Raw genomic sequence first — 144,179 nt, forward strand, 5'->3', positions numbered from 1 at the left:
CATGCCTGCAAAGTCTGCCTTAGCATGGCCATAGATCTCAAGGGCAAAGCCAAACTTGTCTTATTTTCTACAGCACACAAATAGGGTATCAAACAAATATGCAATGAATGGAACTTGGATGTTTAGTGACAAACTTAGATCGTTTTCATAGCTCCAAGGATGGAGCAATTGACCATGAAGCTGAATTTAGTAAATTGGGTTTAAATAATTGGATGTCTATAATTATACATTTTCCCCCTAAATTTAGAAATTTCCCAAATTTTGAAGTATGGCTTTAGAGAGAAAATGGCTTTTCAGCATCAAGGGATGCACCTCAAAAATAGTAAAATGGAACAAAAATGATTTAGTAATCTTGCTGAATGACAGATGGAAACCTTTTTTGTCCTGATGTAAAATCTCAGCAGGATGGACTCATGAACTCCTGCTGACATATCCAAGGTTGTGAAAAGGTTTTAGAGAATTAATCCTTGCATAAGATGCTTCATACGGAAAGTAACGTTAACTGCTTTTCTTTGTAGAGTGGTACCTTTTAAAGATAGTACTTCCTTGGAGAGTTAAGAAAATTCTAGGGCTTTTCGTATGTTAAAGATGATTTAAAGTTGACTTGGGGTAGATTTACTTGCAATTCATAAAATGAACAGTTGGAGAAAATATTCCAAGTCTGGATTTATGACAGTAAACTTCTTAAGAAAATGGATTTACAATATTTCCTACTAAAATGTCAAACTGTAGTTGAAAGACTGGATTACAGCATAATATGCATTGCTTTAAACAATTGCACGAGTACTGAATTTTCTGTGTGGATACTTAGGTAATTTAGGTTAAACCTTTTTCTAGCCCTTTCCCACCCCTCCCCAAACAACTCTGTTTTTACGTAAACTAAACTACGTGTAGTAACGTGTCTCATTGCTAGGGTTAATGGAAGTTTTACTGTTTTGAAATGTTCCCTCCCTCCCTCCTTAAACTCCTTTCTCCTAGTTGTCAGCTGAGAACATTTTAGGGGCAATGTGTTTAACCAACCTAATAAAGCTAACTGGCCCTGTTCATCAAAGGAAGTAACACAAATTAAATGAATTACCGGAAGACAGTCTTTTGTTCAGCATTAATAAAACGTCTCTGTCTTGTTAGCTTGGCGGACTTTCAGAAAAGGATCATAAAATAATCCCGCATAGAGAAATAACTAAAGGCACCGTCACCTCCATGGTACGTGTTACACTGTGCTTCCTTTTCCTCCCAGCCCCTCAGGCTTGGTCTTCAACACAAATTGAAGAAACATAAGCAAAATCTGGAAGGTGCTGATTTTCAAAAGCAAGACAAGAAACTCCTTTTCAACATTTCACATCATTTATTAATGCAGTACACATTAGATCCAAAATCTGCATTTTCTAAGCATACCGTGTTTGGATCCTTCAGATTCTTCTGCAGTTTTAGTTATGTCTACAGAGGTACCCTTAAGTGGATGGACAACACATTGTATAATTATTGAAAATATAGTACAGAGTGAAATGATTTAAATATAATTTAGGCACATATTGATTATGAAAATAGATCTCTCTCAATACAATTCTTCTCTGTCTTGGTAAAAATGATAAAGCAAAGAAAATAATTCATTTCTGAAGTTGCTTTCCTTCACCTGTAAAGGTCTGCTGCCCTCCCGCTCTGCATATGTACCCTTTACTGTTCAGGAAAGCGTTGCATATGTATGTATAGGATAAGCTACGTAAATATTGAAGACATGTCATTCTCCCAAAGGAGACGAAGTGGTTTTTAACGATTCCTTGCCTCAAACTGGTAAGTCTGTAGAATTCAGAACCCATTTGGACACAGCTTACATCCCTGCTCTTGTGGTAGACGTAGGGACACAGGTCACGAGTAAACGCAGGCCCTAACCCTGCTTCTGCAGAGATAATGATGCAAGAAAACCAGGCTAAAATTCGCTTAAATCAGAAATGTAAGAACCACAGGTGCTGAATGATTGGTTTTACATCTTGGACCAGCCCAATGCCTTTAAGTTTTTTTGATAACTCTAATGCAACTGTCAGTTTAGAAGCCCTCGTTCTCCATTGTAGAGTTTGAGCTACAACTATAGTAGGTTGACTCCTGGAAGATGGATTTGCCGTAGTCATTCACATTGTATAGCTTTGACTGCAGTGGATTGGGATTTGATACCTACATCCAGGCTGGCCCCGTTTCAACTATAAATGAATGATACTCACGCACCTTGGCTTTTTGGTTTTCAACTATCTTCCTACGCTTGTTTTGACTGTACAGGAGGAAACTAGCCAGTAGTGTAAGTTGATAAAATTGCCTGGTCTGGCAGTGAGTGGAACTTGCTTAGAATGAAATCCTCAAGAATGTGCATTTAAAAGCTGCAGCTACAGGTAAATCCTTCCTCCATCTGGAGAGGTCCACTGTAACTTCAGCTGACAGTGATGTATAATGATGTCTTTCCTTCCACTCTGTCTCAATCAGTAACAGAGGATTTCTTTAATTTAGCTACTGTTTTGTTCTTTAAAAAAAAAAAATTAACCTGAAAAGAGAGCCTTGGGGAGTCTGATCTCACCATATGCACATGGGTGGCAGGTATTTAAAGTACGGGAGGCGTCACTAAAGCTATTTGTAAACCTGAACCACCTTTTCAAAATTTTCATAAAGTTTAACAATTTAAATATCCATACTGCATCTAGAGAGTCAATAAATATAGTTGCATATGTTGTGCTTTTCATAAATTAAAATCCTCAAATGCGTCTCAAACCAGGATGGTATTTCCACAGCATGCCTATGTAAAAGCAAATAAAAGAGATACTATATTCCTGGTCCCAAAGCCAGGCAAATCCCCCTACTCCACTCAAAAGGCAGCACGCTAATCTAGCTTCCCTACATCAGTTAAATGAGTGCTTCTCTGTTAAAATCAGAATGTGGGGGGAAGAGTGACTTTTTCCCCCTTATGCACCGCTGAGAACAAGCGTAATCCTCTAAATGTTTTTTTTTTTTATTCCCTCACAGTGTTATTTCTTCTAGACAACTGAGTGGGTGGAGAAAGAAAAGTGGTAAGGAACACGTTTTTCACCGTGAGCGTCTTCCTCCAGCCTTAAGTCTCATCTGACGCTCTGTGACATGTGTAGTGGGGTCAGCATCTCTTCAAAGATGGCGCCCTTCACGTTGGAACCCCTCAGGTTGGCTTCTTGAAGGTCACACCCAGACAGGTCACAATTCTGCAGGACAAAAACAATATGCACCATTTAAGAGGTCAAATTGATTCCTGGGCACGTAGGAAAATGTTCCTACGTAGTAACTCAGTTATTTCTAGGAAACTTCCAGAAGCTTTGGAAGAAAGTCAGGTTTTCTCCTCTCCAGTTGATGCTCAGGCTGACCACCACAAACGTGTACAAAGGTTGACAACGAAGCATGTCCCTTTTGTTCACGTATTTTAGCATCAGGCATTTAAAATCCAGATGGGCTCCAACGCAGTCAACAGTATCTAAACAATTTCACCACAGTCCGTGAACAACGGGCATGGGGGGTGGGGAGATGGCTTAAAAGAATCTCAGAGAAAGGGATTTTGCTTAATGATTAAATTATGTAACAGATTTTTTCCATTCCCCAGCCCTGACATTCTTAGAGCAGGGAACTGCCTTATTTTAAACCCCAAAATTACTTGCACAGTTCACTGGGTTTGAACAAATGTATACAACTGCAACCCGCACCACGACTGGGAGCTGCTTTCAGATTTCCCTTGAGATCAGGGAGTGAACAGATGAGACAGGGGTTTTGGCTGAGTCCCCGGGGATGACGGAGACAATGGTTAGAGATGCGGGCGACTGCACATGATCTTCTAGGGTAAAACGTCAGCGGCTGCGCCTCAACAGTCAGCCTGGTTAGTCGGCGCCACCAGTGAGATTAGAGGGAGGCTTTTTGCTACTGAACCTCACTGACTACATGCTAACTAAAGCCAAGGGAAAAAACCCATCATCTTGGGTGACAGTAACAAATCATAAACATTTAAATAATTGTGCTTAGAATAGGTTTATACCTTCGGCCTCAGGCTGGTTCTTTTTGCCTTTAAGTTTACTGGGGGGCCTGCTACTATGCTAAGAGCTATCAAGAGAACAAGGAGAAAACATTAAAAAAAAAAATTCAACAGCACACTGAATGTTGACATACTGTTCTCTACAACCCAATCTGTGCCAGACTTTCTTGTATAGGGCTGTACTATTCAATAAGATAGTCCCAGCCACATATGGCTGTTTATATTTAAATGAATTAAAATTAAATAAAGTTTGCAATTTGCAGCAACATGGATGGACCTTGAGATTATTATATTAAGTAAGTCAGACAGAGAAAGACAAGTATCATATGGTATCACTTATATGTGGAACTGAAGTAAAAAGGGATACAAATTTTATTTACAAACCAAAAAGAGACAGACATAGAAAACTATGGTTACCAAAGGGGGAAGGGCTGGGGAGGGATAAATTAGGAGTTTGGGATTAACAGATACACATTACTATATATACAATGGGTAAACAACAAGGACCTACTATATAGCACAGGGAATTGTATTCAAATTCTTGTAATAACATATAATGGAAAAGAATCGGAAAAAGCAATGTATATGTGTAACTGAATCGCTTTGCTGTGCGGCTGAAACCAACATTGTAGATCAGCTACACTTCAAATAACAAAATTTTTTTTTTTAAATTAAAATTTAAAAATCAATCCCTCAGTTGCACTACCCACGTTTTAAGAGCTCAGCAGCCATGTGTGGTTGGGGCTGCTGGACTGAGCAGCACAGGCATAGAGCATGCCCGTCTTTGCAGAAAGTGCTGCCGGACACTGATGGCACAGGCCTAGAACAACTACTGAGTCCACTAGCTGAGCCTGCAAATCAAGATGGCAGACAGAAGACAATGATGACAAAGACGGCTGGACAAAATTATAATCTCAGGTTGAGATTCTAAAAGAATATGATGCCAGTTTAGAACAGGCTTTCCCTTAAACCTGATTTCAAATTCAGATCTCATTTAAATTTCTCAGGTAGCTCAAATAATCCGGCCCCATAATTACTAATTCTGTTTGGAATTAGAACTTAAGAAAAATACAACTGACTGGATTAAAAAAGCATCTGTCAAACTCACCTACTTGAGGGAGACCCAAGGAAAAGAGGAGAAATGAAATCAACTCGGACTGAATGCCAGATGAATCTTCAAATCTGAAACTGGTACTTGTTACCTGAGGTAACCCAATCCTGCTCTGGAATTCAGATTTGTTTAAACAAGCAGTTGAAAGCATCAGTTGGGCTGGCATGTTTCCTGGCAGTTGTGATCAGCCAACCACTTTGTTTATGATTTCAATACGTTCTGCAGGAGCTACTCAGAAATTCTAGATGAACAAAAACTCAACGTGGTAACTCACCTCTAAGTCAGTTCCTGCCAGAGTCGCTCCTCTGAGGTTACAGTTCTTCAACTTCGCGTTTTTCAAGGTAGCAACTCTCAGGTTAATTCCTGTCATTTGACTTCCTTCCATATCCACACCTTTCAGATTAGCACCTACAGGGAATATTTTTAGGCGTCGTTGAACGTAAAAGCATTTAAAGTCATCTACCTTCAAAAGATGCAAGATGGCTTAATGGGAGGTGAATAACCTTTGGAAATGACTGAACGATAAATCTCAGTCTCTCAACCAACATACATATACAAGGAGTTCTTTGTTAACAGTCTGTTTGCTTATACTATGAATTAAGAATGTTTTAGTCTGTATTTTTGAGGGAGGAATTCAATTCAGTCTTAGGATAATTAGCAGTTTTATAATATGGCTCTGAAAGTTCATGGCAGTGGAGGTTAAGTACTATGTCTTCTAATTATGCAAATAAACAAAGTGACCAGTTCAAGAACACAACAGAGCAACAAAACAGTACATTCAGAAGTGACAAAAAACTGCCTGGCTTTATGTAAACCGAAGTTCTTAATTTTGGTCCTAAAAAAGTTTGCCGTTGTCTGAAAGTTTAAGATTTTGATATTTAATTCTCCGACTGAAGCCTCCTTAAGTATTGGAGGCCAGATTTCCAAGTTCTCCTTGTTGGTTAGCATGACGGAAACCAAGCAACGGCTTAGCTTTTTGCAGATTCTCTAAGTGTGATGACAGGACGGAGTAATCTGCCTCCCTTCCCTGTGGTTACCATGCTTTCACCAGTAACAGTTATCCTGCTGGCTTTTCTCTTACTGGTGTGTTTTCACCTTAGAGACGGTAATTACAGATGCAGTCTCTCTCACCTTCTAAATTGGCTTTGAGACCAGAGGGATCTTCAAAATTGCACAGTTTCAGGGATGCTCCCTCTGCATTAGAACAGAGCATCTTGACTCCCTGGAGATTGGCACACTAGCAAGGGGGAGAGAAAAGTCCATGCATTAAGGTTCAGGGTTTTGTTTGGAATAGAAAAAACTGGCTCAAACAGTAAAAGAAAAGAATTAAAAAGGGAGAAAAAAAAGCTCAGTTCGATACATTCACCATCAATTATTTTCTACTCACAATAAAGACTTTTCCAGTTGAACCCGATAAGAACTGAGAAGTGTTCTTTAAAAATCGTTGTTTTAAAAAAGAAACAGAAGCCAAATAAGCAGCAGTCCTTTACATGAAATCTAAAAGAGTGCAGAGAAAGAAGCTGGGGAGTCAGAAGCATGACAGCCCTCTTTCTATTTTTACCAACAGCCCTGGGCACATAAACAGCCCAGCCTATGACAACGTGACCGTTGAAATGTCTGCGTGAGAAAGCATAAGCTTGTCAGGGTCATGGATTTTCCCTTCTTTATTACTGAAGGAATCAATCAATGGAATTCCTGATTCTCAATGTTACTATTACCTACATGTCAAAGGTCAGACTGCGAAGGCCAGCAGTTAAAGCAGTCAGTTAGCTACCAGCACTAGCAAGTTGTTTGCAGGGCCTTTCTGTACCAACCCGAGCACCCAAGCCACAGTACAAGGTGTGAAAAAGCTGGAAGATACATGTTCGAATTTTAAGTTACGCTGATTCATCTCAAAGGATTCAATACCATCAGGCCTGAACTCAGACAACTACTAGATGAGGCAGGAAGCTATCTAGAAAGTTGGCATTCACATCAGATCTTCACAAATTGTGGCCACCAGAGTAGATGATGAAGGTAAGAAGTGTTTTAAAAACCGCAGGGCACAACATAAATGATAACTGCAGATCAGTGAAGAAATCTCAAATCCTAAGGCTGACCATGTGATGTCACAGCCACACCCATCAAGAAAAATCCTTGTTTCCTAAGTGCAATTTCCTTCACCTACAGTCAATTCTAGTGACAGCGGAGATAAGCTATAGACCATTTCGGATCACAGATAGCTGACAAACACGTGTGCACTTCCATCCGTGTCTGCTCGTTTAACACGAGGTAGCAGAGCCCTCAGACTAACGAGGAGGATAACGAGGACGTGGAAGGCCCAACGTAACGAAGGGATGGCTGGACTTTATGTACTTGAAGATATGACAGGACAGGAAGCTGGTGCCTGAAAATAAATGTCTCTGGTTCTCTATGGGATGCTGCCAGGTAAAGCAGACTGTAAATATCATCCAAAGTTCCTAAGGTGATTATGTAAGTACCACCCTAGACTCTAGGCGCTACTGCGGAATCTCACCGAGAAATAAACCTGGAAGAAATTCAGTGAAGTTTTCTGTCTTCAACCACAGAAGCCATTTCACCCTCTCTATTCGTCCAATGGTAAAGCAGGTCACTGACAGCGAGATCTCAGAACCCAGCTGCTGAGTGAAGCAGCACCACACCTGTAAGAGTTGTGCTGTTCACTGTATCAAGGGGCAGTGGGTTTTGATGGAAGCAGTTAGGTTATTACTGTTTTTCTTTAAAGTATGATAATGATATTGCGATTATGTTTTTAAAATGACTTATCTCTGAGAGAGAAAAAATATTTATAGGTGAAAAAAATGAGGTGATTCAAAATAATCTGGAAAGGGAAAGACAATACACAATTGTTTATATATGGATATTGTTGAAGCTGAGTAATGGAAGCACAAGGCGGGTTCATTATACTAGCTCGTTTTTGTGTATGTTTGCTATTTTCGAAAGGAAAAAGTCACTAAAAAAAAAAGGACACAAGGGAAAGAAAACACGTGCCTTAGAGTCTAGTTCCAGCTTTGCTGACAAACTAGCCTTCGGGGCTTGGTCATTCTCCAGGTTTCAGTTTCTTTGTGAGGCAAGGTCATACTCCTCACGGTCCCTTCCGGCTCTCACCACTCTGTAAGTCTGGCACAGGGAACGTGCAGTGGTTTTGTAACAGCTGCATTATTACATCAGCTCCTCCACAGCAGGTGAAAGTCAACGAGGGCAGGTGGAGGGTGTGGAACAAACACCCAAAGGATGCTGCAGGTTAAAGGGCGCGGCTCAGACATGGGCTGCGGACTGGGACAGCCGCAGAGGTCATCTTTGTCGACAGCAGAGCTGGATGGTTTCACAGCCCGTGAGCCCGCAGGGAGGAGTTCAATAGGAGTGGAGGGGCCATGCGGTGCATCTTGTGCTTAGCGCACACCGTGTTCCGTGGACACCGCAACATCTTCAAGTGCCCAAGAATGAGCGATCAGTTTTGACTTTCACAGCCTGCACACTCTGGGCAATGAGTCTTCAACGTGAGCCATTTTTATCAATAAGTGAAATTTCCCGTTTGATAGCACTTTAGTAAATATCAGTTAAAAAATAAGTATTTTGGCCTTCACATCAATTATATGAGAAGAACAAGTATGTACAGTTAGTACTAAAATTAAAGAGAACTCAAAATGAGTTGTACTGAAAGAGTGGCTGTCTTTTTTTTTTTCCTTTCCCTAACAAAAAAACCAACCAAGCTGCCTCCTGGCATTTCACTATTTAAAAACTAGGTCTCTCAAGCCTTTCCTTTGTACTGTGAGTCTTTCACTTACTTCACTATCAATTTGATCCTTCAAGATGGAACAAGGAGTGAAAATGACGGAAATGTATGTTGGCAGATTTTGTTATTAAGATGGAAGTTTCGTGGGAAAAATACACTGCAACTAAGGAATAAAGCCCAAATCATGAAATTCAGTAAACATGTATTCAAGGAATACTAAAAGCAAGGTACTATAATAGGTGTTGTGAATTCAAAAGACAGAGACAAGGGCCTTGGTGTTAAGGCATTTACAGCTGTTAGAAGTTAGTAGATTTCACTGTCGGTTTCACATATATCCTCTAACCCCAGATTAACACGGGCAACTGTTATGTAAGTACGTACATACGCATACATACGTGCAAACACATACATGCATGCGTGTACAGGGGGAGAGCCGCTGAGAGCTAACGTACACCAACCGATGGACACCATGTTTATTTCAAAATCTCTCTGCCAAACACCCACCAGAGCAATAACATTCTCCCACTCTAGAAATGATGTTGAATAGAAAATTTCAAAGGTCCTTTCCAGTTTTACGTTAATAGTTCACTGAAAATAGAATTCTGAATAAATAAAGTGAACTAGGTTGAGGAGATAAGGATCTAATTTCAAAATTTAATTCCTTGTTATTTGCTAAACTTTTCAGGTCTCTGTTTAATAAAGGATATCAAAGTTGCAAAACCAACCCACTTCACTTTCAGGGACTTCTGTTTTATCAACTTAGTAAATTAATCTGTTTTCAATAAAAGCTCCCATAAGAAAGAGAATTTCTGCTCTTTGAGACTTGTTCAATAGGCTAAAAATTTAATTTTCTCTTGGAATCAAAAAGGATTCTTACGTCAAGCACAGATCCAGAGAGATCAGCTCGTTCAAGATTGGCACAGCAGAGATTAGCGTGGGCAAGATTGCAGCGGCTTAAATTGGCCATTTTGAAGTTAATGTATCGAAGGTCCAAACGAGAAAGATCAGCACCACTGAAGTTTAAGCCCTAAAATTAAAAAACACGAATTGTCACAATATTTAAACCATTTGCTGTATTAAATTTAATTACTATAGTAATTAAACCACCATGTTTTTTTAGAAGCAATTGGCAGTTGAGTCATTCAAATGAAACTTAGACATATAAAATCAGTGTCCTGAATGGGTTCTCAAACTCTATTTACACATAATATTTAGAACGCATCCTGGCTTTACCTCATTTATGTGCAGAAGTTTCTAAGGGGTGATCTCTGTTAGCCACATACCTGTTGATAAGTATTTTTATTAAAGCTGACTGTATTTGAATTATTTTATTAATTCAATAATTCAAGATTATTTTATTTTTAAAAAGTGAGTATTGTTTTTAAAATTGTTAGTGCTGTAATGCTTACAAGTTATCTCCCACTGACTGGCCACACATAACAACTGTACAGACAACTTTTTATTTTAATTGCTGAAATTCTATGCATTACTCAAAAAACTGCTGCATGAGGCATAAACAATAAAAAAGGCCATTATGACTTTTTTTTTTTGCTAACCATTTTAGGACTAAATCACTGCTGTGACTATCATTAATTATATCTTGCATGAAAAAAGAAAATCAGGCAAGAAAGAAATTCCCAGAATAATATTAAACTTCACTCACAGATTTGCTGACACAAGTAAGTCACGTCAAAGTCTCCTTTAATTACCTGGCAACGCAGTTCTGATTTGGTTGGAGTGGCTAGCAGAAATCGGACAAATTCCTTCCGAGATATTGGTGAATGATCTTCTGGTGGTTGAGAATTCTTGAAAAACATATTGATCAATTTAGTGGAGCGTTCCTGGGAGATAGCTACAGTAAATGGAATATTTGCCTAACGTCAAAAGAGCCTTACCTTTATCGCTACTTCTAGGTGTTCAATCAGTGAGTCGATCCCAAAAAACCTGGCTTCTTCTAACACACCTATCATAATAAAAACGATCTGAGTTTATAGAATGCTCTTCATTTTATTATTTATAGAATTCTTTGTTAAATTCTCACAATAGAAGTGAAATTCAAAAAGTAGGCTATCCATCAACATAGGAGAAAGTAACTAAGGTTTAGAACATATAGAGAGAATATTTTAAAATAAACAAATATTTACATATAGCAAAAAAAATAAAACTAATGATTTAGAATGAAAAATTTCAACATTTCAAAATTATTTCTGAAAATTACTTTAAATAAGGTCACAGGCAAAAGAGTCCTAATATCAGACATTCCTAAAATAATTGATACAGTGATTGGTGAACCCAGCAATCAACATTGCACTGACTTTTTCAATGAAGCACATCTGAATAGGTTTGTCACAAATCTCTTTTACTTACTGAATAAAAGTAACCCAGCCTCAAAGCAAAAATTAAACGTATAATTCAGAAACCTTTTTTTAATAGGAGAATCAATTTTAAAAAATGATTTCTATGTGATAAAAGGGATTTTATCTATCATTTACTTTTCTTAATTTGTAAAGAAAACAAAAACAAAAACAAACTGTACATTCTCCTGGTGGCTTGGTATATATACTTTCTCACAGCTGTTAGTAAACATCTTCATCAGAGTACGTGGGAATAAATCTGGAATCCACTCTCCTTCAAATGAGGACCTCAGCTGGCTGAGTCCACTTGAAAACTACTAAGATCTCAGAAATCAGAGAAATAAGAGATATAATCCTTCCCTTCAGATGGTTCCAAGCTAGTAAGAGTGTAGGAGAGAAAACCACAACACTTACTTGGGAAGGTTATGATCTTTTCTGGAAAGACCCAACTCCACCTTCAATATTCCAATTGCAAAACAAAGGTCACGTGATGGACAGCACACCACTCAGGGCCGCCCAGGCCCAACGCCATCCACCCGCACCAGAGTGGCTTCACCCTGGGTTCCTCACTGTCTGTTCCTGGCAAACACATCACAAGAGGGTTCCGCTGGGCCCCGTGCTCAGTAGGCCAAGATCTTCTGAGTTAAGTCAGGACCTCTCAGCAAATGTGGTAGAGATTTTTGCCCCCCTAATCTTAGGTTCAGAACTTAATCTTAAAAACTTCCAGAAAAGCCTTAACACAGAAGGCACCCATGGGAGACAGTTGAGGAAGAGAAGGAGTATTTAGTGTTTTTTTTTGTTAGCACCGGCACACCTTGGACTTGAATCCCAGCGCTCCAGTTTTTCGTCTTACAGAAGCTACTTCATTTCTGCCTTAGCTCATTTGCACATTTGTGAAATGGGGATATTATGACCTTCCTTGTGAAGTTGTCAAAGTGTTAAAAGAGATAACCTGTATGTATTGTCTGGTAAAATGCCTGGGCCCCTGGTAGGTCCTCAGTAAATGATCACCATGATTATTATTAGTATATTAGTATATGATGATATGTGTTAATATATAAATAAATAATTATTAAATTATATGTTTTCTGACACTTGGGAATGTTCTCTTTTTACTTTATCAAATTAGGTTCAGAAAATTCATGTTAACAGAAATAAATACTGAAATGCTAGAAAAGTTCTTGAGTTTGGAGAATACTTGGATTAGGTGAGATTTAGGGAGGAGGTAGGGAAAAGCTGATTTAAATCAGGGAAAGAGGATTTTGAAGACAAATGCAAGAAAAGGAAGACAAGCGTCACTGGAAAAAGACAGTCATTAGGGGTCGGGGACAAAGGGGATCATGAAGGTGAAAACATATTCACCAATGAAAACACAAATTAGGAAGGACAAGAAACGAGGTGGGGGGAAGAGAAATGAGTTACTATAGATTATTTCAAAGCACGTGATTGCTTGGGGCAGCTTGTAGCCCATGTAAAGTATTTGGATGGAAACTGTTCTAATTAAAAACAACACTTTATAAAATGAATCCAGGAGATGCTCTGCCTGCTGAACGACTGAATAAGGAAGAACAATGGCTGGGAAACGTGAAAAGGGAAAACAAGGGAGGCTGGTAAGAGCCCACCTTGCTGAGGTCCGACGTTACTTCCTAGGCAGGGAGGCCCTACGCAGCGCTCGACTGTACAAGGAAAATTAAAATGCGGTGCCTTCAAAGAACCCACTGGCCATCTAAAGGTGAGGCGTGAATGTCCTCAGAAGAGGGTGGCTATGGGAGTGAAAGGCAGCAGACTGCTACAGGTGCTGAAAGGAAAGGCTCTGTGCAAGCGTGCATCGCTGGTTATTTTTATAACAATCGCTGCAGAATGGCTAAAGTGAAAAATTGGCTGTAGAGGGTTTAAAGCAATGGTTGGTAGAAGGTGAAGAAGAAAAGCAACAAGAATGCAGTTATGGACAGTTATGGCGCTAGAGGAAAGGGTCAAACCTTATCATTATTTCTGCAGTGGGTAAGCTCTAAAGGCAATATAAAATCTAATACAACAATAATGCCAGTTATTGAGCGTTTCACATTTCACTACAGAGATTATAAACTAGCAGCCCCCAGGCTGATTCTGATGTGTTTGGCATGTAGTGTTTTGAAAATCAGAAGACTTCATGTAAAATTTTAGATTTCCAGTTTTTCTTTTAAAATCAAGTTTTTGGTTTTTTTTAAATCAATCTTTTAAAACCCTGAGTCCACATACCCCCGTGACAAAATCTGTGGAGGGTGCACTCAAGATCACCACGTTCCCACCACTCCTGAGGTCAGACCAGATTCAGGCATGTGGAGGCCTGTGAGCTGACCATGCAGCCACTGCTTTGTAAGTTAAGGGCTGTCGTCCACCTTGTCTCCACGGTCCTTCACAAAAATCTGTGATATGGTCAGGGATCAGGGTATTTTTAATGCTCAGGTTTCAAAGGGGACTCAGAGAGACTTCCCCCAAGTTAATCTTCTAATAAGTGGTAGAATCAAGATTCTAATTCAGTCTTATGACTCTGAAATATAATTTCCTCTTCTGAATGGGAAGGTCCATAACTGAACCCAAGTGACAGTCACCATTCAATTGAAAATACAACAACAAAAAATAGATAAACAAGTTAATACAGTTATAGCACAGGGAAATATATTCAATATCTTGCAGTAGCTCACGGTGAAAAAGAAAAAGAAAATGAATATATGTATATTGATGTATGACTGAAGAATTGTGCTGTACACAAGAAATTGACACAACATTGTAAACTGACTATAACTCAATAAAAAAAGTACAATGACAAAATCCTTTAGAATCCTCACTGATACAATCTAAATCTTTTAGAGTCCTTACTGATAAATCTAAATCTATTTAGAATGTAAAAATCAAAATTTATGGGTTAGAGATATACCTGGAAGACTATCTGTGCCTACGTACTCCTATACAAATAAAAACATTCAGTTTTATTTGTTTTTAAGCTTTTTTGGGGGGGATAAACAGGTTTGTTTGTTTATTTAAACAGAGGCACTGGGGTTTGAACCAAGGACCTCGTGCACGCTAAGCTCACAGTCCACCACTGAGTTATACCCTCCCCCCAAAAACAGTTTTTAAAATGGAAAAGATACTTTCACTATGTGAAAATACACTATATGACTAAGCAAGTGAAAACAAAATAAAAATCCTAAACTTATAAAACTGTGAGAAATTATACTGACAACTCACCCAATAAATTAATACCATCATTTACAATGAGCTGTCCGTGACGCAGGTAGTTCAAAATGGGTTCAAAGTACTCAGGACTTCGGTCAATTAAGAAGGCTCCTCTATGATCTTGCTTATTTCCCCAGACGCCTGTGTGACCATGAAAACAAAGAAAGCCCCCCCATAAACAAAAGACAAAGTTAGAAATTTATGGAAGGGAAATTATGCAATATGCCAGTAACTTTCTACTCTTGTAAAAATTACTGACAGCATTAAAAAGCACAGGACGACAGGGGTTATTACAGCTACAAAAAAGAGACCAAGTGTGAGAACCAGGTGCTTGCTGTACTCACCTCTGTCCTTGAACATGTGGGCCAGCATACTGTCGGGCTCTTTGTTCACTAAAGTGCTCCTAAGAAGTCAGGGGAAAAAAATGGGTTTCTTCATTTGTCTTTATAAACAAACATATTTAAGTCAAGCGTCTATTTGATGCCAGCTGCTTTCTCAAAAAGAGGCATGCTATAACCTGGGAGGAATGATGCCGGGAGACAAAAAATGTCCCCTACGTTGCAATTTATCAAAATCCCTCCTAATCTGGCACTTCCTTTGACCCAAATACTGGCTTGGTTTCCTTTCACTGAAGCGCTAATCTGTCCTATAGCAAGCTACATGAAACAATTTTCTTGATCTAAACTTACATTGTCCTGACCCCTTAGTATAAGCAGTTGTAGTCTCTGCAGATTTCAGTGCTGTTAATTTTTCTCTTGCGTTGCATGTATGTTACTCAGTATTGAAAAAGCATATTCTAAAACACTAAATTCATGCTTTTCCTGCTTTCTCTGGAATGACAAGTGAGCTACTTTTCTACTCTTTTGTTAAAAAAAAAACTTTCTAAAAATTGGTTTCAAATCACACAGGATATTTAGGCAGCACTGAACTATCTAAGGAAATCAGCCAATTAAAGGGAAGAACCAACAGGACATGGTGTCCTCTCGGCACCCACGTGCACTTACCGTGTCGTTGTAAAGTACCGCCCTCCAACGTTTAACGTCAGCCAGTCTGTGTGGGCTCCTGACAATCCTTCAGGTGGTTTAGAATCTGTCTGAGGATCTAGAGATGACATACAGGAAAAAAAACAAAAACAAAAACATCAAGATTGGGGATCTGGGGAAGATGGCAATAGCATTATTTTTTAAACTAAAAGCACATGTTAAGAGCATGACAGAGCTACTCGCACGCAAGCCCCACAGCCACAGACAGCATCTAAAACACAGCCAGGGGACAGATATTCCCACCAGCACCGACAGCCAGAAGACAGCGTGGTGTCAGCATCCCTGACAGAAGAAGCCGGGAGAAACAATGGAGTATGTGATGAACGTACGAACTCCAAATTAATCTGTAAATACTCACTGCAAAACTCAGCTACTTGAGAAAAGAGGACTGAAAGCGGAAGGGGCAGGCCCAGTCCAGCCACAGGTGATTCAAGTAGTTTGTAGTAAGATTTGAAGAAGCTGGAAATGAACTCTCAACACCCACCAGCCAAAAACCCGCATCTAGGACAAAGCCCCAGACTAAGGATACGATGTTGGGAAAAGAATCCAAGTTGAACAGATCAGAGGTGAAAGAAAAAGAAGCTGAGGTAAAAGTCAAAAAGGTCTAACAGAACCAAAATACATCAGAAGGTGATTTCCATATTTTTAATACTTCACAGGAACAACAGAAAAGGGAAATCTAGAGCCATGAAATCAGAAAAACTTTCCTAGGTCAGCCCTCCCTTCTCCAAGTTAAGGAAAGCTAATTTCATGTAAAAATGAACAGAAAATGCCATACAAAATTATTAAAAGAACAGCAAGAATTACATCCCTGTAGCCAATGAAAATATGCCAGAAAGAATTGCCCACCAAACAGATAAACTATAATCTAATATTCCAAAGATGCTAAAAGAAGTACATCATCCAAGGTATGAAAGAACAAACAGAATCACAAAATTCAGAGAAGAGGCACGAGAACTCAGGAGAGATTAGAAATAAAAAGGAACACCATTTCGGAAATGAAGGTTAAATTCGAAGAAGCAGAGGAATGAAAGAACACAGAGATAGCGCCTTAAGGAAAAATGACGAAAAAGAGGAAAACTTCAAAAATCAAAAAGAAATAAAGAAAGAGAGTAAAAGAATTTCATAGATTTCAAGTACAGAAGAAAGTGCAGGAGATCCAACATATATACAATAGGAGTCCTTAAAGAAGAAAACCAAAGCATGGTGACAAAATGCACGAAGCTCAAGAAAACGTTCCTTAAAAAAAAAAAAAAAAAAAAGTGAACTACGTATGGAAAGGGCCCACCACATACCTGAGAGAATCAACCTAGAACACCCAGAAATAAGTTTACTAAAATTACTGTACTTTAAAGAAAGAGAATAATCCTTTGGGTAACTTACAAAAAATATTCACTTATGAAAGATCAGATTTTTTTTTGACACCAACACTCTATGCCAGAATAAAACAGAGTAACATATTTAATATATTTAAAGAAAAATAATGTGAACCAAGGATTTTTTTTAACAACTTAATTGAGGTATAATTGATACACTACAGACTACGCATATTAAAGTTTGCAACTTGTTCAGTTTTGACATATGATTTTAGACTAGCCAGACTGACTTTCAACTACAGAAGCCACATGCAAGATGTCAGAGAACACGGTTCTCACAAGTTCTTTGTAAAGAATCTACCAGAGAACAAGTTGCAGACAACTACTGGAGGCATCAGCCTAAGGGCTGGAGAAGTAAAGTTAAGTAGTAGTTTTAAGGGAGACAGTAGAGTATATAATGGTGCATCTGTATGTGTGTGTGTGTGTGTGTATATACACACACATATATATACATGCATATATACATCACTGTATATGGTATACAGTAATAACATTCTGACAATGGAGAAACAATACAATTATTTTTTAAGTAAGGAAAGAAAGGAATGAACATATTAAATGTTTACCTGTCTTTAGTAGTCTTATTGGTACTTGAAGTATTGGGATTGTTACTGAAACTTCTGTTTTTTGTGTAGGATGAAGTACTTATGTGACATTATAGTTCCGTCATGCCCTATGTCCCTGAAAATCAGGATTACTGATATGCAAGAAAGGAGATCTAGATGTAAGACAGAAGCAGTTAAATAAAAAACCCTATAATCCTAGTTATTAACCAAAGTATTAGTGTGAACCCATGAGATATTTTATCTACGTGTTATATATGATATAGAACTTTATATTTCTTATATGTGAATTTTATCTGTAGCTAGCTATGTATTTCCAACTCTGTCCACCAAAAAGCCCAATGATGAGGATAAAATCAGTAGCAATGGGCCTCCCTAGCACCAGGATTGTGTCTTGAAATGACATTTCCCCCTAAAAGAAACCAAGGCTTCTTGGAAAACACACTGATCTGGGTTTAGAATAAGAGAAGTTTAAGACAAACACTTTGGTATTACAGGTAGTAAGGGAACTGTGAAAGATTAGTGAGGTTGTGTGAAAAGGACAAGGGCTGAAGGGATTTCCACTGGCCCAAAGGAAAATAATCTGGGTATCAATAAACCCAGAGGATGAAAACATACCAAGGATTTTTAAATCCAAAAGTTCATAATGATAAAACTAAAATACGTACTAGTTAGTACTTTTTATTTTGTGGTTTGTTTGTATGCATGCAATGAACCAATTAAGTGACCACTGCCTGCTAACCACTCTGTTGGGCTAATGGGTAAAAAGACGAGAAAAAAGTTTTGCTCACAGTTTTAAGGCAGAGATAGAGAAGACTATGCACTTACTTCTAAGTTGGCAACTGCCTGTGTGATGATCCAGAGAACTACCTCCATTCACCAAATACCATTATTGTGATGGCTTAAAAAAATACTTAAATATTCAGGGTGTGATTGTCTGGAACTAAATATATCAAATATTCATTAAAGAGTATTTACCTTTTTTAAGCCTCGGGCTGTATTTTTTGAGGTATACACTGGAGAAGCTTTCTTCCAAAGGAAAGGGTATAGTACGTGTATGTGTGGATGTGAGCGTGGTTGACACCAAGTCATTTTTGACTGATTTGACTGCTATGAATGATTGGCAAACATTAATTCTGCAAGCAATGCATGCTTAAAAATATGTAACAACATTTTGATTACTATCAAAGAGAAATTTCAAAACAAAACAGCTATCTAAAATCAAAACTACTCTGTCATGTTTAATGAATATGTGCACACCCATAGCATTTTAAAGGCACGCAGAAGATGGGGTATCCACATTGAAATATGATCATACAATTCAAATCAAAGATTTACTTCCACAGCCCCCTACCCCTACCCCAATGCAGAATCAAGAAAACTATGAAGAGCTGAATGCGGCCACAAGATACTTTTAAGTGTTAAGCTTAGTAAACCTATGAAAAATATTTGCCATTTCATCTTTTTTATTTCAGCAGACAAAACTGGCTTTTAAGGATGTCACTTACCAATAAATGGTTCTCCTTCACACACAAACAAAACATCATCATCCCTGGGGAGATCAAAATTTAAAAAGCCACCATCAAAATCCAGAAATCACAGTAATTATCTGTTGACTAGAGGAACTATTCCTTAGAGTAAATGCAGAAGACGGCAGAACCTATGAATCTATATTGCAAAGAAGCTAACTGAATTTCCAGTGCTTTTTGTTTAAACCCAGGTCTTTTAAGCCTCTTCCTGCTCCAAAATTCTACAATGCTATGAGGATGGAATGAGCTAAACTAGACACTCGTTTTAAAGAGATAAATTTGCCTAGGATATTTGAGAAACAAAAACAAAACCCAAACAAACCAAAAACCACTATTGTGGTAACTCACTAGTGAGTTAACACTACCTGACATTCTATTTTATTTAGCAAATTTTCACCAAAGCAGGTCTCTGTGATGTTTATAAAATTCAGACAAGATCCTGCACATGAAGGTACTTTTGAAATGCAACAAAACAAAACCCACTATACAAATTATGTGAATTTAGTTTCTTATCAATTGAAGAATATACTATTATGCTCAAAGGATAGGATTAAAGCTGCAGACAACTCTTCTCTTTTTTTTTTTTACTTTAGTTCTGTAACTCTAAATAAATTATTGGGGTTCTCTCCCAAGTTATCAGCTGCTTTGTGCTTTGGAAAGGGAAATACGTTTCCATACTGAATCTAGGAAGAATATAATTGGAAGTAACTCTGCTGTAAACACTCACCCACTATGCCCACCACACCCCCAAATGTAAATAACTGCCCAAAATCCGAAAATCTGGATTATCAGTGTATATCCTCCTCCCCTGGCCCACCTCACCTCACCCCTCCATTAGTATAAATAAATGATCAGATTGTACTGTGAACCACAAATTATTAAACAGGTAGATGTAGATATGATATGATACAATATAATATATATTATGTTTATTTCTTGTCCTAGCTCTTCTTTTAATTGAAGTATAGTTGACACACAATATTATGTTAGTTTCAAGTGTACAACATTGTGATCTGACAAATACGTGGAATGATCACCACGATAAGTCTAGTAACCATCTGTCACCATTCAAAATTATTACAGTGTTATTGAGTATATTTCTTGTACTGCATATTACATTCTTGTGCTTTCTCTATTTTATAACTAGAAGTTTGTACCTCTTAATCCCCTTTACCTACTTCACCCAGTCCCCCTGCTTCCTCCCCTCTAGCAAACACCGGTTTGCTCTCTAAACAGGTAGATACTTTACAGCTCAGAAAGCTCAGCTATGGCCTTCTTCAATTATGACCTATGTTGTAGAAATTTTTATTTCTGTAAGAATATAAATTATTCTATAAGACATCACAGGAACACATAGAATTTTTCTTGGAAGCAGACTCTGTCTGTTAAGAAGAAATTTAGGTTGATATAAATTATTCAACAATGTGACCATTATCCATAGAAACTGAAAGAAGCTGGGAGATAGATACTGAAAAACTAAGAAACTCTCCTAATTTATTTGGATTTTAAATCTGTATCTTTTAAGTCTACAATCTTTTTCTACTTGTTCACCATGCCAGTTAACTTTTTAAGACTAGTATCAAAATCTGTTTTCCTCTCATTACCAAAAATCAACTATTAAACCATATGACCTGGGTAGGTCATTTAACCTCTCAGATGTTTAGTTTCCTCATTTATAAAATAAAGGGACTAGAAGTGATTAACTTCAGAGGCAGTATGTTACATTGAAAGGTCTTTCTGACCTGGGTTTAAACGAAAATTAAACTTTGTAAACTACCATCATTTAGATCGTTGTCTTCATACCATCAATTTCAGAAAGTCCATGCTTTGCCAATTGAGAGAGGTAGCTTGTGGGCAAAGCAAAGACAACGTAATCGGCGTAGGCAGTACTTAATTTGTGTTCCTTCTTCGTTGTTAAGCCTCTTCCTGCTCCAAAATTCTACAACGTTCCCACGAGGATGGAATGAGGTGAACCACACACTGGTTTTAAAATATGCCCAGGATACTTAAAACCAAAACCCCAACAAACCAAAACCACTATTGTGGTAGAACACTGGTGAGTTAACTCTTATTTAAAACTCTACCTTATTTAGCATATTTTCACAAAACTAGGTCTCTGTAGCGTTTATAAAATTCAAAGCATTCTTAGGAAATGAATTGAATAATAAGCAGGAGCATATCAAATTAAACAGAGCAATTAGATTTCTAGCATTAAAAATTCATGTCTCATTAGTTCCATCTCTAGTAACATAAAGCTTCCTCATAGCCACATATGCAAAAAGACTATCAGTATATTGGAAGGTACTCAGGGTTTTCTATCTGATCAACGAACCAGAAGTCCAAGTTACTTAAATTCCAAAGACCAAATTGTAGGCAATTCATTTGCCAAAAATCCTGCACTGTTAACACTGACTGAGCTACTGCTTAAAGGAAAGAGCACAGCACTGAGAAGCTGAGGGCACGGTGTAGACAGCTTATAAAAAGGTGAAGGTTACCTGATTAAAGCAATGTCATCAATCAGTCCACCTTTCCCATTATACACACTGGTGGCTTTTATGCCGAGTTTATTGCTGGCCACAGAAAGCAAATCAGATAAAGTTCCATAGACAGCAACCACCTGTGAACACACCAGATTAAGTTGAACAACGTATGTAGTGAATTTCGTCACTCACAAATTTGCAAACCACCACATGATAATAAACAAGACTAAAAATTCAGATTATCATAGAAAAGGAAATTTTGAGAAGTTTTTAACGGTGTCTCTGCTCCTTTTATGACTCAGATTATTTACTTAGCACCTAACACCTCTGAAATTCAAAACTAGAGAAATTGTCTCTAACTAAAAGACAATCTACGATCTTAAGGTACAGTAAATACGGCTCCTCTTCTGAGACTCCGCACCGGAATTTAGAGTCTGACACTTTCTGTCAACTGCAGACCATTTAACCTCCTTGTGCTTCTGTGGCTTTAACTAGAAAGGACGAAAACAGTCACACCTGTACCAGAAGGTGGTCACGAGGAAGAACCGAGTTAACGCGTGGTAAGAGCTTAGTGAAGTCCTGAGAGAGACCTATTAAGTCCTTATGATGTTGCTTTCACATTATTCCTTTGTTGAAGGAATGGCGGCTTATTTTTTAAACAGGAGAGATTTACTGTTTATTGTAACATTTACTACATCAACTACCATGTGAACGGTTAACAACTTCCCACCTCGTTTAACTTCAATAATTATTTATATTATTTTATAAAAGCCAGATTTTGGCTACCTTTCTAAATACAGCACAGAGCTGGGTTACAATGAGCTGCTCTGTCCCACTTTAAATCAGGCAGTGTGACACTCGTGCAAGACACATGCAATTGCTCAGGCAAGGGGCTGAGACGCTCCACAGGTAGTGACTTTTTTTTTGCTCCAATCATAACTGTAACTAAGGGTTCCTAGAGGCTTTGTTGTATAATTGTACCATCATCGGTGAGGATCTCCGAAAGTTATGAATAAAAAGCAGCCGAGGAGCTGAACCTACACCTGCGGCATCAACAGCCACCTGACTTGCCACTGGATACTGGATAAACGTGCCATAGGCAATGAGAACCAGGGCTGGTCCTTTGTTCACTGGTGATGACTGGACTACAGCAGACACAGAATTTTTCATTAAGTAAATGAAGTGAATTAGAGTATGGAGGGGGTTGTTTACCAATAAAGGAGTCTGCAATCTTTTAATAGCTGAGTATGCAGATTCCAGCTCTTTTCTCTTAGATCGTCACCTATGAGAAGTGTTGCAAGCTGGGACATTTTGGGGAAGGACTGCAGGCAAGCACAATTTGGAGGGAACCAGGTGGGTTATTAAATGCATAGCCCAAATGCTCATAAACAGACAAATTGTGGTGTATACACACAATGGAATATTATTCAGCCATCAAAAAGGAATACAATTCTGATACATGCTACCACATGGATGACTCCTGAAAACATTCTGATAAGTGAAATAACCCAGACATATAAAAGGACAAATGTTGTGTGATTCCACTTACATGAGGTACTTAGAAAAGACTAATTCATAGAGACAGAAAGTAGAATAAAGGATATTGGGGCAGAAGGGGCAGTGGAGAGTTATTGCTTAATGGGTGCAGTTTCTGTTTGGGATGATGAAAAAGCTTTGAAAATAAGTAGTGGTGAGGTTAAGCACATTGCAAATGTACCCAATGCCAATGAACTGTACCCTTAAAAATGGCTAGCATAGTAACTTTGATGTTATGTATATTTTACCACGATAAAAAAAAAAATTAACACACAGTACTTGGCCGTGTCTTGCACGCAGCAGACATGCCAGAAATGACTGAAGCCTGAAGAGAACGTGTCCCTCATATTTCCTGTCATTTTTACCTCTGTAACAGAGCCTGGAATTCTAACTATTATTGCAGACCCAAGTTCCTGGGAGAAAAGGAAGAGAAAGTATGCGAGGCGTTACACATAGCAAACCTGGTTGTGCTAAGGCAGAGGGCCTGAGAAGAGAAAACACAGAAAAGAATGTACCCAAAATGCCAAGGAGCCAAGAGACTGACCAAAGCAAATGCAAAACAACTTCTGCAGTCTGGAAACTGACAGGGGAGGGTAAGAAAAATCCTCCTTTCCAACGTCAGCATTCTTGTCATAGTTGCTATCACACTAAGAATTCTCTAGATCTTTCTCTTTCTCCTCTTATCTTTGCTTCTTATCTTTACATGGTTTTATTACTTTTCACTTCTCTCTCTCAAGCAAACATATCATAAAATGGATAGAAATTTAATATATCTCTATATATTATGCTCCCAGGTTTAAATATTAGAGCATAACACTTTCTATGACTTATTTTTTTTAAAAAAATACATCAAATTAAATCGTTTTCTACTTCTTTACGTTGACTGGATTTTTCCTGTGGGTCAGGTGTCTCCTGGGGAAAGTAAAGCCCCCTGCCATGTTTGAAAGCTAGCCATAAGCAGCTAACTTCATTACAATTAATTAAAATAAGTCATTCTTTAGTTACACCAACCACACTTCAAGCGCTCAACAGCCACACTGGCTGGTGGTTACATATTGAACGGTGTAAATATGGAATATTTCCATCATCACAGAAAGTTCTGTTGGACACTGCTCTTTATTAAAGAGCAGATTAAAGTGAAGAACAAAGACACAACTATTTTAGTTTTGTCAGGCTTGACCATGCCATGGCAACCCACAGTAACAGTGACACAGTCCAACTCAAACCCTGTTTATCGTTGTGTATGGAAGGCTCACTGGTTGCCATCTTCCTTTTCTTCCCCAGTGAATTCAAATCTGATTATAAGATTTAAAAAAAATACTCAACCCACACATCACACATACGGTTTGGCAAATTCAGGGCAGTCAAAGCACCCCAGGTGTTTCTTTGTAGGCTGCAAACTTCTAAGGAGCACATTCTAGATATAAACTGAGTTCACCTTTATTTTGTTACCACTTACATTAGCCCTGACGATATCGAACAAAATGTATCATTTCACCAGTATTTTCTAATCTGATCTTCGATCCAGACTGTAAAGGTTTAATAAAAAATGTTAATTTGTAAACAGTTGTTATTCATTCTGTGAATTTAGGTAACCAACTATCCCTTATAACGGTAATGAGCAGCACTGAAGAAGTCCATCCCTGCGGACTCCCCAAATCTCTGACATGCAGAAAATGACCACAGCCAATTTAAAAAGGACCCCCTTAATTAAGCGTCTTAATATCTGCTTTATAGTGGGTCTCTGATAAATGTTTCTTGAATGCCAGATGAAATTTTCATTGCGTTCAGTGTTGAACAAGGACACGTGTTTTGTGTGTGTCAGTTATATTTAAATCCTTTCCACTGACATTAAGTTAAAAAACAAAGTACACAGTAGAAATGCAATTCTAAAGTGATGCTCATGTAACAATGCAAAGTGGCTATCTTTGGATAGTAGAATTAAGGTTCACTTATCTTCTTGTGAGTTTTTTGTTCTCAAGGGTTTGTACAGTGCATTGGTATTATTTATGCAGGAAGGGGGAAAAGTTGTAATTTAAGATCCCTATTGCTCTAGATACTATATTGTAAAATATAGAATTACTTTAGCAGTTGACAAGTAATTTAGTAATTGACAATCTTCTTTAAATGAAATAATCAAGGGGCCATCAATTTGAGAAAAGAGCACTGAAATTACAGCAAAAAAATCTTACAGTACTGCAAATTTGAAAATTTTCCCTTAAGTTGGGCAAACATACTTCTTTCTCATTTGAAAGGCATTTTTGGCATTTGTATTTCAACAAGATCACTTTAGCTTGACTCTCTTGAGCACAGTAAAACAAATAACTCACAAATAAGATGGAAGTTTATTGCAGACGTAATATTCAAAATGTCTTTGATATAAACCAATCAGAATATCAGATTTTAAAATGTGATACACATGGAAAAGACTTTAAGTTGGTGAGAACATTTCAAACAGACTGGCACATTTACCTTTCATTTTATATCAACTCTTTTGGGGGAAAAAAGCAATGGAAATCTTGCGTATCACAGACATGAGCTCTAACTGATATTTACTAAGGTCACCTCAGTCCTCAGAGAGGCTGAGCATTTATAAAACGATCATGCTTACAATGGGTATTTGCTTCATGTGAGTTACACTCCCTAGTGTGGACATGCAGTTTCCATGTCACTGTGATTATCCATCTTTATAACCTAGGCACTGTACTTAGAATGGAAGCATCCTATGGAGTAAACTGAGAAGCACGTCTATTAAAGTTGATGACCACTGTATTACACCACTATTTAACTTAATTCTTTCTAAATTTCAGGTCCCACTGACAAGTGAAAGCTATCCACCAACTGGGAAAGTGAATGGTATATACTGTGCCAAGCAGGACATGCCCGTCTAATGAAGTTTTAATTTGCCTTTAAACACTTTTCAAATTATAACCTATGTTATTCAACTTTAAAAAGTAAAACCTGCACATGTATTTAAAACATGTTTTTCTTATACGCCCACAATTATCTATTATGTAATGCAAAATCAATAAATACTCAGATTTATGTCAGCTGATTTATCCAACTAACCTACCAATCAGTTAATAACTAAATATAGAATTAATTTACTCTACGTACACTTTCAGTCTTAACACATTTAAAAATTAAAATTATTTCATTCCTAAAAAAGATGACCCTAGGTCAAAAAGACAAATATTAAAATAGTCAAAAAATTTTAAAGTCAGACAACAGCAAATGTGGAAGAGGATATGGATCAATGAGAAGGTTTATGCAATGCTGGTGGGGTATAAAATTAATGCAGTGACTCTGAAAAACAATTTGGCATTATTTAAAAAAATGAAATATTCACACATCCAATAATTACAACTTACATATGTACCCTAGCCCAGTGGTCCTCAAAAGTGTGGTCCCTAGACCAGCGGCATTAGGATCACCTGGAAATAGGTTAGAAATTCCATTTCCTAGCGTCACCCCAGAACTAGCGAATCTAATGCTCTGGAGGGTGGGGCCCAGCTCAGCCCCTCCAGGTGATTTCAACTCGTGGTAAAATCTGCCAACCACTGCCCTCGAAAGATGCTTGCACATGTGCACCAGGATATAGAGGAACATTCATGGCCACAGTGTCAATTTCATAGCAAAATAGAATACAACCCAACTGTCCGCGGACCTGAGAATGGATAAACTGTGATAGTACCTGTATACAATGGAATACTGTTATAAAGCAGTGAAAGTGACTAAACTTTCACTAGGTGGGATATTACGGATGAAATCTTAGAAATATAACAGTGAATGAAAAATGCAAGTCCAAAAAGACTTTATATGATGCCAATTTAGGATATGATATACACAAAGCTGATAAGACAAAGAAATATACAGTTTAGTTATACACACATATGTGGCAAAAATGTTTATTGAAAAAGAAAAAAAATGGCAAAGAGAAATACAAAATTCATGAAACTGGCTGTCTTTAAGGGAGAAGCAGGGAGACAGGAAAGTGATGAGTACATTAAGTTTTTAGTAATGACCTATTTCTTGGATTGTGTGCTAGGTTTACTGGTATTTGTTACATTACTTTCCTTTTAATTTCTATGCATATTAATATTCTTTACTGTATTCTCTTGTATGTATCAAATACATTTTTAAACCATTTGAATTTGAACAAGTTTCTTATTAATGTTTAGATTTCAATAGGCAAAGCTTCACATAGATTTTTCACCTTTCTTCAACTCAATACAATGAATTCAAATCTGGATACTGAATACCGACCACACATTTCTCACCTAATATCAAAGCCAGAAGAACACAGTGATGTTCTGGATCAAGACTGTAAACATCAGTACAGAATTAAGATAGATTTCATATCCCACTATGTCTGCAGTGTTCTTCATACAAAGATGGTACTCACTAAGTGTTGCCTGGATGAATAAGGCCTAAGACTTGTACAGCTCATTGCTGAATAGTCTGAAGTTAAAAAAAAAAAAAAAAAGCAACTTATGTCCAAGATGCACAGAAACTTTGAATTGCCATCAGGTTACTCAGAAGCCACTCACTGCATTCAGAGGTCTGAGTCCTCATTTCAAATTCCTGAATGCCAACCATTAACAGAGAATATTAAAAAGAGATCAGGAATTCTGAGGCATATAGAGAAAGGATGAAAAGGTCAAACCTAACTGACTCTTTTAGAGCAATTCTTAAAAATTGACATTTAAAGATCCCAATTTTTAGATATGGCCTTCAGATGTTTTTTTACAATGTAACCTAAGTGTGACACATTTTTGGGTGTGTGCTCAAACATTTGTATGCTTATTTACTTATTTATAAACTATATACTGCTGTCAGGAAGAATGTTTCCCAAATGATATGAGGACTTTCATTGACTTAAGACTATAAATCAACCAGCCAAAATCCCTTAAAATGTTTATCATCAAATTTAGTGAAATTTTGGAAAATACTTTAAACATTTAAAAAAAGAAGGAAAAAAATCTGACTGTCTTTGTGTGCTGGAAAATATTTGTAAGTGTTCGCTAATTGGGATGACATCCTATCATGAGCTAATATTTCAAAGAAGAATCTACACTTAACTGCTCCTAACAGTAAATCGTTAATAGCAGTTCTTAAGCAGGACTTCAAGTAGTCTTCTTTAAAAAGAGGGCATTTTCTGCCCTTTTCTCAGGTCCAGAGATCCACTGTGTTTTTAAAAATCTGATAGTTTATATTAATTAGAAGTAGCATCTCTGCTATTTCCTGGTGGCTTTCTTGTGCCTGCAAAATTAACATTGTCTTCAATCTGCATCTTTTTTGCAGGAATCTTGTAATGCCACTCCGCATTTTGATGAGGGGTAATTTACTTAAAACAGGATACATACAAGTCTTAACCTGGCACTTGTAAGCTTCAGTACAATATGCCGAAGGGAACCAACCAGTGAAGAAGTCGCTATCAACTTTTTCACAGGTGAACGCACTCCTTTCTCTCCGAAGACTTGAGGCCAGCTCACCTAGGCAGTGACTGAACGCACCTGTGTCTTTCCAGATTGGAACAATCAAGCCTCGATACTGTTTTATATCTTTAAGTAAAATAGATACATAAGAGGTATAATATTTCTTCTTAAACTCTACTGAATCTTCTTGCACACCCTCTGGGTGTACCATCTCACTCCAGAAAACGCTGTTTTAGAGAATGCACGGTCCTCTCTTCCACATCAAAACACTCACTAGGTCACATTTATGTTCATTCAGTGTATGGAAAAGTCGTGGTGAGCATGTGATGTCTCCTTCGGTGACTCTGTGCCACCCCAGGCATCAGGGCCCAGTCTGGCAACCACTGAACAGGCTTTAAATGAAGGAAACTTACTTGAAAAAAACAGGCATTACTCTGACAGCCAGGAAACAAAAACTGAATCTACGTAAATAAAGAGACAATGAAATGACACATATTCCAACTGGTGGATGGGAAACCAAACTCAATCTCTAAGTAGTGCTTTGTTTCAGCTTCATGAAAATCATGTCAAGATCATGCCAATCCTGGCTTAAACAGTCACTATTTATATAAAAATGCAGGCTGTTATGTATTATTCTGCTCTCTTTTGTCACTATAATGTTATTTTTTTAATTAGCTGAAGGGAGAGGAGAGGAAACACTGACAATTTTGGCAGAGAACATGTTTTTCAGTTAAGAGTAAGGATTATGGCATGACTTATTTTTAATACTGAATCATACCAATATTCTCCAGTTTGGGTTTTTATGATCTGTGTAACATAAACATCTTTAGTTACTTGAGTTTTTTCCCCAATCTTCTGAGATTCTCTAACAAAATATTTTTCAAGGAAATAATTTTAAATCCAAAAACATAACCCAATCAAAACTAGACAGCTTAAAAAAAAACTTATTAAAAAAGACTGACCCTGCCAATTTTTGACAAGAACAAAATTCAGTAGTTTCAGAAGAGATTTAGAGTAGTTAAATATTTACACCTGGGTCCAAACAGCTTGTCTTTCATGGAATAACACAGCAGAGATGTTGAATACAGGGTTCAACCAGAGGTCCGTTTTCGAGAATATATTACAGTTTTAACTTTGGATATACTAAATCTTTCTTCAAGTAACACTATACGTTTTGGATTACCAGTAGTAGTTATTAACAGACAAAAACAAGTTTGGAAGAAGTTAGTAAATGGCCAGAAATGTGACTCTCATGAAGCCTATTTTGAAGTGGCATTTATGAAAACTCGAGAATCTGAATTTATGCCAGCTGTTTTTATATGAGGATTAAATCTCAAAGACCAGAAGACTGCAAAATTCTAGTCAACAAACTACGGTGTGGTTTAAATTTTTAGAGCACGTTTACTCAAAATTTCTGAGTAGTTGGAAAGCCTTTTTTTTTTTTTTAATACCGTGGCACAATTACACTATTTAAAATATTACAGTGTTTCCAAAATATGCAGGAAACAAAATATTCTGGCCAACAAGACAGTAAAGGCCAATCTACCTCCACCTCAGACTCTAAGGCTTAGTTATTCCTAGGTGTCTTTTAGCCACACTATAAATGTCTGCCATGAACAAATTTTCCAGAGAAGCCGAACAACTTTCCTGGGTGGGGCGAGCGGCTGAGAAGGAACAGGACTCATTTTGGCTTGCTTCAGAGTTGGAAAAATATTTAGCACCACACCCTCCAGAGAAGCCTAACAGAGTAGAGTCATAGTAAATCAGTCCACTTGAGTCTATTGTCCCCAGTCCTCCAAGCAACTAAAATAAGGCGAAATAATAAAGCGAGTACAGAAGTTTGGCGGCAGCGGGACTTGGGGCTTCTAAAAGGGGGTGGGGGGGGGGAACCACGAAGAAAATGTCACTAATTTTCAATCCTTTTAATCGACCTAGGATAGCAGAATATTTTATTTATCCCCTGAAAGTTTAGTTCTGTTCACCTGATCGACCTTACGTGCCTTAGCTGTTACCACCACTTTCCGGAGCAGACCATTACTCAGCAGGAAGGTGGAAACCAGCAGCTTCTACAGCCAAGGGTGGGGGGCAGCGGGGTCCTGGGGGAGGCGGGAAGAGGAGCATCCAGCGCACAGGTGACAGCGGCCCTCCCCACGCCCTCCCAGTCCTCGGTTCTCCAGGACCCACACCTGGGCTTGGGGACGATTAAGCACAAGCCGACCTGCGCCGGTCCCGAGGACAGCCGGGGAGTCCAAGGGCAGGCTCGGGAGGAGGCCTCGGGGACCCGGCGTCCGCCGCCTCCCGGATGCCCTCTCCCCACGCCGGCGCACGCCCACCTCCCGGCTCCCAGCCCCTCTGCCCAACTTCAGCCCTCTGCCCCGCGAGCCCGCTCCGCACGCCGCTGCCCCGGCCCCCGCAGCCCGGCCCGCCTCGCCTCCTCCCGACCCCCTTACCTTTCCATTCTTGGGGCTGCCGTTAAGGAACAGGGTCACCCGCCTCATCGCGCTGCCCTCACTGGGTCCTGAGTGAGTCGCCACCCTCCCACCTGGCTCTCCTCCCACCTTTTTCTTCTCCCGCCCTTCCCCTCCCTCCACCCACCCGGACTCTCCTCCCTTCGCCACCTTCCTTCCCTTGCAGACACACACCCACAGGCACGCACTCTCCGTCCCACACCCCGGGGTTGGCCGGTCCTCCTTCCTACCCCGCCCCTGGGCTCCTCAGTCAGCCTGGGGCCCTTCCCCCACCTCCCCCAGACTGACTCTAAGATCCGCCAATCATCCGGCAGTGCTGGCCAGAACTCAGCCAATCATCGCCTGCGCTGGGTGGGCTCTTCCTAATCCAGCCCAGGTGGAAGGAGGGAGGAGCGGCTGCAGTCTAGCCGACGGGAAGGGTTATCAGCCAATCAGAGCTGAACCTGGAGCCGAACGGCGGCTCAAAGCGTTACTGAGCAGGCGCAAAGCCAACACCAGGTAGAGCTTATCTGCATACGAAGGAGGGGTTTGAGGGAGGGAGGTGGAGCACTGGGAAGTGATCCAAACCAGTCAGCGCCTCCCAACTTTAACCCCTCCCACCCGGCTCAGCCCACAGAGGAAACGGCTGCCGTCGGGACTGTCTGATTGGGCAAGAGCTATCCAGTCGTTCTGTCACGATTGGTCCAATGATTCTTTTCGAAGTTTACAGCATCCAATCGAAAGGCGGGAGGCGGAGCTAAATCCAATCGAAAGGCGGGAGGCGGAGCTAAATCCAATCGAAAGGCGGGAGGCGGAGCTAAATCCAACCGAAAGGTTCCTCCGCGAGAGTCGCACACAAAATAGTCCGCGCGGACACACGACAGCAGCTGGTCTCTCTGGTCAATGTGTCACCTGCAGCTAGCGGTAGTTCTCTCGGAGCCCACGAAGCCACTCCTGTTCCTGGGACGGCGAGGTACAGGCCAGGAGGGTTCCGGGTGCGCGCGCCCACGTGCGGCGGCGACGGCGTATTGATTTGCCGAATAACGACGGGACGCCGAGGAGGCGGGGCTAGCGATTTGAATCCGGCGGCGGGCAGCGGCTGAGGAGCGGGGGGTATCGGCAGCGCCGGGCTCGGGGTCGGGGTGTCGTCGGCCGGGGACCGGGCAGCCCCCGGCGGCCTGCTTGGCAGCCAACAGTCGCTTTCTCGAGCGAACCCTTCGGGATCAAAGAGCCGAGGTCTGAGAAGGCACGAAGGCCACGCCGCTCCCCGGCGGAGCGTTCACCCGAGCGGGAGGAGAGCCCAGCTGTGGGAGCGAGAGGTGGGGCGAGCGGCCTGCTTGGGGTTTCAGATCCAGCAGGACCGCAGAGCTGGTTCGTTGTGTTGCATCACCCGCGTGCTTTTTAAAATGCAGATCTGTGGGGCCCAGGCAGACCTCCTGGTTTGGAATTTTGGGGGACCCTTAAAGCCGCATCATTAACAAGGTGCCCAGGTGATTCAGATGTTCGCCAAGGTGGAAAGGCCTTGGCTTATAGTACGGGATCTGCTGCTTTGTTTCATCCCGAACAGCGGTTTCCTCCATTTCTCTTAAATTTGAGCTCCAAAAGCACACTCTTGACATCTGTTTTCGTGCCAGCATAGATTTCAAATTTAGTCTTGAAAGAGAATCTTTTGTATATCCTAGACTTAAAGTACATCTTAAGGGGAGGGTATAGCTCAGTGGTAGAGAGCGTGCTTAGCATGCGCAAGGTCCTGGGGTTCAATCCCCAGTACTTCCATTTAAAAATAAATAAATAAACTTTAAAAAAAAAAGGGGGGGGGATCTTGGTCAAATCACATTAATCTTGGAGAGGTGGGGTTATTTTTCTTTTTTTCTCTGTCTTTTTTAGATGGATACTAGTTCAAAAGACAGCGAGCCCCTGGAAACCGAAGAGTCTGCTGTTAATAATGCTGGTAAGTAGGGATCTGTTTTCTCTCTGAAATTTAAGATTTAGATATTTATCTTGATAATGATGTTTAGCTCTTACAATATGCTGTCTGTTTCAGAAAATACCTCTTTCATTCTGGGCAATGGGGAGTGTGTAACCCCTCACAAGCATGCAGCTGAAGTGACCCCTCTTCGTTGCACATCAGATACTTTTAAATCACCCTTGAACTTTTCCACAGTAACTGTGGAGCAGCTGGGGATTACACCTGAAAGCTTTGTAAAGAACTCTTCAGGTAAGAGAAGTTGTCATTCTATTGCCATGCTTAAAAAAGTTTTTAAACTAAACTGTTTTGTTCACCTACCCTGTCTCTCTTAGTACTGTAGTACTTCGTACTCTCAGACTTGCTGGATCAGGGAGACCAGAGCCCCAGGGCACCCAGCATAATTCCCTAAGTCACAGTTGTGCTCTGTGCCAAAACTGGAGAATATGTGTGTGAATCACTTTTTCACCTGACACATGGGATACAGGGGTGTGTATGCTGTCAGTGGTGGTACATTTTCTGGTCCTCTGGCAAAAATAAGAAAGTTATAGAGCAATTAAGAAAATGTGACATTGAAAGACTAGGGTGTGCCTCTTTCAAAATCACAGAGAAAATTGACTTGGGCTAGTTAGTTTCCTTTAAGGAGTAGAAATGAAAATCACCTGTGAAGGCTGACTTAGCTGGAGAAGAAAGACATGAAGGGAATGGAATGAGAGAAGAGCATTTAGAAATGGAGGGTAAGGGGGGACTCGAAAGTCACAGGGCATTGGACTAGATACATGATGCAGATGGAAACAAGACGCGTGCCGTTTTGTGTTCTCTCCTCAAGAACGTCCCTCTTGAACCTTCATAAAGCTAAATTTAGCTTGTGTGTTCAGGCATGTGCCTGGAATTCAGGGTAGTGTGCTGAAGGGAGATGGGTATCTGAGAGAAACTTGAACAATTGAGGACATGAGAGTATGTGCCCAAGGGTAGATCGTCGTTGGGGATATGACTGATGCAGAAAGAGAAAGTCTTAGTCCAAAGCAAGCCATTACCTAACCCTGTGCAAACAGAAACGGGACTTAGTAATTCAAATGTGTTCATTCACTTCTTCCACAACTTTTTGATAAACACCGTCTATGTGCCAGACACTACTCCAGGAGCATGGAATAAGCAGTAGACAAAACAGGTACCTCCTCAACCGATCGTGTGCGAACAGTTCTGCCTCTGGTTTTCAATTTAGGTTTCTGTACCATGTGTTTGTCATGTTCTCAGGCTGATATATCACGGGTATTTAGGGCACAGGTACTGATGATGGCCTTGTTTTGTTCCAATTTAAAAGAAAGTTCTCATTCCAGGAGAGTCATCATCCTACCTTAAAAAATCCAGACGACGCTCTACAGTTGGCGTGCGGGGCTCTCCTGAAACAAACCATCTAATTCGTTTCATTGCTCAGCAGCGGAATTTAAAGAATGCGTCTTTGACCAAGAACTCCCCTTTTCAGGTATGATCTTCTTTTAAGTTCCACCGTGAATTCTTCTAGGAGAATATTTTGCTCTGTTAGAAAGCTCTTATACAGCGTGGCTACTGTCCAGGGCACCTCGTCTGTTTTGGATCTGGAGAGAGAATATTTTCTCCTGTGTCTCGCAGAGATTGTGCAGTTAGCATAAATGCTAATGTTGAGTGTGGATCTGTTAAGAGTTCTGAGGTCTTGGATAGAAATGGCTTTGTGGAGGTGTTTTTCTGTTTTATTTTGCAAATTTTTTTCTAGTTCACATCTATAATGAGGTGAGACAGTGTTTTCCAACTTTTTTCTTTTCATACCTTGTCTGTGTCTTAATTTTTTTGTGACTTATGTGTGTTGGCTTGGAGGGGCAAGATGCCTCCCCCCAAATGTCTTTGGGATAACCTAGTGGAAAGGAGCAAATTATTTGTCTGTTGATGAGGAAGTATTTAGATATTTTTGCAGATTTTTATCCAAATAGTATAATACATGCTTCTAAAAAGTCAAATAGTACTAGGCTTACTATGAAAGATGGTCTCTGGCTTGCCCTCCTTTGATTCTTAGTATTGATTCGCCTTCTTGTTTTAAAAGTTATTTTTATTGCCACTTCTTTATGTTTAGGTTTTACACACTGTGTTGCATGAAGCTGTAGAGTGCAATGCAGGGCTTCTCAGATTATCTGCAGATCCCTGGGAATCCCTGAGTCCCATACAAGAGGACCACAAGGTCAAAACTATTTTTTGAAACAGCGCTAAGATATAATGTGCCGTTTTCACTGAGTTGATGTTTGCATTCATGGTGTAAAAGCAATGGTGGGTGAAACTGAAGACACCAGACTGTCATTTTAGCTTCATTCCTGTCCATCACTCACAGGAAATAATAATAAGGCCAGTTTCGCATAACATCCCTGATGAAGCAATACAAATTGTACATTTGATTAATTTCCAACCCTGGAGTCCTATGTGTGATGAAGTGGGAAGCAGGCATCAGGCACGTCCCAAGTACATACAGAAGTATGCTGGATGTTTCCAGAAAAAATCGTGGGTGTGCTTGAGCTGTGAGTTGAATTAGCTACCTTTTTCATGGAACATCATATTTATTTGAAAGGGTGACTGATGGACACGTTCAGGCGGACTCAGGAACGTGGCTGGTGTTTTCTCAAAAGTGAGCAGTGAACCTGCCACTTCAAGGAAAGACTGGTATTTCTTACCAGTGAAAAAATCTGATTGATAAGATTTTGTATTTGACGTATTTTGTATTTGACGTCACAACTAACCTTTAAGAAATTTTTGTTGAACTGCATCTTTTGTGTTGCACTGGAAATGTATACAGTTCTGAAAAAGCTAGTAAAATCCTCTTGATAGATACAACCAACATGAACTAAGTCTTCGGTGTGCTCAATTTTCTAGACTTAATGAGAACTGTGTTGGAGTAGATAGGAGCATGGCATGTGCTGGGGGTTGATTCTTGAGTTTAGTATTAGTTAATGTGACTTTTGGCAAGTTACTTGAATTCTCTGTCTCAGTTTCCTCATGCATAAAGTGGGGATAATAGTATAGCAGGGGTTTATGAGGATGAATAAATTAGTAAATACGCAAGACTTACTACAACTGTGCCTGGAACATGGTGTATTTCAATTCGCTGTTGTTATTATTTCTGTGAAAAACGAGGATTTTGCTCTCTCACATCTCAGCCATAGCTATCCTGACGCTTTCCCCTTCCCCGTCCTTCCAATATAGCCAATTATAATTTTTGTTTAAATTAGGGTTTAGTTTGCATCATTTAACTGTATAGATGTTTTTCACAAGTTGCTGTGTAGTGTGTTACGGTCATATTTCTTTTCATGCACGGCTTTTGTTTTTCCTGTAGTTAATAAGTACCTTTTTTTTTTTTAAATTTCGTCTTTTATCATGTAATCTTGAGAATCCCCAGATTCTCATGGAATTGTAACCCTTAAGAGTTGATCGATTCTTTTCTTGTTTTTTGGTGCCTGTCTTCCTCCTGTCGGCTGTCATCTAGATTTGCTGGACAGCTGTCACTGTCTGACTTCCTTTCACCATCCTTGGTAATTCCCTTTTTCTCTCCCATTTGGATTTCCTGTTTCTATGACCTCATATCTTTTCTTGGTTTACTACCTCATTTTTCTGGAGCCTCTGCAAACCTGACAAAGCTAATTCTACCAGCACACTTGAATTCTGGTTTGTCTTAGTGTAGAAATCTAGGCTGGATGTGTTTTCCATCGAACTTTTGAAGGCATTGCTCTATTATATTTAGTGTACAGAGTTGAATAATCCTGTTCATTCACTCCTTCATTCATTGGACACACATGGCCTGCTTTTTCATTCTGGAAGCTCTATTCCTGGTGTTAAATAATTTCGCAATGGACTGTGTTTCATTGTGGATTGTTGAGGACGTTACAGTTTTCTTAAAGTTTTCTTCCTTGTATCACGGGGTCTCATTTTGCTACCTAGTTATTTTAGCCTCTGATTCATGCTCAGTTCTTTCTCAGATGCCTAGTGATCCTTGACTGTACGTTCATATTTAAATATGTGACACTAAAAACTGGGAGATGGGTGTGCGTGGTCTGGGTTTGTGGGCTGGTGGATTTCTATGTAGGATGACAGGACCACTTTCCAGTGGAAGAAGGCCCAGATGTCAGCATCCTGTAGGTCTTCTCTCTTTAGCAGATCTGTTTTTTTTTTTTTGAGGGAGTTCCTGGGGGTGTAAACATGAGCCCCAGAACTCTGGAAGGCCAATGTGGAAAAGAGCTGGAAGTCTGACAGGGCATTGAGAGGACTGGGACAAACTTTTCAGTAGAAGACCTTCTATCCTTAGCTGTTTATGGAATCCTAAATCCCTGTTCCCCCCAAAACAAAAAGGCCCTTTCCTCTCAGTGGAGAGATCTGTGGCTTCCAGTGTCGATGATACAGCTTCAACAGTGTCTCTGTTTTAAATCCTGCCCTTGTTTCAGAAATACCTGATGCTTTAGATACCTGGGCCGTTCTGGGGGTCTGGAGCAAGTCACCTTGTTCCTTGTTGTCAAACCACTTTAAGGAGCCCCTATCAGTTTCAGCTTTCTCTGGACTAAGTCACTTTCTGTTTGGTGACATTCCATATCTGCTGTTGGTTTTTCTTATTTTTTTTCTTAAGGATATGCACCCACATATATACATAAACACATCCCCACAAGTATCATATGACTGTACTTTTTAAAAGAGTTGCTGGAATATTCAGTTTTAGTATCTAGCATTGAGATGTTCAAGAATGAACACAACAGTAGTGGAGGAAAGATGAGGAGTATATATTGCAAAACGATCACCACAATTAGTCTAGTTAACATCCATCACCACACAGATTTACAAAATATTTTTCCTTGTGATGAGAACTGTCAAGATCTTCTCTTTCAGCAACTTTCAGATGTACAATATAGTATTATTACAATCACTGTGCTGTACGTTACACGCATGACTGATTCATTTTATAGCTGAAAGTGATCTCTTGACCCCCTTCACCATTTTACACAACCCCCCACCAACCAACCCCTAGTCTCTCTTCTGTATGTATGAGCTCAGTTTGATTTTTTCATTTTCTTTTCTTTGTGTTTGTCTTCGATTCTACATATAAGTGAGATCGTAAGGTATTTGTCTGTGTCTGGCTGAGCATAATGTCCTTGAGATCCATACGTGTTGTCGCAAATGGCAAGGTTTCATTCGTCTTATGGCCGAGTAATACTCCCTTGTGTGTATATACCACAGTTTCTTTTTTTTTATATATAGTTTTTTTAAACATTTTTTATTGATTTATAATCATTTTACAATGTTGTGTCAAATTCTAGTGTAGAGCACAATTTTTCAATTATACGTGAACATATATATATATTCATTGTCACATTTTTTTCTCTGTGAGCTGCCATAAGATCTTGTATATATTTCCCTGTGCTATACAGTATAATCTTGTTTATCTATTCTACAATTTTGAAATCCCAGTCTATCTCTTCCCACCCCCTGCCCCCTTGGCAACCACAAGTTTATATTCTATGTCTGTGAGTCTATTTCTGTTTTGTATTTATGCTTTGTTTGTTTGTTTGTTGTTTAGATTCCACATATGAGCAATCTCATGTGGTATTTTTCTTTTTCTGGCTTACTTCACTTAAAATGACATTCTCCAGAAACATCCATGTTGCTGCAAATAGCGTTATGTTGTCGGTTTTTATGGCTGAGTAGTATTCCATTGTATAAATATACCACATCTTCTTTATCCAGTCACCTGTTGATGGACATTTAGGCTGTTTCCATGTCTTGGCTATGGTAAATAATGCTGCTATGAACATTGGGGTGCAGGTGTCATCCTGAAGTAGGGTTCCTTCTGGATATATGCCCAGGAGTGGGATTCCTGGGTCATATGGTAAGTCTATGCCTAGTCTTTTGAGGAATCTCCACACTGTTTTCCACAGTGGCTGCACCAAACTGCATTCCCACCAGCAGTGAAGGAGGGTTCCCTTTTCTCCACAGCCTCTCCAGCATTTGTCGTTTATGGATTTTTGAATGATGGCCATTCTGACTGGTGTGAGGTGATACCTCACTGTAGTTTTGATTTGCATTTCTCTGATAATTAGTGATATTGAGCATTTTTTCATGTGCATATTGATCATTTGTATGTCTTCCTTGGAGAATTGCTTGTTTAGGTCTTCTGCCCATTTTTGGATTGGGTTGTCTATTTTTTTCTTATTGAGTCGTATGAGCTGCTTAATATTCTGGAGATGAAGCCTTTGTTGGTTTCATCTGCAAAAATTTTTTCCCATTCCATAGGTTGTCTTTTTGTTTTACTTATGGTTTCCTTTGGTGTGCAGAAGCTTGTAAGTTTCATTAGGTCCCATTTGTTTATTCTTGCTTTTATTTCTTCTAGGAGAAAATTCTTGAGATGTATGTCAGAAAATGTTTTGCCTATATTTTCCTCTAGGAGGTTTATTGTATCTTGTCTTATGTTTACGTCTTTGATCCATCTTGAGTTGATTTTTGTAAATGGGTGTAAGGGAGTGTTCTAGCTTCATTGTTTTACATGCTGCTGTCCAGTTTTCCCAACACCGTTTGCTGAAGAGACTGTCTTTATTCCATTGTATATTCTTGCCTCCTTTGTCAAAGATTAGTTGACCAAAAGCTTGTGGGCTCATTTCTGGGCTCTCTATTCTGTTCCATTGGTCTATATGTCTGTTTTGGTACCAATACCAGGCTGTCTTGATGACTGTAGCTCTGTAGTATTGTCTGAAGTCTGGGAGAGTTATTCCTCCAGCCTCTTTCTTTCTCTTCAGTAATGCTTTGGCAATTCTAGATCTTTGATGGTTCCATATAAAGTTTATTATGATTTGTTCCAGTTCTGTGAAATATGTCCTGGGTAATTTGATAGGGATTGCATTAAATCTGTAGATTTCCTTGGGCAGTGTGACCATTTTAACAATATTGATTCTTCCAATCCAAGAGCATGGGATATCTTTCCATTTTTTAAAGTCTTCTTTAATTTCCTTCATCAATGGTTTATAGTTTTCTGTGTATAATTCTTTCACCTCCTTGGTTAGATTTATTCCTAGGTATTTTATTACTTTGGGTGCTATTTTAAAGGGGATTGTTTCTTTACTTTCTTTTCCTGTTTATTCATCATTAGTGTAAAGAAATGCCACTGATTTTGAACGTTAATCTTCTAACCTGCTACCTTGCTGAATTCTTCAATCAGCTCTAGTAGTTTTTGTGTGGACCTTTTAGGGTTTTCTATATATAGTAACATGTCGTCAGCATATAGTGACACTTTTACCTCTTCTTTTCCAATTTGGATCCCTTTTATTTCTCTCTTTTGCCTGATTGCTGTGGCGATGGCTTCCAAGACTATGTTGAATAGGAGTGGTGATAATGGGCATCCTTGACTTGTCCCAGATTTTACTGGGAAGCTTTTGAGTTTTTCACCATTGAGTACTATGCTAGCTGTAGGTTTGTTACATATAGCTTTTATTATGTTGAGATATGGTCCCTCTGTACCCACTTTGGTGAGAGTTTTTATCATAAATGGGTGTTGAATTTTATCAAATGCTTTTTCTGCATCTATTGCGATGATCGTGTGGTTTTTGTCCTTTCTCTTATTGATGTTGTATTACATTAATTGATTTGCATATGTTGAAGTACCCTTGTGTCCCTGGGATGAACCCCACTTGGTCATGATGTATAATCTTTTTTGTGTGTTGTTGGATTCTATTTGCTAATATTTGGCTAGGATTTTGGCGTCTATGTTCATCAGTGATATTGGCCTATAATTCTCTTTTTTGGTAGTGTCTTTGCCAGGTTTTGGTATCAGGGTGATGGTGGCTTCATAGAATGATTTTGGGAGTATTCCCTCCTTTTCAATCTTCTGGAAGAGTTTGAGAAGGACTGGTACGAGTTCTTCTTTGTATGTTTGGTAGAATTCCCCGGTGAAGCCGTCTAGTCCTGGACTTTTTTTGTAGGGAGGTTTTTTATTGCTAATTCGATTTCATTTCTAGTGATCAGTTTGTTCAAGTGGTCAGTTTCTTCTTGATTCAGTCTTGGTGGACAGTATGTTTCCAGAAAGTTGTCCATCTCCTCTAGGTTATCCAGTTTGGTTCCATATAGTTTTTCATAATATTCTCATATGATATTCTGTATTTCTATTTTATTTGTTGTAATTTCTCCATTATCCTTTCTTATTTTGCTAATTTGTGCTCTCTCTTTTTTCTTCTTTGTGAGTTTGGCCAGAGGTCTGTCGATTTTATTTACTTTTTCAAAAAACCAGCTTTTGGTTTGATTGATTTTTCTATGGTCTTTTTAACCTGTATTTTATGTATTTCCTCCCTAATCTTTATAATTTCCTTCCTTCTGCTGCCTTTTGGGGATTTTTGTTCTTTTTCTAGTTCATTCAGCTGGTGGGTTACATGTTTATTTGAGATTGTTCTTTCTTGAGGAAGGCCTATATCGCTATAAACTTCCCTCTTAGCACTGCCTTTGCTGTGTCCCATAAATTTTGTGTATACAACAGTTTCTTTATCCAGTCATTCATCGGTGAACAGTTAGGTTGTTTCCACATCTTGGCTGTTGTAAGTAAATAATGCTTTGTTGAATGTGGGCGTGCATATGTCTGTTTGAGTTACTATTTTCATTTCCTTTGATTAAATACTGGAAGTGAAATTGCTGGATCGTACAGTACTTCTTACTCTGGGGAGTAACCTCCATACTGTTCTCCATAGTGACTGCACCAGTTTACATTCCCACCACAGTGCACCAGGGCTCCCTTTTCTCCACATCCTCACCAACACTTGTTATCTCTTATCTTTTTGATACTAGCCTTTCTGGCAGGTGTGAGATGACATCTCACTGTGATTTTAATTTGCATTTTCCAGATGATTAGTGATACTGAGTGCCTTTTCATGTACCTGTTGGCCATCTGTCTGTTTTCTTTGGAAAAATGCCAATTCAGATCCTCTGCCCATTTTTTAATCAGATTGATTTTTAGGTGTTGAGTTGAATGAGGTTTTGTTTTGTTTTTAATATTTTGGATGTTAAGCCCTCATCAGGCATATGACTTGCAAACTTTCTCACACTTGGTAGGTTGACTTTTCATTTGGTTGATGATTCCCTTCGCCGTGCAGAAGCCTTTTAGTTTGATGTAGTCTCCCTTGTTTTTGCTTTTGGTGTCAAATCCAAAAACTCATCACCATCACTCCTTGTCTCCCTCCTTGCCTGATCCATCCACCATCCCACAGAGCAGTCAGAGAGACATTTAAATACAAATCATATCATCCACTCTGCAGCTTAAAACCTTCCCATGGCTTCCTGTTATGCCTTGAATTAAACTGAAACCCCATCTTGAAGCCTTCAGCACCCTCCCTGACCCGAGCCCTGCCCACCCTTAGCCTCAGCGCCCAGCCGCTGCCGTTTTCTGGGCACGTGGGCCTTCTTTCTACCGCACTCACTTCCATCTCAGGCCTCCGCTCTCGTTCTGCTGTGTTCTTGCGGAATGCCTCCCTCCCTCAGGACCCTCCCTTATCCACCACTTACTTACTGTTTTAGTTTCCACTCAGATGTTTCCTCAGAGTGCGGTCCTGACTCAAGCTAAAGCAGCACCTTCATTACAGAACCCCATTCCTTTTTCCCTTCTCAGCAGCACCTCTTGTCCCTGAAACTACATTCGTATGTTTTCAGAACTTTGCTCGGTCACTTCCTTCTGTTTCCCGATCCCCTGGAATAGTTTCTGGTACAAGGAAAGACTGTGGCTGACTTTCTGATAGGAGTCATAAGACAAAAGCATCAAAAAAGCAGTATATTTTTAAATGCTTCGTTGATTTTTTGTGCATGAATATTGTTTTCTTTCCTATGAGGAATAGAGGAAGAACATTTCTGACTAGGGAACCTTTCATTTGTTTTAAGCAGCATTTCAAGTGCTCTAAACTCCTAGGTCATTAAACCTAACCCTCCCATGTTCAGATATAAATACAAAAAAAGTACATTGAAGGTAAATTGTATGACTTGGGGATAAACCTTTTCTCTGTATCTCTTATCTGTAGGTAAGAGTGGACCACCAGCTTTTTCTGAATGTTATCTGCTGTTTATGTCATAAAGGTTGACATCATCAACCATATTTGAATTTTAAATGTTCTGTTGTGTAACAGAGAGTTTGCTTTATGGATGTATTTAACTGGGAATAGAATCAATGTGTGAGCAAATTCACCATCAAACATGGCTTCAAGATTTTAACTGGCTTTTCTCCATATAATATCTTAATGGGAGGTAATTTTTTACTTTTACTTCTCCCTGTTAGTATACTTTTTTATTTTTATGTATTTATTTATTTTGGAGCAGAGAAAGGTTTATTGCAGGGCCAAGCAAGGAGGATGGGAGGCTCATGCTTGAAATACTCAAACCTTCTGTTGGTGTAATTTTTTAAATTGCTGTAACCTCCAAATCAGTGGAAATCTGTTAGTCTAAATAATAAGGCGGTTGAAGAGAACCAAATAGAGAACTTAATCAGTAATTTATTTTGTGGGTAACAGAACTAAATTACATATTGCTTGCATTCATCTGGCACTTCTGGCCCTGCTAGTATCAATCGAATTTGATGACTCTTTGGCTGAAACTCTATTAGCAGAGTTTCCAGAGAGCTCCTGTGCTTAGTCCTTTTTAACTATTTGGTTTTGTCAACTTAGTGAATGGCTGGCTTTCAGCTCTAAGGAAGTAAGACGCCCTGACATCAGGAAGATGTAGCGGGAGAATGCCAAAGGGGAGAGGGTGCACGTGAGGGCGGGTGTCCTGTTCGGGCCACCTGGGAGAGGGTGTGTCTGGATGGAAATGATGGAGACTGGCTTGGATGGAGTCAGTTACGCTGGGATCTACATGTGACAAAGGTGTCATGCAGATGATTTGCAAAGGCTATTTTTAGCAAAACTTTGGTAAAATTTCCAAATAGGCAGGTTCTTCCTGTCCCTTCCCCCTGGCGCCATCTCTAGGATTCAGTGCTTTTGTGTGTTCCCCAGTTTCTTGGTTGTTGTTTGTTGGTTATTGGGGTAAACCCTCTGCTAACTTGTAGACACAAAATTCTTAGTACTGATTTAAAAAATATCTTTTATATAATTTTTAAAGGTTATACTCCATTTACAGTTCTTAGAAAATATTGACTCTATTCCTGTTGTTCTGCAATACATCCTTGTAACCTGTCTTATACCCAATAGTTTGTATCTCTCACGCTCATCCTTACATTGCCCCTCACCTGCTTTCCACTGGTCACTAGTTTGTTCTCTGCATCTGTGCATCAGCTTTCTTTTTGTTGTATTCGTTAGTTTGTATTTTTTAGATTCCACCTGTAAGCAGTATCATACAGTATTTGTCTTTCTCTGTCTGACTTATTTCACAATGCCCTCCAAGTCCATCTGTGTTGCTGTAAGTGGGACTATTTCATTCTCTTTCATGGCTGAGTAATATTCCATTGTGTGTGTGTGTGTGTGTGTGTGTGTGTGTGTATATATATATATATATATATATATATATATATATATATATATATATATATATATATCACATCTTCCTTATCCAGTCATCTGTTGCTGGGCACTTAGGTTGCTTCCGTATCTTGGCTATTGTAAATTATGCTGCTGTGAACATGGGGGTGCATGTATTGTTTCGAATTAGTGCTTTTGTTTTTTTCTGATGTATACCCAGGAGTGGAATTGCTGGGCCATAGGGTAGTTCTGTTTTTAGTTTTTTGAGAAGCCTCCATACTGTTTTCATAGAGGCTGCACCAGTGTTCATTCCCACCAGCAGTGGACGAGGGTTCCCTCTTCTCCACGTCTTCACCAGCACTTGTTATTTGTGTTCTTTTCATGTCAGCCACTCTGACAGGTGTGAGGTCGTATCTTGTGGTTTTGATTTGCTTTTCCCTGATGATTAGTGACGCTGAGTGTCTTTTCATGTGCCTGTTGGCCACCTGCATTTCCTCTTTGGGAAAATGTCTATTCAGTTCTTTTGCCCATTTTTTGATTAGTATCCAGCATATATAAACAACGCATACGGCTCAGCACGGAGCCTCTTAAACCAGCCTGTCAGACATGTTTGTGCTGAATCTCTTGCCCTTTCAAATTTGATTCCCTGAGGCCATCTCAGGTTGTGGGCTGTCAGTTATAAAAGAGAGTCCTTAATTCCGCCGGAAAGAATCCTCTTAAAGATGGGTTTGGCCCCCAAACAACTGGCTGTGTCTTGCCCGGGTGCCTTTCTAAAGTGCTTTCTACCTACTGCAGACCTGCCTGGCCTGCCCTGCGGGCTGTCAGTCTCAGCACCGGCCAGCCTGCAGCTCCACGTTACACTGCCCATTCGGCTGTTGCCCAGGTTAAAAACGGAGGGAGGAGAGAGGAGAAAAGAAGCTTCGGCAGCGCACTGAATATTCGGACTGAAAATGTGTGATTCAAGGGAGGGGAGGCTCTTGTCTGCTGCACTGCTTATCAGCCAGCTCTGATCTTCAGAAAGCCTGTATTTGGTGTGATTTATAACGCCTTCTATGTTTCTGCGTTTTAATAGGGCAGCCCTGTTCTGTATCGAAATGTTCATTCCTTAAGAGAGCAAATGTCTGCCTTCCAGTTGGCTTTTCACTCCATAAAGGAAAATGAGAAAATGACCGGGTGTCCTGAATTCTCAGAAAATGAAAGAAAGTTCGAGACCACAGGCTCGAGTGAGTAGAAAGAATGCAGCCAATTCGGACTTATTTATTTAGACAAGCCTCTGAGACATAAAAAAGATTTGGTTCCTTACTGCGAAAGCAGTCTTTCCTGAGTGGAGCTGTATTTTTAAATGGAACCTAACATTTAAATATTGGGACATTTCACACAAAAACCTGGATTCCTTTTTTCTCTTTAAAAAAACCTGGTATCAGGCATTCCTGAGCCTATGCCTTCCATTTCCATGTGGCCACAGTTAAGTGTGAAGTGTTACAGTGTCAGAGCTGGTGAGCTCATTTCATCTTTAGAAGAGGGCATGTGGTGGATTTATTTGAGTGCACAGACCTTGATTTTTAGAGGATTTATTACGAGGTTTGGCAAACATTTGTGTGAATACCAATCACCCAACCCTGATATTATAAACAGATATATTCAATCTGGCATCTTAACAACCTGCCATATTCTTTAACATAACTTTTGTTTAATTTTTTTAAATCTATTTTTATATATAGTGGCTAACATTTGTATATTTCACACTCCCAAATTTATCCCCTCTGCCATGACTTTTAGATTGTAGTTTATTTGGTGAGTTTTCTGTCCTTTTCCCTTTCCCAATTGCAAAGCATTTCAAACACCAGAACTAGACAGAAATCGTGGCCTTACTGTCATCATAACCCTCAGGTTCCACGTGATTTTCTTTGGTTTCCTGAACCATCTTCAGGTACATGTCAGCACCCCCTTGTGTGCAGGACACTGTTACTCAAGATGAATCCAATTTATCTATCGTGGCAGTACATGACCTGCTCCAATGCAGTCATTTGTAATTTGTAACTTAAGATATTTTTCAGTTTTTACCTGAGCTTTTAAATGTTTTATTTCCATGATTAGTATAGTTCTGCAGACAATTAATTTCCCTTTTTTCAGCTGGGAAGAACTGAGGCACATTGTGGCTCTATTTTTCATAAAATCATACACAGTCAAAGCAGAACCAGTATTAGAACATAAACACATCTTTTAAAATATTCCAAAGAAACGGTTTCATTCTGAATTTTAAAATAGAATGAGATACTGTATCAGAAGTGCAAATGTTATTTTGGGGTGTCTTTGTACATTTTAAAGTCTGAAGAAAGTTAATTTCCATAATTAAATTTTTATTATCTTTTTAGCAGTCATGTTCTCTTACCTTTCAGTTAGATTTCCTTTTTTGGATTAAAAAAATGCACTACTAGATTTTCCTTTCCATTGATAAGGTAGTTAGGCTCAAGCATTACATTTTACTAAGATTATTACGATGAACACAATTTTTAAATGATACTGTAAAAGAAAATATTTATGCCTGTGTTGCGTTGTTTCTGTTTTATGTACATAGCCAAAAAGGAAAGTCTTGGTGAATGTCAACAGTCTGAGATCCCCGCAAAGTTATCATCCAAGCGTCGGAGAATAGCCTCTCCGAGCAACTCGGATGGAAATGTGACTGACGCAGCTCATCTCCAGATACTCAGTCCCGCTGCTTTTCCCAGTGCAGACAGGATGTGCGCCATTAAAGCTTCAGCAGATCCCTCTGAGGTAATTCACTTACGGGAAACACAGGGAATGAAGCTTGGGTTCTCTGGCTAGCCAGTTTTGGGGCTGTCAAGGCCCTTTAGTAACTATGGTACTTACAGACACTGTATTGCTGTGTTGTAGCTGGGTTGTCAATTGCATGTGTGCGCACGTGTGTATTTCCTCCTTTTTAAGTTTTTTTGTGGTTGTTTGGCTTATTGGTTATTAGAGACAGTTTTGATGAATCTGTTGCCTTTGATATGAAAAAGAGTTAATGAAAAGATGAAGCCCTGTGGTCTTAGGTACTGATGGTACAACTGTGTGAAAGTCCCAGTCCTGCCTTTGACCAGTGTTTTGTCTGCCGTGGAGGCAGGCACATGAGCATCGATCTTACTTACACAGGACTGGTAGATCAGGTGACGGTGATACTTGAGCTGTACTCCTCGGCCCCGGGGGTCTCGCACTTCTGCCTCGCTGCCCCTCCCTGGCTTAATACTGGCTTGGAAACCAGGTGCAGTTTAGCAATTTCTTTGCTCTGCTCACTTCTTTCAAGTAATGGTAGGGATTTTTTTGTTGCTTATAACTACCTAGAGCCTGTCAACATCATCAAAAGACGAGAACCAACAGGAATTAAATAAGACTGCTGAAGGTCAGTGTGTCTCAGACACTCGCTTATAATCTCTGATCCCTCTGCTTTATTCTAGTTAACATGAAATCATCATCTGACAAAACCAGTAATGTTTCTTATCATAACTTTGGTTCCTTTTTGGATATAAGCCGTGATTTAGAAATGGTTTCCACATTAATACGAGTGTGTTTTCTGTCCTGGCCATGAATGGTTTTCTTTTTCTAGCTATTGATAACTTTTCTTGTTTGATTAATAATTATATAATATTTTTAGTTATTTTGAGAATTTTCTTTTTAAAGAAAGCAGTCAGCATAGTTTTCTGGACTTCAAACAATAAGGCAGCAAAAATACATCTCGTAAACATTTCCTAGGAAACTGAAAATAGTTGGGTAGGATGCAATTAGAATGAATGCTGGTTATAGTTAGATTCTTGTATACTTTTGTAACCACTGGGTCATGAAGGTGATGGATTGATTGGTTTAACATCAGATTTACAGATAATCTGTAATGCTTTACTCAAGTCTTTATAAAGGTATCAGTAATGTTATAAAGTAGTAAAATATATGTCTTTACTCTTGTTCCCCTAGAAATCTTCTGAATCTGGATGCGTAGTTGAAGAGTCTGCTCCACGTTCAGAGCTCACAGAGGCTTCAAGTGGTAAGTATTTAATTTTTCCTTAGTACACTTGCCAATCCCGCCATTGAAACATTTGTTTAGTAGATGTTCATGGTTGGTTTACCTACATACTAAAATTTGGGAAAACAAAAGTAATTCCTTACATTTTAGGAGCTGATGGTGTAGTGGAAATGTTTCAGAATTCATATTATGTGAGAGATGACATTTTCTTTTTTAAACTGCTGCCAATAAGAATTAGTGAAATATTTCCGAGCTGAGAATCTATTGTGAAGCACAGGGTCTCTGAACATTTAACAAGTGTATTTTGTTAGAGAAGACACTACACGTGATTTTTTTTGTTTGTTTGTTTTTGTTTTTAAGTGTGTGAAAAGGACCAGCATCCAAAACATTCTCCAAATCAGTACGCTGGTATTGAGTGAAAGGCACCAGCGAGGTCTCAGTTTTACTTTCCACTTGCCTGTGTCTTTATCTTTAAGTACCACTCTGGGAGATGTGTAGTTGGGTCTTGCTTTTTTTTTTTTTAATCACTTTTGAGAATCTCAGCCTTTTAATGGGAGTATTTGGTGCATAACCCTTTTAAGTCCAAATTATTGATATGGTTTAAATATATAAATAAATTTCAATCTGCTGTTTTTTCCATACATTTTCTTTTCTCTCTGATTTTTGTTCTTCTGTTTCCCTACTCTTTTCTTTTTTGGGTTTATTTGAAATTTTCTTTTAAAAAATCCATTCATCCATTGACTTTTAAGCTATACCTCATTGCATCTTATTATTATTTTTTAATGGTTACTCTAGGGACTGGGATATACATCCTTAGATTTTCACAGCCTTCTTAGAGTTAGTAGTGCACAACTGCATGTGAAAAATAGAGACTTTACAAACTGTAGATCTGTTTCCTCTCCTCCCACCCATGTCTTTTATGGTCCTTTACACTATAGATGTCACCCACACTATATTTGTATTCATTTTAATCCCCACAAGATAAGATTTTTTTTTTTTTTTTTTTTTTGCTTTAAACAACCATGTGTCGTGGGAAATAACACGTGTATTGGAAATAGTCTTTTATAAGTTACCCAGCTAGATACCATTTCTGGTGCTTTTCATTCCTTGCTGAAGATCTAAGTTTCCCTCTGGTATCTCCCTTACTTACACCTGTGTCACAGACCATTTCTTCTTTGTGTATTTTGACCTTGAAATGTTCAATGCCCCGGGTTCAGTGTTTGGACTTTTCCCTTCCTATGTGATTGCAGGTGTTCTCACATTAAGTACCATCTGTGTGCTGTTGACGTTAAGTTTCAAGTGTCTGTCCTTGGCCTCTTCGCTGAACTCGAAACTTAAGTGCCCAACTGCCTTTCCTGGTCTCCACATGGGTGTCTAATAAGTGTCTCAGACTTGACATGCTCACGCAGGTCTTGCTGATGCTTCCTCCCCCAGTCTGCTCATGTTTTCTTCACCTCAGTGCAACAGTCTGACCACTCACCACTTGCTTGTGCCAAAAACATGGGCGTTAGCCTGACACCTTTCTTTTTCAAGTTAAACTTCCGATCCCATCAACACTTGCTTTTGGCCTTGTCTTCAAATTGTGTCAAATCCCTAACTTCTCCCTTCTGTCTGCTTCCCTGGGATCCTGGCTCCTGTCTTCTCTTGGGTGGATTATTCTGCAGATCCTCTTAAGTGACTTCCCTGCTTCCACTCTTTTTCTCACCCCTTTCTTAGAGTCTTCTACACAGTGGCCAGGTTGCTCCTTTTTAAATACTGCATGATTTTACTTATATGTGGAATCTGAAAAACGAAACAAAATGAACAAACATAATGAAACAGAAACAGTAATGGAGACAGAAGACAAATAGGTTGCCAGAAGGGAGGGAGGTGGGCAGAGGAAAGAAGTGGGTGAGGGAGATTAAGAGATAACAAACTTAAAGTTACAAAATAAATGAATCACAGGTCAGAAATGTACAGTGTGGAGAACAGTCAATAATTATGGAATATCTTTGTATGATGACAGATAACTTACGGTGGTGTTCAGTTTGAAAGGTATAGAAATATCAGATCGCTATGTTGTGTACTGAGAACCAACATAATGCTGTAAATCAATTATACTTCAAAAACAAACACACTCAGAAAAAGAGGTCAGATTTGCAATCATCAGAGGCAGAGGGTGGAGAGTCATCGGAGGCAGGGAGTGGAGAGAAGGGGGAATTGGATAAAGGTGGTCAAAAGGTACAAACTTGCAGTTACAAGATAAATAAGTACTAGGGATGTAATATACAACATGATAAATATAAATAACACTGCTGGATGTTATATGTGAAAGTTAAGAGAGCAAATCCTAAGAGTTCTCACCACAAGGGAAAAAAAATTTTCTGTTTAATGTACCTGTGTGGGGTAATGGGCGTTCACTAAACCTACTGTGATAATCATTTCATGATGCTTGTAAGTCAAATCATTATGTTGTGCACCTTAAACATACAGTGCTGGATGTCAACTGTATCTCAATAAAACTGGGAGGAAAAAAGTCCTCTAAATATTCGTGCCTATAAGACCTGTTACTCTTAAAAACAGTTAAAAAAAAAAAAAAAGCGAGTCATCATTGTCATTCCCCTACTTAAAATCTCTCATCAGCCTCCTGCATACTTAAGACAGTATCCAGTCTGTCCCATTCCTACGGGCCTCCCCTGACCTAGTCCTTAGTGTTGTCTCCGAGCTCATGCTTAGCTGCCTTCTTCTGCCCTCACTCTGTTCCAGTCACACTGGCCCTGCCCAACCCTTCACGCGCCAGGTCTCCCACCTCCAGTCTTTGCACTTGGCCCCGAGCCCCTGACGTTCTTCCCTGCACGTGGGCGGGGCTCGCTTCCTCGCTTTATTCAGATGCCTGCTGGGGAAGCTGTCCTCGAACACCACCTCCCCACATCACCCCCCACCCCCCATCTCTGCATTATCTTCCTTCCCGGCATGCTTTACTACTTGCTGTTACATACATATTTCTTTAACTTTTTATTTTGAGATGACTGTAGATTCACAGGCAGTGCTAGAAATAATATGAAGCGATTTCTGCACCCTACCCCGGTTTCCCCAGTGGTGGTACCTTGCAAGCTGAAATGCCTGGCACAACCAGGAGATCGACACTGATACAATCCACGGGCCTGTGGTTTCAGAGTTCACCAGTTTTGCACACACACGTCGTGTGTACGTTTAGCTCCGTGTGCTTTCACCCCAGTGTGGCCTGCTGTAAGCACAGTAGAGTTAGCATCTATCATAGTCCCACCGCAGGGTCCCTCCTGCTGCCCTGTTACCGGCACAGCTGTCTGCTGCCTTCTTCCTCCTGTGCCTCCCACCTACTATACTTTATGTTGTCTGCTTGTCCTCTGGAGACATGGGCGCCTTGTCCCTTGTGTTTACCACTGTATCTCTGAAATTGCCTAATACATGTTTGTTACATGTCGATCATAAGGCAATGGGTCTTTCGTGAGAAGAATTTGCAGGGAGGAGGCTGGCCTTGTTTGGGGGCACATGCAGTATGTGAATTTTTTGGTTTGATCATCTTTCTCCTCGGCATCCCGTCCCGTCCCTCCCACCACCCTCGCATGCTGAAAATACCTCTGACTCCAGCAGTAAAACTGGTCATTATTGGCTGTCCAGCTCTGCTTAGCATTATGGTGTGAGTCATTAGGTGTCGTGAGTGGAGGCAGGCTAACAGTCAACAGCTGACCCACGGATGCCGTCTTAGATTCCCGTGAGCCCAAACTCCTTACTGTTACCCTTGGTAGTTAGGTTTGAAATAAAAGCTGTGATTCATTGCCACATCTGTCTCCTTTTTACACTTATAAGTGAAATCCCAGACGTTCCTCCCCAAGCAGGGTGTATTAGGGTTGAATTTCTGAATAGTGATTCTCTTTGCAAGCACGTAATACTTTTGGTGCGGAACAGACTGATCAGATGACCTCCACTCACGTTTACAACACTGTGTTGAAGGAATGCAGGTGGCTGGCTGTGCAGAGAGCAAAGGACCGAGTGATGCCATTTCAGGTGACAAGTCTACAGAAATGAGCACAGACCCAGCCCCGGGAGCCAGGCCACTGGCTGCTCCCCTGTGTCCGAGGGACAGTCCATCCTCTGCGACCTTTGTACTTCGTTCTGTGCTGAAGAAACCCTCGGCTAAGCTGCGTCTAGAAAGCCTGCAGGTGAGTGTAGAGCTTCATTTCCTAACGCGAATTGAATAAAAACTCATTTTGGTTCAAAGAAGTACCTCTGAAATGCTGTGTGTCACGCTGTGTGACAGGAAATATCTTACCCCACTTTTCCCTCTTCTTCTCTCTCCTATAGTAGCACTGGGCAGAGTTTCCTTTTGCTCTTTTTTCCCTCCTAAACTCAGTATGGAATGTAGTATGTAGAATTAGTATAGGTAGGCTGTATTTTATGAGTTTCATAGTTTTTTTTTTGATTGAAGTACCGTCAGTTGCACCATGTCAGTTCCTCGTGTACAGCAGTTTCGTAGTTACTAATGTGTGCGTGCTACTTACTTCCACCCAAAATATTTGGCCTTTGAGATACCTTTAAAATTTTTTTTTAATTAATTAATTTTACATTGTCTTTCTTTGTGGAGGGAAGGTAATTAGGTTTCTTTTTGTTTACTTTTTTAACTGGAGGTAACTGGGGATTGAACCCAGGACCTCTTGCACGCGAAGCACACACTCTACCACTGAGCTATACCCTCCCTGCCTAAAAATTTTAACTGTTTATAACTGTAGTACATAAATATGTTCAAACAAATCACTATGTATAAAATCTCTATAGACTTACATTCTGCATAATAGCACAGCTTTATTTATGTGTTTAATTTACAAATTAAACACAAACATGACAAAACATGAGGTACCTTTTTTGGGCATGCGTCTTTCTCTGAGCCGAGCTGGTATGGGGTGCGAGTAGGTTGCTGGAAACCGGCTGGCGATTACTGAGTGCTCCGTACGGGCAGTGCTGGTATATGATGTGCGAGCAGCAGCAGTATCCAGGAACGCTAACAGCCCCATTTACATAAACTGAGGCTTGAGGTTAAATGAACACAGACAAATCTGATGTTAAAATCCATAACCGGCTGTGAACACTGAGGCTGAGAGGGGACGACTCTGGAGTCAAAGTGCCTGAAATTTAAGAACTGGGCCAATTGTCTAACCTTGGTCTACCCTGGTTTCCTTATCTATAAAAGGGCAATATTAGTAACTTCCTTTCAGGGTAATTTGAGCATTAAGTGGGACAGTAATGTGCAATTTAGCACCAGTGCCTGGCAAATGAGAAATACAGGGGTTTTTTTTGTACTTTAATATGCAACTATACCTACAAATCTGTCTCTAAAGCCAAAATGAACTAGACTGCCTTCTGTCTACATGGACATATGGTCGGTTGTTAGTTTTAAATGTTTTAACAATTTTTCTGGTTAAAGAGCTAATTTGAGTTTGTCTACAGCACTGCTCATTTCTATCTTCTATGTGTTTTATCTTAGACTTAGCATCTAAAGGACCCATATAACTCTTACTGATTAACAATATTCATGACAGCAAAAACATCACATCCTGCCACTAAAATCAAATCCAGACATTCACAACTGCTGATCTTGCTAAGCTGCCTCAGATTCGTAGGTGTTTACAGTTTGGGTTGTTTGATACAACTTTCATGGTTGTTTGAATTAAAAATAAATCTAAAAGCTAATGTGAACTTTGTTTTCTAAGTTCACTTAGATACTAATGAGGGCTTTTACTGGGTCAGAAAAACTGACTTGGGAGACGGTTGATGAAGGAGGTTTGTTTGGGGCAGGACTGGTTTTTAGACAAGGCACTGCTCTTGGGACGGGTGTGCTGGAGGAAATGAACAGCTCTAGAGAGCAAGGACTGGTCAGGGCTCAGGATGAGACAGGAAGCGCAGATGAGGATTTGAGGGTGACTCATCCACCTCCAGCCCCGGCTCTCCTGCTTTGCCCCGGTGGCCCTGTGTCTGGACTTGCCCCTCCGTTGTTCAGGTGCACACTGTCCTTTCCTCCCCAGCTTGCCTTCTCTGTAATCTTCTTTTGAAGAAGCACAGAGGGACAAATACTACCTTCTTTCCTGGTTCCTAACTCAGGATCGTGGTATCATAGACAGGAGAGTGATACATTATAAGAGGTGTGGTTCCCATGTTTCAAAGACAAAACACCCCATTACACCATTTACATATTTCGTTTTTTCTTGTTTCAGTGGAAATCTTATACTTTAGACCATTTATGTGGTCTGCCTCATCTTGCGCCATCCATAGTACAATATAATTCCACCCACTCATCTTTTTTCTTAACTTCATTTGCTAGGTCAAAAATGGGGGAATGTGCTAAGCTCACATTATGGATTTCTGCTCTTTAATTTTGGCCTAAAACACTATTTACTAAAGTAGTAGGGAACCCAGTTTTTCTTTGTGGCTAATATGGTGTTTTAAGTCAAAACAATTAGGAAAGGTAACCTGCAGCACTCTCCGTAGTATCGACCCTTGGCCGAAAACAATTCACAGTTGCCGTTCTTAGTGACTGTGTGTATGTGTGTATATATGTAAAATTATTCATCGAAGTTTATTTTGTGTAGGAACACCATGACAGCCTCTGTGATAGTAGGACACAGCCAAGCTTAATCTCAGCTCTTGTGAACTGTTGCAAAGAGCGAAAAGCGGGTAAGAAATTCAGATTTATTCTGAAGTCTGAGGGTATCATTTTCTTGCTATAAAAAAAATTCTGGTATAATGTATGGTATTTTCAGTGATCTGCTAATGCCTGAGGGGGATGAAGAATAGTTGGGAGGGATGGAATCTCTGTAGAGTGTCTCATAACTGGTTCTACCCAGCCCATCTCTCTATTTCTGCTTACTGGGGAAACTTGCAAAGGAAATTGACATTCCAATTTTGTAGTCTTCTAAGCTAAGCATGCAAAATTTACTTTAAAATCTATTACCATATTTTAATTAGAAATATTGCTTATCTTTTCCATTTTGAGCTTTTTTCCTCTACAAACTATGTTATATGTTACAAAAGAATAGCTGAGTCTAATCATGGTTAAAGAGTCTAGGGTATGCCTTTTAGATAAGAAATGTAGCTTAATTTTTAAATGTATTCCCATTTATTATCTATAGAAGGTAAAGAAAATTCTAAAGCACCAGCCTTTCTAAATGTGAGGAAGAGGAAGAGAGTGACTTTTGGAGAGGACCTGAGCCCTGAAGTGTTCGATGAATCTTTGCCAGCAAACACTCCATTGCGTAAAGGAGAAACACCCGTTCGTAAAAAGGATTTAAGTAGCCTCAGTCCCCTGCCAGTTGAGCAGTCACCGGTTCCTGAGCGGTTATCTCAGCCAGATTTTGATGACAAGGGAGAGAATCTTGTAAGTGTGAAAAATGTGGAGCAAACATGTTTTTATTTTCATCAGACTTCACCTATTTTCATGAGCAGTAGCTGTGCTTTGAAATCATGAAATGGACTGAGTGCTGCATCATGGTATAAATTAATGCATTTTCTAGGTAGATTATTACCAGTTTTCCCCTATTAAAAACAGTACTCCCATGACTCCTTGTACACAGCATATTTTGTGGACCCTAACTGCTGTGGATTTTAAGATGTACATTGTTTTATGTATCACTACGAAAAAATGCTGGAAGTTAAACTATGACACACATCATGAATTGTAAAATGTAAGATTTCAGTGGTGTTAAAATGTGAAAGCAACAATCTTAGAATTGATATATTATAAATATAAATATAAAATATATATAATTCTACAGGTAGAATTACTAGATTAAGGTATAGGAACATTTTTGAACTTTTTTATACATATTGCTAAATTACCATTCAGAAAGTATGTACTAATTTGGACTCACAATACTATAAATGGTTTTATTTTATTATACCTTTGTAAACCCTGGGTATTAACCATGCTTTTTTTTTTAATAGCTTCATAGGACAAAAAGATAACTTGAAAATTTTTAGTTTGTTAGTGAGGTTTGAAGATTTTCACATTTTTATAGGCCATTTGAATTTCTTCTCTTAAGAATTGCCTGTTAATTTTACTTACCCATTTTTATGTTGGGAACCATCTTTCATTCTCTCCCCTTGCTGCTGTTCTTTGAAATAAGAAGATTCTGCTTTCAGCCAAGATAGAGTAAGGGGGACCGAATTTATATTCCCGTGAGAAACAACTAAAAAGCCAGAGAAAAATACATGAAACGGTGGTTCACAGACATTGAACACTGAGAAGCACAGGACAGCGGGTAACAAATGAGCTGAGCTCTAGGAGAGCCCCAGCTTATCTGGCAGTCTCCATGAGTTGAGAAGATGGAGTTGGGATCTGGGAAAGGGAAGGAGGCTGGAGTTGACAGGGTCATGTACCAGAGAGGAGAGAGCTGTACAGAGAGTGCTCTGGAGACCTACAAAGGGTCCCACGTGAGTCTCCAGCTGAGTGCTCCCCAACCCGTGCTCGTGAGCGAGCTGCCCGAGGCCAGGGAAGAGCTGCCCAGGGGCAGCAGAGGGAAGTGCCTAGAGCTCACACGGGCAGGAGTGGTAATTCAGAGGGTGTCAGATACTCAGTCTTGCCTCATTACTAGAGCAGAATTAAAAGCCCAGTAAAGGTTAAAAGCAACCCTTGAAAAGATCCAACTTGTATCCAAGTAATGTATTGCATAATGCATAATCCAGATTGCATAATGAACCTCAAAAATAGCACAACTGCTTTCGGTGACTGTGAAGCAGGGGAGATCTCAGCCAGGCCAAAGGCATCAGGTCTCCTTGTCCTCCCAGCCCTCAGCCCTCCCTTGGAGCCCCTCAGTAAAATGGTTGATTCCCCTCCCACAACCAAAAAAAAAAGAAAGAAAAAAAAACTATCCGGAACCAAGAAGCATTAAATATAAAATGTCTGGCATTCAATTAAAAAGTAATAGTTGTAGAGGAAAAGATGCCCCATAATGAGAAAAATGAATCAACAGAAATAGACCCAAAAATGATACATGGTAGAATTTGTAGACAAAGACATTGAAAGAGTTATTTTAACTATATTTGATATGTTCAAGAATGTGAGAAAAGATTGAACTTGTTTATTAGAACATGGGAGATTAAAGAAAAGGCCCAAATCAAACTCTGTACATTACAATTTCCAGGAATAAAAATATGTTGGATGAGTTTAATAGCGTATTAGAGGCTGCAAGAGAAAAGATTACTCAATCTAAAAATGTAGCAATACAAATTATTCTCAATGAAATGCAGAAAAAAAGACTGAGCAAGAATGAGTATAGTTTGTGAGCTGGGACAACTTCAGGTGGCATAACATGCTTGTAATTAAAGTTCCCAAAGGAGAGGAGAGATTGGAAGGGGAAAAAAAAGAATCTGAGATATAATAGCTGAAAATGTCCCAATTTGATAGAATTATAAGCCCACTGACCCTAAAGTTCAACAAGTTCCCAGGGCAAGAAACATGAAGGAGAGTACACAAAGCTTAAAATCAGTGATGAATAGCCTGAAAGGACCAGAGAGAAAGAGACACATGATGTAAAGAAAAGCAAATACAAGAGAGGCAGCAGATTTCTCACTGGAAACTGCAAGCCGGAAGACAGTGCGGCAACATCTTTTAAAAATGTATGTAAGTATTTAGAGAACAAAAACCAAAAATACCTGTCAACCTAGAATTCTCTATCCGGTGAAACCATCCTTCAAAATAAAGGTGAAATGAAGGCTTTTTCAGACATACGGAAGCTGAAATAATTCACTACCATAGCAGGTTAGCATTAGAAGTGGTTTTTTTCTTTTTTTTATAAAAGGAAGACCTTTAATCGAAAGGAAAATGGTTCCATTGGAAATCTGCTTCTACACAAAGGAATGAAGAGCCCTGAAAATGCTAAATATGTGGGCAAATATAACAGCCTTCTTTTAATTAGTCTTCATAAATGATAATTGTTCAAAGCAACAGTTAACAGTGTTTTATTTGGTTTATAACCCAGGTAAATAAAAGGTACGACCAGATTAACATGGCATAAAAGATGGGAGGGGTTCTTAGGCTATGCACAGAGTGCTGTAGTTGAAGATGTATGCTGTAAACCCTAAGCTACTACAAAAGAGCAAAAACATGTAGGATGTAGCTAAAGCAGTGCTTAGAGGGCAGTTTTTAAAAGTTAAAGCCTGTATTTAAAAAATAAAAGAGGTCTCAAAGTTAATGATCTCAGCTTCCACTTTAAGAAACTAGAAAAAGAAAAGCAAATTAAAGGCAAACTAATAAGAAGGGAAATAATAAAGGTAAATGTAGAAATCCATGAACTAGGAAACAGAAAAACATAGAGAAAAATCATTGAAATCAAAAAACTGTGCTAAAGAAATAATAGTGAACTTCTAATCAGACTGTTGAGGCAAAAGAGAGGACACTCTACCAATAGAAGGAATAAAGGAGGTGACATAACTAAATATCCTAACGGATATTAAAAGGATCGTCAAAGAATATTATGAACAACTTTATGTTATGCCAATAAATTCAACAATTTAAGCTACATTCCTTGAAAGGCACAAACCATCAATCTCAAGAAGTGGATGACCTCATTAGTCCTGTATCAACTAAGGCAATTTAAGTTCCCACAAAGAAAGCCACACGTTCAGATTTTACTAATGAATTTTACCAAATATTTAAGATATAATACTAATTCTGCATACGTTCTTCCAAACAAATTGAGTTGGGAACACGTCCCAATTAATTAATGTCAATGTTAACCTGATACTGTATCAGACATTATAAGAAAAGAAAACTAGTCCAGTGTCCTCATAAACATAACAATATGTAAAAAATAAATAAATAAATTATGACCAAGTGAGATTTTACCCCAGAGATGCAAAGTTGACTTAATATTTGAAAAATAATCTGTACTTCACCATATTAACAGACTAAGAAAAAACATATGACCATCTCAGTAGATATAGAAAAGGCATGTGACAAAACCCAGCATTCATTTCTGATAAAAACTCAGAGCAAACTGGTGATAAAAGAGAATTTCTTCAACCTGACAGATTTTTATCTATGAAAAATTAATAGCTACATTATAATGACTGTAGGAAAGGAAAGATTTGATATCTTCACTTAATATTTACCTTGAAGGTCACCTGAATTATGCTGTAGTATTAGGTTGTATTTATCAATGGATTTTAAAATTTGTAAGAGTTAGGATATGGGATTTTAAATAAACCAAAAAATAACTTACTAGTTACTTACTAGTTATTAACTTACTAGTTACATCATGGCCGCTTTCACTAAAAGCTTGTATTTTGGTGGATTGTAGTTAGTAAACGTGGTTTCATTAAAGATGATTGGTAAATATTATAAAACATTTTTATATCTAATATCTTTGTTTTTTTTCTTTTTTTGATTAATCTTTTATTGATTTCCCAATCTTTATGCCTATTACAGTTCCCCCTACAAAAACAAATCCTTACTCTCTTTTGAGCACATTATTTGTATGTCCACTGAATTTAAGAGTGTCTAATTTCTACTTTTCTTCTTTCTTTAGGAAAATATAGAACCTCTTCAGGTATCGTTTGCAGTCCTGAGTCCTCTCAGTAAGCCTTCAGTCTCTGAGGCTCTTGCAGGTAGTAACTTTCATTTATCTTACAGTCATAAATGTCATTTTTAAGATGTGCGTAAATGAAAATCCCCTTATTTAAAAATTTTAATTTTTATTATAATCATACTTGATTTAAAAAAAAGCAAATAGTATAGAAAAGCAAGAAGTCTCTTATCCATCCCTTTCCATTCCAAGTCTCACCTATAACTCCCTTAGATGGGCAGCCCCATTTTTCAAATCCCTGCACACAGTGGAGTTGCCCTCTCAACACTTCAGGATCAACAGTAAGCTCCTGCTCGGGCTGCACAACTGAAACAGGAAGGATCCTAAGGGCCGTTCTTAAATATGTGGAGGCAACGTCAGCATGGCATTTCGGGCACGTGTACTTTCTAAGGGCTCCGGCTATTTTTATGATCACGACAAGGCAACAGAGATCTCTGTGCTTTCCTGACAAATCAGAACTTGGCTGGCAGATGTCACGGGCAGAGCCCTTAGGATGGGAACTATTACTCACGTCACTCCTCGGTCGAAATCCTCGAGTGGGTCCCCAGCATCCCGTGTTGGCTCAGGACACAGACCAAGCTCATCAGCACAGAATCCGAGACATGCCCGTGCTAAGTTCGCGCGGACTCGGAAGCCTAGCCTGTCGCCCCGCCAAGCCGGCGCTCTTTCACGTGTTATGCTGCCTTGTATTTGCACCATTAAAAGTGACCGAATTTAAATTATCCTGAACTTCGTGAAATTATTTTCATGTGTTTAAATTTTTTTCCAATGTCAAAATGTATTTCTCTCGGTAATTAATCTTTACGTTTAGATATGGTAAGACACTAAAGGCGAAAGTTGGTTTCCAAGCAAGTACCCAGTGTCAGGAAGATGAAAGTTCTTAGAGCTTTTTTGTTGGCTGCCCTGATTTTGCCGTTTCTTGCTCGTCAGGCACTGATACCTTTGCCTCTTCAAATAACCTCAAGAAAATAACCTCCCGTAAAGTGGGCAGAGAAACGCGGACCTCCAACAGAAGCGGCGTGAGTGTATCTGGCACAATGTATTTGTTTTTAAAGCTTGCAGTAGATTTTTTTTCTGTTTTCTGTTATCACGATCAAATGATTTACTGCTTAAATCTTGGTTTAATCAATGTATTGAGAACTAATACCCTAGTTAGCATGTAACCCAGGGTAATGCTGTTTTCCTGATTTGACTTCAGTTAATTCTGTTAGAAGAAAAATACAATAAAACAAGATGCTTTCAGAATTTGTGTTAATGTGGAAGGTAATCTGTGTAGAAAGTTGACGTGGGATTTGTGGTTTTATGAATTCTGCTGAAGTATAAAAGTGCAGAAGGGTAGCATGTAATTATCAGCGCTAGAAAATGGCATAAATAGAACTTTTTAGAAAACTGTTCAACTGTTTTCAGTAAGGGCATAACTCCTATCGAATGCATGTCTTTTGCTATTTTATTAAATTAGATGAAATTGGATTTTTGTCTGTATAGCATCGCAGTGCATAAACATGCAATACCTGTTATAGGGTTTTTAGCTGATCTTGTTAGATGATAAACGCAGAAGTCAAATGACCTAACAGTTCATTGTTTTCCCCCCATGACTCATCAGTAGTTAGCTGCTGAACTGTAGACGCTCAGTAAATATTTGATGAATGAACAAGACAACTAATTCTTAAGTTGTTTTTCACTTCTATAAAATAATTGGACAGTGCATATGCTTCTGGGTCTGTGTTTGACCAGAAATTGTTACTTGCTATTTCTTCCATTTGAGTATAAGTTGGTCAAGATACTTCTAGTGGAATTTGTGAATTAAGTGGAAATGGGATGTAAAACGGTAGAAGCAGCAGGAGAGGGAGAGGAAGTGCAAGAGACATGAAACGTACCTGCCCGGTTTTACGGTATCCCTGCTTTAAATTTTCTTTATAGCAATTGATCAGTTTTTCAGAAGAGACTGTTTGCAACTTACTTAATACAGAAGCTCAGCCTCAGAAAGAAAAGAAAGTTAATAGAAGGAAGTCTCAAGAAAGCAAACGCACAGACAGAGCGCCTCCTAAAAAGAAACAGGTGAGAGTGCGTTTAAAGGTGCAATAAAGGGTAGAAGTGGTGCCGGGACAACATGGAAACAAAATTGCTCCCCGTTAACGCTGGACCAAGAGCATTAAAATCATCTGATGACAGCATAGAAAGGGCCATAAGAAATTGTATACGCAATTAGTAACTACCCGAGGGCCGGTTTTGATTTTCTTCCTTGGGTTTCGGGCACGCAGTGCAGTGAATCATCAGCTCTCACGTTAAATGATTTTTGTGTTTAATCTAACCTAGCCTCACCCAATTAGGGAATCCTCTGATTTCTTAGGGATGAGTATGCCATCTGCCACTTACTTGACTTTGCTACTGCCAGTGGTTGCCTGGACGACTTCCCCGTGTTGAAGGAAGAATTTAGAAACCAGCTCTGTCCTCCGCGCTCCGCGGCCGGCGCCGGCTCCGATGGCGTCACCGTCTGTATGGATAGCGGGTCTGGCGCCTTAACCCGGGTCCTGGTGCGCCTCCGCTTCCGTGAGCTGGCCCTTCCCCTGCCATACCTTACTGCTTGTTGGCACCTAAGGCCTTCCCACTTTCAGTAATACACGGTTATACGTCGCACTGTCCGACCCCAGCCTCCCGTCCTTCCAGCCTTCTCACACCACCTTCCTTACTCATTACCTCTACGAGTACCATGTTTACTCTTAAACTCTCAGCTGTCCTTTAGTGTCCTCTGTTTCCTTGTTCATCCTGAGCCACGAAAGCAGTTTTCAGCACTCCTGTCCGTGACGTCAGGTCTTCATCCCTTTCATTCTGCTTCAGCCTTGGATTCGTGCAACCGTTACCCCCCTCCCATCCACCACGGCTGCTGCAGAGTCATTGTTTCGCATGTTATTAGAAGTCGGGCCTCATTCTCCACCACTTTGCCCCGTCACTTGAATTATTTTTCCAGGGCATTTAGCAACTTAGTGACTAAACTCCCGTGCATCCTTTGAGTTCTTGGTCCTGCTGGTCATCTCCACAGCATTTACCGTAACTGAGAGCACTCCTGTATGGTCTCCGTTAAAGGTTTATTTTCTCCCAGTCGTTTCTAAACGTTTACATCACCCAGACTTCTATGCTTTGCCCTGCTAAACGGCTTACTTCCTGTATGGCTTCATACGCAGCATGGTTGACGACTCCCGAATCTTTCCGAGCTGTAAGCATACGTTCAGCTACCTACCAGACGTCTTAAACCAGCCGGCAAGCACCACAAAAATCAACATTTCCCAAACTAAACGCATCCATACCACCCCAACACACACCCGCCCTAAACAGTCCATTTCTCTCCTGCTCCACGAACCAGAAAGTATTACCTGGCTTGGTTTAAACAGTGCACAGATATCCCCAAGTTGGCAACGCCAGGAGAAACCGGATGTTTTCCTGGTTCCATCTTTTCTGTAGGTCACACACTCGTCTGAAGGATCCCCTCGCTGAGAAAAAAATACACATCCATTCAAAATATGCATGTCTTACATTGTGGCGTTAGAGATAAGGTTCCTGCATGCTTTAAAAACACAGTTACAGGGAGGGAAGGTTCACCTGCTTCTTCACATCAGATCAATAGCCAGAAAGTTCAAGAAGGGTTGAGCATTTAGTTTTGCTCCAGCCCCTCCCAGGGCCCCAGTGAATCAGCATAACTGATGTGATGGAGGGAGCAGGCTTAGAGTAGCACTGAGAGGATGCAGTGAGGAGGGGCATCCAGCAACCGACTCAGCCCTCGATGAATTTCTGGAAGACAAAGCAGACCGGGGGCATGTTGACAGACAAAAGAGGTGGAAGATTTACAGCCCAGAATGTGCCAGGAGGGAGCCAGCGAGGTGCTGAGAGCCAGCCTGCTCATGGGAATCCCGAGAGACTCCACGCCCAGTGTCAGCAGGGACCATGGGTGGTGGCAGTGACAAGTGGCAGTGGAAAACAGATTAACTGAAGTCCTACCTATGAAACAGCTTGCATCGGTCATTACCCCACCCTGAAGCTCAGGACAGGTGTCATCATCCAGGTTCAAATTCTGGCGTCAGGAGGGTCCTGCAGCCTTGACAGCCAGCTCTTCCCTAAAGCAAAGCCTGCGGTTGACATCCTCCACTCCACCCCGCGCTGCCCCTCCCAGAGTCCTGGTAGAATTTTCATACAGGAAAGAGATTCAGCTGGAAAGCAGATGAGCAGTTTACCCAGTATCTTCTTAAGTAAGCATCAGACAACCAAGCAGAACCAAGAGTGTGGAAGACCAATGTTATTAATAAGCTGAAAAACTGACCCCAGGGAGAGCTTATTCAGGAAATAGAGGAAAGCTTTATGAAAGTAAATATTCTGATAATACTCAGACTTCAGAAAACGTCGTCTGGGTAAAAGTAAGAAGGGGATGCTGTGAAAAAGGAGCAGAGATAGAAATGTTTCCAAAAACATATAAAAGTTTGTAGTTGGACTAGAGAATAAAGTTGAGGCAGGGCAAGAGGGACAGACAGAACCAGGAGGCATGGACCAGTTTGTGAGACTTCATGGGAATCTCAGAAAGAATGAGAAAATAGAATGGAAGAAATGATCAAAGTTAAAGGAGAGGCGCTCTCAGAACAGAAGAAAGGAGTCTTCAAGTCAAAAGACCATCCTGAATGCCGAAGACAAAGAAAAAAAGAGATGTCGATGTGAAATTGAGCAATAAGGGTAATGAGGAAAGTGGACTTTTCCGACCAGGAAGCAAGAATCAGGGGTACCCAGTTTAACAGCAGTCTGGACTCTGAAAGGTAATTCAGCAGGACATTTAAAGCTTTGAAAGAAACTGAATTTCAGCCCAGTATTCTGCACGCAGCCAAGTTCAATTAGTGTGAAAGACATTCAGACACTCAGAGACTTTGAGTTTTTGGTGGTTTTTGTGTTTTTTTAATATTCCTGGAGGAGATACTCTAGCAGAATGAGGAAGCAAGCTTGAGAATTCAGGACACAGTGGGTCTAGTAATGCAGGAGAGCAGTGCAAGGAAGTCTGATTAGAACTGTTCAGTCAGCCTAGAAGAGCAATCAGCCCAAATTTGAGCAGGAGGAGGAGGGTGCTCTGGGGACGGGGTCTCTGGAGGGAGAAACGAAAGACCTATGATGGAGCAAATGGGAGTTGTGCCATATAGGAAGAAAAAGAAAGGTAATTCTTTATTATGCCAAAGAAAAGTCTGTATGCAAGAGTTCAGAGTGAATTTGAAGCAAACTTTAGTGAGATTTTAAGCCTCAGTGGAGTGTAAGGAGAGTGTATTTTATAGCGTTGGGAACCACCTACAGGGGGCGCCAGAGGAAAGGGGAGGAATAAGAGCTCTGTCCTTGGCAGAGCAATGAAAAATGTTCACACGGTTTTAATAATGTAAATGCTATCTCTTTTCAACCAAGGACAAAGCATTAATAGTGCAAACAGTCTAAATGTAGCAGGAGGTGAAAGGCGAAGGTATTAACACTAACAATATGGTAGTTATAATAAATTCAGGCTCGGGAGCCAGAAAAACTCTTAAATCCTGGCTTGACCACTTCTAGCAGTGAAACAATGGTGAGATTCTTGAGTCCTCTGTTGGCACTTATTTTATAAGTTTACTGTGAATATTAAATGAATCTGAATACATGTAAAAACGCTTAGAACAATGCCTGGTCATAGTGAGTACTGGGGCTGTTTATCATCTTGCAAATTAGGGGTTCATGATTTTTTTTTTTTAAGTTGGCAAAAAGACATAGAACAAAGGTAACCGATAGAAGAAGCAAAAGTAACAGGAGAGAGGAAGGTTTAAAGTGAGCAACATCTTATTGTTCATGGCAAGGAGTTAATAGCGATCTACGCTGTACTGCAGACTTGAAATTTGCTAAGAGAGTAGATTTCAAGTGCCCCCCCTCCCCGCGCCTCCCTCCCCGCGCACACACACACAAATAGTAACTGGTAACTGTGAGGTGATGGATGTGTTTATTAACTTGACTGTGATAATCATTTTATAATGTGTATATGTATTAAATCATCGTATTGTGCACCTTAAATCATGTGAAACCTAAATAAATACAATTTTTATTTGTCAATCATAGCCTCAGTAAAGCTGGAAAATTTTGAAAATAAAATTGCTACCCGGGAAGTAGCATTAGAATTCCTAAATGTGAATTCCTTTATAACCTAGAAATGGAAAATGTTTCCAAAATATGACTGAAAAATCAAAAACAGTGAGGTCAAAGATTGGTAAATTCTACTCTATTTGACCCAAATAATGTGGAGCATGCACGGGGGAGAAAAATTCCCTAAGAAAACTTTAAAGACAAAGGACAAACATGGAAAAAAGTGTTTGCAATTCGTATCAAGATCTCCAAGAGATTTTTTTGTTCACAAAATTGAAATGAAGGATCCTTCAACATACGGAAAAATGTTCAGGCTTGCTCATCGTAATCAGAGAACTGCAGAACTAACATTGCATCAAGATACCATTTCTTACCATTTTTGATTAGCAAAACCCCAAAATTTGACGGCGCACTTGCTGGCGAGGCTGAGTAGGCAGACACACAGGTCCAGTTTCTGGCAGACTCTGGCGCGCCTCTCTGTGAGGGCAGTTTGGCGGTATCAGGCCAAGTAAATATTTTCCTTTACCTTTTGACTCAGCACTCCCGTTTCTAGGAATCTATCACAAAGATCCAATGACAAAAATATGAAAAGGCATAGGTGCTAAGTTACTGATTGCAACACTCCAATGCGAGAGATGAACAAGCCAAATGTCCGTCAGTATGAGGCTGGTAGAATAAACTGGTGTGTTCACAAAGTGAGTGCTCTGTAGCTGGAGAAATTAGTGAGGAAGCATTCCAAATACTGTTCTGCAGTAATGCCAGGACATATTTGCTGTTAAGTGAAAAAGACAAGTTGTAAACTGATGTATGTAGGGAGTACCCGTCATGAGATGCACTTTGTTCCCTCAGAATTCGGCAGCCCTGAACGCCTCCATCCCCAGTGTCTCAGGAGGTGACTAAATTTGGAGATGGGGCCTTGTCAGATGTGATTGGGTTAAAATGAGGCCCTGAGGTGGTTCCTAACCCCAGTCCAGTCTGCTTGGTGTCCTTATAAGAGGGAATTTGGACCCAAAGGAAGATACTGGGTGCGCACACAGAGAGAAGACTGTGAAGAGGCAGCAGCAGAGCGGCCATCTGTATACTAAGGAGCGAGGCCTTGGAGGAGAGCAGCCTCATCAGCACCTTGACCTTGGCCTTCCAGCCTCCAGAATTGTGGGAAAATAAATTGTCACCCAGTCCATGGTATTTTGTTATGGCAGCAAATATGGCAAACAAATATATTACCGTTTACCTAAGAAAACAGGGAACATTAAATAATATATGTATGTGTGTATATATATAAACACATACATGTTCCTTAAAATCTCAAACAACAACAAAAAAACGTGGGAGAATGGGACAAAGAAAAACTGGTTTCCTGTAGGGAGAAGAGGGAATTGGAAGGAATGAAAGCTAGATTTCCTTGAATGTGTTTACTTTTGACTTTGAACCATGTAAATGTCCTTCATGACTATGAAACAGTTATAGCTCAGTTTAAAAAATGAAAAAGTGAAACAAATTAATCTAACTGTATATATCAAGTTAATGGCCTAACCTCAGAGTTTTTTCAAATTTTAAATTTGAAAAATTCGAGTGGAATATATTCTAAGGACAAAAATAACTACACAGAGAGCTTAAACAGTATGAAGCACACACGTTGATGGAAGAATTCAACCTAGAATGAAGAAAAAAAGCAGGGTTTTGTAGGTTTTTTTTGTTTGTTCTTTTACTATCATTAGGAATCAAGACTTCACTAGAGACAGGATGAACTTTGAAATTGGATTCAAAGCCTTGTTAGACTAAATTTGAGTTGAAAATAACATGAACACGTGCTTTTTCCCATTTAAAATAATTTTCTAGCTCTGTCTGTTGATAAGACATAGAAGCACCGAGCATCCGTCCTACCTAGATGTCATCTCTACTGTTTCCACTAAAAGGGATCAGCATTACCTTCGTGAAATGGCTGCTTTCAGATTTACAGCAGCAAGTGTGGAAAAGGAGCCCAGGTCTGTCCCAGTGGGCGAGCGGGGCCCCGTTAACAGACACAGCCATTTCGAAGGGGCTTCCGCTGACCAGAGGTGGGACAGTGCGACCATCAGAGATAATGCCTGCAAGGGATTGAAACACAAACATCAAACATGAAAAAACACTTAAGTTCGTCATAATTAAAAACTGACACAATGAAATTTAAAGGCCACCTTTGAAGCTGTCTAGGGCATCGACTTTTACTTTGAAAACTGGAAAATAGTTTGAGCTCTGTTTTAGGTAAAGAAATAACTGATAAGGGAAAGTTCTTTATAGAAGAATTTCCACTAATAAGCACAAAAGATCTGCTCATGAACGCCGTTGGATGTTAGGTAGAAACCGATGGGGGCCCAAAGGTGGATTGGACTGATCACCAGAGCCCACGGGTCATTCATAATGCCGCACAAGGAGAGAATGTGGGCCTCCTGGTGCAATGGGGACACCTACAACCTTCCAAAAAAAAAAAAAAAATCAAAGCTGAATCTAATCAAGCCTGGCTGTAATGACCAGTTGATAGGAAATACCAGGGGTGGAGGAACATGAAGACACATGATTGCAGTCACCTGTACCCAGAGTTTGGCTAATTCTGTGGGATAAATGCCTCAGTACATTCACCAAATAGATAGCAAGGGGGGAAATCATAGATCAGAGGCAATCTGTCAGCCAAATGGAATGTATGGAGACCTTGTTGGGATCCTGATTTGAATAGTTGTGGGGGGAAAAAAAACGATTAGGGACCAATAGGAGAAATCTGAAGTTTGAGGAAGTAAGGGGAAGTTGCTGTCTTTATGGTTTTTCTTGCATCTAAATTTTTATTTTGAGATCATTTTAGAGATGCATGCTGTTGTAAGAATTAGATCCCAGATGCCCTTTACCCAGTTTCCCCCGGTGGTAACATCCTACAAAACCACTGCACAATATCACAGTAGTGCAGTGTCAAAATACAGCCAAGGTGCAGGACACTTCCAGTGCCACCAAGGTCTCTTCCCGCTGTAACTATGTCCAGTACCCACTCCCACCCCCACCTTAGCCCCCCAGCAACCGCTAATCTGTCATCCATTTCTTTCATTTTGTCATTTCTTGAATGTTATGTAGATGGAATTTCACACAATGTAACCTTTTGGGACTGGCTTTTTTCATCAGCATCTTTCTCCAGAGATTTGTCCAGATGTGTGTGTATCAATGGTTAGCTCCTTCTGTTGCTGAGTAGTATTTGTACTTGTTACAAAAAGAAAAAGGTAATCGTTTTGCAGTACATACATATAGCAAATCATCACGTTATATACCTTAAACATACTGATGTTACATGTCAGTTGTATCTCAAAGCTAGAAAATAAAACTCCACTGTAAAAGGGGAAAAAGTCAACAATAAAATACAATGTCAGGTAATAAAATATTCCATTTTATTGTGGAAAAAAGAAACCCTTATCTCTTAGAGATACTGGAGGATTTTCAGATGAAATGATGTAATGTCTGGGATTTGCTTTAAAATAATCTGAGGGAAGGGGGTTATAAATGAATCATGATTTCTATCTGTTGGTAATTATAGGAGCTAGTTGTCGGGTACCTGGGGTTCAAGAGACTTTTCTCTCTACTTTTGGGGTGTTTGAGAATTTCCATTATAAAAGGTTAAAAATACAGCCCCTTATTTGGGGAGGTGAAGCCAGCTCCAAGAAGTAGAAATGGACCAGACAGTAAGTAAACGGCAGGGACAGGCAACTGCTTTTCACCTGAAGTTTTCCTGTTCAATTTGATGTGTTGCCACATAGATGAATTATTTTTAAGTAACTTTAAAGGTAAAACTTTAAATTGTTTAGAAAACAATCTAAACAAGATTTACATGTGCAAACAATACAAGAAGTAAGCATTTATTTTTTGATACATGGCCTCTTCGCTCTATGAGGAGAAATACTGGTGATTTTGGAGTAAAAAGATTCACTTTAGGCGTGATGTCCTCAGTTGTCCTTTGTCTGCTCCAAATCATAAGCCAGTCTGATCGTTTCTAGATCGCACGGCCTCCCTAGGATTCCAATCACATGTGGCTTCTCTTGTTTATTAAGTCTAAGCAAGGCTTTTTGTATTGGAGTAAATTCAGATTTTCGTAAGATTCTAGCCTTTGCAGATGAAACCTTCTCATGGCTAAGAGAAGCATCACTAAACATATTTTTATGACAGACCACGGGTGCGTTCATCTTTAATTTTTTGTGGGGGGGGGGTGTCCTTCTATTGACCCATGACCAAGAAAAATCAGTATTTCATCATGTTTAGTCTTTCATCATGTTTAGCAAATTTTACCAAGTTTAACTGGACTGTTCTCTCACATTTGTTCATTCATTTATGTTTGTTAAGAGACCACTCAGTGCCCGGCACGGTTGCAGGTGCTGGAGACATTTTGTATAAACAAAGATCTCCAAAATCTTGTGAAAGGGGGATTTACCTTACCTATGACTCAGAAACTGTTCCGGACGTTATGGCCTGATGATGTTGACCACAGTGTATTAACTGCCCTCGTGAGGCCTATGTCACACAGTAATACCAAGAGCACAGTTTAATATTGAAAATATTTCCCCTATATCAGTTCTCAAAGTAGTAGAAAGGAATTTAAAAGAAAAAGAATAGCTAACACATAGCCCTTACTATGGGTCAAGCCATACTATAACCATTTCACGTTTCACAGCTTTCTGTGATGTGTGCCATTATGGTTCCCATTTTGCAGATGAGAAGAATGAGGTACAGAGAGGTGAAGCAACTTGCCAAAAGTTACAGAGATGTTAAGTGGCAGAGTTAGAATTTGAACCAAAGGTGGCTTGCACAAGGCCAGATATTTCTCTTGCATTTTATCCATGGAGCCCAAGTGGAGATTTTTCTCTTTGCTTCCACAGCCAATGGCCAAGCTGTTTTCCCAAACTGTTCCCTGGATGTCAACAGATGTTCCGTGCAAGAAAAAAGTTTCTTGGAAAAATATTTAACCCAGCATTTTTCGAATGTACATGGAGATTATTTATACTGAGGACTTCTTAGAGAATTTAACGTTAAATATATACTGCAAATCACCAGGAGGGACATTTATCTTGCACGGTTCTAAAGTTATTTTTCCCTGGAATGTCTTCTCTTGTTTTGTGTTCACAGGGCATCTATAGATATCTCAAGGAGCATGTGATTCTGTGCCATTTCTGGGCTTTGAATACCATCCCCCATTAGTCTCTCCACTGTCACCCAAGCGATCTTTCTTAAATGGAAACTCAAGGCGGTCACTCTTTAATCACCACGCGCTCAGCCCTCAGTGCTTTCAGGCTCACGCTCATTGCACGGATGGGTCCGCCTGCTCCGGCGGCCTCACCTGCCACTTCTCCGTGGGCCTGTTGACCACATCCGCCAAACACAGCTCTTCCTCTGGGCTCCACTCAGCTCTTCCTTCCAGCTGTTACGTGTGGCCTTCTCTTTTCTCTGAAAAGCCCTTCTGTGCCACTCCTGTGATCAAGCAAACAGTTCCCACTTGTCTGAGATTTGACTTAGACGGTCCATTTCCTGTGGAGCCTGTCTTGGAAACCTCCCGTCGGCCAGGTCTCCGTCTTCAGTCCACGTGGAGTCTGTCCTGCTCTTGTCTGTATCACAGTTACTTGCCGTCAGGCTGAGAGCTCCCCCAGGGCCACGTCTTGTTTGTTTTTCTGTCTCTTACCCAGAAAATTATTACCTGCACATAGCTGTTTCTCAATAAATGTTTGAATGAATGCCATTTTCCAGAAGCCGTCATTGTTAACAACCTGTTCCTTATATTGACCTAAACTCTGGCTCCTTCCAAAACTGCCACGTTAAATATATTTCATTCTTTTGCTCACAACAATCTTATTTCGATAGAGTGTTTGAGTTTCCCTCAAGTATTTTCCACATGAAAAAATCTTTTTAGCATAGAACATTAGTGCTTGCTTACTGATATGCGGTCGGAATTGAATTTAATACTGCACTCCAGATATTATTCAAGCAGTTTTAATTTTTATAGAAATCCACGTTTTGCGTCAGTTATTATCAAACCTTTGTCCCTCATCTTCTACGTGTGCTCGTTGACTTCCACCTGATTTCGACCTTTTCAGTTTAATCGTGGTTCGATCACCTGCCGTGTGAAGCAGCTTTGGGTTATCTTCAAACTTTAGGTACGCACCTGTTTCTTCATCCAGATCTCTGAACAGAAAACAGCCTCCTATAGTTCCCAGTAGGTTACTCATTCTAGGTTGGTCCTGAGTCATTCTAACCATATTCTAGTTACAAATACCTCCTCCCTTAAGTCTGTCCAGTTCTGTAGCGTCTAATCTGGTTTTCAGCCACCCACAACTCATTTTGGCAGATGCTTTGGGGAACTAAAGAGGGTTACAGTTTGTCAGTTGAGTTCTGCTTCATATTTTATTTGAGCGGGTGCAAGCTACATAGCCCCTTACCCCTGACTCAAATTTCTAAAATTTTAAATGGAATAACTTAAGGGCTTCTTTTGTAAAAAATTAGTTCAAGGGTCGAAACTGTACATGATGCTACATCGTTCCCAGTTACAGTGTTCTGATACGTTTTCTCAGGTTTTAAAAAGCTGCCGAAAGAAGAAAGCAAAGGGAAAGAAGAAGAGTGTTCAAAAGTCTTTATACGGGGAGAGAGACATTGCTTCTAAGAAGCCGCTTCTGAGCCCTATTCCTGAGCTGCCCGAGGTCTCTGAGGTGGCGCCGTCCGTGCCCAGCGTCTGGAGGATGTGCTCAGGTAGCTTGTCCTTTTTCTGTTGTCACCATCGCTTCTCTTTTCCTTCTTTGTTGCTACTTCACTTTCTTTTTGCCCTTTTCCTCCTTCGCTGTGTAAAGAGTACGTAAATTAAAAATATTACCATGAGAATTGAAGTTGAAGAGGCAGACGTTTATAACTGCGGTCACCTAGACCCTTTTCAGAATCTGATGGACGCCCCAGATCCTCCCCCGAGAAAAACGCAGACACAAAATATTGCATATAATTTTAAGAGAAAGAATTCCCTCTCATCCTGTTTTCCTTTTGCTTTTTAAAGCATTTAATTAAAGTAAAATGAATTCGGTTTGGTGGCGTAGCCCATCACGAAAAACAAACAAGGCGGTGGCTTGTGATAGATGTCTTGTCTCTGAACTAAGAGTGAAAATTGAACAGCTCGCCCCGTGATGTTTCAGGAGAGCTGGCGCTGCCAAGCACCTTCTAGAAATAAGTTATAAATTGAACTTGATTACTTTGAAAATTTTGTTTAAAAGGAAGATTAAGTCTGTTGAGATCATGATTAGATTAAGAATTGGATTGGAGTTGCATCTGGTGTGTGATGCTTGCGTTTAAAGTGACTAAATCATACTGAAAAGATTGCATGTGTGTTCACTTGGTGTGTGGATTTTACATGGAATCATTTTTAAGATAGCTGCCTTTGTCAGTCATCAGATATTCATAGCCTGAGTCCCATTTGCAACATTCGGTACAGGATTTATAACGTTTTCAGGGATGAATATGGGACGTGCCATTATAGACACTTGGCTCCCACTGACTTCTTAATTTCCGGGTAGCCCAAAAGTTTAAACAAACACAACCGCAGGCATACACACGCTGTTCCGGCCCCTGGGCACCAGCAGGGCAGCGCTCTCCTGCCCCAGCCTCTTCGCATGCTCCGTCTTGGGACAGGGGGTTGGCCACCCCACCTCTTGTTCATCCAGCCTAATGTTGCTTGTCCTTTAAGGTTTAGGTGTGCCGGCTGCCTTTCCAGAAAATTATTTGTTCACGTTACACCTTTACCACCTGGTTTATAACAATCTGTCTGCCTCCCTCCCCTGCAAGTTGCAGTTTTCTTGAGATTAGAATCTAAGTCTTATTTTCATTATATCCCCAGCTCCTAACAGGCACTCCTCCAGAGATTTTGAACAATGACTGTTAGTGTATATTTCCCATCTTGCATCTTACTAATAAGAGAATTTCTTTTTTTAAATCTATAATGAATGGTTTCATCTGCTACAAAGGTTTAAAGCCTTTCTCTCCCTCCCCCCCTCCCTGCCTTTCTGCCCCATCTGTCTCCCTGGCCTTTCTTTCCTAGCATGTTAATTTCATGAACAACACACAAATGCCCGTTTTTTAAAGCTGTGTGAAGCGCCCTGCTTGGGGGCCCCACCCTCTGTTAATTTCTAGCTTTACAAGACATGATTTTAGGTCCTAGATATATATGTTCAAATTGAAACACTGCTTTTTAGATTTTTGGCTCAGCTTATGTTTTATCTTCCAGTTTTGATTTTGTTTAAAACGCTTTTTATACACATTTGACAGGCCAATTAAAACCTTTATTACCTGAGATAATCAGAGAGATGGCTTCTCCTAACAGTACTGAGGTTTAGTGCTCCCAAAGCCTGAACTCACCTAGGCTGTGTTACGTGACTTAAAAACCTTGATGTTTTGGTCTTCAGGGGTGTGACAGTGCCAGAAACATGTGACAGGTGCCATGTGACGTGTCTTCCTGGAGGACAAATCATAGTCAGAGACAGACATGGAGGGGGGAGATTTTCAGAATATTGAAAGAAACTGGGCTCTTTGAGAGTACCATGGCAGTTTGTTAATTTTTAACGTAAGGCATAAGACCTGAGTGTCTTCAGAAGGACCCCTTTAACTAAGTCCTCAAATCCCCCAGAATTCCAAGTTTTCTCCCTTCTATTTCAGGGGAAACGTTGGTAGAAAAGTTCGAGAAGCACGATGTTGCCCATTTTCTATCGTTCATTCTCAGGGAAATGGGAAATGTGACTGCCTGGTGCTAATTGACCTTGTAGTGTGGGAAGCACGTTAGGACAGAGGAAGCAATTTCAGATACAGTTCTCATTTTCATGGTCTCGGGTGATGTGCTTTATTAGTTCATGCATTCAGGGTGTATTTTCTTAACCTGTGGGCTGAGGAAGAACTAAAAAAGAACGATGACAGATGGGGCAGGTACCGAGTAACGTTCGTGGGGCGTGTGACTTTCTGAAAGCTTAACGCACAGGATACAGTATGGCACCTGTCTGATTTGTTAAGTTTCTTTCCACTGTTAATTTTTAATTAGATTTAAACTTACTTACATGCCCATAGATGATTTCATCTCAAACGGTGAACTTGAAGATGTGAAGCTCCCTAAGGAAAAGAATCTTTTGCCTCAGAACCCAGATGTGCAGTTGATTCCAGGCTGTAATAAATACGATGTGTCTGGATTCGGCAGCCCTTACATGAGAAGTTCCTCGTCACTGACTAATGCTGCTTTTGAGCAAGATTCAAATATACATACTACAGAAATTCATGGGAACAGATCAGGTAACCCATCACCTGATTTTGCCCTCCAGTCCCAAGAAGCTTCTGCTGCTGGTCAAAATGTGGAAAACCTTTTTGAAATCTTTAAAATTTCAGAAGATGTAAACGTCAGGTGTGAAAACCAGGATGGCTTCTTGGTCATCCCAGAAGGAAGACTCCCGGCGAAGCATTTCATGCCCGGCTCACAGAAGGCACGTGGTTGTTCAGAAGCTGTCTCCACTGACGGTGTGGAAGGAAGTAAAGCTCCAGGTGAGGATCTGGGAAGAAACTCCAGAGAGGGCAGCAGTGGTGTGAGTTCCAGAGAGAGGAAATACAGAAGACCCTCCATGTGTTGTTCTGATGGACAAAGTGTACACTTGGAAAACCAACCTTCCTACGGCGTGAGCGGCTCTGTAGAAAAGAGTTTAGAAGATTCTGACCTCTATAAAGATTTATCTGACGCCATCGAGCAAGCCTTTCAGCGGACAGAGAGTGAAACCAAAGTAAGACGCAGCACAAGGCTACAGAAAGGCCTGGAAAGTGAAGGGCTGGTGTGGGTTTCGCTGCCCTGTCCTCCCACATCCTGGCCGTCCCAGAAAACCAAAAGGAGGACAGTCGGCACGCTGGGCAGCAGAGGACCTGAAAGCGAGCCCTCCAGACAAAACCCATGTGGGCTGCCCTTCGCATCAGGTGAAGACCACCGCGAGGGCTTCGCTGCTGCTGCTGCTGCTCCCAGCTTACCCCGGGGGAGGAGGAAGAGCTTCTGTACCTCTGCGCTTGCCGACGTGAGAGATACCACCCGGTCAAAAGGCCGCAGAAGAACCTTTCTCAGCCAGAAGGGAGAGGAAGCTCTCCAGGTGACTTCGACAGAACCGGACATAACGGAGAACTAAAGCGTGACGTCTGCTCCAGAACATCTCCTGCAGAGCATCTCCTGCAGAACATTTGGCAAGAGAGAAGGTGACCAGCCATGCCTAAAGGATTCCTTCATCCCAGTTCCCATCCTTTGTTCAACTTCAGTGTTTTAAAAGTTTCAAGTAAATAAAATCATTTGAGTTGAACCTACTTTTAAGTAGAAATAAGTGAATTTCTTCATCATTCAAAAAGAAAGCATTCTCTTAAATATGTTCTCCCCCCAAATGATAACTGCTTAATTGGTATTCTGTTAAAGACCCAACAGGATGTCTCAAGTTTTATTTCGTGTTAATATATATTTACCACCGGAAGTTTAGAATATCTGTTGTTTAAAAAAAAATCTTTTAGAATTAACTGGTTGTATCTGTATGAGAAGAGGGTTTTTTGTCTTTTTTTTAAATAAATTGATAGAGTCAATGTAACTATGAAAACTGAAGGTAATACAAGGTTGAAAACTGTTAAAGTGTGATGAGGTGTGTTTTTATTTTAAAATACTGACAAAAAAACTGGTTAAAAATTTTAACAATTAAGAAAGATGGAAATGGTAAAACATGTTTTCCTTTTGCATTAAAGTTAAAAGAAGCTTTAATGACTTGCTTTACCGATCTCATAGAAAATTTTTATTTTAATAGTTAGATCAAAATTAAATCGTAAACATGGAATTCTGAAAAAAATCTTTCAGTAATCAGAATATTGCAAATCTCTCATTATAAAATGAACATATAATTTATAAATAACTAATAGGAAAGCATTTTCACCTTTAAACAAGGCTCTTGCGTGCGAGATTGGTTTTTGGTGAAAGTTTAAGCAGTTTTGTTGACACATCTCCCAGATTATTCATATTAGTCACAGGTAATTTGGGATTGAATTCATAGTTCTCCATTAAAAAAATTTTTTTTAAATTCAGAAACTCACTTAAAGGGCCCTAAAAAATTGGTTTGCTCGCATGAAGCATGGTGGTAGGTCTCTCGTGGCATTTTTCCAGACTTTCTAACTTTTTCTTTCATAATATCAAGTACCATTACTTGTCTTGGGTTTTCCAGTTAAGCTTCAGCAATATATCCTGTCACTGTTTGGGTGACAACAGTTTGAAAATCTAAATTGCTATAGATCTGGAATTTGTGAATGCGCATAAATCTTTGTATCATTAAACCATTGTCTTTGAAATCCTTTAAATCATTAAACTCTCCCTCTCCAGGACAGCAGAAACATGTTAACAAATAGGGCTCTCTATAAATAACACAACAGGGAAGAAAGCTCCTGCTGAGCTCCCATTTCCCCCGCCTCAGATAGAGACTATTTGTTACCTTCTTGGCACCAATAGGTCTGGAACTCCTGCTGCTAAAGACTAATGTATTTTACATTAACACTCAAAGTGATCCCCAATTTCTTCTGCCAAAGGGTGGATTGTTTAAAAAATTCTTTTATCTTTACACGTAAATTATTTATGGACTTTTTTTGTCCATTTATAGTTTGGTGGGGTTGGCAAATGTCTTACCCACTGAAAACAAACCAAAAACAAAACCAAAAAAGAATTAACTTCTTAGGAGGCTTTTGGTTTGTGTCATTTGCAAAGAAAAGGAAAAAAACTTTCAGAAACATACAATGTTAAAGGGTTTTGTCTGTTAAAAAATTTTTGTTTTCTGTTGCTTAACATTGTTAAACGTATTAAATTGTTATTTTCTCCCCCTTTTTACTGTATGGTGTATGATCTCCACTGTATTTGAATTTTCAGAATTTCACATGCTTTGTTTTATTTCATGCTAATGAGGATGAAGGAAAGATTTTAGTCTGATTTTAGGTTGTGATTTTCTTGGCTTGATTTTTCAGATGTAAAAATTGTTCTCATTTTCTAGCCCCTGCAGTTAAAAATATAAACATACTTTACAAGTTCTGTGTGTTTCAAACTATTTCCTGATGAATATTTTGTTGCTGTCTGTAAACAACAAATAGGCTGTTTTCCTAAAAAGAACAAGTTTGAGAAATCAAAACAACTTGGAGGTAATTTTATCCACCGTCTCATTTGTATCATAAACTTTGTGAAAAGTTAATGGTTTCTGTATTTGGTCATGCTTGCTTGTTTTTGCTTCTTTTCACTGATGTTTAAATCCAAAACTTGCTGTATCTTTTTTACCGCAGTAACCTTTGACGTTTTGCCCTAGAATATCTGCTCCTTGTCCTGCAGATTCTCGTTTGTTCCAGAAGGTGGCAGCATGACATCTGAAGTTCTTCATCCTGCGAGCACCACCTCAAACCAGGGCAGCTGGCTCTTCGTTGTTGCTATGGGTGCGCCCCTTAACTTTTATTTTCACTCATTTTTATTACCAAAGTAATATGTATCATTGAAAAAAGTAAGAGAACCGTACCAAATCAAAAACCCTTCCTCCACCAAGCGCCAGCATCCTGCAGCCGATGTCAACACTGTTAACAGCCAGCAAACCTCTTCCAGACCCTTCACTGGTGTAAACACGAATATAGGTTTTGATTTCTAACGGGGTCACTGTATGTGCCATCTTGTGATGTAAAATTTTATTCAATGAAATAATAACCTTGTTAACATCCTCAGTGTTGCTCTGGAGAGCCCTGGTGCTGCTTCAGTCTTTGTGAGCCCTGCACAGAATTATGTACCTTGGGTATACAATGGAGTTAGCCATCTCCTTACCAATGGATGCTCGTTGTCACCAATTCTTTGTTCTTGAAAATCAGGCCACACTGGGCTTGCGTGAACATGTAAGATAAATTCCTTGCAATTAAATGGTTACTAAGTTCTTTTCTCTAGATCTTACCTGGCAAAGTCCCTTTATAAAGATTTTGGCTTCCTCACCTTCTTTCTGTCTGTCGCGTTCTCCCCCGGCACTTTATGCCACGATGCTTCCATTTTCTCTCGCTGCCCGGAGCGCCTCAGCTGTAGAAGTGAGGGTGAGACTCGGATCTGGCGTAACACGGAGGAGATGGTGGAGAATGCCTGATTGGTGCTTTACATTGAAAGAGCTTTTCTCTTTTTTTCTTTTCCTTTTTAAAGTCAGGTTTATGGTGGTGTGTTCACCTACAGTAAAGTTTACCCTTTTTTGAATTTTGGCAAATTTATACCGTCAGGTAACCACGACCACAGTCAAGTAATAGAACATTCCCGTCACCCCAAAAGGTGTTCCCTCCTGCCTCTTTGCAGAAGTGCCCTGTCTCCCAACCCCAGCCCCTTGCAATCATCTCATTTCTATCCCGGCTGTTTCGCCTTTTATGTCATATAATGTCACATAAACGGGATCATACAGTATGTGTCCTTTTGTATCTGCCTTTTTAAACAGAAATGCTTTTGAGATTCATCCATGTCCCATGTTAAAGTAGTTGCTTCCTGTTTATTGCCAAGTCACGTTCCATTTTATGGTTGTACCACAGTTTATCCACTCACCAGTTGATGGATTTGGGGATTGTATCTATTTTTGGCTATTAAAAATAAAGCTGCTATAAACATTGGCATATGGATCTTTTTTATAGACGCATGTTTTCATTTGTCTTGGGTAAATACCTCGAAGTGGGACTCCTAGGACGTATGGCTGGGGTATGACTAGCTTTTGAAGAAACCGCCAAGCTTTTCCATGGCAGCTGCACCGTTTTGCATCCTCACCTGCAACACACTGTTTCAGTTGCTCCACATTCTCACCATCGTGAGCTGTTGTCAGCCTTGTTCGCTGCAAGCATGCTAGTCAGTGTGCAGTGGTCTCTCACTGTGGTTTTGATGTTTATTTCCCTAATGACTCGTCGACGCGGGACATCTTTTTTTCCCCGTACGTATTTGCCACGCTTCTAGCCTCTTTATCGAAGTGTCTGTTCAAACCTCTTGCCCGTGTTTTCTTTTGTTGTTATTGTTGTCTTGTTACTGGGTTGAAAGGGTTCTGGGTATACTTGGATACAGTCCTTTTTCGGATATGTATCTTGCAAACATTTCTTCCCAATCTGTGGCTTGTCTTTTTTACTTTCTTAGCAGTGCCCTTTGAAAAGCCAATTTTCATTTTGATGTAATCTAGTTTGTCATTGTTTTTCTTTAATGGCTCATACTTTTGTGTCCTATCTAAGAAATCTTTGACTAACTTAGGGTACTAGGATTTTCTAGGTTTTCTTCGAAAAGTTTTCAAGTTTCAGCTCTCAGATGTGAGATCCACTTTGAGTTAATTTTTATATAATATGTAAGACGAGGGTGTTGTTTTTCTTAATGGAAATCATTCGGCACCATTTGTTGAAAAGATTATACATTCCTTATTGAGTTACAATGGCACCTCTGTTGAAATCAGTTGACTTCATTCGTCTAGGTCTATTTTGGGACTTTATTCTGTTTAATTGATCTATATGTCTGTTCTTAAACCAACATCACACCATCTTGATTATGATACGAAAGCTTTCCCCCCCGCTTACTGTGAATATGATAGTTTTTGTTTAAAATTCTTTTTGTGAAAGAGGAGGCCAGTAGAAGCAAAACATTGACCAACCAATTCTACGTGGAGCCTACAATTATACCCAGACCTGCATTATCATTTAGGGCAAAAAGTCAGCAATGAGAAGCTATCAGAAATATGGGAAGGAAGCCAGCTTCCTTGAGGTACCTATACAGTCAGCCCCATCCTCTTGTAAAAGCCTTTGCTAGAGTTTGTGATTTTAATATTGTTACCCCAAGACACTGTAAGATTTAGTCATTAAGAAAGAATTCTCTTCTTCAACACTGTACAATATACATCAATAAGAAAATGGGATGAGTTAAAATTAGGATCAAAATTAAGTCTGTAAAAAACGAATGTCTGATTCATTTCTTCGAAGTCTTTTATTATAGTTTGGTTTAGTATAAAAATTGTCATTAACCTTACTTGGAAAGTAGCCTGAGCATTTGAGAATGATTTCTTAACACGGGAAAACTTCCCTGTACCAGGTCATCCCAGGTGAGCAGACTGTCGATTTATTAATACACATGCCCAGGCATTAATTTCTAAACGTGATCACTGCCTTCAAGATGCTCAGTGTTCTCTAACGGGAGCAGAATTACCATAGAGGGTAAGATTATGAAGCCGTGCTCCGGACCTCTCAGCCCTCGAGGTAGCACCAACTTCCAGATCAGGTAAGTTTGTTTTGTTTCTTTCTGGAAGAAGTGATGCTTGAACGAAGTTCATTCATCGGGGTTGCAGGGAAATGCAGATCCAAATGAACCGTTCTATTCCAAACGTCCTTTCCTTATTATGTACTGAGACCAGGCAATGTAATTACATTGGCTTCGTCTCATACACATTTTTAATGCATTTTTCTTCCCCATATATTCTAAGCTATGAATACACCTGGGTAAAGCATGGATTCAAAACAAGACGAGAGATCGTGAATTGTGCGTAAGAAAATTGTAAAGAAATCCCTCTCATTCGATGTGTGTGTATTTCTGTCTTTGCTACTGTCAGTTTCTTGGTAGTATGTCTGGAGGGTTGACTCTGGACTTGGACTCCTAGATCGAGTGAGCCGACAAGGGGATGAAATTAAATAACTGCACAGACAAAAAGACAGTGTGGTGCTTTTGGTCTTAGATTTACTTGAAGATTCTTAGAGCTTTGACTTGGCCTGGACGGGCTAACTCCTATGGCCTAGCAATTCTGAGTTTGTATGACGTGGCGCTGGTGTGTTCAGTTTTGTACAGTCTTTGGTGCGTTTCCGTTTTTTTATGAAATCGTGATACAGGCTACAAGTAACATAATAGCTTTAGTGAGAAGATGAGTAATTACTGCCGTTCTCCAGATACATATTTTTGTCCCATATCTTTAACCAAGATCATACTTAGCCTGGCTGTGACCTTAATTTTTAAGATTTATTAGAAAGGTTTTCGGAAAATTTTAGGATATTGGGAAGCAAGTATTTTCTGGAACTGCTTCTATTTTTTGATACTTTAAGCATTATATCACTTACATGAAAAGGGAAAATAAATGAGCATGCACATTAAAGAAAAAATATATAGAAGTTTACATTTTCTAACGGGTAGGTTGGGACTTCCAAAATTTCCAACGGCCGGTTGGAGAGCAGCCTTTCTTAAATATTCCTTTTTCTCATTTGTCCACGGCACACGCGTTGTCTGACTACATGGTTTAATTTAATTCTCTGTGATAAAAGCGGTCTGCAGGGGAGCAAACAGCTGGCTTTGGGGTTTTAGCTGTCATTCAAGAAAAATTCAAATTTCATAATTGCGTTTTAAGTTCCAGATTTCTAACTGTATTTGTGTGGGAGTTTTTAAGCTCTGAAATGTAAAGATAGATATTATATTTATTTACATCTAATAATTTCTTTATTCTCACAACTTTATTCACCCACATACAATTTGCTTTAAAAAAAAAATTCTTTCACTTTGGTAGTGTTTTGAAGCGTCAAGTGTAAGTGGTCTGTTAGTGGCATTTTAATTTTTGCCATTTAAAAAGAAGCTGCATTTCCTGTGTCTGATGTCCTGGGTGTTTTGCTGGGAAACACAAAATAATGTCCACTTTTTCTCTATTTTGACATATCAGATAGCTGCTAAGTAGCGTCAGGTGTTTGCAAAACTAGAGTCTTCCAAATGTACGGTCCAAAGAGTGAAATAACTTTTTTGGAGTATAAATTGGGTGTCAAACAGTTGAAACTTCATAGAGAAAGTGAGTAAAAAGTTTTTTTGTTTTTTTTTTTTTGGTTCAAGTTAGTGTAGTTCAGATGCCAAGAGCTTGGATGTCAAGTGTGCAATTTTACGCCTCACATTTGAACGCATACAGTGGGTTCATTTTCTAATTGTTCATAACAGAGCAATAATCCAACGTGACCAGTCTTTTCTTATTTGAAGTGTACATGGGGAATGAAGATTTCAGAAGTATTCCCTACCTCAAACCTGAAAAACCTGGTGTTAGTCTTGGGTGATTTCCAGTGACCCTGTGACTCCCTTCTTCCTGCCCCCTGTGTAGATTTGGAACTGGGCAGCCATTTTTGTTTTTGGAAGGGAAAGGAGACAGATATAATGAATGGCTTTTATTGTGCAATATTTCAAACTCTCTTGAATGCATTCGAATGGGATGGAAACTGTTCTGCCCAATGTCATAGCCAAAACAAACAAAACATATTCCCTCAACCTGGATGTGTGTTTCTCTCAAACTGGCAGTAGTTAGAGCTCAGCTCTCAAACAAGAATTTGCTTTGACAATTTTTAGCCCTTGTTCGACTGAATATTAGGATAGGTCACAGCCAAAGCAAATACTGTGGGGAAAAATTAATACGCATATTTACAGCTTGCAGGTGGCATCTATTCTTAAACGTTAGATATTTGTCTTAAAGAATTGCTTTTGTGGTAATGCTTTTAAATGGACTACTTTTTGGCTAATATTTTTAAAATGAACTCTTTGATAATAGTAACTGCTAATGTAAATAAATTCTACAGCAGTCCCTGAAGAGTGATAAATGCTTGAATTTAAGTATTTAAACATTTAGAAAGGGCACTAAGAATCTGAGAATTCTAGGAATATCAGACCCAGCAAATATGCCATAAAACTCCCTTGATGGTAGCCTTGTGTGGCCCCCAAAGAATCCACTCTAGTGAGTATCAATGACTCCTTTATGAGGATGCCTCCAACACTTTACTGACTCCAGCCGCCCCCACTTAGGTTGTTAAGTATTCCCACCCTTTGGTTCTGTTGGGAGAATTATTCTCCACAATCAGGATAATTCATTTTGTAATGCGCCATTGTGCTTCATGACCCTGGCAAAATATATTTTTCATTAGTCACAATCATAACTTTAAATTTACGGTCACCTATGACCAACAGGCTCTTGGTTTGTGCCTTAACCAAGAAATACTGGCCACATAAATTGGGAAGCCAGACAATCTGCCTCTCAACATGGAAGTGCAGACTTCAAGCCACCTTTTAGGTCCTCCCTTGGAAAACATAAAATTCTAAATTTCATGGGTGCTTTGTTGAACAACGTCAGACATCTGGGTGAATGGAAATAAGCCATTGGATCATTTCATTGGCCGTTAACTCTTCATATAATAAACGCTACAGATAAAACACTGCCTGCATCTTGCATTTTATTCAGAAACATTGCACACTGATGCAAAGATTTCCACTTCCCAAGCTCTGCAAAGTCCGATTGCATTCCTATCAACTGGCGAGCCTGGCATGTTCTGGACGTGTAAATCATTTTAAGGAGCGGGCACTTAGGTTTTGCAGTCTAAGTGGATGGTGGGAAGTGGCAAGGCCTGCACGAGCTGGTAAGTGGGTGTTACTGAGGTCCACGGCTCTCAGTCTGTCAAGGGGCAAACGTGAGTGTAAGATTCCAATGGGGAGGGGAGGGAGGCAGAATACAAACTCCTTGGGAAAAAAGCAGGCTCTTATTTTTCAATCTTAGATGTTGTTTTAAGCTCTTAGTATTTGAACGTAAATGTGGGAGATACATGGGTTTGTTTCATGGGGTAGGGTAGGAATAATTGGATATTCTGGTTTATCCAAATTCTGCTCTTTTTTTTTTTTTAACGCTGTGAGTGCTGAAGTTTTTTTTGTTTTTTTTTTTTTACCTAAATACACTTATTTTTATATTTAAAAATAACATACCTCCCCCAAACAAATTGGAGCCTCTTAATTCCCACTGAGGCTGCCTTTCCCCTCCAATAAAAACAGACAACCCAGCTTTCCTTTAAATAGGTAACCGAGGCCCACCAACTTATACTCATAACCCTTAATCTAGGCTTGGACTAGTTTTTTAGTTTGTTTGTTTTCACAAGCCCCTCTAGGCAAAATGTACAACACACCCTTCTAAGGTACCGTCATGTGTTCTCATATCTCTGGAAGGACTCAGCAAGACATACTATTGTTGCTATCTTGAAAATAAGATGAAAAAGAGGGAAGTGGTTTTCTCTGCTTGGCAGCCAGTAGTGCTAAAGCCTGGAAGAGACCGGGGGCCTCCTAATACTCGGCCTGTTGTTTATTCCACTTGCTTCGGCTGCCCCCTCCATCCTCCCGGTGCCTAAGGAGGTCAGGCCATATGGGTACTCGCTGGCTGTTCTTATAAAAATTTAGTTGGAAGGGCCCTTGAAATCAGTAGCTACACCGAGGCTTTGAAGCCATCCAGAACCCCTCACAAATAATCAAAATTTCTTAAAACTGGGTGTTCAGTGATGGGCATTGACTCATCCTTTCTCTAATTTCTTGAGGGGAAGAGGGGATTGGGGGCAGGAATGAAGCCAGAAGAAAGACTGTTTAAGCTGGAAGTCAGGACAACGTCTACACCGAGATGCCAGCCCTTTGAACAAGCAGTGTTCTCAGCTCAGGCCCAGAGGAGTGTGCCGGGTGTCCTGCAGCCATCCTGTAAATGTCCGAGTGGACTGATTCCTGTATTTCTTCTGCAAGAGAGGAAAACAGTTCTCGGCAAATCCCAAACACGATGGAGGCGTGTGTCCTTTGACATTTCACTGCCTTGCCTGCTCTTGCTTGGCCATCTCCACAAGCAAAGAGCTGTTACCACCAGTCCAAAGCTGTAACAATATTAAGATGTTTTCCTCAACCTTGTCCCCAGAAAGATACTCAGTTTCCAGAAGATTGTTCTCCCTGGGGCGTTACATCATGAATTGATTCAGTTCTTGGAGGAAGAAATTGGACAAAATATAATAGATTACCTCCTGGGGAAACATACTTAGGTTGTTAAGTATTCCCACCAGAAAACTAAGAAACTGCTTATATATTACTACTCTGTCCACATTTAACCTTTCACCTTTTTGCAGCTGAGCAGGGTGCTTTTTTGCTGTAAAGGTTTTTGTTTTAGTGGGGGTCAGAGAGAACATTTCTCCTTTATTTTTTTAAGGAATACAAGTATTCTTTGTTTTTGCAATTACCCAGACTCCCTCAGCTTCACGAGCCGGGGTCTGCCCCCCAGACCCGGGAACAGGTTAGGATGCAGCCACAGAAGGCTGTCCCCATTCGTTGTGCAAGTGTGGCCTCCCGGTGGGCAGTGGGAAGGGGGACAGCTGGGGCAGGGGGGTAAAGGGAGCTGCTCCATCTAGTTAATTTTCTGTAAGGGTGTTTTGGCCTTTGGGGCATCGTGGCCGGTAGTGAAGAAGGCCATGGTCATGGACTATTTGGGAGACGCTTGTAATAGGAACAAATCTGACTCCATCCTGGATCTGATTCTTTTACTTTAATTTGTATTCTATTTCTTTTGCTACAAGTTAAGAATGTTGTTTATAGCCTGAAATATGCAGGATAGCACATTCTCAGGGCTCTGATCTTTAAAGGTATAACACTTTTCCATTCACACAGAGATTAAAAACTGCAGAACAGAGAATAACATTTGTCTTGCTGGAGATTTACAGGAACATCATGACCTGACCAACATGGACAGCTGCAAGAACAGATTCCAACACCAAGAAGTTTGCAACAACCAACCACACCCCCTCTTCTTTTAGTATAAAAGGAGCCTAGATTCTAACATAGGGAAGATGGTTCTTTGGGACACTAGTCCACCATCTTCTCAGTCTGCTGGCTTTCCAAATAAAGTTGCTATTCATTGCTCCAGCAACTCATCTCTAGATTTACTGGCCTGTTGTGTGGTGAGCAGTACGAGCTTGGACTCAGTAACAAGCATCACCAAGGTCCATCCTGGGGCTGGAGTGGCCTTTGCAAGCAATACCCACCCTGAGGAAAAGGGTCAAGTTTCCTCTTTCCCAGGAACCCATTCTCTGAGCAGGAGGTCAGTGGCTGATGAAATTACTGCCATCCAGTAAAGAGTGCAGTAAGAAATGTGGGAGCTATTTTCTCTTCCAGGCTTTCAAGTTGGAGTAGAGAAAAGCTGGGTGGAACTGGCCATATGTGTTAGCTGGCTGCAGACAGGGAGAACTTGGAATGGCGAGCAGAGTGGATGGAAAGGCTGATGAACGAGAGGGATCGGTAATAAAACAGCACGCCTTTCCTCACCAAATGCCCAGCTGGTGACTGGAAGCTGGTCAGTATCCAGAGCCTAGTTAACAGATCAGAGGACCGTGTAGTGAGTTGGCAGTCTCCGTTGGCGGGACCACTGACAACTGGACTGGTAGAGCCAATTTCCTTTTCTGAGGCAGAAGCATTCCTACCATGTCAGCAAACCTCAGTTATTATCTTGTCTCATAAATCTCCTGAGTCCAGGCTCCCCAGGGCACTGACATCGATTCCCTTGTTCCTTAACCCAGTAAAAGCCCTCCAGGGGCCTCAGCCATGCCCCCCAGCCGTCAGCCTTAGGGGTTCAGCTCCCCCTCTCAGGTGTGCATCTGAGGAACCGGCAGCAGCCTCTGTCAGACCTTAGCGAGGTAAGGAGTGAGCCGGGGGGAGGTTGGGTGAAAGGTAGCTGGGACGTCTCTACTGGTTTTGCAATTTCTTGTGAATCTATTATTATTTTAAAATAAAAAGTTTAAAAAGTAAAGTGCTCAGAACAACAACAAGTCTCTGTGATTCTCAGCTACCCCACCTATAAAATGGAAATATGAGTGATGCCTACTTCATGGGGCTGCCTTGAAAATCAGGTGACACAGATGTGGGCCTCTTGTTCTGCTCAGCCCAGCATCCTTCTGCACTTTCTTGTGACTGAAGCCCATTTCCTTTCTCATGTGCTGTTGCTCTGCAGTGTAGTCCCTGTAAGCAGGTGTCTTCCCACGTGCCCCCGCTTTATGCGATCTCGTTATCATGCCCGTTATTACAGATAAGGAAGGCCGCTGAGAAGTTAGGAGGTAATGTGACTTGCTCAAGATAATACCGCTAGTCAGTGGCAGGGCTGGAATTAGGAGTCTGCCCTACTGTCTAACGTCCATTTTCCTTTGATGAAGATACCATAACTAAAGAGGCACAGCTTTGGGGGGTGTGGAAAGAAGATAATAAGAGACATGCAGAGAAGATGAGGATTTTCTCTTTGGGAGACTTGCCACTGTTGTCAAAAATGCCCTTGACGGAGAGCTTATGATTCCAGACACAACAGCCCCTTTGCTCCACTTGGGGCACGTCTCCCCACTTCTAGTCTCGCTCTCATGTCTTTAGCCCGTAGCCTCGTCCTGCACGTCTTCCAAGGAAATCAATCCCATTAGCACATAAATCTCAAGCGCTGCACAACCCACCACACTCCTCACTCCTAGTTTGGGTTTTTCTCTATCAAGTTATGGGCGCGTACGTGTAACCAGTGAGTGGTTGGTTGTGTAAGCCTGTACTGAATGCACCAGCTTTTGCAAACAGTTTCTATCATTCAAAACTGTTAGCTCTGCTTTAGTGTTTTCCTAGCCATGGAAGTCAAATAGATGGATAATTTCATCACCTGAAATATATCCACCTGTGGTTTCGCAGTGAGGGGTCAGGTGTACGTCTTAGCCAAGGACTGGGGAGCTTCCCATAATCTTCTCACTAGCATCTGGCAGAAGAACAGAGCTTCCATCAGGGGTCTTGTCCATCCTAAATCTAGTTCTGGGGTTATTTCGAGCCAGGCACCTTTCCATCCTGACAGGCAGCTCAACTTCAGGAAGAAATCTATCTGAGCTGTGGTCAGCTGTCGCTGTTTCTGCCTGGAGGTCCAGGAGGTGGACTTGGCAAGGGTACTGCGCTGAGGGGTTGGAGCAGCAAATGCCAAAAGAAATGTTTATTGAGTGATAATTAATTACTGGACAGAGAGTCAAGCATAAATTTAGTTGGCATGCTAGCTTTAAGTTGAGAGGCTGATTAAAGTTAAGAGGTCCCTCTAGCAACTTGTTTTAGCTCAAGCTGGTACCAAGAAATTTCAGGGTGAGAATGGGCGCCCCCTTCCAGAGGAGTTAGCCTTGAAATTTGGGGAAACCTACCCCCACTTTACCCAATAGCTTCTGCAAAGGGCATTGGACATTGATCTTTTAAAAAATATATATGTCATGATGACCTCATTTTGCTTGTAACATGTTCCTGTATCACGGACGTTGACACCATAAAATGCTGACTATAAACTCTGAGGATATATTATTTTGTACTTGTAGTTTGGAAGACTTTTGATACGCAATTGAATAAAGCAATCATATAAAATCAAAGAATAATGGAGATGAAAGACAAAAAAAGCCAGGGGCGATTTTGCCAAAGGTCTCACTTTGTTTGCAGATGCGGAGACTGACAACCAGGGGGTTGGAGTAACTCACCCAAGGTCACACGGCGTCTAGTGGCAAGGCTCAGACCGGGCCCTCTGGGCAGAGGGCGCTTGCCTCTTCTGCCTCCATGCTGTGCGTATGGGATGTGTGATGTTCCTTCACCTAACCAGCTTCTAACCTTGAAATGACAGCCAACCTGGCTTTCTGTCTGTTGTGTACCAACCACACTAACTAGCTCATTGCTGGACACAGAACGTGTTTAATAAATGCTTGTCGAGGGGCTGAGGGAGCTCATGCGATGCTGTAATATACCTGCATTAGCTGCTATGACCATTGAGTCGATGGGAAAAGCAGGCGATCTGGGTGCATTCTACCCACCCCTGCCCCCGCCCCCACCCCCGCCGCACAATCACTGAGCGGGTGGGGCTGGAGAAGGCGTCTCATGCACTCATTCCAGTATTTCTCAAAGTGTGGTCCCCTTTAAACTGGCCAGGGAGTTTATTTAAAATGCAGATGGAAGCAATCCCATTTGGAGGTCAGCACATTACCGTGAGGACAGTGTCCCTTTGGACCCACTGCTTCAAGCAGCCGCTGAACCCTGGGATGCACTGAGCCCAAGTTTTTTAAACTCTCTGCTTCTTAATTCTTTTGTAAACTTTGGGTTTTTTTTGTTTTGTTTTGTTTTTTGGGGTTTGTTTGAGGGGAGGGAGGCAATTTGGCTTATTATTTATTTATTTTAATGGCAATGCTGGGGTCGAACCCAGGACCTCATGCACGCTAAGCACGAGCTCTCGCACTGAGCTGACCCTCCCTCCTGCTTAGTTCCTTTGATGCCCGTAGCCGGTGGGGCCACTGTGAGCCGAGAGCACGGAATTTAAAGTCAGGTCTGAGCCTGAAACTCGGTGCCCCAATTACCGTGTTGTTTGTTAAACTTCTTCACCTGTCTGAACCTCTCAGTTGCCGCATCTGTAAAATGTGGATAATGATAGTCTTTTTCTCTTACTGTTATTGTGAGGGGGTGTTGAATTATGGGGTGATACCGTGTGTAAAGTTCGTGTTTAGTGTCTGGCACGTGATAGGGATTGAATTAGGTAACATTCCGTTTTACTTTCTATTTTGCCGTAACTCCAGGCTTACAGGAAAGTTACAGAAATAGGACAAAAACACTTCATTAAGATTCCCCAAATGTTAGTATTGTACTCTAATTACTTTCTCTCAGTAGAGATACAGGTATATCTGCGTAGATAAATTATATATGTACATGTATATATAGATGTATTTTCTGAACCACATGAGTAAATTCGCAGATATGACATCTTTACCCTGAAATTCTTCAGTGTATATTTCCTAAGAACACAGGAGAACTTACTACAGTTGACCCTTCAACAACATAGGTTTGAATTACACAGTCCCACTTAGGTGTGGATTTTTTTTTCCCAATAAATACAAACTATGGCACTGGAAGATCTGCGGTTGGCGGAATCCAGGGATACGGAGTGCTGACTCTGGGACTTGAGCTTCTGCGCATTTTGGTACCGTAGAGGGTCCTGGAACCCATCCCCCAGGAGACCGAGGGAGACTGTGAGTATTAGGGTGTCTTAATGGAAATACTTGAAGCATCTCCACGGTGTTTCTCTGACTCAAATTCAGATCGTGATCCAACTCACTTTTACTGAGCACGTATGATGTGCCAGGTAGATGCTTTGAACACTATTCCAATAAATTCTCTCATCAGCATTGTGAAGTAGGTATTATTGGTTAGTAAACTGGCCAGTTAGTAACTAAGAACCAAGGTGCTTAGTAAATTGTCCAAAGGACCTTAGTTAGTGGTAGAAGTGGGATTTGAACCCAGTCCTCTGGACTCGAAGCCCTAGGTTCTTTCCAGAACAACACTCTTTAAAAAAAATGGTGTTCTTTGTTCTAGATTGCTGACCATTTTCTGTCATAAAAATGAGAAAAAATAAACAAGAGGCAGCCGTCCTTGGGGCCCCCGGGTCAGGGCGTGCTAATCTCCACTCACTGCCTCATACTTCTGAGCTGTAGGGGTTTTGTTGTCACAGCTCGAACTCTGATGCACTTTCCAGAACTTTCTTTCAAAGTGATAGTAATCCTTTTGTGCACTTTTATCTTCACACACCTTTAGTCAAGTATATTTCTGGAATGAAAATTTATTCCTATTTTGGGTGGTTAGGACCTTGGGAACTGGAGGTGTCATCTTTGGGTTTGCCTTTGGCTCTGGTCAGAGATTCCAGAAGCAAACGAGAGCAGAGTACTTGTTCTCTCATTGCCCAGCCACGCGGCGCTGACTGGTCCGGCTCAGTCCTCTCATGCCTTAACGCAGACAACCGCAGTGATGGTGCGGCCCACTGGGGTGATACGTCCTTGACAGAGTTTCAGTTCTGAGGAATTCTGGCTGGAGCCTTCGGGAACCAGCATTAATTCTACTTCGAATTAAATCCTGTGCTTTAATCAGCAGTCCTGGCACTCAGTCACATTAAACATTCGGTGGGAAAAGGATCTTAATTCACAGACCACGTTTAAGATACAGAACTCCAAGCAGCTTCGGAACCACTGGTCTGCCATTGTTTGGCCAAGTTGCAGGAGAGCATCTGGGAACATTCGGGGTCCCTGCTGACAGAGCCTGGAAATGGGGATGCAGTTTTCTCTAGAGACTGAGAACTCAGACTCCCAAGTCAGACCGACCTGGATTCCAATCCCAATTTCAAATTCATTGTCTAACACGATGGCCAAGTCTACCTTTCAAGTGTTTTTTTTGTGAGACTTAATATAAATAAAACACCTCAGAAAGACCCCCACCCTTAAAAAATTCTCCAAAATGGTGGCTAATTATAACACTAAACTTGAGCTGGGCAAAATCCAATTTTTTTTCTGTTTTCCTTTTCTTTCTCCTCTCTGCTTTTTTTTTTCTTCTCGCTTCCTGTTGTTTCCCTGAGTCTTCCCACATCCTCCTCACGCCTCCTCCCCCTCCCCCACCCCAGCTCTATTCTGGATGATCTGAAGGAGGACGTGAATTATGAAAGAACATCCGGTTCTTGGCATTCCATGTAGAAGAAATCAGTGATTTTGAGGACCCTGAAGAGAATCACTGATTTTTGTCAAGGCTTAATAAAAAGTCAACAATCAAACAAAAGCTTTTTCCCCTCTGAATCATTACATTCTGTTGTTCCTGAACATCTGGGCAGAGGGGAGGTCTGCCTTCACTGGGGCCTCCCCAGAACGCTGCCTCTCGGGCTGTAACTGTGTCCGTGTTTATGCCTCATTTGGAACATACGCCATCATTCCAGGATTCTCTTTCTGGAGCTGCCACTAACTATGTGGGTGAATTATTTTCCAACTTTGAACTTGAGTTTTTGAAATAGAACAAGTCAGGCGAGACCTGCTGTAATTGATGAAAGTCGATGAAAATACCACTCAGGTTTAATGTTTAATCGTGTCCTCTCGTGTCGTTTCCTGGGTATCCATCTCGCCTTGACAGCAGGCTCTTCAAGCAGGGGGACAGTGTCACACTCCATAGGAAAGAGCATAAAGTTTAGAAGGAGAAGCCCTGGGTTCAAGCCCCAGCTCGGGGACCCGCCCGCTCACGCGACCTTTGGTAAGTCGCTGCACCCTGCTTCTCCTGTGACACGGGGCCAGTGTACCTAAAACACAGGGTTACAGTTAGGACTAAAGAAGAGAATTATTAACAGAGCACTTGGTTAATTTTAAAAGGATGTTCATCGTTGTTAATTGCGTGGCCCCAAAGCTTGCCACTGTGCAACATTAAATAAGTTTTTGTCAAATGCCGTCTGTTTTGAGAACAAAGCCAAGGCTTTTGCCATTACCGATTTTAAAATCACTGAAGAAGGCTATTGCTGGTACACAATTAAAATGGATTTCATTTCCAATGCAAAACTTTAAACACACCAAAAAAAAAAAAAAAAAGCTTTCAAAACCAGTACAGGCGTTGAGTAAAGTTATGTAAATAACGTTGATGTTAATACTCTCCAGGTGCCTCAGGATTGATGTAGTAAGAATAAATATCAAAATTAAACCTGAAATGAAATACTAACGCTCTCAGTGGGATTCATTCTATTAGGCTGTCTTTGCATAGAACACAGTTCTTCTGAAATCTGCATAGATAAATTTTAAAAGTTATATTCTAATTATAGAAATAATATTGTAGAAGGTAGTAAAAGTGTATGCACAAAAACTAGCTGTATTAGGGTTTTCTAGAGAAACAGAATTAATAGGATATATGTGTATATGTATTATATTATATATGTATATATCATACATGTATATATATTATATCTCTATATGAAGAGATTTATTATAAGGAATTGATTCAAGCAGATAAGGAGACCAAGTCCCAAGATCTGCAGTTGGCAAGCTGGAGACCCGGGAAAGCCAATGGCGTAGTTCCAGTTAGAGTCTGTGTCTGAAGGCAGGAGAAGTCCGATGTCCCATGTTGAAGACAGAGAGGTTCCATTTCACCAGCCTTGTTATCCTGTTCACTTAACCCCTTGTTATCCTCTTCTGATCTTCAACTGATTGGACAAGGCCCACCCACATTGGGGTGGCCACTCTCCTTTACTCAGTCTACAAATTGAAATATCAGTCTCATCAGAAAACACCCTCATGGACACACCCAGAATAACATTTGACCAAATATATGGCCAAGTTGACATATAAAATCAAACATCAAATTAGTATCGTAGACTATTTGAGAAATGCAGGAAAGAAGAGGGGAAAAAACCTCTTCAAATTCTGCCACCTAAAGATAACCATTATTAGAGTTTTGACATTTTTTTTCCAATCTTTTTTTATATGTATCACAGATCAATTTTTTAATCATCTGTTCTATTTGACTGGAGATTTCATGTTATCTCTTTTCTGATTTACTTAGGAAATTACCTAAAATTCTGTAATTGTCTTGAATTTATAAAAGACATGGTTATTATAACCAAATAAGATGAGCATGGCCTACAATCCTATTTCTCACTCCAAAGAGGGAGAAGTTAAGGGGGCAGGGGAGGAGGGTCGGGGGAGATATTAGCAGCTCCTTAAAGACACCAGAGAATTCCACCATCCCTCTCCGGGCTGATGCCCACCTCGGGGAAGCGTCCCCAGATGTCCAGCCCATTGCTTTCCCCCCAGTCCAGCACTGAAGGTGTTAACAGCCCATCTCACCCTCCCTGTGTCCGAAGCTCGAGGTGTGAGTGACTAGGGAAACCCCCAATAAATTAAGGGTGGCAGCCTCTCTGAGGAGGGAGAGGTGGCTTGTTCAGCATTTTAAGCCTTTTAGCTGGTGTCCTTTATCATTGATTGATTTATTGGCTATTTGTGCAGCGGGCAGGGGGATTTGAAATATAACATAAGCGCTTCCTGAGATGTCAGTACTCGAACGTTAGTGGTCTGAACAAGGATGTAATTCATATCTGCAGGTGCTTACTCTAGTATCAAATACTTCAATAACATCATGCCTGTGGAATCCACGGGTCCCAAGTGTCCTATTTGTATTCTGATATGCCCACGTCTTTTCCTATGTGTGTTTTCCTTTCTTAAGGAGCTCTCATTTCCTTCAATAGGATATGTTTTATTTCATCCCCTTCCCTGCATTTACTCATATTAATGTCACCGCATTCACTGGTGATAGCCGAGCCTGGAAGGAGCCCTCATGGCCACGTAAATACTAGCCTGAAACGCAGCGCCTGGCAAGCATTATTAGGAAAGAGTGGAGTGGAGTCAAGTGGAAGTAACAGTTTCTTTTGGAGTTCTAACCAAACGTTGCCCAGTGAGAGGATGCCGGGGGGGACGTGTCAAGAGAACACGGTGGTCTCTCACTAGAGCTGGCAGGGTGGGGAGCCAGGAAGGAAAATTGAGGGTTTTGGAGACTTCGTTTCCAGCTAGGAAGTTCTTGGTTGATGGATGGAGGCAAAGCACAGTCCAGACATCCCTTCAGGTTTGGCGTTTCTTTTATTCCTCTGCCGTCGTGCCATAACTGAATGTTTCCGATTGGCCAAAGCAGAAGACTTCTAAATGTTTAGATGCCCAGGTCTGAGGACTGAACTATGGTGACAAAATACTGTGTATTTTGGGCAAGATTCTGTCTTCCTCGCTTCCTTCTCGCTCGCTTTCTGATTCTTCATTTATGTATCTGGGAGATTGGTCCGTGCCGGCAAGCAGTCTTGCTTAGCAGAGGGGAAACATGCTCTGGACCTCCGGTGGACTTGTTTTGTTTTGTCAGCTCTCTAGCCTCGACTTTTCCATCTGTGCAGTGGAGCTAGCAATTTGCCTACTCTATCTCACAGGAAAGCATAGAGATAAAACATATTTTGGGGAATGTTACAGGATATAGTATATTATAAGCATGTGAAAAGGAACAGAGGGTTGTGTTCGGAGTGACTGGTTTGGAGCACCAAATGAATTTTCCTGCAGAAGACACTTTGCAGTGTGGGATGCAGGTAATTACTGTAGTCCTCTGTGTTAAGATGCTGATAGCTGGACAGATGTTTTCATTGTAATGGTGTAGGTTCGCTCTTCCCTCTACCTGCTAAACTCCTACTTTATCTGCTAGTATAAAAGTATGGTAGGGGGGCCCTTGTCTCACTGTTAGGAACAGAGGAAGGTCTTGAAGATACAGGGAGACAGACAAGTGCAGCCATTCACAGGCCAGGCTGTTGTAGGTCAGCAAACATAATACATATATTAACTATAATACACGTATATCCTGTTATACTGTGTGTGTGCGTGTGTGTGTGTGTATCCTATAATAAGATACAGGCTACGATCCCTGGGGTTTGCTGTGGGTGGTCAGCTTCCCATCTTAGGCTGCTGGTTTAGAAATATTTCCTTCTTGTATGAACTGCTGGCGTGTCAGTTGGAAAAGGATAAGTACAGATACTGTGAAATTGAGCCCTGGGATCTTGGAAACTTAGGGAAAAAATATATTTAAAAGATGAGATCTTAAAAAAAAAAAGATATACCTTTTATTTATTAACCAGAAACAGACTCATGGACATAGAAAACCAAAACCGTGGTTACCAGCGCGGAAAGGTGGGAGGAGGGATAGATTAGGAGTTTGGGATTAATGGATACACATGACTATATATAAAATAGATAAACAACAAGGACCTACTGTATAGCACAGGGAGCTATATTCAATTTCTTTTAATGAGCCATAATGGAGAAGAAATTAAAAAAAAGTATGTATATATATAACTGAATCGCTTCGCTGTATACTTGAAACTAACATTGTCAATTGACTACATTTCAATAAAAAATAAAAATTAAAAAAAAAGAAAAAAATACATTGCAAAAGGAAAGAAAAAGGGTGGGGTCTTGAAGAACTTTAGGATAAATAATCCTTGGTTGCAGGAAGACCAACTCATGGAACTTTGGTTTTGCAAACTTAAAAGCTCCTTTCTTTCTCAGAAAGGATGGTTTCAAAAAAATGAGAGTCTCTAAGGAGACTAAGCTGTCCTGCAGAGTAATGTAAAAGGATGTCTCTGTAGGCAAAGTTGTAGCTCCACAGATCACTTTCCTTTTCAGGAAAAATGTCCTCCTCTATGTGGATTTTGATAGCCCTCAGCTAAAAGTGATCGACAGTTCCTTTTTTTTTAAAAGACAACCCAATTTTTGTTTTATTATTTATTATTTGTGGGAGTGGTAGGTAATTAGATTTCTTTATTTTTTTAATGGAGATACTGGGGATTGAACCCAGGACCTCATGCATGCTAGGTAAGCACTCTGCTACTGAGCTATACCCTCCCCCTGATTGTTGGTTCTTGTTAAAGCCATTTCTCCATCAGGAGGTCAGGGCCAAGCCCCAGGTAATACTGATGGAGGGACCATAAGATGAAACCAGACTGGGTGCTTAAAACTCAGCCCTGCACAATGTGCTGACAGTGGATTACTGGGCTCTGGTGGATGGGAGAGGTTTAGTAAGCTACCTTGACACCAGGGGTCTGAGTTTTCCCTGAGAATGAAAATTCGTATCGTCAGTCACACAGCAAGGGGACAGATCCAGGGATGGAAAAGGAAGATGGGAGTGGAACTGGGGTGCAAAGGAGACGGGGTGTCGAACTGGCGAGTTTTTATGGACAGGAGGGATGCTAGAGGCTCTTCTAGCTCCAGCATTGGGACAGGACTCAAAAGGACCACGGACCTTGAGGCTTCAGGCTCCAAGGCAAGAGCTGGGTGGTGGGGGAGAGCAAAGACCTCATTAGATTAGGGGGCAATGGAGTCATTGAAAGAGAAAGACTGTTCAGGGGAGATGCTTTCTGTTGACGCAGCTGGTCATTGGGTGTGTTCTGAGCGTGTATAATTAGTCTTGTATATCTTCTGTTAGATTTATCCCTAATTATCACTTATCTGTTGTTGCTATTATAAATGGTCTTGCTTTTATTTAATTTTTTGATTGTTCAATGTACACCATAGACACACAATTGATTTTTGTATATGAATTTTTTTATCCTAAAACCTTCCCAGAATCACTTATTAGTTCCAGTGATTTTCTTGCATTTGCTCTAATAACTTTCTCACTTTGGTCCTTTTGAAGTATCTCCTACGTCTCTGTTTAGCTTGTTTTCTTTCCTCTAGCATCTTGAATATATGGAAGAATACAGTTATAAAAAAACTTTTTATTACTTTTTCTACTGTTGTGATCATTTGTGTCATTTCTGGGTCAGTTTCAATTGATTTTTTTTTTTTCCTTCCCATCACGGGCTGTACATTTTGTCTTCTTTGCATGCCTGGCAATTTTTGTTGGATGCCGGATATTGTGAATTTTTCCACGATTTGGTGCTGGATATTTTTGTGTCCTAACAGATAGCCTTGAGCTTTGTTCTGGTGTTGCAGCAAAGTGTGTTACATCTCAGTGTTACAGCTCAGCTGTGACAGCAACCTGGATCCGGGCGAGAGAACAAGCAGCACTTGGAGGGTTGGAGAACTCAGGTTTATTACGCCAGCGAGCCCAGAGGAGTTAACACTCCAAGCTCTGGACCCCGTCTGTAGGTTTACACAGGCTTTTATAGGCTGCCAGTCTACACTTTGCAACATCATATGCAAATAAGGTGTAACAAAAGTTGAGTAATTAGGAATGAGCTTTGTAGAAATGGACCAATCAGGAGTGACAGAAATGGACCAATCAGGAGTGAGCTCCATGCAAATGAAGCACTGCAAATGGACCAGTCAGGAGTGAGCTCAGGGAACCAATAGAATCTTAGGGGCAAGTTCCACTTTCCTAGAAGCAAACCATTTTAGGGGCAAAAAGTGAGATACAGCCGCTGGGCCAGGGAACCGGTTGGTGCTGGCAGGAGAGTAGTGGCCCTGCCTGGGGGTCCTGTGGTCTTTTTCATGGGGCTTCCCGCCTCACTAGGATGCAGTTTAATTTGCTTTAAAGTATTCAGTCCTTTTGGATCTTGCCTTAAAGCCTTTTGAGATGAGACCAGAGCAGTGTTTATTCGAAGCTGCATCTTTCTCCAGTAGTGAGGTTCCCTGATGCCCCGTAAACTGTGAGATTGTCCACCTGGCTGTTTGGAGCAGGCACCGTTCCCACCCTGTGTGTGCTCTGGGCATTGGTCCCGCTTCTCCTTTTGAGCGGTTCTTTTCCTGGCTTCACGCAGATTACTCACACACGTACTGAGTAAAATGTCACGGAGTACTCAGTGGAGACCCTCTGCAGCGCTCCCGAGCCCTCTGGCTGTGCAGCCCTCTTTCTCTGCTCTCCTGTACTCTGGCCTGTGAACTAGCTGCCTCGGCCTCCTGAGACTCCCAGCAGCGTGTCCTCGATGCTGGGAGACTGCAGGGCCCTGCCTGGATTCCCCCTCCCCATGCTGCAGACAGGGAGCTTTCTCCGCACAAAAAGCATGGACAATCCTTGGACTCACCTCATTTGTTCTCCATCACTCAGGGTTCTCTGCCCTTTATTTTCTGATTCCTTACGTCTTGAGAACCATTGCCTCATATATATTGTCGCAGGCATGAGGGTGGATCTGGTACCCATTACTCTGTCTTACCCATTTAGAGAGTGCATGCCCACTCTCTAAAAACCTACGGCCACACACCTCCAGGGACTTGCTCTTGGTGAAAACTGGTCATCTGTCTACCTGGATACAGTGGGTTTGGGGAGATGTCATCTCCAGCTGAACCATTGCTCCCAGCAAGAACTCTGCAGTCAGAGAGGGGAGGCATGAATTTTGGTGGCTAGCTAGCTGTCTCGACCACAGTTTTCTTATCCCTCCCTTGCCTCTGAGCCAAGGAAGACACAGGAGAGTGAAAGAAAGCTTCACCCAAGGAATACTGGCAGTGGTCACGGTGGGATCTGCACTTGTAGCTCCTACAGGCTTCGGCTTCCTAAATCACGTTTCTATTCAGGGGATTCCCAAAGCCATGAAATCAGCTGCCCTCACAAACTCTCCGTTAGAGCCAGGAGGAGTTTTGATGGTGAGAACAATTCTCTCAGTATTCAAAGTGGGATTGCCTGTGTGGTGAAAGGAAATTTTACAGCAAAACGGAGTCCAATTTCTAGGGAGCCTCACTTTGTTTTCTTTGTTCGACTGAAAGCTCAAGGAAGAGAAGGGAATGCAGTGGGAATAATTAGCCGTGATGGGTGGTATAAATCCAAAGAGAAAAATAATTCATCAACTTTAAAGCAACTCATTTAAAACTGCGAGTGCGGTTTACTTGACCTGCATTTGGGAGCAAATATTAATGAAGAAGTAAAGGCAGCTTATGGCTTTTTCAGTTCTTTCATTTCCCACTAGACGTCTTTGATAGAAACTAATTATCAATGCTCTTGATTTAATTTGGAAAAAAAATTGGATGAAGGTTTTTCTGAAGTCCCATGTCAGCGTTCATAACCCAGGAGGACTGAAATTAACCTCTGATCCTTCCTCAGGAACTGCTCCAGCGAGTGGAGTCCAAGGAGTCCCCTTTAGAAAACAAGAAAAAGTATTATTATTATGGTGATTATTTTTTAAATAAAAATTCCTTGTGGGAATACAGGAAGGCCGGAGGAAATTTTCCCAGTGCTAAAGTTGCTTTTATTAAGCTACTAAGCAGATACCACAAAACTTTCATTAATTGAAACCCAACTAAATTGAACTCATTTTTCTTCCTCCCACATTTCATTTTCAAGGGAAAAAAAAAGTGTCAAAGAAAACAAGATGCTGTCATGTCAGGAATTTATCCAAAAGTCAACTTTCTTTTTAAAAACATTTTTATCTTTCTATTTTCAATTTTTTTGGGGGGGTTAATTAGGTTTATTTACTTATTTATTTTTAGAGGCAGTACTGGGGATTGAACCCAAGACCTCATGCATGCTAAGCATGTGCTCTACCACTTGACCTATACTCTCCCTCTCAAAAAGCAACCTTCAATACCATATTTAGGGTCCCTTACATATGTATCTCAACCACGTACACTTTCTACATTGTCTCTGCAGTATATTCTTAATAACTGATGTTCTCCAGGAATATGACTTTAATTCTTTTCTCTCTCTCTCTCTCTCTTTTTTTTTTTTTTTTTTTGATAGTATACGATTGGGACTAAGAGTGCGGGCTCTGAGTTTGAATTCCAGTACCATCATTATATGTTTCGTGATACCACCCGTAGAATGGGGAAATTATTAATACCTACTCCTAGGGTGGTTCAGGCGATTAAGTGAGCTGGCACAGGGCATGAGCTAGAGCTGTGGCTGGCCTGGAGGAGGTGCTCAGTGAGCGTTTGCTATCATTATTGTTACTGGGATTACTAACGACATCCCTAGATGGTACTTTTCCTCCTCTTTCACTGACAGGCTAATTCTGACAGCACTCAAAGGAGAAAATTAAAATGTATGGAGGCATCTGTGACTATGGCTCTCTGTCCCATGGTTTAACTGTCTGTTGGACCTTTCTTTCCATTGACCTTCAGCCCTGAGGGACTCACAGCGTCATTCCCAAGTAGTCCGCCATATACATAAGGTTCCACATCTACTTAAACTCTACCACTGCCAGACAGTGTGATGGCGCCTACCGAGGACTCACGGGGTCAGTCTTGACTACTGCTGTCTCCTCCCAGTGAGGCCAGAAGCTACTTGTCCAGCAGACTTGGCCTCCCTTGCAAGTGGAATCCATCAGGGCCTGAATGTCCCTTTTCTCATCCACCAGGAGATTGCTGTGACTTAACTCTTTTGGAAAACTCACCCCCTGGTAAATCCATGAGGCCTCCCCTCCCTGTTATTCTTGATTAGCATCCAAGATCCTCTAACTTTCATCTTTATAGCTCTCTGCTCCCTCGCCCCCAGCCACCTGCCCACTGCTCTCCTTCCCAAACCTTCCACAGTCACGTAGGAAGCAAGTTTCCTGCATCCACAATCTTTATACTCAGATCCCCTCTATTTCCATGCTTTATCGGATACCAGGCTGTCTCCTAAGGACCCTGCTTCCCTTGGTAGTGATCTTAAATGGATAATCCTCATTTGTGACTCCACCTGTGCCTCAAGGTGGAAGAAAAGCCCCGCCATGTTCCAGCTTTGCCATCTGGTTATAGCGCTAGCCGTCCTGGCAGATGCCCTAATGTCCTAATTTCTACTCAAAGTCCTGCTTATCCTGGTGAACTTTACCCTATTCCTCATCAGCCACCCTTTCTACAGACACACCATGTACTCTATCACAAGCCGTAACCATTCCATCTCTGAAAGGACAGTTGTAGACATTCCACTGCTGACCAGGACCTCATAACTCTACAGCGCCCCCGTGCAGTTGCCCCTATCTACGTGGTCCTTACTCATAGGGTCCTGTCAGCATCGTTCTCCTTGAACCTCTCGAAGCCCAGCTCCCCTCGTATCCAGTAGCGCTCTGTTTCCTACCCAGCTTAGACTTCATGGTTTGCGGTTTGCACGCCTCTTACCAATTAACTTCCTTTCCCCCATTTCCTTCTTCTGTTATGTCCACTCTGAAAAGATCACTTCGAGTGTCTGAATTCAACTTGCTTGAACCTGGGCTGCTTCACTGCTGCAGCAAACAATGTGATTCTAAAGGTCCCCGCTCTAAACTGATGCTCTGCAGCCTCGGCTGGGCCCCCGGCTCTCTGAGTTAACGCCATCAAAGCGTTTTATTCTTCTGAATGCCCTGCAGCCCCCTACATTTCAGGCCCCCCATTATTTCTCTGACCTCGCTTGCTCATTCACGCCTGTCTGGCCACATTGGCGTCCTTGCTGAATCATAAACGTGACGTGTGTCTGTCTGATGGCCAGCGCATGTGTCAACTTGACGAAGCTCCGAGGCGGTAACTCCCAGTTATTCAATCAAACACCAATCTAGGTGTTGGAGGTATTCTGTAGATGTGATTAAAGCCCATAATCCGCTGACTTTCAGGGATTTTATCTTAGATGCTCTAGGTGGGCCTGATTCAATCAGCCAATAGGCCTTAAGAGTGGAACCAGGGCTTCCTGGTGTACCGCAGCTGCAGCCAGTGCCTGAGAGCTCCAGCCTGCCCTTCCTGATGGCCCGGCCCTCAGATTTTATACTTACCCAGCCAGCTTCCACAATCACAAGCCAAGGCCCTGGGATAAATCTCTTAATATAGATTTGCTACTGGTCCTGTTTCTCTGGTAGAACCCTGACATGGATTTTCATACCTAAATGTGGAGTGCTGCTGTAATAAACACCTAATAATGTGGAAGTGGCCTTGGAATTGAGCAGTGGACAAAGGCTGGAAGAATTTTGAAGGCCCTGTTAGAGAAGGCTTTGTTTGCCTTCTATAGGCTGTCAGTAGAAACATGGATGTTAAAGAAAGGGTCTGCCCAGAAAGGCACAGAAGAAAGAGAGGATCCTTCGCTAATAAAGCAAGCCTAGACTGTCTTGGAGAACATGTAAGTTCTCATAAACAGGCTGATAGCAGAGACAAGGACATTAAAGGTAATACTGGTGAGGACTCAGAAGGAAATGAGAAACCTGTTTTTGGAAACTGGAGAGAAAGGAATCCTTGTCAGATAGCGGCAGAAAGCTTAGCTGAATGGTGTCCTACAGTTATGTGGAAAAGCAGAATTTTTAAACAATTAATGCATGTATTTAGCTGAGCAGATTTCCAAGCAAGATATGAAAGGCACACCCTAGTTTCTTCTTCACATTTTCTTGAACTGTGAGAGAAAAGAGATAAAGTGAGGGAAGAGCTCTGAAGCAAAATGAACAGGACTTGACGATTCAGGAAATTCTCATCCTATCCAGACGCAAACAATGCTCAGACTGGATTCACTGTCGGGGAAGGTGTGCTCTCCAGAGGGTGTGGCTGGACAATCTTCAGGTAATGTCTAGAAAGGATCAAAATAGAAGCGTGTTCGGTTATACAGGGGCTCTTGGAAGAGATTAGATCTGTGACTCAGCCATCACAACAGAAGCCAGGGATAGAGATGAGATTATTCAGGAAAGAGCTGTGGAGGAATCTTCGATCTAATGGAGTCTAGTGATCACCACGACTTACATAGGAGACTGACAGCCTTTTCAGAATGTCTCACCAGCAGAAACATTGCCAGCGTGAGCTGAAAAAGAGGACAAAATAAAAGAAGGCTGTGGGACTCCTTAAATTCTACAGACAAAAAACAGGCTGATAAAAACTACTCAGCTACAAACACATGCTGCCCTTTATGAAAAGTGAAGGGTGGCTCAGAAGGCAGAAACTTGCGCCCAGAAGAGATGATTCAATATATGTATGTAGTGTGAAATGATCACCACAGTAAGTCAGGTTAACATCCATCACCACACAGAGCGAACTTTTTTTTCCCTGTGATGAGAACTTGTAGAGATCTACTCTCTTAGCAACTTTTAAATATGCAATACATTATCATTAATCATAGTCACCAGCTTGTACATCATATCCCAGGACTTGTTTCTTATAACTGCAAGTTTGCACCTTTTGACCACCTTCACCCTTTTCTCCCCCATCCCCCATCTCTGGCAACTACAAATCTGTTCTCTGTATCTATGAGTCTATGAGTTCAGGTTTGTTTTTCTTTAGATTCTATGTGTAAGTGAGGTCATACAATACTTTGTCTTTCTCTGTCTGACTTATTTTACTCAAGTTTCATTCATGTTGCTGCAAATGGCAAGACTTCCTTCATTTTCATGGCTGAATAATATTTCATTGTAGATGTATACCACATTTTCTTTATCCATTCATTCATTGATGGACACTTAGATTGTTTCCATATCTTGGCTCTTGTGAATAATGCTGCAGTGAACACAGGAGGCACATACATTTTTGAGTTAGTGTTTGTGTTTGCTTCAGATAAATGCTCAGAAGTGGAATTGCTAGATCATATGGTAGTTCTATACTTAATTTTTTGAGGGACCTCCATATTGTTTTCCACAATGGCCACACCAATTTACATTTCTACCAACAATGTAGGAGGGTTCCCTTTTCTCCACACCCTCTCCAGCATTTACCGTTTATGGACTTTTTAATGATGACCATTCTGACTGGTGTGAGGTGATACCTCATTGTAGTTTTGATTTGCATTTCTTTGATAAGTAGTGATATAGAGCATTATTTCATGTGCCTATTGGCCAACCAGCTCTCTCTCGACATTGGCGCTACCCTCATGATTTGCTCTGCCTTCTCCCCTCTTTTCTGTTCATTCCACTCATATTCTACTTTTCAGCTTAGATATTGTCCCCTTGAAAGCCTTTCCCAACTCAAATCCAGCTTTGTGGTTTCTTAGCACACATCCTCCTCTTCAGAGGTGCTGCTGGAACCTATTGTTGGCTGAGAATCCAGAGAACCAAGGCATGAGTGTCAGTAATTTCTGAGTGAGGAAATTCTGTTGTCCATTAAGAACTGTACTTTCCAGCTTAGATGGATTTCTTCCTTACTTTCTCACCTACTTTGGCATCATGTCTCAGATTCCTGTGGCCTGTACCATATTACCTATGTGCTGATTTTTAGATGTTCTAATTGAAAAAATCAGAGTCAAAATCTAGATTTTAAAAAAAATATATTTTTCCCGATTTTGTTGTGCTAAAATACACATAACATAAAATTTACTCTTGTAACCATTTTAGTATACAGTTCAGTGTTATTAAGTAATTCACTTTCGTGTACAGCCATCACCAGCATCCATCTGCAGAGGTCTTTTCATCTTCTCAGCCTGAAATTCTGTACCCATTAAACAATCACTTCTCATGACTCCCTACCCCTAGTCCTTGGACATCATCACCATTCTTCTTTCTTCCTTCTTCCCTCCCTCCCTCTCTCCCACCTTTCTTCTTTCCTTCCTTCCTTCCTTCCTTCCTTCCTTCCTTCCTTCCTTCCTTCCTTCCTTCCTCTCTATCCCTCCAATTAGATTCAAAAAGTTCTCTTATTATCACCTGGTTTCACTTCTCATCCACATATTTTAGGTTCCATCTACCGCATGTTCTGAGACTAGTCGATTATTAAATATTCTTTATCTTGGTTTGTTTCCTTATCTGTTAAAGGGAGTACCGTCCAGCATGGACATTGTAAGTTTTCAGGAAATGGGGATGATAACAGTAACACTTAAAATAATGATACCTTCCCTGTCTGAAAGCAGCTGAGCCAGATCTTCCTCTCCCAGGTAAAAGATGTGTGGTTTTGGACAGAGAATGGTAGTGATGCAGACAGGATGCTCATCTGGGAAGGGTGGCCCAGAGGCACGGGAGAGGGTTGGGGAGTCACCTTGAGGCTGTTTAGCTGGAGAGACAGGCACAGGGATGGAAAGAGGCCCAGAAGTGGAATGGCCATGGGCTGACATGGGAAGACGGATGGACCTAGTCAGCCTCTTCTACGTTATCACTCCCTCGTTTCTCTGTTTCCTTTCTTATCATAGGATAAGAAGGAGCCAATCAGGTCACTGTGTGGGCTTCAACGACTAAGTAGGCGAAGCCTGCTCCACCAAGCTTGGCCACAGTGTCCTGGAACGGTTCCCATCTGTGAAGAGGAAGGCTTGGGAGGGAAACTGACCCATTTGTCCAGAGTCTGATAACAGGACGGGATTGAAGTCATATTTCAAAGGACCCGAGGGAGCTAGGGTGGGGGCAAGCATTGTTACAAATGACGAGGAGAATTTTGGAGACCCCAGCAGATATTTACCAGCTGTATCTTCAAAGAAGGATTAATCTTGGTCTTCCTCAACTTTCCTCTGCCTGGCCCTGCAAACTTAAAAGAGAGGCCATATATCTTCTCCAGAGTATCTTCTTGGAATAGTAGACAAGGAGAATTTGGGAAAAATAGCCCAAGCTAAAATCAGATATATAGTTATAAAATCATAGACCTAGGGTATAAAGAGTTTAAAGATTTTCTGGTTAACTACACACTAACTCACGCATTCCAACTGTAACATTACAGATAATGCTTCTCTTTTTGAGCAGTTCTGGCAACAGGGAATCCAAAACTTCCTACAATAGCCCGGGCCAGTCTTGGATAGTTCTCTGTTGTGAGAAGTTGTTGTGAGATTTTCTGTACTTTTCACCCAGTGATGCTTGCTTTGTCTGGTAGAGTAACTCCAATCCTCCTTCACATGCTGGAACTAAAACTTGTGGGCACCTATTATGGTCTTGTCAAAGCTCAACATCCAAAGTTTCCGATTTTTGTTTTATTTAGTTGGTCTCAAGCCTCTTAACTCTGCTAGCCATTCTTCTCCAAGAAAGTTTCCACTTGTTAATATTTCTCCATGTGTTACCCATCATGGTCTAATCAGCGCAAGAAGGAGCGAGATCTCCCTTCTCTTATGATGGACTCATTATCTCTGACAGCAGAGCTTAGAATCACATTGGCTTTGGGATTCACAGTCAACTGAACACAGTCTACTGCTGCCCCTTGGACAACTGGTTATTAAATGCAACTAACTTCAATTGTCTACCCTATGTCACAGCTCCAAAGTGTTAACGGGCAAAGCAGGCTTGGCTGGGGCTTTTCGATGACATCAGAGGACAAGCAGAGCCTGCTGCACAGAGGACAGTGCAGCTTCACACAGTAAGCCCAGGACGGTCACTGTGGGCTGTAGCCCCATCACAAGGCAGATGGTAAGACTCAGCTTTGCGCGTTCCCCACCAGGAAGGGGACCCAAGAACTGGGGGCTTTAACTGTAGGTTGAAACTTGGAAATTTCTTCCTGCAGAGCCAGGCGCCAAGACAAGGGACTGAGGAGTCATTCCAGGGGTCAGTCCCAAGAAGAGCCAAGGAATGAGATAAGAGATGTCATGCTGGTTACACTGACCACAAAACAAAACAGACCAAGAGCCTGGAAGGCAAAATGGTTTCTGGTGGTCTGTTCAGGGAAAATGGTGGAAGCTGAGTTTTTAATCACTCAGGCAACGTTTTCCTGGCTTCACCCCATCTGCTCTTTTAAGAAGCTAGAGAGGGTGTTTGTCAGTGTGAACTAGGGCAGATCCCCCCACTGGAAATTTATTAAAGTTGGCCCATTGTTTGTCTTAGGCTGAGAAGATCTGGGGCCTGAAATCTGTTATCTGTCCCTCCTAGTTTCCTGTCATCTGCTGATTTGCATCACTGTCCTCATCTAAGTCATGCAAATATTTAGCAGAGCAGGCCAAGGACAAACAGTTCTATGGCACAGTATAAAAACCTCCCTTCAGGTGACAGCCATCTATTAATCACAACTCTGTGAGGATAGCGTCCAAGTGCTTATTAATCTATTTAACAATACCAGCATTTAACTCAAATTTCTCAGTCCTGTTCATGAGGATCTAATGAGAGACCCTGTTGAATGTGCTGCTGAAATGTGATTTATTATGTGCCTTGCAATTCTCTGTGCCCAGAGCAGAATGAAGGTCAGACTGGCACGGTTTATTCTAAGTGAACCCATACTGACTCTGGGTGATCACTGCTTTTGTTTCAAAGTATGTCCATAAAGCATTTCCTTTGAAACCCACGTTGACATTGTACTAAAGGTTATCATCAATCCTATTGGTCTTCAGTTTATAGAATCTTTTTTCTACCCGTTCTTGAAAATTGGGAAAATATTCAATCCGCTCCAGCCTAGTGAGACTTCTCTTATTCTCTGTGGTTGTTCAGAAGATATTTATAGCATTTCAGCTCTCGTTATTTCTACAAGACCCTAGTGATGTAACTTGTGCAGATCCAGGGACCTGAACTTGCTGAGAGCAATGAGGTATGTTAGGACTAGTTTGGGCTTCTCTCTTACAATGTCTGGGCTGGTTGGTTTTCTCTCTTCTAATATGAAGGTCTAGCTCCTTGAAATAGGCTAAGAGGAAAAAAAAAAATAAACTGAAGCCAAGTAGTTCTGTTTCTATCAATGATCAATTAATATGAGCTTCCTTATATGATCAATTAACTTCCTTATTCTTCTTGTTCTTTATATTCCCTTTAAAAGCCTTTTTTTGTTGTTACCATTGGCAGTTATCAGAGCTAAAACCCAGAAAATTGCTCATAACAGTACGTATAGGTGTCTGACACCATGCTGGGTTTTTTTTTCCATAATGGTTGAAATTTACTCCAGAGCCATCCAATCATCGTGAGACCCAGCTCTGTGTAGCTCCTGACTTTGGAGGTCCAGAAGATCCTAACCCCTGCATAGAACATGCACAGCTTTTCTACAGCTACTGCCATCATTTGCTTAAGCTAATGTGGGTGGGTCTTTGTTCTTTGTAATAACCAGGCAAGCCTAACCAGAACCAGTCATCCATCCAATGACATTCCAGAGAGCACTGCATACCAGGGACCCTTGAAACTGTCCAAGAGGAGGAGCCTTCCTTTCTCCTTGTTTTGGCATTTCTCCTTTTAACAGTTCCACGATTCAGGATTTGATTACCCTTAATCTCTTCATTACTTTAGTATTACTTGACTCCCATTTTACATAATTTGGTTTATCCTGTCTAGGACATCTATGTCCTTTCATGAGTGCCTTGTGTTCTGTATCTGAGCTGCCCCATGTGGTCGCCACTAGTTACATGTGGCTATCTAAATTTAAATACTTAAAATAGAGTAAAATTTAAGATCTAGTTCCCCAGTCACACTCCTGACATTTTCAGTGCTCAACAGCCACGTGACTAGTGGCTTCCGTATCAGACAGTGCAGATACACAGCATTTCCATGAGCACGAAGTTCTCTTGGACAGCGTTGGTCTAGTTATTCCTCAGGCCCTTTGACATTCTTCCCAAGCACCAAGGCTGGATGGGTTGGGCACAAGCAGAGTTGGCGTTGCTGCCTGTCCCTGTCGGGAGGGTTTTATGGCTGTGGACTCCTGAAGCTGTCACGTTTAAGGTAGTCCAGGGGCTTGGTTTAGGCACTCCCGTAGAGGTAAGTGATGACAATGCACATCAGTTTCTTTATTCCCTAAGGAACCACAGTTTGCAAATGAATGTGAGCAAATACTTCCCAGATCCCACTGATGGTCATTGCAATGGTCATGCCTAACATAATGCTGGCACTTGCAGACACTCAAAATGTTTGCTTGCATGAGGAGATGAGTGGAGAGTGGGCTCTCTAGTCCCTGCAACGCTCTCTCGAAAAGCCAAAGAAAAGTACCATGGGGGAAGGAAGGAAGGAAGAAAAAAGAAAGAGAAAGAAAGGAAGGAAGGAAGGAAGAAAAAGAAAAGAAAAAGAAAGAAAGGAAGGAAGAAAAAGAATGGAAAGAAAGGAAGGAAGGAAGAAAAAGGAAGGAAGGAAAGAGAAAGGAAGGTAGGAAGGAAGGAAGGTTCCACTCACCTACGGATTTCTCACCTAGGGATTTCTCTCCTCTCCATCTTTATTTCTCTGCTCCTGGGTCAGACTCTTAGGGGTGGGCTGGAATGCAGGTTCCAGAGGAAGGAAGTAGGGAGAGAAGGAAGTTTTAAAAAAAAGCATTGCAGAAGAGGGAGAGAGTCACAGCCTTTTATAACGCGAAAGGATTGCAGGGTCCATTTAGCTTAACTCCTCATGTCACCGATGAAATATGGACATTTCACTTGGCATTTAATACAAATCTGCTGAAAAAAATGAAGCAATTGAGGTCGAAAGACATAGGTTAAGCGACTTGTCTAGGGTTACAAAGCTAGTGAGTGTCGGAGCAGGGGCTAGAAGCCAGCCCACCTATCCTGTGATTCCCCCCTCCCCTCAACCGCGGGCTCTGCCCACCCCCTCCCTCGCCCCAGGGTGGCTGAGGAGGGAGGGAGAAGAAAGGGGGGAGGGGAGGGAGGAGTGGGAGGCAAGCTGGGGAGAAGGAGAGAAAGTAAATTTGTGTGTCCACTGTCAGCCTCCCTTGTGACTTCCTTTAAGCAGGAGAAAGTTTCACAGCCGCTTCACCTTCTCCGTGTGAACTCGGAGGTCTCCCCATCCCCACGGAGATTCCTAACTGGCAGGGACCACAGCTAGCGGTGACCCTGGGCGAGGTACCGCTTGACTAACTTAACTCCAACAGGTTGCACTCAGTTCAGTAATCGCTTGTCCCTCATCAGCGTGGTCCATATCCAGACTGATTTCCAAAGCGGCTCTGTGTTCCTGAAATTTCACCGACCCTGGAGCGCAAAAAACACACTGAAACAGACTTGGTCGAGGATTTGAAACAGAGCACTCGAGGGACTTTATCACAACACCTCCCCTCATCGATCCAAGATAATTAAGACCTAGAGCAGGTTTCTGAAAATGTTTCACAGTCCCTTTACTTCTGGGATCTGGAAAACTCTCCAGGTCAAGAACTGTGGCATCTGGGTATGAAGCTGGAGGTCACCGAGATCTGGTTTCACATGCAAGCTGCCCCACGGTTGTTAGCCGACGAAGGGAACTTATTTTCTCAGATCCAATTTAGATGATAGGAACACGCCATGGGAACACCTGAGCACTGTGACAGCAGCCCCCTTTATTCCGTGGGACCAAGCTGCCTGGGAAACGTCACGTGATCAGCTCATGTTGATTACATGCTCCTTACCTGCGTGGCTCAGGGTGAGAAGACCTGGCTTGGAGTCCCGGCACCCTTGCTTTGCAGCAGTATGACCTTGAGGCCAGTTCCTTGATTTCTTTCTATCCTAGTTTCCTTATCTGTGTCATAGGGTTTCTCACTGTGTCCTCACAGACGTGAGGATAAATTGAGGTCATGTATGTCGACGGCGTAGCACAGAACCTGGCACTTGATAAACATTCGCCATCATTGTGATTTCCTAATGTCGCATGATTTCTTTGTGTACATTGTGTAGTCCTCAGGGGCACCAAGAAGCGGCTTGAAAATTCCCGGCTCAGAAACATCTGCCAAGTGGCAGCATTCACACCACACTTGCCGTCAACGTCCTCGCTCCTCCTCCGCAGCTTCAGCCGGGCCAAGCGAGGTGAGCGTCGGGTTTTATGGGTCTGACGAAGATGTTTGAAATATTGTAGGAGACTGTCAGAGAATACTTAGACCCACTCCGAAAGAGGGCCGTTCTTAATTTTCATCTTTCCTGCAAGTCAGGAAGATATATACTCTCCAAATAATGGCAGTTTCCTCGTCCTGAAGTTATGGCAGCTTGGTGATACAATAAACAGCACCCTGTCATAAGGACCACATAAAACATGGTCTGACATTTCTTTAAAAGTAAAAAGAAACACGGCTGCAGCAGATGACCCCTCCTCCGAGGGCACAGCTGTTTTGTGTGGTTAGAGGGACCCGTGGTTTCGTACTTAGGGGCTACGATATACGGCTGGCTTTTCACAAAGTGTTTCCATGAGAAATTACAGTACGTTCTGAAGGCCAACTACACTGCATTCACGTTAGGTACGGGGACTTTTTTTTTTTTCTTTTCCCTCTTGATGTTTTCCAAATGATATTCTACTGAATACCTGCGATTAGAAACGTCTTTAATATATGAAGTGTAAGTAGTACTGAGGTATCTTCTGTTTCCTGGGAGATGGAAATTATGGGCCTTTTGTGGGGTTAGTGGGTCAGCATCTTCGAGGACTCAGCATTTTATAAGAAGTCACTCAAAACACAGTCCTTCTGTGGGTGAGGATTGAGAGCCTATGTGCAAATTTTAAAATAGTTGCTTTGTTAGACATAGGAGGTGATTTCCATTTTCCTGCAAAATGTTCCTCCTGTAAAATGTCATTTGTGCAAATGCATTAAAATGGTGATTAAAAAGTAAAATAAGGGGTTTAAATTTTCTGACTGTGTATTAATGTTGGTGAGACTGGATGTTTTCTTTCCTTGCTTGTTTTCCAAATTTTCTTTTAACATGTTTTATTTACTGCATCATGAAATGAAAAAGAAAGGTTATATCTTCATTTAACTTTTGACTGAGTTACCCCTAGGCATACATGGTTACTGCAAACATTGCTGTTAAAGCACTGGACACCCCCCCCCCAACTCCCCAATCTGTATCCTCTAAATTAGAATAATAAGTCCTTTGAGAGGGGAGTTTGGCAGCCTCTCTGCAGGATGGGGGGAGTGTATGCCAATCACTGATGGCCGTCGTGCCAACAGAAAAATGTGCTCCCGTTGCTTCTACCCCAAACCCCGCGCCAACCTGCCAACAGCGGGGCATTGAGCGCAGGTCTCAGTATGGTGGGAGATTTGTTCTGATTTATCTCTGCTCTCTCACCTTGCCCTCTGTGTGACCAAACCTAGACATATGCAAAAATGGCTGGCTTGGTTTAGAAGGTACAAGCCAAGACCCCGAAACAGTTGACTTATTGGTAATTAGACCACACTGGTATTGAACCCATGACCTCAGCCTCATTAGAGGTGCGTTCGGGCCAACTGAGTTGACCAGAAACAGATTCAAAACAGTGAGTGATAGAGGTCTCTGGTGCAGGGTCAAAGGCCTATTTACACTACCCAGTATCGTAAGTGGATTCTTATTCTACCATATTAAAGGAGCAGCAGCTGAGGAAAGCGGCCGCGGGGATGGGTCCCTGTTCTCTGCTTCGTATACTTGGACTGCACAGCATGGCTGTTCTGGCCAACTTCCATCTTCCTTGAACTGGGTCTCCATGTAATTCAAGGGTTAATAAAGAGAGAGAAAAGCATTTTAACGGGGCTTTTTTTCTCCCCCCTCTTTCAGTTGCTAATGGCCAATAGTAACAACAAAAAAACTGCTAGCAGTAAAGCCCTTTACTTTAGGAATGATTTCCTCCAAATGACACTCTTTGATTTAAAAATCTTCATGGCTACTCATTATTTTCACTCTTTGCTTTTCCAGGAAATCAAAAATCAGATGACTAGTCTTCACTTTGTGCAAAAAAGGAATCCCGATGGTAGAGCAGGTTACATGGGGAAAAACCAGACACAAGAATGATGCGACACTCCGTGCTAAATCAACGAAATGGAACTGAACTAGACTCAAAATGACAGAATTTTGTATAAGACTGGCATCTCAACTCAGTGGGAAGAAAATGGATTACCTAGTAATGGCTAGCCATTTAATAAAGGTCGACTTCTGCTTTAGACCACACCCAAAGTAAAGATTTCAACATGAAAACAAAACTTTATAGTTCTAAAAGGTAAGGAAGTAATTAAAAATAATAATCTTGGAAGGTCTTTCTAAACAATGCATGAAAATATAAAAACCATAAAGAAAAATATGGAATAACTTGACTCTATAAAAGTTTATCATGGTGGGGAGGGTATAGCTCAGTGGTAGAGCATATGCTTAGCATGCACGAGGTCCTGGGTTAAATCCCCAGTACCTCCATTAAAAAAAAATGTTATCATGAAAACTTAGGTACGTAAAATACTAAATAATATTGAAAAGCAAAATAGGAGACAATATTTTTGGTACCTATGCAAGAGTTAATCACAAAATATTTATGGTGCTTATAAAAAATTTAATAATTAAGTATTTACAAATCAACAAGAAAAATAGTTAATAGAAAAGAGATTAAAAAAATGATCATCACGTTACATAAGAAGAAATGCAAAGGACCAGTAAGCCCATGAAAAATATATTTAACCTCCCTGGGAAATGTCAAGAGTTGTGCATTTTGTAAACAACTGAAAGTTAATTTTTCTGGCAAAAAATCAGCAAAGATAAAAATAAAAATGTTGGCAGTGTTGCAGTGAAATTAGTACCTTTTTTTTATATCACTTGTGGTCATGTAAATTGCTATAACTTATTTAGAGGGATATTTGGCAGAACAGAAGAAAAGCCTGAAAAGTTGACTTGTGCTATGATCCAGAAATTCTACTTGTAGGAATAAATCTGAAGGAAATAATCATGATTTTGTGCAAAGCTTTTGCTATTAGAATGTTGATCAAAGCATTTCTATGATAACTAGAAATTGGAAACAGCTTGTCTCTAACAAGAGGGGATTGTTAAAGCTACCATGGTGTGTGGTGTATGATAGAACTTCATGTAACCTTAACATGTTGTAGAAAAAAATTACATTTCATGTCATGGAACAGTATTCACTACTATCTTGTTAAGAAAAAAAGTAGCTTTCACATGGTAATATTATAAATTATATGTTATATATACATAGAAAAAGACAGTGGAATAATATATATCATACATACCAAAATGCTAAAATACTTTTCTCTAGGTATGGGAATTATGGATGATTTTAAAATGTCCCTTTTTATTAGATTGTGTTTCTTTCAGAGTAAACATGTGTGACTCTGAGAACAAAAGGTAAAGCCATATATTTTGTTTCAAATATCACAGCTAGCAGAGTTTTATCCTGGACACGAAGTGGGATAATATATAAGAAAGTCCCTAACACAGGATTAGAAAGATGAGGTGGCCTAGGTACCTGAGATCTGCATTTGAGTCTAAAAAGTTACCGTTTAGTCTAGGAACCTGCAGTGTTCACTGTTAAAGATCGGCTTACCTAGTTGGTGGATTGTATGGGTCCCAACCTGCTCTGTTTTGTTTTGTAGCTTGACTTTCTATTTGGATGGTTTGTACATCTCTCCCTAAGATGTCAGGCAAGGAACAGAGAGAAAAAAGAAATTCCTGCCTGTCCTTTTAAGATGATTTTGATCACATTCATTTTCTTCACTTTCCTGGGAAGCACACGGTTCCCTGTGAGCATCTTGGGTTCGCATCTGGGGCCATGGGAAATAAAAAGAAAAGAATCGGGATGGAAAAGAGTGCGCTGTAGGAAGGGTCCCTATAAGACTTGGAGTATAACACACTGCTTCTTTGGGATCATTGAGACAGAGCTTGACACTGAGGGGTGTGTGTGCTCACAGGGTGTAATGCTAGTGGGTGGTAGTCCCTGTAGGTGAGCATTAGGAATTAGAAGAGAATTTTTCTTATGTCTGTGCCTTAGAGCGTTGGTGCATCGCTGGCATATGAAGGACACTGAGGGACAGAGAAAGAGAGGGTAGTAAAAACAGTATGGCGGTGGAGATCATACTGGGACCGTCAGGGCTTTTTTGTGCCTTATAAAATCCACGCCCCCCACCCCCAACCAAGTCATAATTTTGGGGAACTTGTTGAGGGGGTTGGATATTCCATTAGAGCAAGCAGGATGGAAAAACTCAGCAAAATATGGATTGCTACTATGAATGTAACTTCCCTTTAAAACCCAGAGCTTAATTGCCCTGGGACTATGTGTGTTACATAGACAAGTGTTCGTTTCTATGATTAATTCAGCTGGCTAGAGCTTGGTACTAATGAGACCAAAGCTAAGGCTGTTGGCTCTGTCCCCACAGGAGCTGTTAGCATCTCATGGCTCCAAAACTGAGGTGACACCCTTCACCCTTGCACATAGTGGGATTGGGTGAGAGAGTATGACGTCTGACTCGACTTCCAGTGCATTTCCAACACTCCCGCCTTCCCCTCTAACACAATGTCTCTGCTCTCAGTGCACTCACAGCTGGAAGTTTGTAACATGACAATGTAATCAATGACTTTGTCTCCAGAGCCACATTGTACTTACAAAGCAGAGGCTGCTTGCACTAGAGGCAGCATAGGTTGCCCTGTTAATCCTTCCAGTGCATACACGTTGCTCCCCCAATTGACTTTGACAGATGGACAAGTACAGCTTGAAAGAATCCATGCCCAGGATACCCAGTTGCCCAAGAGTTCAACTAGGATCTTGCAAGAAACAAGCCTCCGATCTTTCCCCACTTTCTAAGAAGTAGTTGGCAATCTGTAGCATGTACATTTGGGAAGGAATCAAATTGGACGTTTTGTCCGTGTCCCCAGATTCTCTGCCTTGAAGAGTCCCATCACTTTAGACCAAAGCCTTTGTGCTCTGTTCTGTGGGACTTGTTTTAATGACCCCCACCTCCTCTCAATCTCTGTATTTATCAGGATTGTTTGAGTTGCAAGGAACTGAAATTCAACTCAAACCAGCTCTTTTTACAGATTCACATACTTGGGAAGGGTACTAGGTTTGCTCACAGATTGTAAAGAGCCGTAGTGATCAGAGTCTTAGAAATTGGAACTGCCTGGGCATATATACATAGAAAACTCTAATTCGAAAAGATACAGGTGTCCCAGTGTTCACAGCAGAACTGTTTATAATAGCTAAGACATGGGAGCAACCTAAATGTCCACCAACAGATAAATGGATAAAAAAGATGTGGTATATATACACAATGGAATACTACTCAGCCACAAAAAAGAATAAAATAATGCCATTTGCAGCAAAATAGATGGACCTAGAGATTATCATATTAAGTGAAGTAAGTAGACAGAGAAAGACAAATATCATAGGATATCAGTTATATGTGGAATCTAAAAAAATGACACAAATGAACTTATTTACAAAACAGAAACAGACTCATAGACATAAAAAACAAACAGTTTCCAAAAGAGAGTGGGGAAGGGATAAATTGGAAGTTTGGGATTTGCAGACACACACTACTCTATACAAAATAGATAAACAACAAGGTCTTACTGTATAGCATAGGGAACTATATTCAATATCTTATAATAACCTATAATGAAAAAGAATATGAAAAAGAATATACATATACATAACTGAATCACTCTGCTGTACACCTGAAACTAACACAACATTGTAAGTCAACTATACTTCAATTTAAAAAAAAGAAAAAAAAAAATTGGAACCAGAACACAGTCCAGCCAGAGACCTCTCCCTCTCTTCCTTCCCCCTCTCCGTGTGTTGGTGTCATCCTGCTGAAAGCTTCTCTCCAAGTGGCAGGCACATTCTCCTGGCTTAGCAAACAGGGGAACTACCTTCTCCCGAATCTTTATGATAAGCTAAGAGAAGGGCTCTCGTGTGTGTGTGTGTGTGTGTGTGTGTGTGTGTGTGTGTGTGTGTGTGTGTGTGTGTGTGTGTGTGTGTGTGTGTGTGTGCGCGCGCGCGCGCCTCGGCTTCGTTACCAGCAGCAGCCGCGAGACCCGCGGGCTTACGCCGCGAAGCCAGGCGCCTGGGCCCCGCGGGCCAGACGGCGCCGGGCCGGCCACGAGGTCCTGGGCGCGGCCTGGTGCACCGCGCCCTACCTGCGCCCGCGCCCTGGCCGCGCCGGCCCCCGAGGCCTGTGCTCTGGGTGGTGCGGCCCCTGAGGCCGGGAGCGGTGGCCGCGAGGCCTGAGCCGCTGCGGGGCCACGGCCCGGGCGCCCGGCTGCGCGCGCGCGCCCTCGTGGTGGGCTCGGCCTGGGCCCGCAGCTCCGGGAAGCTCACCCACCGAGGCTGTGCGCTGCCTGCCAGCTGGTGGGCACCAGCCTGGATGCCGACGTGCGCACCACGGTGGACAGCCGGCTCCTGGTCCAGAACCGCCGCCTCCTCGCGGGTACCGGCTGTCTGGTCCTGGCCCTGGAAACTGCGGCTCAGCGCCAGGCCGACCTCCAGGGGAAGCCCAACCACTTCATCTTGGACTGCGTGTCCCGGGAGGATGGCATCAGCCTGGAACGCACCGTCATAGTAGGTGATCCCCTGGACACAGACATCCTCCTGGGAGTCACTTGTGTTCTGAACCACCCTGACTCTTACCAGGGTCTCCACTCTAGCGGATGAATTTTTTTTTTTTTTAAAGAGGAATGGGAAATGTGCAAAGATTAATAGTTACTGAAGTTCTCCTTAACCTTCCCTAAAATTTAATTGGTCTGCTTACAGCCCAACAAAACAGTGGAGTCTTCTGCACCAACCCAGAGTGATCCAAATGCAAATCAGAGGAGAAAAGAAGTCTTTCCCCTTCTCTCTTTCTTTCTTTCCTTTCTTTTTCTTTCTCCATGATGATACTGAATTTATAGATTAATTGGGGAAAAGAAGTCTCTTTCTGATCATTTGGGATCTAATTTTTATATTGTCATCAGGAATATCATATTTAGGTTTTTCGACGAATAAGAAAACTGATTCACCCATAAGTGAATTGCCCAAGACAGATTGTCCAATTGGTAACCGGACAAACCCCCTCAAACCTCCTACACCCAGTTTACTGCTTTTTTTTTTTTTTTCTGTATTAGCCCACCTTCAACAGCGTACTTATCAAACTCATTACTGGTTTTAATGGTGGGAATTTCAAGCAGTGGCTGAAGGTCAGCCTTGATGGTCTGTAAACCCCATTGCTAAGGCAGCCTTCTTGTGCCTCTAGGTCAGTGGGCATATCTGCTTTTAGGGGTTAATGGAATAGGTGGGGCCAGTCGGCTGCAGACCTGAGACTCAAAGAATAAATCCAGACCTCCTTGTCGAGGTCATGTGGGCTTTCCGGGGCCCATGTCACAGCATCCGGGTGAAAGGAAAGGAAAGGAGAGAGAAGACGTCAGTCCCAAACTGGGGTTCCACTTCCACTGAAGTTGTAGGAAACCATAAGAGAACATTGCTTCTGACTTAACAAAGAGAAAAAGCTGGGGGATCTCTAAAATCTTAACTTTTTCTGAGCCCATCAGAGAGCTGAGGTCATAAGGCAATCTCACCTGAATTCTAGGGTCAGGGGTGAGGGGCAGTGGTGAGGCCCTTCTAGGAGATGGGGACACAGAAACTGCCGTGATTTTTGCAGAGCATGGGAAGAAGAGGTAACAGCCATAAGCAACTGATGTTTTAGCAAATTCTTAGAGGCCAAGTGTGGGCTGATGTTACTTGTTAATTACTTGGCCATTGGACAATGTGTTGAGCACTGAGCAGAGGAGGGACCTTCCCGAAGTGGTTAGCCTGATTTTGACTCTCTTCTAGAGTACTAAAAGGTGAATGTATTGGTTATCTATTACTGCATAACAAATTATCCCTTTAAGCAGCTTAAAACATCAAACATTTATTAGCTTGAGGTTTCTGTGGGTCAGGAGTCCTGGTGTAGCTTCCAGATCTGGAAGGTTGCAGTGAAGGTGTCATTTGTGACTCTGGTCATCCAAAGACTCTCATGGGGAATGGTGTGCATCGAAGCTCTCCGGCATGGCTGTTGGCAGGGCTCCGGTCCCCATTGACTGCTGGCCAGAGGCACAAGTTCCTTGTCACGTGGACTTTCCATAGGGCAGCTCACAACACGATATTTCACTTCCCTCAGAGCCAGTGGGCAAACGAGAGAGCCAGAGGGGCTGCCACAGGCTTTTTGTCACCTCATCTCAGAAGTGACATCCCATCATTTCTGCTGTATTCTGTTCATTAGGAGTAAGTCTCTAGGTCCATTAAAACTCAGGGGAAGGAAATTACACACGGACATGAATCCCAGGCAGCAGGGATGATTGGTGGCCATCTTAGTGGCTGCCTACCACACAGGGGACGACTGTATTTGGGGACCCAAGGCTAACTCTTATACCCTTAAGGTAGGAGGTGGTAAGTAGGAGTGAAGGGTGTTATGTGCCAAGTTTTGCAAGTCCTGGAGCCTTGACAGGGAAGTTGGAGCCGGCAGCAACCAGGATTTGCGAATTGGTTCAGTTAGGGTGGAAGGACACCAAATCCTAAAAATGGCTGAAGAAGAAAGGAAACAAAACACACGTGCCACGTTTTTGTTAGGTCATTAAATTCTCAGAACAAACCCCTGCGAAAGGTATTAGCCCCATTTTACAGATGGAGAAATTAAGGTGCAGAGAGGTTAACTGCCTTTGTTGTGATTTCTCAGGTCTTGTGGTGATGGTTGCACAACTCTAAATATACTAAACAAGGATTGAATTGTATTCTTAAAATAGGTACATTCTATGATATGTAAATTATATTTCAATATACTTTTTTTTTTTTTTTTTTTTTTTTTTTTAAGGCCACACAGGTAGTATGCAGTAGAGTGGGAAATTCCAGACCTAATTGTTTTGGACTCTGGTTAGTTAGGTAGGGCTGCAGTAACAAAGTACCTCAGACTGATTGGCTTAAACCGTAGGTATTTATTTTCTCACAGTTCCCGAGGTTAGAAGTCTGAGATCAAGGTCTCGGCCAGGTTGGTTTCTCTTGAGGTCTCTCTCCTTGGCTTGCAGACGGCCACCTTCCCCTGTGTCTGCACACAATCTCTGCTCTGTCTGCGCACATCCCTGGTGTCTGTGTGTCTTGTGAGATCCTCTCTTCTTAGAAGGACATGCTGGATTAAGACCCACCTTAAGGACTTCATTTTAATCTGATCATCTCTTTAGAGACATCATTTCCAAGTACCGCCACAGCCGAAGCTGCTGGGGATTATGACTTCACCACGTGAATCTGGGGGCATACGTCAGCCCAGACCAGACTCCAAAGCCTGTGTTCTTTTGTGTACACGTTTTCAGGCCATAGAAGTCTACTAATGTAACAAATATTACTGTATTTGTTATTGAAATCTGCCGATGAACATTATCCTGGCTTTATTAGTATAATATTTGTTTAGTTTGGGTAGAATGGGGAAAATTTTAATTTAAATAGATTAGTATTTGCAAATGGTAACAGTTTTAAATGAGCTCATACTACCATCTCTAGATACTCTTCAAACAAATCGATTCAAAGCCCAAAAGATCCTTAAAAAAAAAAAAAAGAAAAATTAAGTTGAATGACTACCAATATTTAACATCTGTTAATATCATTTATCACAAAGAGGTAAGTTAAATAAAAGGCACCCAGAATGTAAAATAAATGCTAAGACTATCTGTAATGTGCTGTTATCCCCATGTGTCTTGTCATCTCTTTGCTGGTTACTGTGCAGCTGACCACATGCTGGGAGAGCACGTTCTTCCAGCAGCCACACGTGAGCTTGGCCTGACACGGTCAGCCAGCCAGGGCATCCAGAAGGAACATGCATGCAGTCTTACTTGGGCAGACATTTAGAGGCCTGAGTTTTTAAAAAGTCCAGACACACAAGTTAACTTATTAGTGTCCTGATGTGTTACAGTTTGACCTGTGAGGCATTTGATAGTGCATTTTAATTTTTTTTGAAGGTAAAAGTAATTTTTAAAGATACTGGACTCAGACATTTGTGGGATCCCCAGTGCAATCTAGCATTCAGGTAGGCAGTTTGAAACTACCTGAAATATATTCTGAGGCTCTCATGCCTCTGGGAGGACCTGTCTGGCACAGACATGGTGGGCAGCTGGCTTGGGTTTAGAAAGACAGGCCCCTTGGCCCCTAGGCTTATACCAGCTGCATCGGCGCATAAGCCGGAGAATGGGAGCCCCACTGAGGGAGAAGCCAGGTATGTGCTTGAAACAAAAATCCCAGCCCAATTCGAACTAAACACTTCATTCCGGGTTAACTAACCGATGGCTTTAAAGAGTGACTTGAGAATCCCTATTATCTGCCCTGCAGATCAGCCACAAACCTTAGCATTCCTCAGGAGGAATCGAATGTCACTTAAAACTGCCTTTTTGTCTGCTTCCTCCCTCAATTAAGGAAACCTTTGTAGGACTGAGACCAAACGAGTCCATAAAAGGGATAATTTACCATTTGGCGCTCAGCTGAAGCCATTCTCTCGCTTTCTCCCTGGTTCTCATTGATTCTCCCTCCACACTTCTCTCTCCCTTCTTTTAAACCAATTCAGGGAACTGCAGATTTGGTTCAAGTGCCACAAAAGCTGATTTTTTTTTTTTTTTTAATATTGAGGTTTTCAGTCAACAAGGAGAGGCTGGCCAAGACCCCTTTATCTCAGAGATAAACAAAGGCAGCTCATGAGGGAGGTGGGAGGACTGGGGGAAGGAGAGGGACATCCTGGAAGCTTTAGTAATTCTTTAGAGGAGATAACGTGATTGTGTGCAGGCTGAAGTTTCTGCACTGCATCAGCTCAGCGGAGTCCAGCCCCATCACGGCGCTCCTGTCCACTGGGTGGCAACAGAGAGCCATCTATGCCTTTGTCCCTGCTCCTGGCGGGACCTCACTTCCAAGCTGCTGCAGTTCAGAGCCCCTCTCTTTGTTGAATGGAACCTTACCAAGAGTTTCTGCTGAAGAGATGTCTGATGCTCGGCTGTTTGGACCCCACCTTCTCAGCCTTTGCCTTCTCCCAGGTCTTCAAGTGTAACTGCATTTTTCCTTACGGAGAATGTAGACCCGGGTACCGACTGTCATTGCCTCGGCGGGGAACTGCCACATGCAGTGTTTCCCCCTTCCTGTTTGAGATAGGAGGGTTTGCTGCTCTTTGAAAGTTTTTTGTCGTCGGTGGTGGTTTGTTTCAAATTGAGAAGAACTAAGTAGCCAGTCTCGCTGGGTATGAAATTCTTTGCCACCTACTTGCAAACAACAGTTTGACCCCGGTCCCCTGGCCTTGGGAGAGTCATTGCCTCCTGGCTCGGTTTGACCACCGAGGGGGCAGTTTGAGGTTTGGCGGGAGGTGTGAGAGGAGCCTGAGGAAGGACGGTCTGGCGGCTTCCTGCTGACGGGAGAGTGACAACGCCAAGGCCGGCAGGGGTGGGTGCTCTCCCGGGACTTAACTGATGGTGTTGTTCTGACTACGAAAGAGGATTGCCGAGGAGCGGCTGGAGCAAGGTGGGGACACAGAGGAAGCTGCAGCTTCTGGCTGTAGCCACGTTGCGAGTTTGAAATAGTCTAAAAGCTCTCTGGCTGTGAGGGTGGAGGGTGAGCGGAGGTGCCCCTGGCTCACCTGTCACTTTGGGCAAGGAGAGAAGGGAAAAGAGGATTAAGGATGGAAGAGAAGACAGGAACGGAGAGGGAGAGAGACTGAGTGGAGGAGTGATGGCACGTTCTCACGATGCAGGTCACCTTTCATGACCACCCCAGCCGGAACCCCCTTGTGCCTTGGGGTCTGTGGCCACTCAGCCGGCTCTCTGTCCAGGTTGTGTGTTGGGCACACAGCCAGATTCTGGGAAGTCAGGGTGGCCATGGGTTGACTGATGGATGCGCAGCTTGAGAGAATCCCCCAGGCCAGGGCTCAGAGTGTGCGTCCAGAGTGTGCTGCCAGGCAGTCTGTGTAGCCGAGAACTTGAGCAGGTCTGTGTAGCTTCCAAAGGGTCTGGGCCAGCAGGAGAGGCAGCGTGGCTGAAGACACGTCTGGAGGACAGAGAAAAGGGGAAAGAAGATTTTGGTGGAGGCTGCCTGCAGGTGCCAGCCAGGTTCAAACTGAAAATAATCTCATCCTGAATCTTTTATAACACTGCTTGGTTTTTATATAGCCTTGTATAATATACAAAAGAGGAGCGTTTTTGTCTCAGAGCACATTGGAAAGACGAGAGAGGAAACTTCTCTTGAGAGATGACAAAATTTGGTTCTGCTCTTGGATCAAATAAGAAACCATTTTTTTATATTTCAAAGCCAGTGCATTTATCGAGTCTGAAGCATTTTAGATTTCCTGACAGTTTCAGCTGCGGAAACACCTTCATTTCATGCCTGCCAACACCGAGGTCAGGGTATGTGTGTACCCTGTGTTCCTCAGACTAATTGATACTTGTGGCTTGATCATTGAATTATTTTTGTTTGCTTAAAGCCTTGGGAAAAATGATACTAAATGTGTATACAAGACAACATGCCTCAGAGCATGCTCAGACCCATCCCTGCTTTGCTCCACGTAGCATTTGTGAGGTAGGGAGGGCACCGTTAGTGGTCCTGATGCACCCGGGGCAGCTGCTTTGGCTCAGAAAGAATCAAGTGACTTACCTATGGTCTCCTGTGAGGTGCTTAAAAGCATGGGGTGAAAGTCAGTTTTCTGGTCTCCCAGTCAAATGTTTGTTTTACTCTTCAGCTTGACAGTTATTTTTCATTTCATGTATTTTGTAAGATATTATATTTATGTTTATAAGATGTTTTAGTAATATAGCTCTATTTTTATTTTCTTTGTTAGTGTCATAGTTATCCTCAACTTTCTTTATTCTGTAAAGTGACACCAGAAAATATGACATCAGGAGAAGTCTCAGGATGTTCCTTCCCATCCCTGGCCGTGTGTGTGGCAGGGGACAGTTAGGGAGTGGGATGGCTTTAGGGCAGGAGGTTGGCAAAGGGAAAATGGTAGAATGACTCCATCCCCCCAGCCCTGGGGCCAGCTGCCTAACGTCCCCGGTCCTGGCCAGTGTGACCTTGCTCCTTTTCTTCCACAATGACAAGTGTTCATTTATCTTAGATACAGCTTCTGTGCATCTTACAGTGACTTACAACTCGGAGAACTTCGGCTCAAGCAAAAGAATCTGATTCCTCAGAGTCAGAGGTTTTAACCTGGTGACTAGAAGCAGGAACCCTTTTTTTTTTTTTTTTAAAGGTGAACACATGTAAGGTATTATTATCCTGAAAGATTCTGTGAATACGTCTTGATAATTCTCAGTGTAATGAGTTTGGGAAATCTCTGAAGCCAGAGGACTACACTGGCAGGCAGTGAAACGGGTTTAAAACTCTTCCTCGAGCTAGCCACTTTTTGGTTGCTCTTTTTCTAAATCACCCAGACACCCAGTGGGATTTGGAACTGGCCCTGATGGAACCTCTCACAGTAAGACTTCATTACGCTGTCCCTCATTTAATCTTCTCCTGTAAGAGATCCCTAACTTTGGGTCCCTTGGCAAACGCCCTGAAGAAGTTTCATTTCAATATCTCTTTGTATTTGTATAACCTCTGTATCTAAGGAGCTTAAAAACACTTATGGCCCATGCTTCATTACTTAATTTAACCCAAAAGAAAGTCAACCCATTTCATATTAACATATTTAAGCTCTCCCTTTGAGATGGGTAATGAGAATAGTACTTTGTATGACATATTTCTCTTCCAAGAAGTTCAAAGTGATTTAAGCAACTGAACTGCTGGAGAAAACAAAGAACAGGTAAGGCAAGCGCCTGGTGTTAGGTAGCCCCAGTAAAATTGGAGCAGAATGGAGCTTGGAGCTAGAACGTCTGATGCTCCTGTCTCTCTTCCGTTAACACTGGTTACAAGTGTGGTGACAGTACATTTTCAGAAAGTGGAAGGGGACTTTCTCTTGTTGTTCTTTGTCACAAATCTTGGGCTGTTTCTTTTCTTTTTTTTTTGCTCTCTCCTTAACTAAAAGGAAGAGTTTCTCATTCCTGCCTCTGCTTTTGGATGTGAGGTTGAATTCTTTATCTTTATGTGCTGGCTGAAGTCTCCTAAGATGCTGGCAGAGACAGGGCAGAATGTGATATACGGTGAAGTCCCAATTAACCCAGTACACGGGGGAGTGAGTGAGGTGTTTTAGTTCTTTGAATCAAGTCGTTAAATGAATGTTACGTTGTAAGCCCTTCCCTTTTCAATGTGTGTTACACACCCTTCTCAAGTCTGGAGCCTCTGGTTGAGTCTCTCAGGGATGATTCAGGTTCTCAGAGTTCTCTGTCCAGATGGTGGCTCTTCGCTGTCAGACCTGCTGATCTGTCAAACCTGAGAAAGAGGAATGACCGGACTCTGGTCTCCGTGTGGACCCCTGGGCTGTATTTGCAAAAACCCTGGAGAACTGCTGGAAATAGGAGCTGAGGGCTCAACTGTCCAGAGACTCCAGGCTTCTTAGAGCAAATATTCTCTAGCAGAGACCTCTGGGCTGCTTGGTGTTCAATACTTACCTGTCCCTCGACCCCTCTTCTCTTCCCCTGAACCCAGTTCAAGGCTTGGCTGGGTGACTTCTCATTCCACAAGGGTTCGGCGTGGGGACTGTGTCCGGGAGCGCTGCGAGCTCCGCGCGCTACGGGGCTGGGGTGTCTGTGCTTCCTGCATCCGCCTTCATCCTCCTCCTGAGAAAGCTCAGAATGCACTTTGGGAAAGGCAGAGCTTTGCATTGTCTTTTATTTCTTCATAATGTTTTCTTTTTTAAAATTGAAATATATTTGACACATAACGTGTAAGTTTAGGGCACACAGCATGTTGATTTGACACATTTATATGTTGCCGTATGATTCCCGTTGTAGTGTTAGCTCACACCTCTGTCACACCACGTAATTATCATTTCTATTTTTTTGTGCTGGGAGGAATTAAGACCTAATCTCTTAGCAAGTTGGATGTTTCTGTCCATATTGTTATTTTTTGAATCTGATTTTGATCTCAAAGTCTGTGCCCTGGAGCTGCACCATTCCTTTATTTGTCATCGAAGCTGGGGGGAAAATAATACATTTTTCAGTCTCCTATAAAGAACACTCCAGTGCCTACTAAGAGAAATCCGTCTTCCCTTCAACAGCGTGGGCTGGTACCTCAAACACAGCCCTGCCGAGAACGCCCCGGGAGAAGCACTGGCCCCTCCTGTGCTCTTAGGGTGGGTTTTCTCACCCCCGAAGAAGTCTGATTTAAGCTAAAGGGATATAGAAGCTGAGGGCTCAACTGTCCAGAGACTCCAGGCTTCTTAGAGCAAATATTCTCTAGCAGAGACCTCTGGGCTGCTTGGCGTAGATAACGGCAACCTGAACTTGGCCCCCGTCTCAGAGCGCATATGGTGTTCCAAGCCAGGATCACACACAGCAGTATACCATACTGTGCACGGGGAAAATATTTATGGGATAATATGAGCAAAGCGTGTTTGTGCTCTGTGCGTAATTGGCAGTCGAATGTGTAGATGTGCTGATTCCTTATTTTCCCCTTTAAGGAGCCGTGGCCCGATGCCCTTTCAGGCATGCCTAGGAGCACAGCCTGCAACTCTGGGGCAAGGGGTGAGCCTAGGGGAACAGGACACTGTTAACTGGCTTAGGACTAACGCTTGTAAAGGACACGGGGACTTCCATGTGTGGTCGGGCTGAACAATGAACACAGGTTTCTTTTTTCCTTTTAAAATGGATTATATATATATATTTTTATAGAGAGAGTGTGGTTCAACACTGTGAAACAGGCTTTATGTACACCCTGGCAGGCACCACGACGAATGCTGAAGTGCTACAGCCATCGTTTTAGCAAATGTGACAGAAATCCAGGGGAAGTTGTCTAATTCAGATAAACTTCTCTGTTTGCACCGTCAAATCTCATTGTTCAGGGATTTTGAGTCAAACAATTCAGAAAGTATATTTTCAGCTATCAATTGCATTGGATACTATGTGATCATCCCAACATTACTGCAGTGTTACAGAGTAATTATTGTGCCTTTGTTTATAAAGAGCCCGTAGAACAGAACAACAACAAAAAGATCTCCAAAAACAAATTCCAAAGGTTAGAGTTTTTAAAAATTCTGTTTTTAGTAACTGTTGTACAAATATATTAGCAAAGGGGCGGATTTTTTTTCAATAAAGGAAATCTGAGCGTTCAAGGATCATTTGTACAACTGTTGTGTAAGTTTTTAAATAAAATTGAAAACCAAGGTTGTATTTCTTTCCGTGGAAGAAATCTCTTGCAGTTTTCCTGCGTGCCTGCTATTGTTAACGCAGTGGGTAGATTTCCCCTCACATTCTTTTTGCATTATTGTAACAGACAAGTCTAAGACACTGTCTAATGTTAATGCTACACACTGCTGCCAATTATAATCAGAGCTAGTCAAAATAAACAAATTAAACAAATAAACATGTCAAAACAGCTCTGAGTTAGCGAAAATAAGCCAAGGCTGAACTCTCCCAGTGTTTCAGCATAAATGATGGGCTGCGGGTTGTAAAACGCTCCATAACATTTTTTCACCTTTGCGAGGGGAAGGTGGGTCAGTTTAGAATTACAGTGCCGCTCGACTTGGAGAAAGGGGTCTGCGACTGAAGCCAAATCAAACCCAAATGTTGCTGGCTTCACTGAGGGTAGTAATGACCTGCCGCATGCTCTAAATGCTTTAAAAAAGAAAGAAGGAAAGAAAGGAAAAGCGGTTGATTCTCTGCTGACATGACGCCAGAGCTCCTAAATCACCGGAGAGGCTGAACACAACGCAGGTGGAAATGTACCAAAGGCGGATGTGCGTTTCAATGTGAAACACACCGTCACTGTGACACGTTCCAATCAGCACGTTTAAAATACCAGGCAATTAAGTTAGAAAGCTCTATCGGCTTTAAGAAGGAATATAAAAGATGACTTTGCTGCCCCGGTAGGCTGTCTTGGCCGGAGCTTGTAATCACGCGAGGGGTACAAGTGGTAGAAGTTGTGTGTGAGTCTCGCTGTGTGTGTGTGTGTGGAGTGTGGTATGTTAACCTGTAAAAATATGGAGAGAGTTTAGGGGAGAAGGCTGTCACTCTGGCAGGTGGTTCTCGTAAAAAAGGTGATCTCTTGAAATTGCAGAAATTTAAAAATATCTGCACCCACTCCTGGGAAGCTTGCCACAGAGCAGGTGATTCGTGCAACCCCCCTCAGTGTTCTTCATTTGACAAATCCCAAGCCAGCCCCAGCCCCACACCAGGCGCAGGGCAGCAGAGGTGAGCAGGGCTCAGCTTGTGCCTCTGAGGAATCTCCCTGGGTCCCCACTGGGCGGTGGAGATGCCGGGTGTCAGAGGGAGTGGGTGATGGGCAGTAAGGAAGAGCAGGAGGGACCAGGCTCTGACATCCCTTACTGTTCCAGTTTCACCTTTCACTTGTTAGGGAACGGATTTGGGTGAGGTTATACTCCAAGGAGAGGGGCTTTGCAAGGGAGTGAGAGGAGTGACATTCTCCACCTCCAGAAGACGGAGCACTGATTACTTCTCTCGGCTCCCATGGCTTTTATTTGCAATGTACGCTGCGTTTGGAAGGAAAGGGGCCGGGGGGGTGGAAATCATTGCGCCTTTGAAATGTTGTTTTCTGAGGACAGCATATAGAATCTTGGTTATTAACAGCCTCGCACAAGACAGTTATTTTTGGAGTGGCCTCTTAGGAGGCAACCTCTTGGAAGTGAACTCATTTATTTTGCGTCTCACTGTCCTGCCATTTCCTGCGGAGAGAGGGGAAAAGTGAAACCACATGTTTTGAGGAGCGAACGGAGGAAATCCCTCCGAAGACAAATGACGACTCCTCTCCCCTGGCAATTAGTCAAACCTGGGCTTCAGGCCAGCCCAGGTGTTCCCAACTGTGTATAAATTTGCCAAAGAACAATGAAAATAGCAGCTGATTGTGCTGACAGATTCTTCTGGTAATTTCCTGTTGTTTGGCATCTTCAGGTTACTTTCCCACAATTACGGCTGCTGATGAAGTCTGGGGCCCTTCGACGTCCTTTTCTGACTCTCCCCTTGCCCCTTTCTGTCGTCCCCCCCAGCAAGCAGCCTCTTACCCCCAACCTCAAAGAAACCAAACAATCAAAATCTGAAACCAAGTGAAAAAATATTTCCAGAGTTGTGGATATTCCCCCCCCCCGCTTTCCCAGATGTTCAGATTTAATCCCCTTGCAAAATACATATTTTAATGAGTCTGAATTTAAAAGAGGGGGGAAAAATGATTTGCACCTGCATCATATAGAGTTTCTTGGCAACTGTGAGCTGGAGGATTCTGGCTCCTTCTGATTCTCCAGCGTGCACGTTGGAAGGTTCCCTCGCGTGGTCCAGGAATACCTAACCTCAACGAAGCTGGGTCAGCTGGCGCCGCTGCTGAGAGAGATTGGACTCCGACTGAGCAGTGACCAAAAGGGGCAGCGCCAAACAAGACTGGGTGTCATTTTGATGTCCCCCTGCCTAAAAATGTGCCTCTGCTTGGCTACTGCTCCCTGGTCCCACTCGTCAGTTGAAGAAAATGAAACTACTATTATGTGTGGGTGGAAGTTCTGTTTGCACCCAGAGCACTTGGGGGTGAAATGAAAATCAGGAGAACTGCACAATTTTCTCAAATCTCCGCATTATCCAATCTGTCAGGAAGCTATGCATATTTTCTGGGTTAGAGCAACGATGTAACAGACTTTTTTTTTTTTTTGGAGGGGCTGGGGAACTGGAGCTATTGTTGAGAAGCTGCCAAGAAGCTGGTTTCTTTCTCCTCACTTCCCCCTCTCCTGGCCCCTCGAACCCCCAGAGGAGAGAGCAAACGTGAACACTGCAATGTGGGTTTGCAGAAGAGTTGCTCGGGATATATCAGACTAGAGCATAACGTATTGAATTCTTCTAAACAGGGCTTCGTGTCCCCTATTAATCAGGACTTCTCGTCAGGAGAGCTGCAAACCAAATAAAAAATCCCAGGATAATCCACAGCCTTTGAGAAGAGGGGTAAATCTCAGAGCCTGTCTCATCTGAAAAATGTTTTTGAGATGGGCTTTGAAATAACTGCCAGTCTGCTCTGTTCTGCATATACTTTTGCTGGAAAGACTGCATTTCCTTTGGTTTTTCAGGCAAGAGCCATGGAAAAAACTCATTGAACATACACATAGTTCAAGTCCGAAGGCAACAGGAAGACATTTCTTTAGATTCCTGGGCCTGTTAAAAATAATAACAAAGCATCCAGGTGGAGGTAAGGTTGAAGGATGTCAAAAATGACCTGGGACCTGGAAGGTGCTGGTTACTTGTGACCCCTTGATAACTCCTCTGCCTCCATTCACATGTTCTATTGCCTTATGTTTGGGGGTGTTGGTAAAGGGCACAAATCTTATGTTTCCAGAAAAGCATCTTTGATTCATGTTATTTTTTTTGTTCCCTCCATCAAGAAAGCCATTCATATACTTATTTTTAATTCATGAATCTATTTATTTATTTGTGTACTTAGTTGAACATCCTCCATGTGTTGGATATGGTTCAAAGTATTTCCCCAAGACTGTTGACTGTCATTTCATGTCCTCTCTCCCTTTTCAAAATCCTACTCAGCCATAAGGTCCAAGTTAAATAGTGCCTCCTCCATGCAGTCTTCCTTGCTTTGCATTATGGTTCTTGTTAATCTTCACTGTCTCTAACGATCCACAGCACCCATTCATTCATTCAGACGTACTGAATGGACACTTAAAATGTGCGTTGTGCTGGGGGCAGTGAATGCCATGTTGATTAAGACAGTCGTGGTTCCTGGTTTCATAGGTCTTAAGGTAGAATGGTGGCAACAGCCAGTTAAACAAATACTGACACCATGGCTTACTAAATCCGGGGAGGTAGGCGGGTAGGAGGAACCTACCTACTGTGGGAACAAGAGGAGAGGCCCCGATGAGTAGTGACGTTTCAGTGAAGCCTTGAAGGTGAACGGTAGTCAGCGAGGCGGGGGCTGTGTGTTTACGTCCCAGGCAGGGGGAGCAGGATGAGCAGAGAGGCATGCTGGGAAAGGAACGAAGGACCACGGAGTGATGTCTGACCCCCGAATGTTTTGGGAACAGTGCACGCTCTCGGGCTCTTGTGGAGGACCAGGGAGGAAGAAGACTGGTGAGAAACGTGACCCCAGAGGTAAGCAGAGGCCCACTCCTGAACGGCCTTTGAAACCATGGGAGGAATGCAGATGTCGCCCAGGGGTGGAGCTGTTGAAATGCTTTAAACAGGAAGTGACTCGATTAGATTGGCGTCTTGGAAAGATGTCTCTGCCTGGGGTGTGGTGAACGGACCACGGGCGAGGCGGGGAAAGCAAAGGCTGCCTAATTAGATGGAGTCATACCGGTTGCTCTCTCACCAGCCTTGACTCTGTGGCCTGGCTGCAAGCGTCCTGGTTCCAGGGACCATATTTTTTTTGCGTCTCTGCACAATTAACAGTAGATGCTCAGTGAATACTCGTGGTGTTTGATTCTGTTTTTACGCTGCTTGCTTTTCAGCTTGCCATTTCAGCGCCTTCCAGCCGTGCACTAGCCCTTCAGCGGGTAATACCCAGAGGGAGAATTTCTCTGGGTGAATCTCATGAAAACAGTATCTAAACCTCAGTTTACCAAGACAGAAACCCATCCTCTGCCCTCCTGCTTTCTTAACTCCTAAGAGAAGAGTTGGGATTTCATGTGCCATGGGCAGTTCCCAACATTAAAAGGTGAAGTATTTTTGCCAAGAGGCTGTTGTAACTGGTAAATTCCAGTTGAAGGAAAGTGGGGCTTCTTGAGTCCAGCAGGGAGATGTTTGAAAGGCCATGGAGGTATAGATGGGTGGTTAATTCCCCAGGACTTCCCTGGAAAAGTGGTTCCCCTCTACCATTCACCAGGCACATTCCTCAGTGTCCGCCAGGGACTCTGACCCCATTGCACTGGGTGTTTATGACCAACACTTGCCAGTGATTATATTAACAGTCAAATGATTATAACTCTGAATGCAGTTGTGTGTGTGTGTGTGTGTGTGTGTGTGTGTGTGTGTGTGTGTGTATGTGCATCAGGGGGAGGTCGGATGGGAAGAAAGAGTATTCTTGAAGCAAGTGTATGTCTCTTTTAAATGGTGTCCCACAATGCAAATTGGAAGTGTTGGTCAGGTTGGTCAGGACACAGAGCCAAGGAATGGAGAAACTGGACGGAATGTTTTGCAGGTGAAGATATCGAGGCCCAGAGAGGATGTTTGTTTTGGGCCTCACAGTTAGAGTCAGCAGAGTTGGAGGTCTCTCGGCTCCCAATTCAGTGGTCGCGCCCGGGTGCTTGGGGACTGCTCCTCTGTGTGTTTATTACCTTCGCACAGGGCTCGTCTGAAACTGAGGCCCGGCTTTTTATACTCCTCCAGACATTCCATCTTGCCCCAACTTCCTTGCCGTCTCTTTGGGCACCCGAGGCTGCTCGTTTCCACGGGGAGTTGCAGGTGATGCCCACACTCTGTGGCTGTCCCTCTGGCAGTCACTTGACCGGGAGCCCAGACCCAGGAGCCGAGATTGCAGTTGGGAGAGGTCGGGACATTTGTCCCTGTCACTAATCCTCATAGCTTGTGGGCTCACTTCCCTGTCTCTTCCTCTGCTCTCTGTAGCTCCTTGGGTCAGCCTGTGTTAACATCTGTCTGTTTTCACAAACAGTTGGCTGTGATCCTGTCTTCATTCTTTAATTTGCCACCTTCGCATTTTTCCATGGCCACATACAACTATATTTTCTTTAGATCAACTGTTTTTTTTAAACTTAAATACATTTATTTAAAAGCCTTATAGCACTACCATGTATTGAGAACCAATATCATTGGCCAATACAGAAGGTAACTATTAAAAAAAAAGAACAATATATTAAATTCTAGCTAGATTCACTTGAGTGCTGAAGGCTTTAAAGTTGAGCCCTGCTCTTTTTTCTTGTCGCTGTTGTTTTAAAAAAGTTGATGAACAAGTGGTGGAAAGGTTGTAAAAGCACATTTTCCATTTGATTTAGTTAAAATTATGAAATGGCACCCAAAGAGATGAGAATTTTCCTACCCTGTGAGTCTGTGGTTTTAAAGCACTCCAGTGCTACCTGAAGGCTTCTCAGGGGTGGCCCCACCCATGGGCGACCCTGGTCCACAGGGTTCAGTTGGTGTTTGGGGTAATCCTGAGCTCTGTGGTTGTAAAGCAGAGGCTTTGGCCAGTCCTGCAACGTGATCTAACCTTCCTGCATCCCTGCCTGCTCGGCACACTGGCAGACTGCTCCGCACTACTGGAGGCTGTGCAGCTGTGATCCTAATTTAAAGCTCTCATTTGTACTGGTACCAAGTATTCTGACCCATTTAGATAAGTTTGATGTGAATAAAAATAGAGCCATGATCAAGTGTTACTGATCAGTGTAGTGTTTATGTTTGATCACAGAGGGGAGCATTCAGGGCGAGAAATGTTCCCCCTGACACTTCAGACTCATTTTCTGATACAGAAAGTGAGAAGTAGACGGACGTTCATGTTTCCTTTTCTGTGGTGCATTTCCATTGAGTGTCCTCTGCGTGCAGAAGTGGAAGTTATACACGACACCCCTGCTTGCTTCCGGGAGTCTGAATGTTCCTGTTGGGGTAGACAGGTTGAGTCTGGGCCAGAGTGCACTGCAGAGGGCTAGGGAAATGGGTCCTGTTTGAAGTGGCAAGAGGCAAATGGCTCCTGGTCCTAGCAGGCTCCTTCACATTTTGTAGTCTTTGCGAAGGGTGCCCCCTGGGGTTGTGTGAGGATGGCCAGTGTGGTGGTATGCAGGGGTCCTAGGTGGCAAGGGGGGCTTGCCGAAGTCTTCTGGTGGAGGCCTCTGGATGCCTTTTTGGAATTCGGTTTGCCAGTCATCTACTCAGTGCCTTTGAATTCTCAGTGCTGTTGTAGGAAGTCTGGGGAAGCAGATTTGGTGGAAGGTGTACCCTTGGTCCCCAACATGCTTGTACTCTGGTCATGTGCACCGGAGAATGATGGATGAAGAGGATGACAGAGTCAGGCTGTCTGGGTTCACATCTTACCTGTGCGGCTGTCAACAGTGTGACACTGGACGAGCTACTTGACCTTTCTGGGCCTCAGTCCTTAGTCCCGAAAGGAGATGATGCAGCACCTGTTCAGAGGGTTGTTGTGAGAATCCGGGGCTGAAATGATGCCTGGCCCAGAGTAGGTGCTCTGTGCACGTCTACCATGGTCTGATTGTTAAGAGAACGATTTCATGGTGAGAAGAGAACCATTCCAGGGGGTTTGAAGATTCATTTATTTGTGATGTTGTACAGGTAGCAAACCCAACCCTAAAGGAACTCAGCTCAGGGAAACATCATGGAGCCCTGGTGTTAGTCAGGAAGAGAACTGTCACAGCGTCCCTGCACTTCCAGCGTGCGTAGTGTCCCTGTCAGTTTGTGAAGTTGCATTCCACTTACGGTTTTGGGAAATAGGAGCTGGATTCAGAGCCAGAAGAAGAACAATTGGAAGAATACGAGCATCTCCATCTTGTTGAATTATTAATCGTTTCTTGCTGAGGAGCAGGCTGATTGCTTCTTGCCTGGCTGTGGATGGATTGGATTTGATGCTGTCCCCATGCAGCAAGGAGGGCTTATTTTAATAAGAACAACTTAATATTGCAACTGTCCAGTGAGACCTTCATGTCCCTCCAGGATGTTCTGCCCTGCACACTCCAAACTCGCCTGGCTCTTCTGATTATTTCAGATGAGGAAACTGAGGGCTTAGGTGAGTCATCTTAGAATTGACATTTAAATTCAATCAGCATTTTTTTTTCTTTGCATTTGTCAAATGCCAGACACTATACTAGATCCTTTTAGGTCCATTATTACATCGAATGCTCAAAAAAATCTTATGAGGGAAGCGTTATTATTTTAAGCCTATTGAGAAGATAAGAAGGCCAAAGAGAGGGTAAGCAACTTGCCCAAGATCACCAAGCTAGAATATATTAGGAAACAAGATTTCCAGCTCTAATTCCGTTCTCCACACCCAATTCCAGCTAGCCGTGCTGCCCGAGGCTCCACTGGTCAGCAGCGCACCCCCCTCCCTCCTTCCTTCCTTCCCTCCTTCCTTCCTTCCTGCTTTTTCTGTGATTTTATTTTTTGTAGGATGCTGTTTTTTAGCTGTCAATAACAGCAGAATTAAGTAACAGGGACATTGGATAGAATCAATCAAGTTTGATTTTTCAACACAACATGGCGAGCAGAAAGGAACTCGGAGCCCCTGGCTGTGCCAGGCACGTGGGAGCAGCTGTCCACACGCCTTGTCGCCCTTATTCTATGGCGTGGTTTTCTGTGCTCGGTGTTGTTATCACCACACGGCAGATGGGGAAGTGAGTCTTTGAGAGTCTCCACGACTTGCCCTCTAGTTGTATAGTTACAGTGAGCACTGGAAGTGGAATCTGAAGACACATCAGCCTGATTCCAAATCCTATCTTTTCTTGGTTGTGTTCTGTTTTTTTTCCCCCCTGATTAACCATTGACTTTGGCCAGAATTTGGAATATAGGAGGTAAGTATTTAAGAGGAGGCATAGGAGAGTTTGCCCAATGGCAAAAATGAGGACTAGTTGAAGTCTTGGGATCTGAGCAACACCCCCTTTTTTGGTACTAGAAGATGATCTGGATAGAGAGGAAGTCGTGATCAGTCAGAGCATCTCAGACCAGAGCCTGGACCCTGTCCTTCAGCCCCACCAGCGAGAGCCCCTGCACTCAGCCTACCTCATGCTGGCCGGCTCGTGACTGCGGTGTCCCCTCCCTGCTGACCTCCCGTCTCCCCTTCGGAGGATAAGATGCTGTTTACTTTCCATCCTAAATGATTGTGGTTCTGCAAGCTGTTAAGAAGCCAACATGTTCCAGGCTCCCATGTTAATGGCATGGGGATTAAAACTAAACAAAGCAAGCGAGCATTTGACAATAAATGAGTTGATTGGAAGTGAGTAGTGAGTGAAGAAGGGTGTGTGTGTTTCTTGCTTGTTTATTGACTCCGGTTTTTCAGGCAAGTGTTTAAACTTTGGTTTGCCTCTGTTGTGCCGGCTATAAAATGGGAGATAACGGTAGCACGTGTCTCTTAACACTCAGAGGTGCTGAGAGGTTAATTACTTAATGTGTCAAAAATTCTTCAGGCTGCATGGCCAGGACCAGAAATTGGAAAGGTTTTCTTCTCAAAGCTTATCAGAGTTCTGTCCTGTTCTCTGAGGCTCAAATTTTAGAGGGGAATTGGAAGATGAGTAGAAGAAAAATTGAAAAAGAAGAGTGAAAAAGAAAAAGAATTGTGAAGAGAGGATGTTCTTAAAAATTTTTTTATTTTTGTTTAAAATTTTTGTAACATTTTAAAAGTCACTTTTCATTTACAGTTATTAGAAAATATAGGCTAAATTCCCCATACTGTACAGTACATCCTTATGGCCCATCTTGCACCCAGGAGGTTGTACCTCCCACTCTCCCACCCCCACTGGTAACCGCTAGTTTGTTGTATTTTTTAGATTCCACATTTAAGTGCTATCATACAGTATTTGTCTTTCTCTAACTTATTTCACTTAACATAATGCCCTCCAAGTTCATCCATGTCGCTGCAAATGACAAAATTCTGTTCTTTTTTATGGCTGAGTAGTATTCCATTGTATGTATATACACCACATCATCTTTATCCATTCATCTGTTGATGGCCAGTTAGGTTCTTTCTTTGTCTTGGCAATTGTAAATAATGCTGCTATGAACATTGGGATGCATGTATCTTTTCGGTTTTTTTCAGATATATACCCAGGAGTGGAATTGCTGGGTTTTATTTTTAGTTTTTTGAGAAACTTCCGTACTGTTTTTCAGAGGCTGCACCAATTTACATGCCCACGAACAGTGTACAAGGGATCCCTTTTCTCTACATGAGAGGAGCTTCCTAGGAAGCTGCTTTCAGGAATGTCTTGCATCCCCTTAGATAAAGAGATAAAGTGTCCAAGAGAAGATGTAAGGGTGATGTTTCCACTCTTAGTTTGTAAACTTCTATGCTTACGTTCCTCCTCTTTGGTGAGTAGATCAATTTTCGACTTTGAGCCCTTCCGTGATCTGGCATGGACCGTGGATTTATTTTTGTAAATCTTTGAGTCCTCAGGTTAGACCCTCGTGCTCTCCCTGTGTCTCTTCCCCCCCTCTTCTCTCATGTCACTTCTGGCTGGGGCTGCACTTTAGGGCCACACCTGAAGGTAGATTGTCATCAGTCCACGGCATCTTCAGGTGCCTAGGTGTGACGGGAGAATTCGACCTTGTTCTGTGGGACCATTTTGCCCTTTAAAACAAAGTCACATCTGACACAGACTCCTGAAGCCTAGGTCCAGCTCTGCCTGGCCCCCACGTTGTCCCCAGATTCCTACCTGCCTGGCAAGTGTAGGGCGAGGAGGAAAGGGGGCCGGGCGCATTATCTGAAGGATAAGGTGGGAAACATTTTTGACTCTTAAGTTTTACCGTTTTTCAGGCAGAAATCAACAGCATTTTTATCACAGGACTCTAGTTTTTTTTTTTTTTTCCAATTTATCTACCTGTTTTATTTTTAATTAAAAATTTTTATTGAAGTGTAGTTGATTTACAATGTTAGTTTCAGGTGTACAGCAAAGAGATTCAGTTATACATGTATATACATCTATAAATTTTCTTTTCAGATTCTTTTCCATTATATGTTATTACAACAAGTTGAATATAGTTCCCTGTGCTCTACAGTAGGTCCTTGTTGTTATCTGTTTTATATATAGTCATGTGTGTCTGTTAATCCCCAACCCCTAATTTATCCCTCCCTGCCCCTTCCCCTTTGGTAACCATAGTCCTAGTATTTTTCCCTTCCCCATTTTAATCTCTTTCACACAAAGGATTCTAACCAGCCTTTGCTTTCTAGTGGTCAGCACGGCAAGGGCACTTAGATACCTCCCCTTACCACGATTTTGCCAAGGTGCCAAATATCTTACAGAAGAAGGACATTTCGACAAAATAATTTTATGTCTCAGTTATTTGGATCGTATGACAACTGGAATCCTCATGCAGCCAGATTTTTCCTCCTGACCCAGAGCACTTCTTGCTCCGTCCCTCTGTGCCTCCGTGGGCAGAGGTGAGGGAGGGTGATGTGGGAGCCATGGGGATGCAGGAGTTGAGGGGCTGACCTTGAATCACATTCCTGGGTTCCTGTCATACACTTGAAATAAGGCCTCTCCCTGACAGCTGTGGAGTAAAAGGTTTTTCTCCTCAACAGAAGGATGGGTTGATCAAGCTGTTTTTTTCTAAAGTAACATAGAAATCTTAAAACTCCCTGTGCAAAGTCAAAGACGGCTGCTCACAGGATCCACCGCAGAAGTCCCCCCTCATCCAAAGCCTGGGGGGTGAGTGCCGGCCAAGAGCATCTGTGTGCTAAGGTTGCCAGGGGAAGAAACAATTGACCTCTGGCGTTTGTTTTGCAACTAACAAAGAACCAGAGGAAACTTTTCTGAAATGTTTGCTTCAGGGAATGATGATGAAACCACTGTTGGCTTCTCTTAGAAAAATCTGCTACATCTGAGAGCAGAGAAACACCTACTTTTGATTATTAAAAAAAAAAAATGAAAGAAGACTTTTACAGTGTTGGATAGAGGCAGGGTGATGTCCATCTGCTTCCTTACCTGCAGGAGGGGGCAGCTCCCCTGGCAGGACGAGCACAGCCTGTCCTTGACTCTCCGACAAAACTGACTTTCCCCAACAGGCACGCGGGTGAGGAGCAAACACGGGCGAGGCAGAGAGCACCTTGGACAGTAGCCATGGTGCACCAAATAGGGCTTTCATGCCAAATAGCTGGATGCACGGCTTTCCTAGAAATGATTTCATTAGAAGAGAACATTTTATGGTCAGATAGGAAATATACATCGTAATGGAAACCGAAGAGAAATTAAGGTTAGATTAAATCACCAAGAATGGTTAAGGAGAGTGTGAAAAAGGAGCCAAGTTACCTCGGTGGTTATCCGTTTCTGCATTTAAGTCCTTTTAAAGCATCCTGTTTCTCGGCGTGGGTTCTCTGGTGAGCTCTGGAAGTGGAGGAAAAGTGGGCATGTGTGCTAATATTTTCATGTTGGGTGAAACATGCTTACTTCAAGTGAGTCTGCTGCTCAGATTCTGGGGTAACAAAAGGAATCTCCATCCACTTGACGGCATACACCCTAGTTGCTGGCCATGCATCAAGGAGGAAATACGTAACTTCTTTAGTTCCAAATCCAAAGTGATCATTCAAAAGCACTGTCGTAGACCCAGAACTTAAGCTTATTGCCCTGCTGAAGACCAGCAGTACCACATCTGAAATTAGAGTCATACGGAAGGAAAAAAGTACTTGGGCGTTTTCTCAAGCCTATGGCTGGGCCCCTGCCTCTGACCTGTGGACCCTGCCCTGAGAGCTGTCCCCGCCCGGGTAGGTTTAGGAGGTGGGGTGAGCAGAGGCAGCCCCGCCCCGCTGGAGATGCTTCTTAAGTCAGTGTGCTGGAGGAGTACCCCCACCACGGAAGGAAGGGTGAAATAATTAGAAATGCTGCATTTTCCCAAATGCATCCAGGGAGCTTTGCTGTTCTCACCCTGGGACACAGGTTAATGCGGTTTCCAACCAGCTGCGCAGAGCAACCCAAACCCCGGCCTTTTACGTACTCAGTACTCACACAGACAATAGACATGAGCACCTCGGGAAATACCTCGAGCTAATAGACCTCATTTAGGAAAAAAATTGAGAGAACATCTAACTATCTCTGAAGTGTTGATATGGAAATCCCAGTGTAATGGTATATTACCTTTTTTTTTTTTTAACCTCCTGATTCCTATTTGGAGAGGCTCCAGTGACTCGCAGCAAGAGTACAGTCCTACTTTATGGTCGTTAGAGATGTTAGAAGCTCAAAAGACAGATAGTCCCGACTTAGGGACCACGTCTTTTGGGTGGCCGCCTGGATCGAGGTCAGTTGTTGTGAGGGAAACTGGGGAGGCAGAGCGGGCTGCTTTTGCTTCGTTGAAAGTAAAGCGAATGACTCTGTTGCATTGAATGCTGTGTGTTCTGGTGTGTTCTTCTTTCCAGGTCTGTGTGTTTGTCTCTATGCCTCTCTAACTTCAGAAAACAGCGAATGCAACTTGAGCTGGGAAGTCCCCACATCTTGGGTCCTGTTCCTAGCTCTTTTTGACTTTATAGAATGACTTCGTGCTGGACATTGACACATGCTGTTTGCCGGCTGCCTCAGTCTGTTACAAGCAAAGCTAATAAACTATAATCACAACGTCCTAAAAATGTCAAGCTGCTGTCCCTTGGGTCTCCCATAACTATTCTCATCTGCAAAATGGAACTGGTAACTCCGCACCCTGCCTTCCCTGCACAGATGTTGGGAAGCTGGGCTAAAGAACATCTGTAAAGCAGTTTTAGGTTCTGGAACCTGGGAACAATAAATGACTGTAACAGCTACTTATCATGCAGGAGGAGATGACGATATGTTCTATATTGCAAGCCCCACTTCTCTCATCTGCTTGCAAATAGTTCTGCCCGCGATTGAAGCCGTGAGTTATGGAGGGGTAAGTGTATGCAGTGTGGAATGAGGGAGGGGTTATGACCTAAACTGATGCCATCCGGGTGAAAAGTAGCTCTGAGAGGATGTGGAAGTGAGCGTTCATAAGCTGAAGGTGTCAAGGCAGCTTATGAAGAAGACAAGAATGCTGGTGAGTCTGATGCAGGATATGTCAGGATTAGCAGGTGCCAAAAGTTCTGGGGGCCTGTCCTGCCAGTGACCTCAGGCTGTCCAACCCGGTTCTGCTTTGGTACCTTTACCGGGTCAGGGATGGCTTAGCAGGAAGGACTTACGAGGATGAAAATTAAGTGCTGGGTAAACACCACAGAATTCAACAAAGGTTAAATCCTAGAGGATCATGGAAAATATCTATGATAGTTTCCAGCTAGCTAATATCTTTAACATTTTTTAAAAATTTATTTAATTTTATTGAAGTATAGTCAGTTGACAACGTTGTGTTAATATCTGGTCTACAACATAGTGATTTAGTTATATATATTCCTTTTTGTATTCTTTTTTTTATTATAGATTATTACAAGATATTGAATATAGTTCTCTGTGCTCTACAGGAGGACCTTGTTGTTTATCCTGGCTGATATCTTAAAAAATTTTTTTTTGTAGGGGGGAGGTATTAAGTTTATTTGTGTATTTATTTATTTTTAGTGGAGGGACTGGGGATTGAACCCAGGACATCCTGCATGCTAAGCATGCACTCTTACCACTGAGCTATAACCCCCAGCCCGTTCCTGGCTGATGTCGTCATTAAATACTTTTTCTTTTGGTGCCCATCCAAGGAGAAGCAAAACAGTCACTTTGAAGCAAGTGAACAGCATTTTGGGAGAGCCCGTGCTGAAAATGTTTCAGTCGGTTGCTTCATCTCTCTGGGGTTCACGGTCTCGTTTATTTAGTCCTCAAATGTACGCAGAGGCAACGTGTTTTTATTTAGGGCACTTGTACCCAAGGCCCTGAGATAAAAGCGGCGTCTGTCCTCAAGGAGCTTGCAGTTTAGTAGGGGACCTGAGGCTCTTCCACCATCTGTTCATTTCTCCAGTTGAATTAAAATTGTCCCCTGCCCTTCCCCTCCATTGCACACTGGCATCCTCCAGTGTCGTCCTCTTAAGGGTCCTGCTCCCCCCTGAAACCATCTCAGACTCCTCCCACGAGGAGGCCCTGCTGACACCCACTGCAGGTAGCTGAGAACCCCCCACCCTCCGTTTGTTCATGGTCGCTGCTGTCCCTGCCATGGCTCCTTGCTGCCACACGGTGCCACTGTTGAGTGCTGGCAGAGGCCAGAGAGGCTTTTTTCGGGAGGGTAAATTCCAGCTGATTCCACTTCTCAGGGAGTTACGTCTTGTGGCCTGCTCTCCTCATTGGGTTTCTAGATGACAGGCCTTCCTGCCCAGTCCTCTGGGTTATTTACACTGTCCTTCTCCCCACGTCAGAGGACCTTTGCCAGGAGAGCTCAGGACTCAGCCTCTGCTGGGCTCCGAGGCCCCCTCTTTTTGCAGTGCTGGGAGCCCACTCCAGAAGGAGGTTGCTTTTCTTCTCAACCCCAGAAACACCAGAGGTTCTTAATCTCTCCACCCACTCCCTCTGCCTTTTAATAAACACCTTGCCTCTAAGATGTTCCTAGACCTCAGAACCACAAAACAACTGCTCTCCTTTGCTTAAGGGAAATGCCTTCTCTATCTCAGGATGAGTCTCCCTCCCCCAAAGAATGAGCAGGAATGATCTCTAGGTTCCCTCTTGCTAAAGGAGTGAAAACTGAAACAGAGGTTCTGTCTTCAGCAGGATGCTCTGCTACCCATAGTAAAAAATAATTAAAACCAGGCAGAATGTCATAACTAATAGGAGGATTACAAAGAAAGAGCGATAGGAACAGAGATTAGGGAATATTGGCTCCAACCTGGAGTAATCTAAGACCAGATGGGGGAGGCAATATTTGTACTGACCCCTGACCTGCACAGGATCTTAACAGGTGCACGTGGCAGCGAATGGCATTGCAGAGAGGGTAGCAAAAGCCAAGGCTTATCGTGTCTGATGACCGCCGGCGGGTAGTAATCGTGGTGGTGGGCTTTGTGTGCTGCAGTATGGCGGCCCCGAAGGGCAGATATGGGAGACTGAAATTTGGGGCTTAGAATGCCCTGCTAAGGAATACGAACCTTAATAAAACGCCCTGGCCATCACCCTGTTTTCTGTCGCATTGCCATCTCTCTTCTTGATCAGCTCAAGTTACAATCCAGTTGAGTCATTCCATCGAGTCATAAACAAAGAAACCAGAACAACCGAAAAAGAAGAGTTGAAATTGGGTTGTCTTGATGCAACCCCATCCTACATTTTTATTAAAAACCACCACAAAATTCCCCAAGAAGAAAGTTGAACTTTTAGATTTTGGTAAGGTGAAATAGAATGTTTGAGGAATTTCAATAAGCCACTGAATTAATAAGCCTACTTTTCTTCATTTTAAAGCTGTTTTTGAGTTGTGTAAACAGTCAATACTTCACTGCTACGTCCTTGAACTGAGTCCTTTCAGTTTCAGAAAGAGACATTGAGAAGAAAGTGGCACAAACATCTCTCCCTTAAATCGCCTTGTTGAAGTTTCTCCCGGGACCAAAGTCGATGATTTGTAAATTCCTTTACTCTTAAAACAAGAGGCATTTTCATAAAAGAAAAGGTGATGGACACACCGACATCTGCTCAGGAGGGAAAACAGTCACAGGTAAGATGTCATTTATTCTCTTCTTCAAGGTGTGACGCTGTCGTACATTCAGAAGCATCCTAAGAGGAAGATGGCGTCCACAAGGAAAAAAAATAAAAGACTTTCACAACGTTGTTAGAGAGCTGTAGGATTTCACAGTGACAACAGTGCCATCTTACGTTCGTATAGCTCTGTAAACTGTTCCCAGGCCACTTTCCCACGAAGTATCTCATTTGTCCCTCATCACAGTCTCATGCAAGGAGGTACGGCGTGGATTCTCCACTCAGTTTTACAGCCGACAACACAGCTGGACCGTTGCGAGCGGGCAGGAAGGGAGATGTGGAGCTCGGACCCGTGCAGGCTCACCTGGGCGCACTCTGCTCTCCA

At 41.8% G+C, this 144,179-nt stretch overlaps 2 protein-coding genes, 1 long non-coding RNA gene and 1 other non-coding gene across 9 annotated transcripts; 2 read left to right on the plus strand and 2 right to left on the minus strand.

Moving 5' to 3' along the window:
* Positions 1–1,325: 1,325 nt before the first annotated feature.
* KCTD9 (potassium channel tetramerization domain containing 9) lies at positions 1,326–31,120 on the minus strand. Its single transcript, XM_031442197.2, has 12 exons — positions 30,881–31,120; positions 21,472–21,593; positions 18,956–18,999; positions 15,470–15,566; positions 14,810–14,868; positions 14,478–14,606; positions 10,791–10,858; positions 10,605–10,700; positions 9,773–9,922; positions 6,273–6,378; positions 5,416–5,549; positions 1,326–3,215 (listed from the first exon to the last, which is right to left on the minus strand). Exons 1-12 carry the CDS (start codon positions 30,926–30,928, stop codon positions 3,099–3,101), a joined length of 1,170 nt encoding a protein of 389 aa, XP_031298057.1. The 5' UTR covers positions 30,929–31,120; the 3' UTR covers positions 1,326–3,098.
* A 577-nt stretch (positions 31,121–31,697) lies between these two features.
* Positions 31,698–79,726, plus strand: CDCA2 (cell division cycle associated 2). Of its 3 annotated transcripts, none has more exons than XM_031442196.2 (15): positions 31,698–31,850; positions 32,765–32,828; positions 32,922–33,095; positions 34,184–34,329; positions 45,390–45,540; positions 46,896–47,092; positions 48,284–48,353; positions 52,305–52,513; positions 54,935–55,019; positions 55,475–55,719; positions 59,870–59,948; positions 60,857–60,945; positions 61,847–61,984; positions 72,619–72,793; positions 75,140–79,726. In XM_031442196.2, exons 2-15 carry the CDS (start codon positions 32,765–32,767, stop codon positions 76,225–76,227), a joined length of 2,910 nt encoding a protein of 969 aa, XP_031298056.1. In that variant the 5' UTR covers positions 31,698–31,850; the 3' UTR covers positions 76,228–79,726. The 3 variants fall into 3 exon arrangements, with proteins under 3 accessions (XP_031298056.1, XP_031298055.1, XP_031298053.1); XM_031442195.2 differs by lacking the exon at positions 31,698–31,850 and adding an exon at positions 31,973–32,196; XM_031442193.2 differs by lacking the exon at positions 31,698–31,850 and adding an exon at positions 31,973–32,113.
* On the minus strand, positions 52,974–53,047 carry TRNAA-CGC (transfer RNA alanine (anticodon CGC)). The gene has a single exon. It is a non-coding gene; the product is annotated as a tRNA-Ala (tRNA).
* A 7,562-nt stretch (positions 79,727–87,288) lies between the features above and the next one.
* Positions 87,289–114,756, plus strand: LOC105102377 (uncharacterized). Of its 4 annotated transcripts, XR_010379230.1 has the most exons (6): positions 87,289–87,556; positions 89,352–89,470; positions 90,804–90,919; positions 107,211–107,361; positions 111,486–111,614; positions 113,463–114,756. It is a non-coding gene; the product is annotated as an uncharacterized LOC105102377 (long non-coding RNA). The 4 variants fall into 4 exon arrangements; XR_010379231.1 differs by lacking the exon at positions 90,804–90,919 and having other exon boundaries at positions 113,463–114,754; XR_838375.3 differs by lacking the exons at positions 89,352–89,470; positions 90,804–90,919 and having other exon boundaries at positions 113,463–114,751.
* Positions 114,757–144,179: the final 29,423 nt, after the last annotated feature.

Source organism: Camelus dromedarius, chromosome 36 (assembly GCF_036321535.1).
Source record: "Camelus dromedarius isolate mCamDro1 chromosome 36, mCamDro1.pat, whole genome shotgun sequence".
Classification (NCBI taxonomy): Eukaryota; Metazoa; Chordata; class Mammalia; order Artiodactyla; family Camelidae; genus Camelus; species Camelus dromedarius.

Excerpts from the sequence above, each read along its gene's own strand:
- CDCA2 (XM_031442196.2), top strand. The coding sequence starts at position 32,765 with ATGGATACTAGTTCAAAAGACAGCGAGCCCCTGGAAACCGAAGAGTCT. Across the intron at positions 33,096-34,183 it reads CTTTGTAAAGAACTCTTCAG|GAGAGTCATCATCCTACCTT; the intron begins GTAAGAGAAGTT and ends TTCTCATTCCAG. Across the intron at positions 34,330-45,389 it reads CCAAGAACTCCCCTTTTCAG|GGCAGCCCTGTTCTGTATCG; the intron begins GTATGATCTTCT and ends GCGTTTTAATAG.
- KCTD9 (XM_031442197.2), bottom strand. The coding sequence starts at position 30,928 with ATGAGGCGGGTGACCCTGTTCCTTAACGGCAGCCCCAAGAATGGAAAG. Across the intron at positions 21,594-30,880 it reads GCAGCCCCAAGAATGGAAAG|GTGGTTGCTGTCTATGGAAC; the intron begins GTAAGGGGGTCG and ends GTGTGTTCACAG. Across the intron at positions 10,701-10,790 it reads ACCTAGAAGTAGCGATAAAG|AATTCTCAACCACCAGAAGA; the intron begins GTAAGGCTCTTT and ends ATGTTTTTCAAG.